Raw genomic sequence first — 144,179 nt, 5'->3', positions numbered from 1 at the left:
TTTCCCACAGCTTTTTCATCGGCAGCGAGGACCGTATGATTTGCTTTTAGAGCAAATTGAGTTAGCTGTCAATAGATACTGTATGAAAATGAGCTACAACTGATGTAAGTGAGACAGTGCCCTCCCCATTCAGCCGTCCTTTTTATGTCCGTGAGATGAGGCGCCCCGCACCCCCCTTGGTTCGTGCACACTAGTTTCAGGACCTTCAAAAGGGGGCCCCTCAAGCTTTGATCCTCTATCTGGGTGCAGCAAAACATCTTTTTACCCTACAGTGTGCCCAGGAAACCAAAGTTTTAGCTTCAGACGTATATGCTAATTTAACCAAGCTAATCACTCTTATCCCAGTGGTACTCCTTGATCCCCTCAGTTCTGTGGCCTTAGGATTACCCTCTGGATGCCCCGTAATGTAAAGGTGTCCTGTCTGTGAATGCAGCTGCCCTGCCACCACCTCAGTCTTTTGCTTTCCTTTACAAATTGAGGGTAACATAAAAAAACAACTCTGTGGGTGGGCTCCACGATGCTGCCCTCATTCTCTAACTAATGTATTTTTCCAGTAAATGTTGCAAAACACAGTAGCTCCAGTGTAGGCTCCAGACAGATAAATGTGTCGGTCCAGGCAGGGGTGGCGGTGGAGGGGGGGTGTGTGGGTTGGCTGAGGTGCAGCCTCTCAGTTTGCTCAGAAATAAAAGTGAACCTGCTGCTTGGTTTATATTTTTCCTGTCGATATCATGCCCATCACACCCATTTCATCTCTGGCCTTTTATATTGGTGAACTCCCTTGGTGTGACTGATTTCACACTTTCAAAACACATTCTCATTTATCCTTTCTGCTTTTCGGTTTTCTTTTCTTTAGGCTGGTAATGTTTCAGTCTCAGCAGATAGTGGGTTATGAACTTTGCTGGTGAGGCAACATTTGAGCAAAAAAAAAAAAAAACCCATGTAGGTAATAAACTGTAGTGAAAGACCCCAGGCTGCGCTGTGACCCATTCATGGCCCCACAGAAGGGGACGAGCGTAGAACTCATGCAGTGCTGGACGGACTCTTGGATCGGTCCCAGTGTCTCCTCAGGTGAACTCATGTCAACTTTGTTCAAAGAGAAACCAGAACTGAAGTAACCCAATGGAAAATTTACAATTGCTCAGCAGAACATGATATGTATGACAGTATCTGTGTTGGATAAACCTAGTTATTCGTTTTGACCAACTACAGACGTGCTTGTAGACTATTACCGTGTTTTTATGGGAATGCTGTCCGATTGAATCTGCATGAGGATAGTTTGGCTCTTTTAAAGTGCAGCTCTGAGGAAATGTTATGAACGGTTGTTATCTTACCTGTTCTAAATAAGACTTTGAACAGCCTCTGTTTGGAGAACAGAGATTAGTTCTAACAGATTGACAAGCTAACAACTAGTCAGAGTGTGGCCAGGACCAAAGTGGATTTGTTCTGTCCTAAAACAGCTCTAATCTCAAAACTCTTATTGCGTTCCATGCAAACTCTGTTATCTTTACATCCCCATCTGTTTTACATTGTATGGGTATTAGGACAGAAATATCAGCGTATTCCTGTTAGAAGTTCCTCAAGCTGCTACAACTGGATGCTGCTGTCGCTTTTTGCACTTGCAAAACCGCAGAATTCTGTGTTTTAAAAAATGTCTAATGCAAAATTGATGGTGATGTGATGTAAAGGTTTATAAAATAAGGTTCATTAGAATTTTCTTTCAGATTGAAGTTATTTTAAGATGACAACAATCCACTTTGGTTTTGGCCCTGCTCAGACTAGCTGTTAGCTTGTCTGTCCTGTCAGAATTAAACTTTTTTCTCCAATCTGAGTTCCCAGAACTCTGCTTCAAAAGGTCGAAGCTACTGCTTTAAAAACTTTGAACACTGCAAATTGAACTGGTGCATATTTACTGAATATAGTTGCTTCTCTTGCAAGTTCAGTTCTTGTGGTGTCCGAGGCATCATTCTGTCCTTGGTGGACCTGGTACAGGTCTTCTTAGACACACTTCGGTCAAAGTGTCCCGTTTGCCTTCCTTCCAAAAAGCCACACAAGACTATTGAATACTTTACTATTTATTATTCTCAATATTGTGTTTAAAAAATGTTAAAAATAATGTTGTTTGTAAGAAATCTTTTTACATCTAGTTTTGCTTTTATTGTTGAAATGTGTAGAAAAGTTGTCACATTGCATCACACTTGGCTCATACTTTTAATAGAATATACTGTCATTTATTGTATTTGCATTGCAGAAGTATTTTAATATCATTGTTACATTCTGATATAAAAGTCAGGGCCTGTGCAGTTGCTTTGAAATGGGGAATAGTGTATAACGTGTGTGTGTGTGTGTCTCAGTGTGTGAACCAACGCTGCGGGCACTTACTGCCTCATCCAGATGGTGCTGCAAACAAACAGGGCTACGCCGTAGGACCCCTCAATAGGACCGTCTAGACTGGTCCCTGACCAGACAGATACAGCCTCCCATCAACTTAGTGTTTGTCAGATTTATGGTAATGATCCTGCAACAGTCTTCCTGTCAGTGACATCAAGATTTACAGCACTGACAGCCACCCCCACCCCCTGCCACACACATCCACATATGTACCATCCTCATCCCGAATACTCTCTTTATCCCACACTCTTCAGCTAACGCACCATCCATGGCCCCAGCTTTTATCTCTTTCTGCATCCTTCTATTCTAAGACCCTGCATGCTACTGCACAACTCTTGCCAACCCCAACTACTTATGTGTTTATGACAATGTGTTTAGTGAGAGGGCTGGGGGCATTAAGTCTTCTAGTTTTTTTTTTTTTCTTTCTTTTTTCTTTTCTAAAAGCATCACAACCCCAGCGGAAAAAAAAAGACCCTCTCAGGGTGGCAAAACCACCCAAGCCCCCTCTGTCTGCCCAACAATAGGTTGTGTCAAGGTTTCCTGTTAATCCTCTGTGATGAAGCTCCAGTGTTTTTTGGGATGAAGGGTTTGGGAGCAGGGAGAGGTGTTGGTGCAGAGAAGCTAGTGGACGTGTTACATTGTTGTGGTTTGGCGGTGACTCTGAGATACAGAGCGGAGGGGAGGGAGGGGATACATTATTTGGTGGTGGAGTGCAAGCAGAGGACAGACATAGCCCAATGTATGTGGATTAGAGCGTGGCCCCCTCTTTCATGTTGGCATTTTTGGGTGGTAACGTGATCTCCGGGCTCTAGCACTAGTGAGCCCAGTGGGAAAGGCTTCCTGACAGATATCCCGTCCATTCTCAGCCCAAGTGTTTTTCCAAGGCTGCTTCTCTGCCTTTGATCTGGCCTCCTCCTCAGCCACACAGGGTCACAAGCTACCATGTCAGCCCAGATAGGACAGGGTGAACCCTGGAGCTGCTTACTGAGACGGGGAAGCACAGAGGTTAGAGGGTAGCAGGGTCTGCTGTTCAGATCATACATAAAATACCTGTCCTAAATGTCGTTATGGTGAACTTAAAGCTTCAGTCGCATCACTTGTCACTGAGATGATAGCATGTTTATTTCTAAAGAGCACGCATTGCTCTTCCATTGTTCTCTTTTTTTTTTTCAAGAACATTTTGTTCCCCTTAATAAAATTTGATTTTTTTCAGGGATGTTATAGCAAAAAAAAGTTATTTCATCTTTCCACACTTCATAGTAGTGTTGAGTTATGAAATAAAAACAGTGATAGCAAAATGAAAATGCAGTACGTTCGTGTTTTAAGCCTTTTGAGCTAATTTTATTTTGTTCATTCATTTCTTTCTTTTTTGAGCAGAACATCGCCACCTTCTCTGCAGTGCAACAATGTAAGGATGTTCCGGCAGGAAGCTGGGGGGCGCTCTAACTTCACTGTTTAGCTCTCCGAAGTGTGTGTTTGTGTTTGTGTGTTCCAGTTTGTCTCCTTGTCCAGACACCTTAGCGTCAGGGCAATAGTGTTGGAGCTCTGAAACGAGGGCCAGACAGACAAAAGTGGGATGAATGAATTGGTTTGCGGGGGTGATAGTGGAGCGAAAGATGGGGAGACGGAGCGAGTGTGTCTTGGTTTTTGGAAGAAAAGGGATGATGTGTCTGCAAAACGGTGACAAGCAAATCAGTTTTAAAACAGGGCTTTCCTTCCCCCCCCCCCCCACACACACACACACACACACAGACACACACAGATGAGCAGCATAATGGATCGCGGCTCGTGTTGTTGACTCAAGTGAGAGTCTGCTTCACCGAAGGGGATGCTGGGCTGTTGCAGACAGTTGTATCTTATTATTATTGCTTTGTGTCTGTGACTTTGTCTTTATGTCTGTCCCAGCAGGTCTTTGTTGTATTGCGTTTGAAGCTGCTGAAATCAACAGCAGACATTTTCAGGATTCACTCCATTTAAAATATTCCCCACAGCTGGACGGATGAACAATATTGAGGCACAGAATGAGAGTGGTGCGTGTCCCCTAAATGTTCCAGTGTACTCTTTGACAGTGTGTGTGCATGTGTAGGTGATCTATTTTTAATGCGGGGTAATGAATGCCACCTGTTTACTGACCTTATCCGGCCATCATTTGTGAAGTGCAGTATTTCTTGTTTTTCATCACCTGCACCTACACTTGAAAGCATATCATAGTTGTTTTTTTGGGGTGTGTGTGTTGCCAAATCTACTTTTTTTTGTTTTGTTTTGCTGTTAAATGTTCAGAAAGCAGTCCCGATTGTGCCTGATCTGCTGCCAGTCATGTAAGGATTCTAATGGTGGTTAGAAAATGTGAGAGATTCAGCTGACTGAATGTGCAGGTCTGAAATATGAGTTGTGTTTTGAAATACAATAAACCGAATGAGAATTTAAGCAGTTGTGTGGAAACAGCAAAGCATGGGAAGATTCCATTGACCAGCCTCGTGTGTCCACCACATCTCTCTCACCCCTTAACGAGAATGGCATGCAGTGTCCCCCTCCAACTCACTGTACTCGCTCATTCTGTGTCCCACCATTCACCCCCCACCCAAACTGGCTTCAAAGCGGCAAATAACAACAACAACTGAAGGCGGGGGAGAGAAGATGAATGAGGATGAATGAATGTGGCTGTCCATCCCCCTCTTTACCCCCCTCACTTTACTCCCTCCACCTCCCCTGCTTCCCTCTACGTTTTGCTCCAGCAGCCTGCCTTCCTGTATGTCCTTCTCCGCTGCATGTTATGACTGTGGACGGTGTGTATTACACACATAGCTGTTAGCGCTGTTCCTCCGTTGGGACGCCCATATAAAGGACTGTCATTGCCAAAGGTCAAGAGTGAGCCCTGCACGCAAGTGTTGTCCCGACACTTGGTCTGGAAAAATAAAAACGGCCTGCGCGCCCATCAGTGTCCTGTGTCTGTCTCTCTGTAGTGGCTATGGCTACGAGAGGCCACTGCCTTGGGTGTCCTCTTTTTTTAATGTTCTTCTTTCTTTTAGTAGGTCTGCTGTTGTCAGGAAGTGGCATCCAGCGAGGACACGTTGTTTGCTTTGTGGTGTGCCTAGGTGTTGTAGATGCCCAGCATAAATATTGTACAGCGCCTTTTTTTTAAAGGCACTGTTTTTACTTGTTGGCTCTGTCTACTCTGAGAGCTAACTGAAAACCATTTAAAAGTACTTCATTGCAAGGTACGAAATCAAACATAAAATAGAAAATGTTATCCTGAGCAGTTTGAAAGCATTTACTCCAGGAGTTTTCCACTTAATGAAATGCGGGTACGTACTCAATGTAAACAAAGCACTGAACAGAATCTGGCATAAACTATGTGGAAGCAGAAGTCATGTTATGTCCTACATTAGGTTGGCCGTAGTCTGTGTAGGTAAACAAATATGATGGAATTGGACAAAGATAGAATCTCTGAGATGTTTAGGTGAAAATATAAAAGTAAATCTGCTGCTAAACGTGAAAGATAAAAGAACGAGTAGGACATCCGACAAGAAGAAATCACAATTTTTGGTTGCAAATTTTTAACTTAAAGACACATTACCCACCAATATGAGAAAAATGTCGTTTGTTACTTTATGAAGGTGTTTATTTTACCAGTCTTCATGACTTTTTTTTAAATTAATACCTTTAAGCTTGATGTGTCCCAAGTGTTGGAGGGGAGGCCCGGCAAGGAAGTTGTTTTTCTTATTGTTTAGGAGATTACCTATTATATCTCAAACTCATGATAAACATTTACTTGTGCATGAATGTACTCAGAGCCACTGTAAGGACAGTCTCTTCATTGATTGTTTTGAGGTTAACAAATATCCCCTACACCTTGTGTAAAACATGGATGAGATGGAAACTTTTGTTCCCTTTGGATTTTGCAGGAATTTCTTTTGTTTCCTGCAGTCAATCTAAAAATGATTCCATAAATTAATTATAAACATCCTTCCAGTAAATTAGTATTCCTTCACTGCCTTATCACGCTGTTGGAAGTGTACATTGAGCCTAATGTTGGCACTTTTTGTGACTTTTTGCCAAACTACGGTGTGGATATTTTGTCTCTATCTGTATAAACACAAAATTAATGATCCTAATGATTCAGAAAGGCTGTATTTTTCTCTTTTTTTGCTTTTGTTTTTGAAGAAATTACAAGCATTATTTCACTTTCTGGGTATTTGAGTAGCATTTGTAGATATTGCACACCTGGTTAGGTTCTGCATCAATATTTGTATCACCGTAGCTGGTATATTTGTATATTCGTTAGCAATAGTATCTGTGATGATGATAATATTTCACAACAGAGACAAGAAAAATAAGCTCTCCGCCCAAACTGGAAGCTTGTTAGGGAGCCTCAGTTTGGAACAGGCTGTCATGCTGCTGCCTCGTTTCCATCCTGTGGCGTCTCAACAGTAGCCACAGAATATGAGAGTGAAACATGAACTTGTCTGCTGCTGTGGTGGTTGCGGTTTCCCTCTAAGCCACATTTATTACCTCTAAAAATACGGAGTGGTTTTCTAAATAGGCCTGGTTCCTGTTCTGTCCAACTACATCTGTAGAACTTGAATCATGATGGATTATGATTAGTTGACGAGACCATCCGAGCCCTTCACTAGGGGGAGAGAGAGTCCTGCAGCTACGATGTTCATGCCAATCTTTATAAAAATTCAAAGTCTTCTTGATCTCTGGTTGCCAAGAAGCCATATTATGTCACCCATAAAAAGTTTTGACTTTTTTTTTATATTTAAGCTAGGGAGCCCATTTTTCTTCCTTCTGTCATGCATCTTTTTCATCTGCAAAAAGCTGTCTGGGTTTGGCCTAAATGATACGATGCTCATTTGCATAAAGCCTAGCTAATCTGCTTTCTCAACAGTGAGGTAATGTCTCAGCAAATCATTCAGGGACGCAGGGTAAAAACAGATCCACCAGAGGCAGCTAATCAATAAGGAATGGCAGACCTCTTTTGCTGAGTTTTTTTGGCAGGAAGGTTTTTTTTAATGCACACATTGCCTTGTAAGAGTTTATTGGTTGCTTTAATAAACAATGAATTATAGCTGATCAGCATCCATTGGCACTTAATTCTATGTGAAGTTATAAGCGAGAATATTCGACTCATTTATTGTAGACTGTATATTTTAAATACAGTCTCTGTTTCAGCTGTTTGTCTGGATGACTTGGAGATTTATGGAGCTTGTCATGAGGCAGACGGATTTGAGCTCTCAGTTTCAGTGACACAGCACACTGCCTCTCAAATCATCAGATGTGTGGGGGGGTGACAGGGCAGGGGCATGTCTTGAGGTAAGCGAAGGCCTTTCGACATATTTATTTTTCTCCTTTGAGGCTTTTGACCGGCTCTCCTCGTCAATCTTGTGCTGTCAAGGAGGGCCAGAGGTGGGAGCTGCCATCGCTTTTTCTCACAGGGGCCACTGTGTACATGGGGACCCCGGGGTCAGGCCCTGGAAGCTCCTTTAGTTACTGTTGTGAAATCCTTTCTGTTTGCTCTCACATGGCCAACAAGGCGGCGACCTTCTCTGTTCCCGTTGTTGTCATTTACACTCATGAGGGCGAATAAATAAGTCGTCTAACTCGGTGCAGCTTCAGTCATGCCAACTTTTTTTTTTTTTTTTTCCCCCCAACTGAACAGCTTTCAGCTCCAAGAACTGAAGGGTTGATTAATTTTCTACAGAAACTTTTACATGCAGCTGCAGGGAAAAGAAGGTGGCAAAGAAAGACATAAGCAGCAGAGAGAAGAGTATGACCTAACTCAACCAAGTTTGTACATGTGTTCCCCCATCTGACACGCGTGTGTTTCTGATCTTGCCTTTTTTTTTTTTCTGGGAGAGGAGAATGTTTCCTGTTTAAGCAGACTGGTGGGTTCACAGAGGAGTCGGCGGGGGTCGGGTTCCCTTCAGCCGATGTCTGGTTCTGCTGGAGCAGATTCCCCACATCTCCATCAAACAGCAGCTCAGTTTTGGCATGGCTCTGAAAACTGACCCTAGTGATCGCTGATGTTTTGCTATCGGAGCCTTTAAACACTGTTTTCTGATCTGTTGTTGCCCTCGAGTTTCAAAGAAACAAACGTCAAATGATTCTTGCTCGTGTTGCTGAATTTCTCTCACGTAAGGCTGCGTCCTCGTCATGCCTAAAATTCAATCTGGAACTTGTAGCAAACATTTAAGAACGCAGACACTGAGTGCTGGTTTAATGTGTCATTTGTTTGTATCATTTCAGCCCAGTCATTTGTACTTTTTAATGATGTTTAAGATCACAGGGACAGAGCGTAAATGGCTGGATTGCAACTTTTCCATTACATGCATAATTGTTAGATAAAAACAAAACTGCTCATGCACAATCGTTGCCATTTTCATTAAAATTATAAGACATATTTTAGTATTAACAATAGACAGTAGGAACAGGCAGTGAGGCTGATTGCCACCTTTATTACGTGGATCAGTTCACATCCACATCCACGTTTGATTTGTTGTCAGAGTCTTTAGTTGAAAACAGCAACAGAGGGCAGAACAGGGTCATCTGCTGACATGATTAAAGGAAAAAATTGTGATGATATTCCATCTGAAATGTGATCTACAAGATGGATGTGTGTGTGTGTGAGAGAGAGAGAGAGAGATTGTGTCTGCCCGGCCATGTCCAGGCTGGTTCCTCTCTTGCTTATAAAAGAGATCTCTCTTTAGTTTTGGATACTGATCTCTCCACATAAGTTTAAGGATCTCATTTACGGTCCTTGGTGCGTTTGCTCCCTCCTAACATCTCACAGCAGGGTTCTTGGCCTCGGGTCGTGATTAATGTAGAGACAGCTTAAGGGCCCAGTCAGACAGTGTCCACATGCAGACAGAAAAAAATCCACCAGCAGCACTTAGACGCATGCATCTGAATGTCCTGAGTAGTTAACGCTGTGGAATTTTATTAGTCCGCATTCATCATTCTTTTTTTTTCTTAAAAGTGCTTATTTTTTATCAAAATAAGTTATTAATACAAAAGTGAAATATTCATCACTGACCACAAACTCACAGTGTACATGTTTCAACCAGAGCCAATATTCTCTTTTCCTTTTGCGTGGCTCATTTTACATTCATTGCTTTGTGTGTGTGTTTTTTTTTTTTTTTTTAGTGTTTCCGGGCACTGTGCTGTAAAGGACCCCCACCGCCAAGACCAGAGTATGATGTGGTGTGCATTGGCCTGACAGGTGCTGGAAAGACCAGCTTGCTCTCACGCCTGTGCAGTGAGAGCACTGACGGCATCGTTCCTACAACAGGTACGTGCTAATTCCGTGTAGCGTCACGTCTTTTGGAGGGAAAGTATTTGCACTTGGAAGCAAACACCCTCCTCAGGTAAAACCATTTCCTTTCTAGTGCATGTTAAAGCTTCCCGAGCTTCTGAAATGTCTTCATCTTTTCATTCAGACTGACACGATGGAAATATTACACTATCCAGGTTTTCCAGCCAGGGGAATGAACGTTTTCCCCGCACACTCAAAGTCCCGGCGTTTGTTCCAGAGTGGATGCCAGTTTGTCACCCGCCAAAGCTTTGTGTCTCTGCTCCGGTTCAGATGGAAGCTGGCGTTAAAGCATGTCCAGGGGAGCAGGAGGCTTTTGTGTTTAGTACATCATTTTCCCGGTGGTGAGCACTGCTTTCCATATATGCAGCGCAGTCCCTTAAGAACTCTGACATTCCTCCCTCCTCCCCTGGCTTTGACAGCAGTGATGTTGAGCTGTTGCAGAGGTTCCATTTGAGATTTAGTCTTTGTCCAGTAGAAGCTAAATATAAAGCAGCCCCTAAATGTGCAGTAAGTCTGTTTTTCTCCGTGGACTGAACTTTTGTCTGCGCCTGCTGCTAGTTCCTCCTCAGCAGAGAAAGTATGCGTGTTACTTTACTTAACTGGGACTTATTTCAGTTAATGTAGCTTCTTCTGCTGACATTTAAAAAGGGACAATCATGAGGGTCAATATGAGGAAGTTCTGCTGTGGCCTCCCTCACATCCCATTTAACTATTAGACTTTGTTGTTATGTGCTTAAAAACAAGGCTTAAAGGTTTAGAAAATAATAATAATCCTCAATTCCTTCCATATTTTCCTTCATCTGTTGCCGTTGTTGAAAAACAGAACTACTGCTCCGAAACTGATACATAATTTGAGCCAAATTATATCTGTTCCGTCTTTGGTTTCCTTTACTGTGTTCTACTGTTTCCCATTTCCAGCCACAGAAATAAATCACGTAACACAGAGAAGCACTTTACACATTTAGGCTGTCTTCAGCTGAACCCAATGAAGCCCTTTCGGCTCAGCTTTTCTTGTTTTTCTGATATGCTAAACTGGACCACACAAAAATGTTTACAGCTTCAATGTGTTTTCAGTCCTAGAAAGGGGGACTCCAAATACTCTGAGTAAACCTAAATATGATTTATTTTTTATTTTTAAACAAACCCTCATTGTTATAAACTGACTTACTTTATTTTACTGTAATAACAGATTTTCTTTCTCCCCTCAGGTTTTTGCATTAAAGCCGTGCCATTCCCAAATGCCATCTTGAATGTAAAAGAACTTGGAGGTAAGAGACATGTGCTCAGTCTTTGTCTGCAGACCTTAGCTGTATGTATTTAGCAACAAAACGGCACCAACGTTTTACATTTGTAACGGAGGATTTATTTTAAAGCAACAGTAAGTCAAGAGTCAATCACAAAAAGCTCAATAAGTCACTGTTCTTTAGGAGGTAATAAAAATGTTTTTTTTTTTTGTTTCAGTCTTCAGAGTTTCTGTGTTTTTGTAAGGTAATGGAGCAAACATCGAGTGAGAATGTACTACCACCTGTTTTGATGTGACTTCCTGTGTTAGTTTACCACAGATCCTCCTCAAAACATGTTGTCGGAGTGTTTAAGCACATGCAGACGGTTTCCGTTGAAAATAATCACGATTCAGTGTTTTTCTTTTCCAAAATAACATCTAGCCTGTATGCCAGCGTTGCTACCGCGTGGCTCTGTTTGTACCTTTCGGAGAAACGCACCTTTGGATGCGGTGCAGGCACCTGCGCACATACATCAGACCCTGTTAGTGTTTTCTGAAGTGGTTGCGCGATCTGCAGCCTCTTATTCCTGGAAATGGCCAGCTCTCAAGGAAGTGCATGACCAAAACAAACGCTGCAAGAAGCGTTCAAGGAAGCCTGAAGAGAGCTCTGCCTCTCCCACAGGCAACTTAGCTATGCGACAAGTAGATTTAGTTTAGTTTAGTTATAGTTGTGTTTATCTATGAACTGTAGACATACAACAGGTGCCGCGTATATCAAGAATAATTCAAACTGCCTTTCTGAAAAGAAAGGATGAAACTCGTACGCTGACACACACACACACATGTCACACATACACAAAGAGGCACAGGGGGGGGACCACCAAAGAGGATGCTACCAAATTTGGACAGAGCACATTAGGCGGTTTTCAAAAGAGGTTTTACTGGATGGGGTCAAACCCAGTCTGGTGGTGGTAACATTATTGTGGTTGGAAAAACGCTCGTTCCACGGATGACAAATTTGATTTAGAGATGCTGGTATAGACTGCCACCACAGCAAAGGAAGATAAAAACTGTCCTGTTTTTTTTTTTTTTTTTTCCTGTTTGCCCCCCTGCTTGGATTCCTGCTCGTCTTCTCCTCGTCTTTTACAACCCATGCACAGAGATCAGAAATTAGTGGGGGTGTTATGATGCTATCTGAGCGCCGGAGATGAGAAACAAGCATGCGATGCACATGTGTTGACGCCTCTACAGGCGACCACTTTTTTTTTTTGGAGCAGATTATTGAGTTTGGGGTTCTGTTTGAAGTGAGATGTTGACATGTTTTGCTGCGTGAACTTCTTCCAAATGTATGTGACGTAAACGTGTTTTCCAGGCAGAGTTGTGTAATATTCCTCCGGTCAGAGAGGTCGTCTACGGATTTATAAAACGGCCCTTTTCTACACAACACAGTTTGGAACTTGCTCAACAGTTTCCCTTTCTGTTGTTTTTTTTTTTATTTTAAGACTTTTATCTCTGTCTGTTAAAAAACAACAAACATGCCTGGTTCAGTTTTGTTATTTTGTTGTTTAGTAATGATGCAGAAAATGATACGAAATGTGACGCACAAATGTCACTATTTTTGCTGAAACACTCTTTTTTTACACAGTATTGTTGTGACTTGTTCTCTTCAGTCAGCCTCGACTAAGACAAAGACAGAAACACAAGTTTGAAGAGACGAGGCTTCTTCTCTGTGCTTTTTACTTTCCTACAACTTTTGTCTCTGCTTTTGATTTACCCCGGCTTTTTGTAATAAAGGAGTAGTTGGCGTTGAACTGGATGAAAAACCTTTTTATTTTTCGGTTAACTGTAGACGCAATCGAGAGTTTTGATTTGCCCTTTTTAATTTAGAGTGCAAGTGACATTTTTTACTTGAGCAATGCGTATAGTGATTTGAGCTGAGCTTTTTTGTTTTTAAATTAAGTGTAAAAATAATCTAAGCCAGTCGTTCCCAAATCTTTCAGCCTCTGACCCACAAAATAGCAGCAGGAACGACTTGAGACCCCAACAACTGATGGTTGAAGTGTATAAATATTACTATTAAGCCAAAAAAAACAAGAATATAGCGACCACACTAACTTGTAACTATTGAAGTGTTTCTTAAGTATTTATCACCGTTTAAAAAAATACATTATTGTGGAAAAATGTGCTATTAGCAGTTATTTTTTCAGTTTTCTCTGATTTCTGTAAATCAACTCAAGGCCCCTCACTTGTTGTTTCACGACCCACGATGGGGTCTCGACCCCAGCCTTGAGAACTGCCGATCTAAGCTACGCTCTGCATTTTTAGCGAACTGCAGTACGATGCGAGAAATGCCAGCCCTCTTTGAACCTGGAGGTCCAGCTCAGAGGACAAATGGGCGTCCCTGATGATGCCTGTGGAGATTCAGAATGGATATATGTTGGTTTCACTCAGACTTTTGTCGTCTCTGTTGTCTTTTTTGTTCTCTTTCCTCTTTTTCTTTCTTTCTGTTTCGGCCCTTTTGACTTCACAGTTTCACCTGAACTGTGTTGCAGTTTTCAATATTTTGTTCTTTTTCTTCTCAGGTCCACTTTTTCTCTTTTCTAAAGCTTTCCTTTGCATGCCATCAGTGCTTGATGAAGAACACTCACTCATAAGACGAGTGTTTTTCTTTTTCCTTTTTTTTGTCTTGCTAAAATGTTTTAAGTATTTAAATGACCTAGTTCTTGCCAGATGCTTGCAGTATCTGGAGTTTTTTATAGCAAAATATAAGGCGGCGTTGTATTGATTAAACAGTGTTTTTTTTTTTTAAATAAACAAGAGTTGTGCACATTTATGTATAACTTCAAAATAACAAACCAAAGAAAAATTTAATATAGCAATGCATTGTTCCTTGTGTGGCTCCTTGTGTTACTTTGTAAAAACACGTTTAAAAAAGTATTGAAAATGATGTTTTTTTTTATGTTTCATCAAACTTAAATGTGATCGTTTCATTCGCTTCACTCAGAGAATTTTGAATCAGGGTAATCTTTAGTCCCGCAAGCATTTGTTACTTGACTGGTGTCAGGTATAAGGCTTAGATGGGAAGGGCACCTCTGGTGTGTGTGTGTGTGTGTGTGGATAGTGATATGACGTCAAGTCTAGACGGGCAATTTCACAGTGAGCATTCATGTCACGCAGTGACAGCTGATAACGTGGTCCTAATAATCACAACTCACTGCTGTTCCTCTTTCGAGCTGTGGTGAATACTTGCGCTTTTTGATCTGAAGTAGATAGTTTTATTTAAGCAAACTGAATATTTGGCTTTATTTTAGGATTTCTTTGTTGGAAAAATACAGGTTTTTTAGATTTTTTAGCCTTTATTTGTAGAAGAGCAAATGCTTTTCTGACATCAATGATGAATACATGCGAGACTTGTGGAGCATGCTCAGTTTGAACGTGTCAGACTTTTATTATCTTGCCACCATGAAGAACATAGGCGAAGAGGAGGAGGAGGAAAAAAAAATAACACTGCAAATCATTTGTCAGCCCTCTCTAACCAACAACAGGCAAAGAAAGTATGCAGGCATATCTTTGAACAAAACCAATACATGGTAGTCATCACAGATCAAATGTGACTCCGAACACTATCAAATATCACCACAGTTTGAGTTTATATGCCCAGCAGGGAAGCTTTTCCGACTGTGAAGTAATTTGTAAATTGCCATTTTGGTTTAAAGTAGTTGATGGCAGCCGCTGCTGTGATTTTGGAGTTCTGAGGGTACCAGTGTAACCGATCTCATTTTAGGCCTCATTCAGGGATGCTCTCATCTTTGATGTACTTTTTCATGATGATACTGATTGAATGGTGCATGACAGATACCATCGGGTCTAGAGTCTTGAAAGGGATTTGCCAAACCGGCTCTCGATGGTCAAATTTCGGAAACACTGAAAAACGGCTCGTTTTGATGTTGCGCTTGCAAAGTTTTAAGGTCAAGAACAAGGGGAGACACATATGGGAGAGAGGACTGGATAAAGAGTAATATAAATAGCAGGATGTTGTGAATTTTATCATTACACTTTGAATCGGTCACATTATTTAAACATTAACAGCTGTGCCAGTCAGGGTAATGACGACTACCTACAACCAAACGGCTTACAAACAATAACACAACTCCTCACACGCAGTCTGTGACGCAGCATTTCTGTAAACAACTGGGATCAATTATCTGCATAAACCAGAGGGGCTGGTGTATGATTAGAGGAATCATTTAGTCAGACTCAGATGCTGCAGGTCAACCTTTGTATCAACAGCTGAGGGGTTTTCCAACTCGCCCCAGCTCCATCTCATTTCCCAATAAAGTATGAATGCTTTATTTGCCACGGCTCCGTCTCTGTTCCCAACACCCCCCCGCCCCCATTGTATTCTAGCTGTTTGATTTAGAAAGAAAACATTGTCTGTTTGTCATTAGAGTCACTTCATTGTTTGCCTTCTGTGTTTTTAATTTTCAACTATGAAGATAATATATATATATATATATATATATATATATATATATATATATATATATATATATATATGTTTGTTTTAGTTGAAAACTTCCAAATAACTTGTGGGAGGCAGAAATGTTCATGGAAAGCATCCTATTGTTTATTCTGGCTGTGAATCTGTAACAATACCTGTTAATGCCCAAACAAACAAAACTAGCTTCAGCACTCAAACCAAATGTAAGAAAAGGGTTTGGGGTTTTCATCACAGCTGAAATGTGGCTCATCACACGCCGTTTTAATTTGTGGATGAATTCGGGAACGTAAACGCTAAACGCTGCAGTAAAAATAATCTGAGTTTTAGTAAAAGATTCTCTTCTCTCTTTAAATTTTATTGCTTACATTTTACTGCTATTTGTCTCAAAGTTTGCCTCATTAACTCAAACCTCTCACACACAAAACCTGTAACCTGATCACTGAAACCACTTGTTTGTGGAAGCACAGATGTCAGCGTCTCCCTCCTCCTCCTCCCGCTACATTATTGGAATAATGATTTCTATAGGAATATATTTTCTCAGTACATTTAGTTTTCAATTATGTATGTAAGTAATCAAAAACAAAAGCCCGATTTGTGGACATTTTTCAATCTACTACTCTGTTTGTCGAATACAGTTTTAATTTCTGCTCACTTACCTTTATCATGTTGAATTCAATGGTGTCCTGATTTTTGATGGGAGGTGACAGGAAAGTTTATAGTTCTGTGATTTGCTGCAGAGAACCAAAACAGGATGTTCGTATCAAACAATGTTATGTGTTTGCATCAAGTCTGCGTAAAATAATAATAAAAAAAAAAGTGCAGGAACTGATAACTAAAATCCCAACCTGTAAATTAGTTTTGAGCAGGACTGAGACAATGGGTATGGATAAAAAAATAAAACATTAAACTGTTTTACATCCAGAATGGATGTTTTGCTGACATTTATTAATCCTTCACTTTAAAAAAATGGTTTTCACAGAATTATTTACTCTGAACCTCATGTGTTGTATAATTCTGATGTAAAGATTAACAACACAAAGTGTAAACAGTTCACACTTTTGTCTTTTTAACCTACATTTAGAGTTTGTGAAGTGTTTTGTCTGACCATATTTTAGTGAATATTGTACAGTATTTGCCACTTTTCTCTACATTTGAATGTGTCATTGTTTCAGCAATCATAAAGGTACTACTGCAGCAACTAAGGATTTTTATCCCCAGCTAATCTTTAGATTTTGTCCTGAATAAATTTAACCTGTTCTATAAAAGACCAAGTATTAGACCCGTTAGAGTATACTTAAACCTGTTTAAATCTTTAAACAAGCTACAAACCCTCACTAATGGCATGTTTCTGATTAAAATCTCACTGGGATTTTTTCCAGCTCTAAAAGGTATTGTCTTAACAGCAACACAACAAGAAATGTTTTCTGGACAAGTAGAGTCGGCGCCATTGGTTAGTCGTGGTAACTTTTGTGAGATTTTGACTGCACATATGCATGTAATCATCAGATGGCAACAAAGCACTGCAGATCATCTTACAGTGTAATCATTAACACGCAGATTTAATGCCCATGAGAGCTAAATCTTGAAATCAGACCTAAAGCCCTGCATGGCTGGTTTCTTTTTTGTTTAAAAAAAATCAAGTATTACTCATCTCTTCAGCATTATTTGCTACAGAGTTTGAAACTTAAAAAAAAAAAAAAAATTTTTATGGATGAAATTGAGTCAAGATTTGGTCCAAAGTATGTTTCCCTCCAGACAGATTACTATCCACTTGTTTTGTAGTTTAAAGTCTATTTGTTTGAAGTTGGAATTGGCTCCAAATGTTAATCAGTTGTAGATGTACAGTACATCCTGTGATTACTTTCTTCAAGTTTCATCAAAATTCTAATACTGGTTCATAAAGATATTTTGGTAACAGACAGACAAACACCCGCAGACACAGGCAGAAACAATATTGTCCACCTTGATAAAATCACAGCCTTGCTCAAATGCTGCTCATAAGTCGTTGAGAAAAATAAAAATAAAAAAAACAGCAACTGAGCCAAGGCATCATCTTGTTTAAATCTTTAACACTCACACAGGGATTGAGTTCATCATGGGACAGAGAAGATACTTTTTTTTTTGTTGTTGCCAAAAGCAGATTCTTTAGATAGTTATGTAATATGGCCACATCTTAAGTTTTATGATATTTAGTCTTGACTGACAGTTGTACTAACACGATGAGTTGTGTTGTTGCTCTTTCTGCCTTTAGTCGATCCCTCCAGGATGTTGCAGAGCGGCAGTCGCAACCGTTACCATAAATTCAACCAAGTCCCACAAGCTCTGCTCAGTTTAGCATGTTTGACCAATTGCTGCAACACTTTTGTAAATTGAACCTATCACCTTTGCCCCCGGCCCACTTTCACTTCCTGGAATCCAAAACCCATGTCCTACAACAGAGAATCACGTTTGCCATCATATATTACAGCTGAAATTTGAACAAGTTAAATCCATTTGAAGTTTTGCTTGACAGTGGTGGAAAACCGTTTGGCACCATGTGCAACATTGTGTTTGAACATAGATGAAAATCTTTGCTTCATAGGGACTTCTCTTCTGTTAAACGTGTCGGTGAATGATTGGGTGCATTCCTTTTCAGTCAGCCGGGTCATAGCCCGGCTAGAAGTGGTGACGATGAGTGGCAAGAGAGGAGTTCCCCTCCTAAATGGAGGAAGAAAAAGGTTTTGCCGGCCAGAGAAAGTGTCACCTTAAATCAGAGACAACCTGTCAGAGTGATTTAAGTTTATTATGTCATTAACAGCTGATGTCATACATGTGCAACAAAGACATAAAACATATTAGAAATTACCTGCTGGTTCACAGAGCCTGTAACTCATCATATTCAGCAGATTTGCTGTCTTTATTCCTTTCATTTGGGTCATGACATTGAAACAGCTTTGGTTTGTTTATATCAGTCATATGATAAGTTTGGTAAAAAAAAAAAAAAAATTAAGCTACAAAACATAGCAACTTTGATAACAACCGTCCGAAAAAGCTACTGCAGAATCAGACATATTAGACTGCAGCAGTCACAAATAAGGTCTGCAAAATCCCAGAGGGACTTTTTAAAACAACCGCTTTATGTATCAAGTCAAGACAAGTAAAAAGCCTGTTGAAAACTACTCTTTGAAATGTAAACATACCAGAAGATTTGACAATGCCTACAATGTAATTCTTTTAATGAGCTGATGATTGCAAGGAGTTCACATTTCTTAATATTTGTTCATGAGCAATTTCCCAAATTTCGTCCATCTCTCTGGTAATTCATCATAATAAAGGCAGTCATTATTTAATTCTTGCTGTCTGAGTTCCTGCAGGAAATGAATGAGGCGATAAGTCTTTCATTTCATGGTTCAGTACTTTACACAGTCAGTGACAGAAAAGACCTTCGCTGACATGCTTTTTTCACCTCTTAGGCAGCATTATTGACTTTTGAGCTGCTTATGTCTTGTCGTCATCTACGAGTATAAAAGATGTTTATTTAATGTGCTTTCAAACCTTAATCAGATGCCACAGACAAAAGTCTTAATGTAGGAGAGGCAGAGAGGGCAATCAATCAAAGCAAAGAGGTCTCACTCGTGATTTACTCATTTGATTAATAATATGTTGTAGCTCCATCCAAGAACCATGACATCATGTTCAGAGATCCTCCTCGTCACACCAATAGGTGGCAGAAGTTGCCAACGATTTCCAAAGAAACATGACAGACATTCCACCATTTCCAGGCTTAGATGAAACTTCCTAGACAATCTCTCAAGTGCCACTTTGTCTGATAGCTTTTCACTCCAGCGAGAGGTGTGAGTGGATTGACTGGGGGAGGAAACAAGGAAGGGAGGGAGAGCTTGAGGGAGGGGAGGTAAATGTCAGTGAGAGCACAGCGTGATTTTTAACAATCGCCAGCCTCACAGTTTGTCATTTCTTGGCAATTCCAACTCTGTGAGCAACAATAACGAAACAATAATTCACAAGATCGCAAAGGAAGTCACCCTAGCAGATGGAGGAGGATCATTTTAACCAGATCTGGTTCATCCTCCGACAGCAAATTTGCATATTTGCGTATGCGATGTAATAGAACACTTTGTAGTTGTTTGTATGCAGTTATGACAAGTTTAGTGAGCCTGGGACAAACATTTAGAACCATTTATTAGAAAACACGTTGGAGGAAGTACAACATTCATTCATTTGAGTTAATTAAATCAAAAAAGAGAACTTTATATCCGTGAATGTCCATTGCAAATTTCTTAACTTTTGTGTGTAGGTGCACCACACAGCATCTGTTTCAGTTTTATGGGTCATTTTGTGTTGGTTTGTAATTTGATGAAAGGTTTCAACTTCTATGGTCAGCTGGATTTAGTTGTTTTTTTTTAATATATTTTAATGCAAGAGATAAAGTTCCAACATGAAACAGTTTACAATCTTGAATAAGGTGGTTTTGTCCCATTTGGGAGATGGAAATCATCTTTTCCAGTAATAGCAGTGAAATAATAAACTTAACAATTAAAGCTTGCTGTTACTAAAAGAAAAACGCAACAGATAGAGAAGTGAAATAAATTTTCTCAGAATTTTCTCAGTTTTGTGTAACTTAAGTGGGGACAAAAAGGCTTTTTTTTCCCCCAGATTTGAAAGGGAACTTTAATTTAAGATGATTGTTCTTCAGAAACTAAATTTATGGTCTTCTGGTAATGTCAGTGTTTTGCTTGAGGTATTTTTTGTTGATGTTATTTAAACTGCTGTTTAAATTGCTCAATTGTACATAAATCAAAACTAAAAAGCTTTTGCTGGACAGCTGGGGAAAACTGAAAACTTTATATTAAGTCTTGTCCCAAAAACCTCAAGACAAACAGAATCACTCAAATATAAGGTGGTTTAAAAGAAACGATGATGCAGATGCTTTCAAAAATATGAATCAGTTCACCAAGGTGCACAGTTTTTAATAAGATGGTCTCCTATTCAAAATTATTTAAAACTCTAATGTGTCCAAGTTTGGTCTTTTATAGGCCTGTAAAACCAGCAGAACCATGGCTGAGCATCAGTGTAAGAGTCACCCAGTGTGTGTGTTCCTCTGCTGATCATAGCTTCAGGCACCTTGTGTGCTCCTCGTGTGTTTTATCCCCATGACAGACAGACAGACAGACATGGGGCTCTTGAGGTGCTCAGTTTGATTTACCAGCTCACCAAGTGGCTCCATGTGTTTTTTCCTGTGCCTGTGATTGGTGCCACTGAGGCTTTAGAGGATTTCAGATGGACCATCACTGGGGAAAAAGAGCAACTCAGGCGTAGTTTTTTTAGCAGTGGTCACTCTACATCAACGTTAAGGAGGCCTTCTCATTAAGCAGCTTTTGGCCCTCTTTGGTAGTTTAGGCAGAGCTAACAGAGCTGCATCAGGGTGTGCTTACGCCCAGCAAGCCAGCGTTGCAGAATCTGCTGAGAGACAACATGTTCCCAAATAAAAGCGGCATGTTCGGCAAATTATTTTATGCTCATTTCAAGGTTTCTTTGTTTTAAAGCTTCCAGTTTTGTTTCTGCACTAACATTGTGTGTAATCAAGAGTGAAAATTCATACTTATCCATAATCATTAAATCAGGGGAATTTTGTCAACTTATTCATTTAGAATGCTTTATGCCTGCTTACTTTTGTTTAAAAAAAGAACTATGGCAAAGTGCAAAAGAAATTAAATCTCATTTTTCATCTTAATAACTGAAAACAACATTTGGGAAATCGTTTAAGCGCTACTCTTTGACTTGTTTTCTCTTGAATTGCAGAACTACAGTTCAGTCATAAATATGACATTTATTGGGTGTAAATTGCAACTGTATGCTGCAGGGAAAAATGCATTTATTGAACTGAGATTCAGTATTGGCATCTTAAGTGACTGATCAGTATCAGGGACATTAAATCTTGACTGGGATATCTCTAACACACACACACACACACACACACACACACACACACACACCCACCACCACCACCACCACCACACACACAGGAATAAAGCTCAGTCTGTCATACATTTTTGGCCATATTAGAAGCAAAGCAGTGAGTTTTTCTCTGTTGCTAAAAATGGCATGCACTTAAAACGTAATAATTTTCTTGTTGAGCACTGTTCTTGCAAAGGAAGGTCCAGCTCTCTGTGCACGTGAAATGGATTGGGGCAAGCTACAGATTAGCAACAGAAATATTTCAGGCTGATTTCTAAAGTTTCCCATCTCTTAGCCACTTTAAAACAGTGTTTCAAAGATCTTGAAGGGCTTGCCACAGTTCCTCTGTGGCTTCAGGCTGTCTCAGTTGCCTCTGCCTGTTCTTATAATCCCAGATTGACTCCATGATGTTGAGATCAGGGAATGCCATGCCATCTGCCACGAACATGCAGTCGCACTGGCCACTTTTTAAGTCCACCTGTTCAATTGCTTGTTACCACAAATAGCCAATCACATGGCAGCAACTTGATGCGTTTAGACACCACCACGTGGTGATGACGAATTGCTTAAGTTCCAACTGAGCATCAGAAAGGGGGGAAAAAGTGATTTAAGTGACTTTGAATGTAACATGGTTGTTGGTGTCAGACAGGCTGGTCTGAAATTTTCAGAAACTGCTGATCTACTTGGATTTTTACACACAACCATCTCTAGAGCTGATCTAAATGGGTCCAGGAAACAGAAACTATCCAGTGAGCAGTGGTTGGGTGGAAGAAAATCCCTTGTTGATGGCAAAGGAGAATGGGCAGACTGGTTTGAGATGACAGAAAGGCAACAGTAGCTCAAATAACCACTCATTCCAACCAAGGTCTGCAGAATACCATCTCTGATCACACGGCACATCCAGCCTTGAAGCAGATGGGCTGCAGCAGCAGAACACCACACCCGATGCCACTCCTGTCAGCTAAAAACAGGAAACTGAGGCTACAGTTTACACAGACTCACCAAAATTGGACAATAAGAGTTTGGAAAAACATTGCTTGGTCTTATAAGTCTTTGTAAGCCTAGAGGTGGTTGGGCATGGAAATCCCAGTAGATCCGTAGTTTCTGAAATACTGAGCAGCATCAACAACCAGGCCTCATCAAAGTCATTTAAATCCTTTTTTCCTCATTCTGATCCTTTGTTTGAACTTCAGTAAGTCTTCGTCACCTTCATCTTCTAGATGCCTAAATGCATTGAGTTGCTGCCCCATGATTGGCTCATTAGCTATTTGTATTAACAAGCATTTGAACACGTGAACCTAATAAAGTAGCTTGTGAGTGTATATTTTGAAGTTGTTTCATGCCACACTTTTAATTTACCCAAAAGATTGACCAGCAGAATAAAAAAAGAATAAAAAAGTCAATTTAACTGGAAAAAATCATTGCAGTACCAGGAACCCGTTATGCTCATTATAAACATGTACTGAGTGACTGGTGAGGAGTTTCAGGCTAAGTTTACTCCTTGAATATCATTTCAGTTACACATGTGCTCCATCCTGCAGGTCGTTTGTTCATGCTGAGCTCATCTAACCTTTGTAAGTTGAAGGACTGAAAATCTACATTCAAACCTGCTGCCACTTTCTTGTAGATCCATTTTTTTGTGCAGCCAAACAGGAAGAAGTCTACAGAGGTCAAGATCTCTCTGATCTTAATCCATCACAAGCATCCAAGTGCTCCTCTGCTTTTATAGACAGAAAAAGCTTCAAAGACTTCCAAGCAGTGACCTGGCCCCCTTTACTCACCTGACCTAAATCATTTCGAGAACTTGCGGGCTCTTCCCGAACGCTGGAATTACTGTGTTACTTTGAAAAACATGTGGGAGGCTGGGGTTAATAATTCAGTGAAAGCTGATCACAAACAGATCGAGAAAGTGGGTCGATTCATTGTTAGGATGACTATTAGACAAAAAAAACAGTTTTATTTCCACATTGCGCTACTTGGTTTTTTAATTTTACTGCAACAAAAAAGGGAGTAGATAAGTATTTTTGTAATTTATTGTCTTCCACACTTCTATCAGAATCAGTTTTAGGTTGTTTTTTCCCCCTAATTTAGATTGTGATGGTTTTTTAAAGAAATTGGAAAAAAAAAAAAAAATGTAAAAATTGCAAAAATAAAAAAAATACTTCTCTATTATTGTTCACCCTGGAGAGGAAGTGCTGCTTTTGAAGTTTAGCATCATAAATGTGATTCAGATTTCGACAAACAATATTTTAATATTTAAATTTTAATGACTTTAAGAGCTTTTCACATTTCTGTTGTCAGTTTTCATTCGACAACCACAACTTTATTTATAGAAGCATGCCTGTTGGAGATAATTAGAGCAAATATTTATCAGCTTCACATGTTTCTACAGGAGCTGACAACATCAAGAAATACTGGAGTCGTTACTACCAGGGGTCACAGGGTGTAGTCTTCGTACTGGATAGCGCCTCATCGGATGAGGACCTGGAGGTGGCACGGAATGAGCTCCACTCGGCCCTGCAGCACCCACAGCTCTGCACACTGCCTTTCCTTATTCTTGCCAATCACCAGGACAAGCCTGCTGCAAGAACCCCCAGTCAGGTAATCGGAGGTGTTTGCAATGTTATTGTCTTTATTTCCTCCTACGTACCAAGCTTGTCTTCTACACATAAACACTGTCCTTCCGTTCATTAGAAGACTTTTAGCATATTGCATGTAGAAAACATTCTCATGTTTGAATTATATTTATACACATGGATAAACATTTTTACATGAGTAGCTTGTTTTACATAATAGGTGCTTTTCTTGTTGCACCATCTGTCTTCAGCATAATGACTTGTCAGTCTTAATGTAAAAAAACAGATTCCATTTTAATGGTTTACAGTGAATGTGATTGCATGACCCTTCAAACAGGTTTTGATTTTTTGGACGCAACCTTGGTTGAGTCTTCCAAAGCAAGTTGGTCCCCAGTGGGGAGCCATAATTAGAACCAGCCAAACATTTTTGTAGAAAACTTTTTGGGAGGTAAGAGAAATCTCATCTGGAATTGGGAAAGCAGTGCCTACACCTGCAGTCAGGCCTTAAAACAAGAGTTTGGATCCTGATCTTTGTGAGTTGCCTCTACAAATGGAGGTAGATGAGATGAGAAGTAATGGATACTGCTGCTATCTGTGGCTGGACCCTAAAAGGGTTGGTGTAGATTCAAACTTCATACCTTAGTTCTTGTAGTGGACACTTTAAGAAGTGTTTCTAATGATGACAAGTATCAGATGATATAACATTTAGAAACCTTCAATATGATTGTAAAGACGAATCTGTCTCTTTAAGGCATTTTTATGTCAGTCTTTAGACAAGCTCAGGTAATGTGCCACCTGAGCTGGAGTCAGGCTCTTAAATGAATGCATGTTTAAATGCAAGGCACTAAGCCCAGCTGGCTGACTTCTAACTTGTATGTAGGTGTGATTGAATATAGTTGCTTCTGATGTGTACATGTTTGTACCTGAGCACAAAGATAAATGATTTTGTAGCATTTGTTGTAGAATATTTCTTTGTCCAAACTCTCAGACAATAAGGTGCAAAATATGGACTAAGTTTCAAGATGCAGCTCTTTTTCCTTCTCGCTTGAATACCAAAACATTTGAACCTTTTGAGACTTTTCCTTTACCTGGAGCTTCTATGTAGAGGTCCTGGGAGGTTTCTGCATCAGGTTTTTGGCTTCAGTAAAAAAAAAAATGCCTATCTGTTACATTGAGTTTCTGCCACTTAAGTTCAGTTTGAGGCTGTATCTGCAGAACAATCTGAGCTGCAGGCTACTCTTGTGTTGTTGGTGTTGCTCATTTTGCTTTGTTTAGCCACAGAAAAAAACAGAACTCATAGTTGTCAAAGATTTCTTTGCGGCAGAGTAACACAGTGATAAAAACGTTTTAGATTACATTTGTCTTTCCGATACTTTTGTCTGATCGACTTATTAAAAACAAAACAATTGGATTACAAAGTGGAGTTTAGTATCACATTCAAGTTTAACAAGTAAATTGGCAAAGTTTGATATTAATCCAGCAAAACTTCAACTAAAGATGGTCCACCCCACCGCCCCAAACAGTCCCATGCAGCTGTTGTCTGTGTCATTTATCTGCATTTCCTTAGTTCTTGTTTTTGTGATGGAATCTGTAGTTGTCACACCTCTTTCTGGCTCAGGCTAACTTTCCAACAATCTGCATAGATGCTACACAGAAAGTCAACTTTGGATGCTGTAGGTTTGTGGAAGGACTCCATGGAAGCTGTGGAGCGACACAAACAGAGTCGTATGTTTTAATCACACATAAGCTCTGACTTGTATTCAATGCTACAAGCTCCTCATTGAGCAGAATTTTGTTTTACAAATAACTTTTTCTAAGTAGAACGAAAAGTCCCAGAGCAATATCATTTTGACTGCATAAATATGATTTATTTCATTTTTTTTTTGCATTTGCTATTTTGCTTCCAAGTTGCCAGAATATTTGCCACTCAAACGACTGCCTCTGCGCAAAATTACAATTCCCCTAACCTGACTGGCCTCTTTCCTTCTTTGTGTGTGTGTTTGTCCATTTTTCTGTTTTCTAGCCATGCTCGAACTCCCTCACAGAAGGGCCTTTTGTTGTTGGATGTTATGGCTAGCATTCCCTGCGCAGTGCTCACACATGTGCCTGAAACCTCACTTTCCCGCATATTCACAAACTCTCCTGTACAAACCTATACACGTAGAAGCATCCTCTGCAGGCCTATTTAATGTTTCTGGATGCCTGGATAGCAGATCATCTGTATTTCCCACCGTAGACCACCAGCGTAGCTGCTTTTCAGTAATGTGAAATCAGCAATGGGAAATGAGGGGGGGGCGGGAACGTTCTATTCCAGATTCTGTTTTGACTCAAAACTTTTAATCCCCCTGATATTGTTTAAATTAGTTCAAGTAATTATTATGCACAGGATGCTCTTGAACATAAGCCACTAAAGTCATGGAAACCCCCTAATCTTATTGAATTTTAAATGGCATCTCCTTACTTTAAGGTCAGCAACACTGGTCTTTTTGTTGTTGCACATTCAGTCTGAGAGTTCCCACACTTACCCATAAGTCTTAGCGTTTCGCTTCCTCTGCCACATTTGATTGCTGCGGTCTTTGGAAGTGTTGACTTTGCTGAACTTTTTGCAAACTCTGTTAATATGTGAGACAACTTAACCTAGTTTAACACCCACATTTATGCAAACTCTTAAGTGCTGAAGTTATTAACACAAAGCTTTGACATCTGGGATCTCTTAAGTTGCTCCATTTTAAAAACACAAGATCCAAATCAAACACGGAGAAACATTCTCTTTTTGTTTTGAGTATATTTCTTTTTATGTCTGCAGCAGTTTGTTTGTGTCTTTCAGTTTTTATTGTCCTGATGAATGTGCCTGCGTGAACACATTAATCTCTGACTCATGACTCGTCACTGAAGGAACTTAATGTTCAGTGACTCATCCGTAATCCTTGCTTATATGAAACTAAATTTTAGACCAACTGTAAAAGATATTATTGTCCTCGCATGTTTTTCTACATTTTGTTTTGGCTCTCTGCATTTTATGAGACAACAATAAAGCCGGTAATTTACTGTTAGTATTATCCTCTAATGCTCAAAGATAGGAGGCAATACTTACAGCACCACAGCTAAAGGTCAGTGCACATGGCTTTGAGATGTTTTGGCCCAATGGAGCTGCTTCAGGGAAACTTTTTTTGCTTTACAGAAGATTTAAATCAATCAATCAAATCCAACCTTTTTTATAAAGCACCTTTCAAACAATTGGACTGTCGCACAAAAATGCTTTATAGCAAATTAACGAAATTCACATGCACAATAATTTGAAACGGCAATAAGTTGTAAAAGGATTAAACAATAGTGGCTGAAAAATAATGGAACTGAGGAAACCCAGTGTTATTAATGAGGAAACACCAGGGTTGGGTATTAAAAATATAAAATATATAAATCATGAATTCTAAAATCTAAAGTAAGTAAAACCAAGAAACTAAAACGAGAGTAGAGAGAAAAGGAATATGAAAGTTGCTATTGTTTCTCTAAAAATAAACACAAAAGTTTGTTTATTGGGTCATCAGAAGGGAGAAGGGGATACAAACACAGCTCATATGAACAAATCAAATAAAAGATAAAAATTTGACTCAAATAGTTCTGCTGTCAGAAAAGCTCTGGGTAGTGATGAAATGGTTTTACTCTACTATAGTAAGTAACTTACTTTCACTTTTCCAGACCAACTTTTTGCACGGACCCAGCCTGCGTTTGTGATTCTGAAGCATTGGACGTGGCCTATGACATTCAGATAACTGTTGTCCTGGAACCTGGGTTTCCACACTTTCTGCCTGATTCTAAATAATCTAATCGCCTCTCCTGGTATGCACTTCACAGCCGCGGCTAGATTCTGGTAACAGGCGAACTTCACTCAGAGAGAAGGAGCCGCTCACTTCACACAACGATTGTGTCACATCCAGGTTCTGATAAGACCACCTTCAGAGAAAGGAAAAGTCCTAACATACAAGACATCTGCTGCTGATTTGATGGCTACATAGTCCATGTTTATAAGAATGTTAAACCATGTAAAAATCTTCATGGAATCATTCATTGATATATCGTGGTCATTATATCACCTTTAAAACCTTGGGGTTTATTGTATTGATGTAGGATAGCAAATTTTAAGAGATTACAAGAACGATGAATGTATTTAGTTTGTAAATTAGATGGGACATGATGTGATGTAGGATTTGGATTGTGATATTGAGCTGTCCCACAGATGATTTTATATGTTATGGCATTGTGTGTGTGTGGTGTTTGCAAACACCTCCTCCAGCTCTGCAAACATCCACACTCTGCAGCTGCACTGCAGGTTCTCGATTCTTGTGAAAGTTGGACGAGCACCACCCGAGGAAAAAAAAAAAAGTTGGTCTGAAGTCTGTTTGCAACTCTTGTGGCGGTGTCACACATCACATATGACGTATCTGTGCTGACCCTCCCCTCACAGCAACCGTGCTGCTGACAGAACAAAGTTGCTCATTTTCTTAACACACAGTTGGGTTTTCTGGGGGGGGCCACTCCTCGTTTTCGGTGCCATGTTTGTGACTCGGGCTGTTTCCGGCACTGCAGTGGTGGTGCTGGACCTGTTAAAGCTTTACTGGAGCTCTCTGTGCTGGAGCAAGTGTTTTTTGGGAAGCAGGGTGGGTCTGGAGGAGGCAGAGGGAAATGTGGGACAAAATTCCTTGTTGACATCAATCTCCTGCCGTTGGGGGGCCCAAGGAAGCTGGGTAGGAGTAGAGGGGAGGTCGCCCTGTTGATATAACACCTCAACAAAGCAGGTCTGTTTGTATGGCGGGGCCTAATGGACTGCACGCATGAGGGGCTCTTGTTTTAGAAAACGCTATCAGCGTTGGGAACAGAGGTAGAAGTCCTTTCTGTTCTGTTGCCATTTGTGTTATCTGAGGAAGAGAGAGAAGACAGAATGAAACTGATGAAACACTGCATGACGAGTGGAAAAAACAATGGATTGAGTCATGATATGAAATGTGGGAGTCCAAAAAAAAAAACTGTACAGAGAAGGAAAAATGGCAAACAGCAGTGTCTAACCTTGAGAGTTACGAGAAAGAGTTTCCTTCCAGGATTGTGACGGAGGCAATGAAACACTGTCGTCTGTGAAAACCCCATTCTGTTCTTTCCATTGTGTCTTCTTTCTCACACTTTTAATCCTTTACAAACACACACACACACACACACACTAGTACAGTTAGTCCAGTCGTGAACTGTTCCTTGATGCTTTGGTCATTGTGAGGGAATCGAAGCCTGGTATAAATTGGAGCACATCTGTTTTCAGTGTACTAAAGCTAAATCTGATGTTGCTTATAAATCATGACAGCGTTACATCACACTGACAACCAGCTATTCCAACGCTTCAAATGTGGTAAATTTTCAAGTGAAGAAGAAGAAAGACGGAAGCTTTGTGGCAATTAAATTGTTTTGAAAACATTGTTCCAGCTTTTGCCTCATTTCCTGTAAAATCGAGACAGCTGTACCAACAAATTTTCATCGCCGTTCTAACCAGCATGCAAACAGACATTATTCATCAGTTTGCCGTGTTTTGATGAACAAGACAGTCAAACACAAGCACTCATTTAAAACACAACTGCTGGGACTTCAACACCAACATTATTTCATACTGTACATGTCATATTTTCTACCGTCAGCTAATCATTTTACATGTTTTTAGACGATGTGTGCTTTAAACTGTTATGCACCCTCTGCAAACTTATCTCACCATTAGCTTTAGAGCACATTTGACATTTCTGCACCATAGTTGTAAATTTACCTACGTACATTTGGTGTCCTTGTTCATTTTAATTCTGTCTGTGGTGTCATGGATTCTACTAACATATGGAGTAGAAATCCCACTCAGATTATGCCGTCAGTGGTTGCCGCTGACATTTGCGTCCACATAAGCATGCCTGCATCAATATTCTATGTTGTAACACTTTCTGCATGTATGAATGTGACACACACAGCGCTGAAAGGGTGAAAGACAGTGGGGGAAAAAAAAGTATTACACATATCCTGAGATGCCATCTGATGAGTGGTGAAGTGAGACTTTTCATCTGCACCGCACAGATGAGGTCACCGTTGGCTTGGTGCCTTACATTTAACTCGTCATTTACAAGCTGCTTTTCTTTTCTTCTTTTCAACATTGTTTTATTGTGTGGGATGTAAACGTCTCACGTCACTGTGAGCATTCTTTAAGAAAGATGATGTTTTATAAAAACATAGACTGTAAAATTCACAACAGGTATGAATACTATTAAGTGTTTTGTTTCAGTTGCTCTGAATGTGACAGTGAAATGAGCATTTCCCTAAAATTGACATGTTTTTGAGCAGGAAATGGGAAAGCATATGGATTACAGAATTTATAGATTTATAGATTCAAATTGTTATGCCTTTCTAAAATGTCAGGTCTGAGAAAAAAGTTGTCTGAGGAACAGCAGTCGTCTCAGTGCTGATCTCTTCAGAGTGCAGAGTCTTGGACACCCAAGGTTCTGTTTGGTGCATAGCTCTAAACAAAAGAGTGACTTTAGATATTGCAGAAAAAGTTGAAAGTTGGCTCTCATCAAGAGCTGGGCGAGCACATAACGGTTCTCTGCAGGTCTGCGTGCCATCGTGTTGCCTTTTGTCAGTACGTTGCCAAAAGGGTTTGAGGGTTTTTAAATTTTTTCAAGTTAACTCTTTGTGTGCTTTCAAACCAACTTAAAAGGATGAGATGTGCAAAATGTCTACATAATATGGTTTTACACTAGCAGTGAGCTGCTAACCACCAAGCTGAAAGATTTGAGTATTTGAATAAATAGTTGTTGAAAGGATGATGATTTTTCTCCTTTTTACTTTTAAATCCCCCAAAAGGGTATGTTTTTTTTGTTTTGTTTCATTGAATAAAAAGCTAGGATTCACAGTAAAACAGGTTTTCTGGAAGCTGCATACTCACCGGCTCTCAACTGGGAGGGTTGGTACACACTCAGTCTGTGTCCTCCTGTGGTCTGCAGGAATGTGCCTCTCACACAGATGAAAAACACACAATTTGAAACTTGTTCCTTCTATGTAAGAGGGTTTCCTTGAAGCAATGCTTTGGCTGCTCGCAATAAAAAAACAAAACACTAACACTGGAAGGAAATGAAATGGATCACTGAATGGCAGGTGTTTCAACTTGTATGCTGGGGTGCACTTTTATAGTTTGTAATTTTTTGATTATTTTGGTTAATAATCTAAATCTGTGTAATCATTTTGTCTCTAAATTCAAAATGTAATAGTGCACGTGTGTTGTAGAAAATTTTATCATTATATTATCTATTTGTTCTTCAGACTTCCAGCCAATAGACATGTTCTGATCAGTGATTGGTGAAACTGTCAGTGACAGCTAAAGACGAGGCCACCTTCAGAGATTAAGGAGGTGGTTGGGTCATGATGTGGGGAAGTAATATTTAGCCAGCTTTTTTGTCTCTATTATCAGGCTTTCTGAAATGAAGTGGGTGGAGTGGGGGCATAGGGGCCGGCCCCGACTCTCTGTTTGATCATTGATCTCCGTGACCCCATTTGAAGGGTCTTAATCTCTCTGTTGACCTCTTCAAGGATTTTTGAGGAAGGGTTACAGGGGTCTATGTTGGCTGGGATCCATCAAGAGAGTGGGGATGCTGCCGGGAAACTCAAGGGGGTAGTGCGCTTTTCCACTTGAGTGGAGATGGAGGGGTGCAGTGAGTCTGCAGGATGTGTGAATTCACATGTGCTCACTAGTATATCCCAATGTAGAACTTTGCACACACTGTAGTCAAATTTGCAACGTGCAGTTTGATGACATTACTCGCACACGTGCACGAGTTGCACAAGGCGGTCTGTGTGGAACGTTTAGTTTTACAGTTTCTACAAACAGATCTGCATCACATTATTTAGACAATTATACCTTCTTTCCCCTCCCTGACTTCCAAAGCAACTGAGCTTTTATTCATTGCTTTTAGTTGAAGTAGTTGGGTCATTAAAGTAAAAACATGTAGTTGGATTACTGATATGTGAATTTATTTTCAATCCATGACAATAAGAGTTCTTTTATGCATTTTCTTCCATCGTGCACATGTCAAAGTTTATCCATGAAGAAAGATTTAAGGTTAAACGTTCCTCTGTAGCCTTTGTACCCCAGGTCTGTGAGGCGCTACTCTGCATGACAATAAGAGGATAACGCTGTCTGTGTCTTCAGGGCTCAAACTAAATGTTGTGACAAGATGCCAGACTTCACTCCTTTGCATATACTGTATCTGCACTAGCTAACCATTGTCCTTAACCTCATTAGGATGGAAGTAACAGTGTTCTTCAGAGATATTCTATAAAGTCACATATTCATGACGTATCTATTGATGGTTTAAAGTTTATTTATGATGCACCATTTAGTAGAAGTCATCTAAACAGTTTAGGACCACTGTTGGAATAGTAAAGCCAAACACATTCAGATTAAGTGGCGTTTACTTGACCCACTATACTTAATTTGCAGCAGAGGGATCATTTATGTCATAAAAAGTTGTTTTTTAATCGAATGATGATTCCATTTACATTTATATAAGTGAACCAAACCAGAACTGATTGTGATCCGTTTTTCTACTAAGTTTCTCTTTGTGTTAAAAAGCGCAGATAGAAATAACCCTCATGACCTTTTGTTAATTTGTAATTATATAATATTAGAAACAGCAAACAGAGACTTGAAACAAAAGAGACAGAGATTCAGTGATGTTTGTCTGTGGAACCTCTGTGTTGGGATGGTTTGTCGAGATGTTTTGTTCTCAGTGAGCAGGGATGCTCTGCAGGTATCAGTTTCAGCAACACTTTCTATTCATTGTTCACAATCTTGACTGTGATGTGTAAGAGGTAAGCCTTTTTCCCTGTGGGCCTACACACTTTGGGCCTCATACAATGCAAGTGTGTTTGTGTTTTACTTTTTTTTTTTTTTTAAAGTCACTAATGAGGTGAAATAATTGGAGCAACAAGAAATCTTGCACTTTTGTCTGTTTTAATTACCTGTGCCCAATTGTGTAAAAAAGTTGCTGCACGTTATCACACCTTGTGATGAAACATGATAGATGCTGAATGTCAGAGAAGGTAGTGTGTTACTGCAGTAACTGAATACACACACTGCAGCTTGGAACTTTGAGGTTACTCAAAAATGTACTTGAACCACATTTTCATCCGCCTTGCTTTGATTTTTGTTTTCATGTCAGGTTGTGCATTACAGTTTATTGCGGTCACTATGTTTTCCTTTCTTTGTATCTGCTCTTTCAGAGCAATTTAGCAGCTGATGATAAGGTGTTTGCGGGCACGCTTTGTTTTGAGATGTTAATGTAGATTACAAACTATCTTCTGGCTGTTTTTGTCAGAAGACACAACATGGCAGGAAGCGTTGGAGAAGAGGAGATGGAAATGTTTTCATTAGATTCTCTTTGATATTCAAGCCAGATAATTAAGTCAACTCTTTTAACTTGTCTGCTCTTCAAGACCTCCAGATATGCCTGAGTGTTGACGACAAGGTGTGTTGCAACACGCCCATCCGTGAGCAGCTGTGCGGATGTGCTCATTTATGCATGCAAGCACGCACCGGTGGAAATCCGACAGTTTCACGTCAACGGAACCTTTTCTCTACGGTCTGTCTCATTATGGACACTCTCACACAACTTTGTGGTCAATTCAGTGCTCACCCTCAGGTCTGCAGCTGCACTCCAACCTAACCACAAGTAAATAAGCTCCCATACGCAGACACTGTGGTCTCCTTCCTTACTGTCCTCAGCTGGAAAAGTTTAAAAAGAAACAAACTCACAAATTCCCTGGGAAGGAAACCATAAAAAGTGAATTTGTTGTGAAGAGGAAACCCACAGTACTGGGTGAATTGTGATAATGACAGATGGAACACTTCCTGGCTTCTTGTTTTGAGAGGAGATACCGATCTCACGCAGTGTTACCTTAGAAACTCAGTGTGGTCAACCACAGCGATTACACAGACTGGGCTGTGGAAAAGCGAGAGGGCCAAGGAAACACAAAGCTGCAAATGAGAATGGCTTTGTGGCAGAACGTCAGTGCCCCAGACCTCCCCTTCTGCTTATCTCTCTGCCCATCGTCTGGGGCTCTTTTCGCCTCACGCCAATTGTATCCAGGCCACAGGTTTTTGCCTGAGTGTGTATGTGTGTTTGTTTTTCTCCTTTTTTATTCAGCTTAACTTGGTAAACAAGCTACTTCTGCTGTTTCAATCTGTCCCATCAGGGATGAGGAACTGATGGGCAGCTCTGTTTAAATTATAGTAAATAGATTAACTCATTTTAACAGAAACAACAAGGTCCATTTTGTTTTGTTTGGCTTTTAGACAGTATTCGCCAAACTGTTCTGGAAGTTGCTTCATTATCAGACTTTTTTTATTTCTTTTGTTGGAAGGAACCTTCTTTCATGAACCTCATTATTGTTAGGTCTTAAGGGTAAGATTTGCATATATTTGAACAATTTTTCACACATATGAAGGCAGCGGGCACGTTTATTCAGTGACTGCAAAGAAACTTTGACAGCTGATCTGTCAACATAGTTACTACATAATACAGGTAATAAGGCTACAAGTGTTGGCCTGCATCGCTGTACTTTTGTTACATGGAATGTATGCACATTCAGTGATACTTTCCCATTGATATAATGATGTTTTACACTACATCCTACCTTTTTTTTTCTTCTTTGCATCTGCATACCTTCATGCTACAACCACCTCCAGATGTTATCCTCCTATAGTGTACCTATATCTGAGTATTTCTTTTTTTTTGTTGTTGTCTTTTAGTCTGTAAAAGCAGGGAACCTTTGCTTGGGTTAGATTTCCTCCCCATAAAGTCACTTTATTTGCCAATGTTTTTCATCTCTTCAAAAGACTGACATGGGAGCCCCTTTACTAAGCATTCTGGATAAAGCATTAGGGCGGACCGGGCCTCACAAACAAACTGTCTCTGACTAAAAAAGGCAAATGACAGCGTAAAATATATGACCGAGTCGTTTTATAGTTAAACCTACCGGGTCCATTGCAGGACATACTCTTTTTCAAGACTGTAACCTGACTTTACAGGAGCATGGTGTCTACAGTTTACCTGCTGTTCCTTTGTTTGTTTTTCTGGACTAACTGTGCATGGTACCAATTATTTATATCAGAAGTTGTCAAGTTGAGGGTTTTGTTTAGCTATCTGGAATTTCATTAATCTGTTTTGTGCATATCTGTTTTATGTTCATATCAATGTCCATTCCCTAAACATCTCTAAACCATCTGTAATAGTAATCATGACAGATCTGCAGGCTTGTCAGGTACTATCAGTGTAAAGCTGGTGCCATGTGACCTGTCCGGCGGCTTGCCAAAAGCTAATTGTGCTAATTGGCGATCGCCAATCCCGTAACAAGGCTTTGAAGGGCAACCCACCGACACAGATGAAAGCACTAAGATTTGTCTTGTGTCAAGGACTCGTTGGTAATCGGCGCGTCTGCTGACCTGAAGGCCAGGAGGGCAGGACCACACCACTGTGGCCAGTCTTTGAGGAGGTGGAAGTGGATGGGGACACAAAATAGGGGCACTGCCAATTAAGTGTTCCCAGAGATCAGGATTTAGATTTAAGAAAAGTTTCATCTTTCATCCAAAATATTGCTTCCTTCTTCTTAAATCTTTATACAAAACAAGTTAAATACAGACTTACTGTATTCTTTTCTGTTGTATTGTATTTATTTATTTTCAGTTTGACCATTTTCCCTCTCATTCTACTTTATGAATTAAATTTTTGTTTGTTTGTTTGTTTGTTTTTCTTCTACCATGGTAGCAGTTGCAAAGAGACAATCATAGATCATTATGTCAAATCAAAACATGTCAGTCTTTGAGCCGTGTGCAACAGAAATCTGTCTTTTGCTTTGCTCTAAGAACAGAGGCGTATGCATTGTCAAGTGTCAGGACTGATAGATGATCCCAGAAACCAGACAGAAACTCTCCCAACGGCTTTACCAGCCACTAGGTCGTTTTACCTTTGCAGCTTTAGTTGTCTGATAGCATTAGCTCAAGTGCAGAGAGGGGGGTTGTTGGATGTCACATACAATAGAGAATAGATTTTTTTTTTTTTTTAAAGCAATGAACATATGCACCTGTTTGTTCCTCATTTAAATGGGTGTAGCATCCCATTCCCGAAAATCCTTCAGCCAATTTTCATTAAATATTTAGGTATTGGCACAAAAATTCAGGAAGACTTGCAGGATTAGTCATTGTTTAAGCACCTGACAAGTTTTAAACAATTGCTGAATAAAGTAAAGACCAACATTTATATCCAACTACATTGACAATGGCACTTGACTTCTCATCTCAAATACCAATGTAGGCTTAAACAAGTCAATATTTAGATATTGCAAAGTTGTACAGTTTATTCCTCATGCCATTTCAAACTCAAGCTACTTCCTCCTCTCACTATGAAATAATCAAAATTATAGTGACTTTTAAAAGTGCTTAAAGTAATTATTTCCTCATTTAATTGAGACATAATATGAAAAAAAGTCTAAAAACGAAAGTGACTTTTTTCTGTACCCGATAGCAAATTTTAGGTTGTTTGAAGTCTCTGCCGTCCAAAACATAAGACAAAACACACGACCCTGTCACTTTTGGGCCCTCGGGGTTTAAAAATCTTGTCAGAATCTCAGAATATAAATGCAGCCTCTTCATCTTTATCTCCACCTAAGATATCCACCCAACTTCAGCTTTAGTTATGCTTCCTCCACTGTGCTTTGGAAGTGGAAAGTCAGATCTCCTTTACTCAACATGAAATAATACCTATCTGTCTTTTAAAGCTTGTTAGGCTACTTGACATCAGCTGAGCTGACTTTATGGAGTAATCTAAATGATACCTTAACTTTTAACTGGCACTTGGCCTCTGCCATCTTACATACATTACATTAGTGATGGTGTAGCTTTATATACTTTATAGTGTTTGAATGGAATCATGTTACATTTCACTTCAGTTTAAAACAAAAACAAGTCAGTTTTTATGCTCTTATGAGATTTCATCATATTGTTCAATCTAAGTGATTGGAATGTATTTAACAATTTTTCTTTGCATCGTAATCAAGTGTGAAATACAATATTACTCTTTTTTTTGCCCTTGTTTTTTCCTGCAGACCTGCATTAAATGATGTCTGGAACATGATACTTTGTTATACATTTTTTTCAGACATATAAGACAGTCATTACTCTGCAGCTCTGCACACTAAAAAAGAAATGGTTTCAATCAGGTTGGATTACGTTGTAAAAAGTAGAAGAATTAAACGTAAAAACTACTGCCTTTGAGATGTGCATCTAAACTGAAAGAAAGCTAAAGTCTGCCTCCCTCCTTTAACTTTTTACACTTGCAACAGTTGTTGTCGGAGGGGTTAAACAGCGCAAGCCAGAAACCGGATGAATGCACAGAGTACTTGGCAGTTCCTTCTTCCCCAGTGCAATGTAGCTACATGAACATGTAAACTGTCTGAGTTTTGCAGACATTGCTGCAGGGCAGAGGGAATTACACTGTCACACAGAGGATATGGAGCTGCTGTGATATCCTCTTGGCACATAGTTGAAGACCATCCAGGTGGAAACTGGTATGCTCTGCCAGAAGCGAGAAGAAGAGTGAAGTAGCTGCGTGGGAGGTGCTCATCTGCATTGGCAGGCATTGTCTTTCATGTCAGCAGTGTATGGCTTTACCTGTTGCAGCTATTAAAGACGTTTGTGGTTTATTATGTTATGTGTAGAAGCAAAAAGAAAAATGTTTTTTGAGGCTTGCCTGCATGCGTACAAGGCTTTGCACACCTGGAAAGTTCTGAGGTTTATGAAGTTGTGTACATAGCTGTCAGAATGTTTTGTGTTAGTAGTAACTAACATCTTGTTCAATTCCAAAAGCATTTTTAACCCTGTTTTCTGTTTAAGATTGTTGAAATCTGTGCACGAAATCACTTTTCTCTAAAAGGATGTAAACTAACAAAAACATCTGTAATATACCTGAACAGTACCTGTAACATCTTGTTACACTGATGGATCTTTAACTTTATAGACTGAAGCCCTTCAGCAAGTAACACAAGCTTTTTAGTGTTATATAATAAAACCTGAAATCCTGCACTTGAAAACATATTGGATGAGAATTTCCAACACATTTTTTACTTCTCTTCATGTAGACGTGTTATTATGTAAGAAAGAGTCTAATTTACTAGCTGTAAATATACAGATTGCAGTAATATTGAGCTTAGAAGTACGGTCACGTATTCACCTTTTGGCCTTTTATTTTCAATAATTTGAGTTCCTTACACCGTTCGATTCAAAGCAAAGTTAGAGCAGTTTTGCGCTGGCTTCATCTTTCATTTTAAAAGTTCTTTTTGAAACTCCGTGGAACTCATCCAAATTCCTGCACTTATCACTAATGGCCATCATTTATTTAAAGAAAAAAGTTGCTGAGCAAAACGAAAAGGCAAAATTCAACTGCCAACACTGTACTATTGCCAGTGCATCTACAAATATTAAATTAGATGATTTTAGAGCTGAAAGCGTTTGAGCTTCCTGAACAGATATCACTGGTAGTTCTGATGGGCTCCTTTCACTAATCAAAAACAGAATTCATTTGGTTTCATTTTGCCAAGAAACCTGGTAAACAACTTCAGTCAACCTGTGTGCAGACACACTTAATGGCTTTGACAAATTTCTCCTAAAAACAGGGAGATGTGACCGATAGGATTTGGAAACCAGGTGTCTTGAACGCCACAAGCCTGCCTGACTATGATTAAAGCTGAAGCCCTATCTCAAACATTCTTCAAGCGAGATAACGTATCATACTACGGGGGTTACTGAACCACGACGGCTAATGCTTTCTACTCACTGAATCTGCATGCCATTAACCAGTCTTCACATCATTTCCAGTTGGCTTGGAAGTGTTGCGTCATGTACGTTTTGATCAGAAATAATTTCAAATGTTCCTGTGTTTGTAGAGAATTTCAGTGTGGTCTTCTTGCATGTGGTTGTTGTTTTCAGTTGGCGTGTACACACGGACCCCACACAATCCATGGGACTAAACCGTGATCTGCCTCTGGTTATTCTATTTGTATATTCATTGATTCAGTCACACCACATATGTTTACACAAATTATTTACATGTCACATTCTCTGGATGCTGTTTTGTTTTTGTTTTTTTTTAAATCGTTCTTCAGTTTGAATACAGACCATGGATGGACATTTAGCCTGGCAACAGTAGACACGATACAGCACTGATGTTTTTATTTCTCATTATCATTGTGACAAGTAGAAAACTAACAAAATGAGATCAAAACAATTCTGAATATCTTCATACAAGTGCAAGGAATACCACAATGGTTATGATGTTGGAATTATACTTTACAGTTTAAAGTTGTTCATACAAAAGGAAAATGTAACATCTGACATAATCACAAAGTTTAGATGCTTGAAGTTTCTGGATCAAATCACCTATGAAGCGTCAGAGAAACTGATATGACTTCTTTTGTCCGAAACTGCTACTAAATATCACCTAGCATCACTAGTTTCCTCTGACGTCATTTCCAGATATTTTCAAAGCGGTGCTGTCGCTGTTGCGTGCTACGTTGGGCAGTATTACTGTTCCAGCTCGATTTGTGTTTTAATCACCACAGATGACAGACAAATCCCCTGGGCTGTCTCTGCCACATGAGACGGTCTTCCTCAGCTTCCTGTGATCTGCATTACCGTCCCAAAGAGCTTCAGAGCACAGGGACAGGAAAAAAATACTACAGTGGTGCCGCATAAAGGAGGAATCTGGTAACGTTACCACATCTATAACTCAACTAATATAGCAAAGTCATTTTCATGCGAAAAACATCAACAACAAACCTTTAATGTCATAGCTATACAGTTTAAATTCCTTATAGGTAGTAGTGTCTTATTACATGTTCTCTCATTGGATTTGTACCTTTGAAATTAAAGTAATGCAGTCGTAGATTTTATCAGAAGTATAAAACACATCAATATGTGCTCTTTTTTTATAATGGGTCAGGAAGTCATTATGGTGGCTTCACATCTGAATGAAGTCTTTGGTTCACTTTTCTTGAACTTTGTGAATGAGATAAGACAATGATTAGTGGCTCTCACTGTATTATTTGTGAATGATGTGATGAATCCTTTGAGTCACATTCATTCGAAAGCAAGGAGTGGTGGATTATGGTGGATCAAGTTTTTCTAATAGCAGCTAGACTTGTTACTACGAGGGCAATGAAGTGTTTGCAAAGAAGATTTTTCACACCACCTATTGAGCGGGCTAAACTGTACAATTGGCGAAAACTAGAGTTTGTTTGTGTATTCCACGCCTTATCTTTTTTTATGTTTCAAATGAAATAGATTTACGTCTTGATTTCCTCCTAGTCCGGTCTTTGTCATGTGAGATCTGCTTTATGTTGTTTATCGGAGCTGATAAGGTCGGTGTGAGCCGTATAAACAGGCCACCCAGATCCAGTGTCCTCGTCTGTCCCTGTCGAGCCTGTCCCCACCCCCCACTCTCTTTCCCTCCTGCAGTGCCCTTTCTGAGGGCCAGTTCCTCTGAACCCAAACAACGGCACCGTTTGTTCTGCCAGGGCTGGGAATGTACTCAGCCATTTTTCGCTACAGCCCTGCCAGCCGTTGTACATGCCAAACCTGCTGAGCGTACTCTGCCCACTTTGTTTTTCTGTATTTCTGTCTGTGTGTACCTGAACACATGACAGTGTATGGCAGACGTAAAGGCTCGGTGTGTTCGATAGATTCAGATGATGTACATTCCCCAGTGAACAACTAAAATTCCCAACAGATTTTTGCTTCGTTTTTCTTTTTTGTGAAACATTTGTGCTCTTACTGCTTTTAAGGCATTCAGAATATATTCATTTATTAGAAAAAGTTAAGAGAAATAGCATATGACACTTCTACATTTAATTTAGGCCTAAAACCATAAAATGCATTTTCTTGTGCAACTTTTACACAATACAATTGTCAACCACATTATATATTTATTATATCCATTTTTACACTTGTGGTATTTTTAACTTTAGTAAGCCAAGAAACAAGTAATGAATATTCTTTTCTGGTATTTGCATTTAAGCTACCACTGCTCATTGGAGACAAATAGGCCATGGACGTGATGTTAATGCCTCATTGCCCAACAGTCCTCCGTCACTTGTTTGAGAGATGGATGAATGAGTGTAAGCAAACACAGAAAGAGTCCCAGCACTTGTCATCGTGCAGAACCAATGTGGAGCTCTTCAGACTGCTGTTGAAGGACTTAAGAAAACACACATCTCTGATGGCAATCACTCAGTCCTGAGGATCCAGTTGTAACCATCACTTCAAACAATCCCTGATGATGGGTTGTTCACGCTGTTAAAACGTACGACCTAAACTTTATATTTCATTTTGTTTTGCTCAATTATCCATTTTTTGTCAGGCAAAAAGGGTGACTTTACAAATTCATGCATGTTAGCTGTGCCTTTGTCAATGTGACCAACAAGACAAGAAAAACTTGTTTCTTTTCTGTTCAAGTTCATTTTGTACATAAAACAATGTTAAATATTAAATAATGCAACCGTGGCTTTAGCTAATTGTAGATCTAGTCTTTAGTTAGGACTTGGAGAAATTTAAACTACTAATACACAAGGCTAAGCAGGGAGAAAAAGAGGGGGGGGGGAGGGGGAGCTTAGCAAGACTTCCTTGGTTGAGCAGAGAGAATGAACAACAAGGAGTTATCTACTCTGTTTGGTACATTACCCATGAATGAGGTCTGAGCACATGAAGAAACTCATAAAGGATGCACCCTGGCCTCACAGCACAAAGACAAGATTTGGCCAGTAATGTTGTAGCTCTCAAATTAAGCAGTCTCATTTCCCATCAATGATTGTTGTTGTTTTTTTAGTTATTCCTCAGCTTTTTCCATTTGTTTTTATCTCAGGGCCTTTTGTGACGCATTCTAAACAAACGTGTGATCCTCGCAAGAAGTCTGTGATTTACGCCTTGTAGCATCTGGTTTATTTTGTTAATGTTTCATCCAAGTTTCCTTGGAAAACCTGTAATCATGGACATAAATAGACAAACAGTCACCACGTCAATTTAAATGAATGCTTGTTTATTAACCCAGAAAAGAACCAGCTTAAGTCAGAACATGGTTTTATAAATACGCTGCTTTTTTATTTTATTTTCCATCATCTTATTTTATTGTTATCTTGTTTGTTTACTTCAGAGTAAAGCCAACCATCACCTCCTTTCTTGACGATGAGGTTTTATTTAGGTTAATAGGCACACATCTTGTAAACAACTGGCCATTTGATCCCTGCACCTCGTCGCTCTCCATTTTTAGAACCAAGTAGCTCTTTAATAGGGATGTCCCGGCTGGCGTGTCCAGACTTGTTGTACGCTTTTGCCTCCGCGCTCGTGAATCATGGAGATGTCTTCGACAGGATACGGTCATCTTCCAAGTAAATTTGGAGGTGTTTTTCTTCAGGCCTTATTCTTGTCAACAGTTACCATGGTGGACGTCTTAATATAATCACATCTGAGGTGTTCATTGCATATTATGGGATCACAAAGACAAAACACATCCCATGACCTCAGTGGAACATGTTTGTGTCAGCATTTACAGTGATCCAGAGTACCAGCTGGGAGGGAAACGTCTGCAAAAATCTACATATGCTTTATGTTGTGACATTTACCTCTGAGCTGTTGTTTACAGTTTAACTATAGAGGTGCAAACATGGGGAAAACAAGAGTAAAAGGCGGTGGCAAATCTGAATTAAAACAATTTTTGCTGACAGGATAGTATGTTTTATTGATTTTTATCACTGCTGCACATGGGAAAGGTTTGACAACAAACTTTCTCTTATCTCTTATAAAAAGCTACAAAAATACACAAACACCTTTATGTTTTTCTTGCTAACTCACTTTCATTGTAAAGACACAAACTGGGTTTTAATATTAATATTCTGCATAAGTTTCATAAGGAACTTTAAATGTGGCAAATCAGTGCTTTATAAGTGCTTTTGTTTGTATTTTTTATTGTTTTGTAACAAATAAGCAAGTAGTTCACTTATAAAAGTGTTACATTCTGTGTGTATGCCATTTAGTCAGGTAATTACACTCCTAAGGGTCTTAACAATGTCACTTTTTTTTGCAAAATGAATTTTTTCCGTGAAGATAATAATTTACACATCAGGGGTTGGTGTTTTTAGGCGTTAAAAGGAGCAGCTTGGGACTGCTTTTGTGGATTTGATCTGCCTCAAAGATGCACCCAGACATGTTAGGATTTTTTGTTCTGCAGTGCAAATGCAACACAGACGTTCGCTGCAGACAGTATTGTGTGGGACTTGGCAGACACCCCCTGAAGCGTCTTTTGAAAAAGGTTACCTTGTTTGCCCCTTGAGCTATTTTCACTCTGCCTTTCTGTCTGGACTTGCCGATCTGTGAAAATACTCCTCGCTAACCTAACCTCCTCCCGTCTCACTCCCCCCCCCCGAAGTCTGCCATGACATCACAAACGGCAGGTATTGTAAAGCAGACAGCAGTAAAATGGGCATTAATTAACACACCTGCACTGATTACGTGGTCTAATGAGACGGGCGCATCAAGTAGGATTACTCGAGCCCGGGGGCGCTTCACCTGAATCCCAGAACTACTCTTATATGCAAATTCTTTTTTTTTTTTCTAGCTCAAACAAGCAGAACAGTACGAAAATAAAGAAGTCATGATCATGATTATTTTTAAAATGCATCAAGGAAAAAGGTTTGTCATGCAGGTGAAGATTTTGCACACAATTAGTCCTTTTTTTTGTATATTTTCAAATAATTAAAAATATGCAAATTATAACGCATTTGTTTAAGAAGGAAAGATGACTTTTTAGATGATGGAATGACAGTGTTTGATTTTATTTTTAAACCCAACAGCCCACAAAAACTGTCCTTCACTTTTGATTCCCATTTTTTAAAAAAAGAAAGAGTTTAGTTTTGATAAAAGCTGATCTAGGATCAAAATAACCCAAATAGCTTGTTGAAGATCTGCAAGTTAACCTGCAGACTGAAATATTAATTACAGTAAAATTAAAATAAAAGTTTGCTCATTCATTTTCTTTAATCCTAAAGCATGATCAAAGCATTGCAGAATTATTGTGCATCAAATTCAAGTCCTGATGTTTGTTTTTGGTAGAATATGAGTTTCCGTGCTTATTTTTTTGTTCCTGTGACTGAGTGTAAACATAGAAGAAAGTATTCCTTGTATAACACTCAGACAGTTTCCTAGTTGCAGTTCACAGTTGACTGGTGGTAATTGAGCTCAGTTTCCTGTCTGAACTTTAGGGATAACTCACATTTGTCTTTGTAGAACAGATGTATGACAGATCTGCCAGGTGATTGGTTTCTTCTTCTTTTTAATGTATAAAGACAAGTTTGAAGCAATAATTGGTGCAGCATCAGTTGCCAGGGTGGAAGCAATCTTATATACATTATTTTATTTAAACAAAAAGTGGTTTTTGTGCAAATTTAAATAGATGTGCAATACTAAATGCGTTCTGCTACAGTGTCAGTTTGTTGGTTTAGTTATTACCCCTCAGGTTTAGTCAGTGATTATCATGAACAAAATGGATATGTCTAAGCCTCCTAACACCTAATGGGAGCTAATGGTGAAATGTTTGAGGTCTCTGATATAATCTGACCGTAATGACCCAAGTAGGTCAGCCTGCGGGTAGTCTGCTTAGTGTTTGCACTTTACTGCCGTTTCAGCTCCAAGGATGTGGGTTCAGATGTACAAAGACGATACATTGTTCTTTTGCTGCTATGAAAAGGCCAGAAATCTTTTATTCCCCCCATATTTGGAGCAAGATAATAAAAGCTTTTGGTTCCTTCCTGTTTTATTTAAATTATTCCTTAAGCATCTGTTGTGCAGAGGGGCTTTCAGCCATTCAGAATTTATGTTGTTTCCTTTATTCTTCGATAATCCTAGCCTGTGGAAAGTTGGCATCTGTTTTTCACCTGTAGAGAAGAAACTGCCAGTCACTGACAATGGAGAGGATGACATTCCAACTCTCACGATTACCACTGAAATCTGGGATGCTTAACGGAAGCCTTGTAATAATCTCATGTAATTGAGGCCTTTTGAAGTGATAAACCTGTGCCGAGAGATTTTTAATGTTCACTTGACATGCACACCAGACAATTACGCTCACACCTCAACTGAAGTCACTTCCCCACGAATTATCTTTCAGAGCCTTATATATTTACAGCCTTGTTTGGCTGATACAGTAGAAGGCTGCAGGTGATAGCCTCTTAGTATGTTGTTTTGTTTTGTTTTTTTACCCACCCAAACAAGCTTTTATTGTCCCAAAAAATGAAGACAGCCAGACCAAAAAAAGTTAAGTGTTTTGCACAAATAAATGAGTTGCTGCCAACAAGTTCCAGTGCTGTCATAGTGCTCACTCAGCAAACTATGCTTCATTCGCTTTAATTTGACTTTTACTCCTCGTGTCCGAGAAGTACTTCTCTCTGCGAAGGCGTCACTTTCTTAGTGAGTCACAGGTCATTTGCTGATGGTATTACAGAAGGGCTTTTTCTCAAAGCTCTCACTTCTTCAACTGCGATTAGAGGCTATAAATGTTGCAAAACATTATATACAGTTACCCTCGCCCGATAACCTCTACTCTCAGAGGCATTTCATTACCTAACGAATGCCTGATTAATTTACCAGGTGTCATCTGATAGACGAGCTGCACAGTAGATGTAATGTACTGACCTTAGGTGTGAACTGCATGTGGTGTTTTTTCTCTTTTATTTAATCACTTATATCAAGGTGCATTATTTGCATTTTGGTTTGTGTTAGTCACAGTTTTCCCCATAACATAATTTTTAGGGTTAGTATTTAAAATGTTAAAACTCAGAGCTATGTTTCTAAAGGAAATCCAAACTAATAATAATCTTAGCAGGGTGTTGATTTGTGTTGATTACTGAATCATCAGTTATGTTGTTTAAAGTTCTGCTTGTCTTTTTTGTGGATTTACTTGGGGAGTAAGTAAAGTAAGTAACTAGTGGTGCTTTGGATCTTCAAAACAAAATAAAAACACATTTGTAATAGTTTAAAACCACCAAAGAGTCACAGCTTTCCACTGAATCGTTTGATTTTCCTGCTGTAATAAGCAGGTTGAGGTTTTAATGTTTCTGAAGAACAATTACTTGAATATTGCTCTTGATATCTCGGTTATCAGAATACTCACACCTGGCTCAATTATTCCTGCCATCTGCAAAAAAAAAAAAAAAAAGTGAAAGTGGTGACAGAATCATGACTTTGCACTCTTCACCACAGTTGTTTTTGTTTCTATGAGTCAAACTTGGCCAAGTGTGTCAATAAAATTTTATTCCACCTCTGGACAAAAACAGCAACCAGCTACTTTTCTTTTTCCTGCTGTCCAGAAATTAAATGAAACAAAATGAAGATCGTGCTGTCGCTGGATTTTAAACTGAAGCTGTGTATCAGTTATTAGTGGCATTTATTCAGTTAACTCATGTTTTAGTCCTTAGGTAATAAAGGCTGTTTTAAATTACGTAAACCGCCTTTCTTGTGTTTTAAGACATTGTGAATCCTTATTTGCTTTAGGCTGGTGCAACTGGTTTTGTACCCTATTTTCATTTTTTACAGTGCAGTTTTGAAGTTTGAAATTGTATCATTGAAAGGAGTTCCACAAAACCAGAGTAAGATTAATGTATTTAGTCATGTCATTGCAGTACTTCAAGGCTCACATTTTTGTCTAATTGAACACTTGTATTACTGAATCAAATAAAAGCATCCCATTATGTGAAGAAATTCAATCCTGAAAGCTCAAACGGGTATGGATGACTGATGAGTGAATGAATTTGTAGATGATGAAAGGATTAGTTGCTGGAACAGAGTCCTAATTGGCTTGTTGAACTGATATGCCTTTCATCGTCGGTTGATTAAAATCAACTGATGATTTATTTGAAAGATGACACATATTTTTCTAAACCGCACGTTTTCTCTCACTGTCAATAGAGTAGACATCAAAAGGGCCACTTGAAAGTTACACCTATGTCACCATTTGCTTTTAGCAATTAATTTGTTAATAAATTACCTGCACTGGCACGAGAGTTCTGCACTGCAAGTCCGACCCTGCACAACTTGGGGAACTTAATGCATGCTCAGTCTTGCCTCACCTCTTCAGTGTACGGTGAAATAATGTGATCCAAATGAGAATGGCTTCCTCATAAATTTGGCTCACGACCTGACACTTAAAATCAGACATAAGTAATTTGTCTAAATTTATTTAAGATGACTCATTGAGTCAACTACAAAGCAAAGCGATTTTCATGTCTTGTCGCAGAAACTGCAGAACTGAAGGACTTTCTAAACTTTCAGACCCCTAAAGTTTATTAAGTGTTCACTTACAGAAAAAATACAAGAATCTGACTCTGCCAGAGCAAACCTTTCTTCCAGAAGATTGTTTTACTCATTGGATTTACAATAAAAAAATTAAAAAAAAAACATTCTAAAGAAATTTAGGAGCATTTTCCCCCCTTACATTACATATGATGTGATTTCTCATATTCAGAATAACATTAATTAATTTGTTCAGCTGCATAAGACTCCTGACATTTCGGAAATAATCCCATAAAATGTTGTGTGTATTAATGGCTTGGGACGGTAATTCTGTTTTCAGTGTCCACTCCAGTCACTTGCCATTTCAGAAAGTGCGATGATAACTTTTGGTCAAACTGTGTTGGGAGGCGTCCAAGACGGAAGTAGCTAGTCAACCACTGTCCTCTGTCACATTTTGCACATGGTGAACTTGCAGGTCTTGGCACACATGGGTGGTGGCTGTGCTCAGTGACTCATGTGGCGCCCAGTGTCTGAAACTTTCGTCAAACGTCTGGCACATGGTGTGTGTGTGTGTGTGTGTGTGTGTGTGTGTGTGTGTCATTGTGGCCGGTGACGCTCGTTGCTCCAAATTACCCAGTGGCTGCTGATTGGCTGTGTGGACGATGAGACACAGGTAAGGGCCAATCAATGAACCTGACGGAGGAAACAACACAGTGTGAGCAACTTCGTTACCAAAAGGCTCTAACTAACTTGTTAAGATCACCCCCAACAATACCTTGCACTTGCGTCATTAACGAGTGGAAATGTCTTATTATTGGCAGCTCATTTGGAGCAATCGTCAGAATGAAAGCTGGAAATCATTCACAAAAAAAAGGTGCTTTTGGCAGTTTCTGCATTCCATTGACCCTTTTAAACAAACACTAATTAGCATCTTTAATTAACCTTTTTAATTCAGTTTAGGAATTTGTTAAACTGAGGATTTAAAAATCTTTGAGGCAAATGATAACAGAATGATAGCATCTCAGTCACCCTGAAGAAAAAAGTTTACTGTCATTAGATGGAATTTTATTTATAATTAAAGGCCTAGCATTCCTTGTAAAATTGTGGCAGCCATCTTGAATTGGGTTGACTCCAAAGGTTTAGACATATATCTAATCATTACTTTATAGGAGTTTGATTAAAATCCATTCAGTGGTTCATGAGATAATTTTGTAACAGACAGGGTTGACTCCAGTAGTTGTTGCCAAAGTTGTAAGCAAAGATCTTGTGCAATGAGCAGCATTTTGGAGTCTGTCTTGTGAATGACTCCCAGCTACAACCACATCAAAATTTAGCACATTTGTAAAGTTGACTGAGTTATGTCCATTTTTGTGTGACAGCCATCTTGAATCTTATTGACTGTAAAAGTTAAACAGTTGCAGACTTAGGCAAAAAGATTATTGTCTGCCGGGTGATAATAAGCCTACTTTTAAGTTTCCAAGACCATAAAAAACACAGCTTGATGTGGAAAAAGTGAACAAAACTAGATTTCAAATAAATGTCCATCATGCTTATTGTTTTCTGACAGGAAAACTTTGATGTAGTCATGAGTGCGTGGTGCGTTTGGAGATGATGATCTCAGATGTCATTGACCAACTTTGTGGCAAACAGACGCGAAGCTTGTTTCCGTCTTCTTTGGAAAAGGCGGGTCTGGTGATATTAAAAAGCCTGGAGGGGGGCACGGTTGCTCAGCTCAGCTTGTCCGTAAACAGAATGACAGAAGTGATGCTGTGCTTAATGCTGCACAGCATGTCAGTGTTGTGTTGGCTTGCCCTTTGTTTTTTCACATACCTCATCACCGGAATAAGCTGTGGTCAGTGCTTAATCACCTTAAGGGCGGTCTGTTAGATACGACCTGGCTCAGTCTTTCCAGTGAAATTTAATTACACACAATCAGCAATGGAATTCTGCAGCTTTGTTCTGTAGGTTCGGTGCCTTCAAAGAGTTAAATAATGTTGCAAAAGTAAAAGTGAGCCAGGATAATAATTAAGAAAAATCTGAAAGGGGCTCACTGCCAGTCTTGTAAAGATGAGATCATTGTGCTTTGTCAAATAATTTTATTCAGCTAGACTGCCAAAGGTTGGGGCTAATGAAAACTGCAGCTCCGGCGCAGTGAGCATTTCAAACAAATGTTTGTTTTAAACCCGACAAATGTCCTAATAAAAACTTTCTCCGGGGTGCCAAATGAAGACGAATGTGCTTTAAAGTTTAAATGTGCAGCTGCTGCATAAAAGAATCAATTGCACAATTAAATTTAGAATCTTCAAACGGACATAATGTTTTCATTTATGTTGGAAATCAGAGATATTTGTCAGAAGTGAAAGGGGACTATTCAGATGTTAGAGATTATATGCACCTGGGTGACTGTGCTGTAATCTCTAAGGGTGGGGGTTATAATCTATTTATTGTTACAACTCTGTGTGGACATGAACAATTCTGATTCACTTAAAAAATGTCCAAAATTGGTAAATATTTAACGCCAATAACCTCATGAGAAACTCAATAGGCAAAACTCTTAATTGCAGAAGTGCAGCGTCTGCAGGGTTTATGGTGTGCACACAACAAAGACACAACTGGCAACTATAAGCAGCACCTTCTGCATTGAAAGCCAGTGTGTAGAAGTACTTCAGCTTCTCTGAAGTTAAAGGAAAAAAAGTTACACTGACAAGAGCCACTATATATACGGTTTCACTCAGAAGAAGAGAAAACTTCTGGTCGTTGCTGCCATTTCTAAAACCAGAATCTCACTGCTGCAACTGCTGGAGACTAGTTAGCAAACAGCATTCGTGAAAGAGTTTTCAGAATGTCTTGAAACAGTCACGAGGCTTCTCGATAAATAATAATTATTACGAAATAATCTAATTCTACCTGTCTTTAGTTTTAAAGTGTACTCCAGTAGATTAAACCATAAACTTGGAAGTGGCTGCCAAAGAAAACACAAAAAGGGCAGAAAGCAAGTATGATGAGGGCAACAAATAAAGTGCAACGGCTAGAGTACCGTTTTCCAAGCCGCATACACGAAAATAGGTCGTGGTTTGCAACCAATCGCTCATCGATTGGTTGCAAACGCTCAGGACTCTGTGGGGTCGTGATAGAACATGATGATCCCATGTTGAAGATATACCAACACAGCTACTCCACAGTGGGACCAAAAACTAAGTGGTGGGGAAGATGGTTCTAATATGTGATGAATGGACAAAACCACATATCTTATCACTGTACTCAACATTTTGACTCCTTTTCTACATTTAGTTCCCAAAATGTTGTTTGAATGAAAACTGGTTTATGCTGCAGTGTAGAGCAAAAATATTTTAGTTTCTTTTAGGTCTGAGAGATTGTATGCTCGTGATTTTGTTTGAAATCACATCACAGCCCTCTGATTTATATCATATCGTGATCTGCCTAAAGATTCCCACCCCTAGTAATCTCTGTCTCAAAATATTTTAAAATAAAACAAAAATTGTCAATTACCACCCTTTTAATGACAGCATGACAATCTGCTTTTGCCGTAATTTAGATCACATTTCTTCCCTGTGATGTTGGGCGAGCAGATGAGACTGCTGGAGGTACTTGCGCAGGATGGACACCAAGAAAAGCAGACAGGAGGCCGTGGGGGGGCTCAGCGGCTCAGCGGCTCAGCGGCTCACTGACCTTGACAATGGAGTCTCAGCCAGTGACTCTGATAGCTCTCTCCGATAGCGTCTCCCGCTCTCCCTCTGCCCTTTTGTGTGTTTCTTTTTTTCTCGCTATCTCTCATTCTCTTTTCCACTCATCCCTCGTAAGTCTACCCTTCCGGCCACGGCAGGCAAAAACGCACCACTGCCACCTCTCTGCTGCAGCTCACCACCCCCCTCTCTTACCTCATGTCTGCTCTTTTTCCCAGACAAGCGGGTTTAAAAAGTCAACTGCGTATTGAGCCGTCTAGACTGAAGCTGGTCAGCAGCCTGCCCTCCCCGCCCGCAGCTCCCCTCTCCAACCCCACACTTGGGAGTTTCAGGCTACAGTTGAAAAATGGACATGCAGCATGTGCTCTCTTATTTCTCGCCAAGTGATAAATGGCTTTGTGGCCACATTCTACAAACATATTGACCACAATGTAGCAATGAGAGCCAAGCTCAAGTTGACCCTGGACAAATCCACAAACACTAACAGGTCCTCTTCCCGTCCCATGGGACATGTTTACTGACACAGTAATTGGTCATTTCTTTCATCCTCTGAATACATAAAATTCTTAGTTTTTTCTTGTGTGTTTGTATGTCTGTCTGTCACTAAAATATCTGGTTAACCACTGGATGAAATTTAATAAAAACTTGCAGAATTATAGTAATCATTGTCTGTAAAGCTACTGCTGATTAACTTTTGAAATCAATTGGATTAAAGATAGCCACCACAGCCATAGATACTGGCATAAAATTTTGGATAATAATAGCTGAGAGTCATCCCCAACACACATGCTGAGCACTAACAAATTAAACAAGAGCTTTGTTTAAAATTTCACAGCAAATGGACCTCAGCAAACACAAAAATGTTTATAACTCTGCCAGTTTTACAGTTTTCAGGCTAAAATCTGATGTAGTCATAGCTGAGAGTCATTCACAACACATACTCTCATGAGATTGTGCAGACTCTTATTTTTAAGGTTTCATTATAACGGCTACAACTCAGCATAAGATATTCTTAGTGTAAAACTCTGGCATGAAATGAGGCGGGCGATATGCATTCAATCACAGCTCTAATGGTTGATAACCACAACAAATTCAGCCAGGGCCTCTCTTTCTTTACAAGGTGTTGGCTTTTTCTCCAGATATGTAAAATACAAGTGTGAACTTCCTTCTCTGCTGCCTGCTTCTCTTTTGATGTTCAGTTTTATGAGTAATTTCTAACGTCCTGTTTTAGGCCCCAGTTGCAACGAACCGATTTACTTTCGCCACGCTTGTCTCGGCCGTAGTTTTTCTGTAAACAACAAGCAAAGCGATCTGATCGAGAACGGAAACGGAAATCTGTTCGCCGTCCAACGCTTTTGTGTTTCGGCAGCAGCAGAGAACTAAATGCCTCTAAAGAATGCTCTAAACTCTGAAATGTGCTTGAAATGAAGGATCTTATCTGACACAGACATGTCTGCAATCATTAAACACGAGCTGCAGAATATCCGGCGGAGTTTGCGGGTGTGTTTTTTGTGGCCTGCTGTCAGTTGATTAGGTGAACTGTATGGCACCCTGAAGTGTGACATTCCATGTAAAGCAGCACGTGATAGTTTTTTAAGAGGTGTCTCCAGCCGGCCGGTGGCCCCCACCGTGTGCAGTTAGATGGCTCTATTTTCCCTGTTAAACGCAGTGTTGACAGCTTGATTTTCCAACAGAACACTTGACTCTAACAATTACGCTGTGTTTAAATGACAGTCTGCCTTTCAGCCTTGCATCACTGCCGCTCTTTGTGGAGTTGAATAATTTAATAATGTAACTTAACACAGTTTGTCTGAGCCTAATGAATCCTACTACGTTAACAGTTATTGGGTTTGTGGACTGCTCGCTGAGTTTAATCATGAATACCATGTGATACCACAGGTTTTGTCTTTTTATACCCTTATAAAAGTAATAACTTAAAGAAGCTGAAACAACTTGTATCTTGTACAGATACAACATGATAGATTTTTCCTTTGCGTTTTGTATGCGAAAGGTCCATCTTACTCATGTTCTCTCATTCCGTGTTGAAAGGAGGTCAGGGGTTAGTTATCAGCTCTAAAGGTGATGAAACAAAAGTGCTCTAGATGTCATATTCACATTGGAAAACAAAGAGTTATTATTATGATTTGATACATTATGGTTTATTTTACGTTTTAAATTTTACAGTTTTTCAGGGTAGCATCAGATCAGACCAAATTACTGAGAAAAAGAGTCTACTGATTCTTTAGCTTGTAAATATTGGCTTAATGAAGATTTTTGTTACTGTAGCATACACTCTCATAGTGGTTATTAATGCTTATTATTTGTTGTTGATTTTTGCTTGTTTATTTGTTTGTTTTTTTAAGTGGAGTTGTGTGGATTATTTATGGATAGTCAATATCTAATCTGCAGTAGACAGCTGTCAGAGAGATTTCAGTTTGGAGAATCAGGGAGGTAGTGTCATAAAGGTGTAAGGTCTAAGGTAGTGTCTTACTGGGCTGTGACTGTGGGAGACAAGCTGGTGACTCAAAATTGGGAGAAAATGGGTAAATGTTCAGTGAATCCTGAGTGTTGGCAACTAAGTGACCACTGAGCCATGCAGACGTGTTTTGTGCGGCCAGTTTGTGAAAATCCCAGCTTATTTTTGTGTGAATGGCTTGCAAAGCTGTATTCTAACCCTTGCACATCATTTGTTCCCCACCTCCACCCAGATAATATTTACTGCAACTTGCTTTGTACCCGCCTTGGCTGGAGTAAGCTGTAGAAATGTAGAGAATATTGTAACATACCCAAAATTCACACAACAAGACTGAGCCTCAGCGACTCTCACAGCAAAACTGGGAACATTTGAAGACATTTTGGAGACTCCCTCGAGAATGCAGTTTGCCAACAAGTTGCCAGCAGGCACAGCTCGGTGAGATACTGGCCTAACTGCTACTTAGAGACGGGCCCATTTCACAGAAAATGATTGCTATGTAAAACAACTTAGACCTTAAAAAATGAGCACTTAGTTGATTTTTTTTCAATCCAGAATTTGTGTCTGATACTTATCTGAACTGTTCTGTGTTTGACTCAAAAATGATGCAGTAACAAAACCCAATAATAATACTATTAATATAAAGTATTTACTTGAACCATCATGGAATTTTTAAGGCTTGAGCTGTTTTACCTGTAGGAAATTTGCTCCTAAATGGGTTCTGCTCTGAGTAACGGTTAGCTTAACGCCTTAATAAAAGTTTCTTCCCGATTCTCCAGATCTGAGATCAGTTTGGCTCCTGTGTACTGCACGTAGGTATGCCAAATAACCCCACTTCAAAAACGTGAACTAGCCTCTGTTTTCATGTGTGGTTTGTGAGTGATTACAAAATAACTGCCTGCCCTGAGTGTCATAAGAGATCTTACAGAGATGTGTTCAATGTTTCTTCTGTCCCATCTTGGGAGATGAGGTTTGGAAAATCAGTCAAGATGTATTTACTGATTACCCTCTGGAGAATGTGCCTTAGACCTTAGAAGTGCAATATGTGAAGTTACTTAGAAAGGTCTCATTTTTTTGGTGATTTATCTCTCTTACATCTTTGTCTATCCCGCCTGTGCTCTCTTCCCGCCCACCTTGATCTCTGCTTTCTTTCCCTTTCCCTCCCAAACCGCCTTTCTCCTCTTGTCATTCCTGGGTCGGTGGTCCGTCCCTGTGGGAGGTTAAGGGGCACTGTGGGTGAGAGGGCAGTCGGCAGGTTGTGCGGGCACTGTGCACGCCTTTTCTCAAAGCCTGCGTCAAAATGCTGCTGAACCCTGACCCCAGCGGTTCCTCACGCTCAAAATCGATGTGGAAAACTCAATTCAGCCTGCCAGACCCTATTCAGGACTGGACTTTTTACTGGAAGAGAAAAGAACACCCCCCATCCCAATTGTGGCCAGCGGCCCTCCTTTTGTTTGCTGGTCAAGAAGGGTCGGACGACCGGCCGCCACTAGCTAGAACAGGACTTCCGAAAATCCTATTCAGCATGTGATCTGACCCCCAGGTTCCAGGTCTGACTCACATGGATCAAACGCTGGGAATCTCTGGGGGTCCTCTTCCATTGAGTTTTTCATCCATTGAAATGTACCCTTTTCACAACTCAAAATGACTGATTTTTCTTTTTCTTTTTTTTAAGTTTGACGGCGCAGCACTGTTTTACAAATGTGGGACTCCTAGAAGATTCCATCCAGGCTCTACAGAAGTTTGTTCTTCTTGAATATCTTATTGTCAGTGGTCATTGGGTTTATACACAATTAGGCAGAAAAAGGAGCGAATGTGGGACAGCTTTCATCCTTTAGAGCCGTGGTATGAAAGTGTTAATGTGTGGCAGCTTTTGTTTGAGCCTGGCTGCAGTATTGTGTGTAAGCACTAAGGATTTTTAGGATTTGATTAACAACAGGCAAAAGCAGTTCCCTGATTGACGAAATTATTCATTTATAAAATAAATACTTTAAAAAAAGTACACTGAATCTTTGGTTTTACGCTCAAACTATAAACGAATGTGGCCATACACAAAGACACCATCGATGATTGGACTTTGCAGAGTTGTCCTGGAAATGCTGGAATTTATTATGGGCCGTGTGTTATGAACAAAGGCAGTGGTTTTATTATATCCTTCAGATCACCATTAGGGCTGTCACTTTTAATAAAAAGTTCAAACATTTGTTCCACTGTGGGGAAACGTTGAATTTCAATGACCCGCTCAAATTCAAAATTTACATTCTGAAAGTGCTTCAGACCAAAGTTTATATAAACAGTTTCTTCAGACGGTTAGAAGTTTGCCTTGTGATCCAGCAGAAGTCTTTCCGTATCAGTTTGACCTAATGCCCTTTTGACCTCTTAGGAAACTCAGCTAACCATTATTTGTTTGCCAAGAAAATAGTGGAAACAAACTATCTGTCCCGAGAAAACAATCACAGAGCCTCTGCATTCTATTAAGTTGAAATATTTTTGGATTTATGATGGACTAATGAGACAAAAGAAGGCCTGTTCAGCTTCATACAAGATCACATAAGTTTGCAACAACAAAAAATCTGGGGTCTGATCTGCACATAATAGAAGCTGGGTGGTCACTGACATCTGCTTACTGACTTGGTACGATCAGCTTTAGCTTTAGAGATAGTTAGATTCAATTACAAACATGTTCGTACAGAAGAAGAGTTTCACAAATGTTTGATAAAGTGGAGTGGTGACAATGACAAAGTGCCAAATGTAACTAGAATATACCATTGCACAAAGTACAGCTCCGCACTTTACTACAAATACTAAAAACAACACTAATGGAAAACAAGAAAAGGCTGCGTGCTTCTCAGGATACATTTTCTTTATTTTGTCACATTTTGGTTGGAGCATTAGATGACCGTGTCCCCAGAAATGAACACTTGATGTACTTAAAGTGATAGTTCAGATAGCCCATGGATAGGCTGTGTGGTCACTTGGTTGCAAACATTCAGTTCAGTCAAACTGTAGCTGACAATTTCTGTATTTTTTTTGCAATTTCGAGTCACCAGTGAGTCTCCCAACAGTCGCAGATCTGTTAGATTGCACCTTTAGGGCATGTAAAAATTAATAAAATATCATTTATTTGAACTGCATTTTGTGAATACGGCACTGCAGCTTAGAATTACTACAATAAATAATCGTCATACCACTCACAAATGTGCATATATACAACCAAAACCTATGTAAAAATGTGATCATTAAGAGCTAATGGAGTTATGCATGAAAGACAAAGTTGTAACCTTGAATTTCAAATACTAATGTCCCTAAGCATGTGAGTGTGTGTGTAATAGCGGGTGGTTTTGTGTGATTGTGTGCACAGACTCCAACTTGATGCATGGTTTAAATCTTTTGCAGAAGGGGAGCACTTTGATTGTAATGCCGCGTGCTGTGTGCTGAAGCAGGGGCCTGCTGCAGCTTTCAAGCTGGTCAACTGTCAGGAGTGGAGCGTGAAAGGGGGGCCTCAGAGTGAAAGGAGTGGAGGGTCCCATTAGGGGGGTCTTGGAGGAGGGGTGGCTTGTGACAGACCTCCTGGGCTTTGAGGGCCCTCTGTGTGGGCTTCTACAGCAAGGCGGCCCTTCAGACGAGGAGGACAGAAAGGGCGGGCTCGAGCGAAGGTGCCGGCACATTGGCCCCTGCAGCAGGGAGCGTGGGCCGAATGCCAGCTCACCCGTTCAAATCCCATAGACCAGATGTTGCTTGTCAGGGGGCTTTTGGCCTTTAATAAATTGAGTTACTCTATCTGTAATAAGGCAGGGCATACATGGGCACTCTGTCACCCGCTACACACACACACACATCCAACATATTCTGCCCTCTTAAACTCTTAAACTTATCGCCCCGTTTTACAAAACCTGGCAAAGTGGCCATGACCAGCTACTGAGTCTTACCAGTTTTTTTTTTTTTTCTCCATCCTTCTCATGAGAGTAAATTTTCTTCCTTGGAGTAAAAAGGATTATAACCCTCCATCCTGAATATTTCTCCCTCCTTTAAAGACAAACCTATTATGTCAAGATTTTGTAGAAACTCACAAAATGCGTAGCCATGTCTTCTGGGGTTCAGTTGGTCATTTTGATTTTAACTGTTTCTCTGTTCAGCTTGCTGCCAATCTAAATAACCAGAATTTTGATCGACTACGCTGATGTTTAAAGCAATAAACTATGTTATTGTAAATTAGACAAGTTACTCACCTGTAAAACAGATTTTTTTGTTTTTGATAACAAGATTCATCATAATCATTGGATAAACAAACACAGAAACATTTCATCACAGTACAGTTCTACTGGAGTGCCTCTAACAGACTTGAAGTGTGGATTATTTATTCAGAACCGCTGCAAGAAATCTGAAATTAAAGCATCTGTGCTTCTAAAAACAAAGTGAAACAACCTAACTGAATGGAAAACCTTTTGTGCACTTATTTTAAATATATGTTTTTAAGCTTTTAAATGCAACAGTATTGTTCCAAAGAGCAGACAGCAGAATCTGTAAGCGCGTCCCTTGTGCATCTTTGATTTACGGCACCTCTGAGGATGACTCTAATCTGGCAGTGATCAGTTACCTTTGAAGAAGAGTGTTCTGCAAGTGAATCACTTTGAACCTGAACTGAACTGAGCCCAAGAGAGGAGCTCTGGTCTCACCTGAGTGGAACAAAACAATAAATCTAAAGGCTGCTCGGGGTTTCTACTGTGACACAGGGACTTGGATTCCAGGGTGGCCTCAACTTTTTTTTTTTTTTTTTTTTACAAGCTTGCAAGGCCTAAACTATTTCCACAGCAAATGAAAGGACTAAAAGAAAACTGATGCACTTCCAGTCTCTTGCTTTAGTCTTTTTTTGTTGTTCTTCATGTACATCATAGTTGTGTTGCATGTTTCTTCATAAGAATCTGCATTGCTCAGGGCATCTTCAATCAACATCAGTCTGAGACATCAAGGTCTTTAAATGTGCACCAGTCCTCACTGATTATTGGCTTAGTCATAGCATACCAAAATTTCTGTCTCCACCATCTTCAGAAACACAGTGTGCATAGATTTCTTGTGTTTAGATGGGGTTTTTTTTTGTATTTCTGATTGTTTTGATTATTTGTGTTTTGCTTTTATTTACTAAGTGTAGAGAAAAAAGAGACACATAAGACAAAAGTGGAGTTTGACATGAAACAAAAACCAACCAGCTGGAGGTCTAGCTTTGATTTTTCTCCTAAAGATGGCCAAAGTAACTAGATATTATTTAGGGTGTGTTTTTGTTTATTGACCGCTTTACTACTTGCTATTTTTAGCACTACAGCTTATGAATAAAACCCTTGAGGCCTCCATGAAGAATCGTCACAAGTTGGCATTAGGATGGACATTATAAGCAAAAACACTCATTGCATGTGTTGATAATTACTCAGTTTTTCTTTTAATGTTTTGGGACCCCAACCCCTCTGGTCCTGTCGTCCCCCCCAGGTCAGCATACCAGCCACCACTCCAATCATAAGTCCAACTAACAGTAATTCATGTTTCTCACAAATCCATGCTTATTTTGTCTTTTACTTATACAGGGCTTATTGATATATCAACACAGCAGGCTGTTTAAAAGCAGAGAAAGCAGCCATAACAAGCTCTAATCTCAGCTTTATGATTTGGGACCTTTGTCTTTTGCTTAAAAAATGACTGTGTCCACATGGTTGGGACTTGCAGTAAATTAAATCCTCTGATGAAACAGAGACATGTGTTCTGCAGCTAATTCTTCTAGCCAGGGATCTTTATATTCCTTCTTTTCCACCGGTCCAGTCAAACAACAGGGAGTGAGATGCACATATTCTGACAGTAAAGTTAAGCTAGCTTGTGACAGTAGTTTCCATTTTGTAATCCTTTCAAAATAAACCACAATGACAGAAACAGATGATAGGACTGAGTTGTTTTTTCTTTTCTTTTTTTTTTCTTTTTTGGGAGGGGGTAGGTGTTGTGTCGAATAAAGCACCACAACTGTTAGAAAACAACATAGTGGGTCAGCGCCAGGTGCCAGTGGGGGGAAGAAAAGAAAACAGAATCACAGACCATTTTGACGGTCACATTAAAAAATTTGAAAATCACTTCCCATCCCTTGTTGACACACCAACATTTCAGTAGTAGCACTGACTTCCTCCACAGTCCAGTACAAAGATTTGTTTACAAATTAAAAAAAAAAAATTGTAAGCTTAGACGATTTTTATAATAGCTTGAGCGGCCATTACATAGTGGAAATGTATGTTTCAATCCAAATATCAAACAATCTTTTAATGAAACTTCTATAATTGTTACAAAAACAACACATATTAGCCTGTCAAAGAAAAGAAGTCAAAGAGTTTTGTAGAAAAACACCAAGAGGTTGTACCGTTTCTCTATACAGTATGCCTCACTGATGGCTAACACTTTCACTGAACAGGTGATCAGGTCATTATATACCTTGAATAAGGCCTGAGACAGTAATCCCCTAAGATGTAAAACCTCGGGTCCATAACTGAAGGTGTTAGACCCTTACTTAAATGGGCTTTAGGCTTTACTTACTTGGCCTGTAGGCTGTTTCATTTGACACCTCCTACAGTTTGAGGTGCAGTGTTTGTTTTTTCACTGGCTTCCTAAGTGTTCCTCTCCTGGGGACCTCCAGGCTTTCTCATGTCTTTAAGTCTCTTTAGGTAAGCCGGAAAAAGCAAACAAAAGCACATCTATTATAAGGTGAGTGGATCTCACGTTACCCTCGCGTTTCAATGCAGTCGCCAGTGTGGGCCACTTTCCAAGTGACTGATATCTTCACAGGGGCCAACATGTCAAGGGATGGTGTAATTGATTGTCTTGGATATTTGAGTATGCCACTTTCCCTTGTCGAGAGACCCCCTAATGCTTCCTTCTCTGGTTATATGGCTTACGTGTAGTGAGAGGTTTTGACATGAAGTGAAGCTTGATAGACGTGTGGTCATAACACGTTTCAAAACAGGAAATGAAGGCCACATTTTAGACTTGTTCTATATTAATGTGAATATATTCAGATTTTGTTTAGCACACCTTTTCTGGATTCCCAAGGTTTGGAATAAAGAACTTTTATTTTTTATTTTTTGTAAAATGCTGCATTTGATTCAAATAAAAACCTGTAGGGTGACATCATTAGCTGGCTTCACATAACAAGTTCTGATTACTGCATAAGCTAGCCATTTGAGTATTTTTTCCATCAACTACTTTGTTTTAACTTAGTGAATATAGCTGCAAGGCAAAATTACAAGCAAACATTTCCTGCTCTTTTTATGACTTGAAAAGGAAGAGAACTGTTTATCTGATACGTTTCAATTTAGTTTTGACATTTTTTTTTCCCAGGTTTTTGGAACCTAATGCATCTATCAGAACTGGACTCCACAGAATAGTTTGTCCCAGATGAGAAATTAGGAGCTGACAGTACAGGTCATTTGGTTTTCTTTTACAGAGCTTTTCTGCTGCAGGAGTTTATCCAGCAACCATGCATCTGTTCCATCTGGCTTTGCCGTTAACTTCTGCTGGAACTCACTTTAGATTTCCCAAGTTTGTGGACATAGCACGAAGCCACTGAACCACAGTGAGGGCTTTTATCAGCATGATCCTGAACATGGTATGTTAATGTCACTCTGCCTTGGACCTCTGCCGCTGTGGTCTTACGAAGGCACTTAAACAAGAATTACTCAGCACAAACCTAACTGCGTAAATGACAGTATGGAACATATAGTGCACTGATAAAATAAAAAGAATGTTCTTTGTACAAAATTAGACTTTTCGTTATTTTTTTCCCCATAATGCCTGTGTTGCAACAGTCAGATTAAATCTTGAGTTTAACCACAAGACAGAGACACTGTCTGGACTGAGCACGCTACAACTCTCAGTATGAGCACAAAAAGCTTTTTTGTTGTTGTTGTTGTGTCTGAGTTCCATCCTTTGATGTAATTGGAGATTTGTTGTGTAAACCATGATGCAAGAAGTTACAGCTTAAAGTGAGAATCGAGACAGACGAATGAACACATTTAGGATTGGTGTTTGGTGCTTTTCAGAAAATTAGCAATTAAAGAATATTTCCATTTGAGCACCTTTACCATGTGTTTTCTTCTTTAACTCTTTAAACCATTAGAACATGAGGCAGATTTGTCTAGCAGAACTTGGCCTTTTGTCCAGTCAGACCTTCTTCTGGTCTCTGTCTGCCTCTGAGGTTAGTTTAGTTGGTCAGGAGGACAGAATAGAGCTCTTTTAATTCTGCCAGGTTATCCTCCTGACTTGGCAGGATACCGGCAGTGACCATCTTCATGTTGAAATCTGGCATTAATCGTGGAGCCTCTGAACGCACGTGCACTCAGGAAACCTGAGGTATTTTTACCCGAGTCGGAGATTAAGCTTACCTGGCTAACTATAAACCTACTGGGTCACAAATGGTCAAATTAAACAATTCATTATTGATCGAACTTTTTCCACAGACTTGTTTTCCAGAAGGTAATTTCCCTACTGTCTATTTTCATCAACACATAGAATTTATGACAGTTTGACGTGATTATTTCTAGAAGAAGCTCACCAACAGCCAAGTTTATTTCAGTTGCTAGCCCACAAATATCCCAGATACAGATTTAGGTAACTTAACCCAACTTGTTCGGCACCTCTCTTCCATTCAGCGGTCAAATAAGCCGCCTGTGTGACCTTAAATAAATTATAGCCTCCATCATCACTCCTGTATATCATGGAATATTATCCAATAAGTTTAACTGTACTGTTAGTTATTTTAAAAACAGGTCGCATCCTTTTACATATAGGAGGTGAAAATATCTTTAAAAGCTCACTTGAATTATTTTATTGGAAATCTAGCTTCGGCTCATTCTCAGACGCCAAACTTTTCTCTCGGCTCAAACAGTTTGTACACTAACTAGTCTAGGAGTTTTGTCTCTACCAGAAACCGTGCAGGCTGGTGGTTAACATCGCTAAACTCCAGCAGCAGGAACGTTGTCGTGACAAGACTTTTTTTTTTATTGGACACTTGTGTGTGTAAGCCTCTTCTTCACATGCACAAGGCGAGGCCCCCGGTCTGTATGACCTAGAAGAAGCTAGACTGGATGACCCAGTGGTCATCCTAGAAGCCATCTGGCAACACACGTCTTGTGTGGCTTACCCATCCCACTGCCTCGCACAACTCCTTAAGCAAGCATAAGTGCGCTTAGGAGGACTTAATCTCAGAGAAACTGGTTTGGGCCACACTTGTTGACTGTTGTTGTGGATACACCCGGCTAGAAGGTCACGGGGTTCCTTTCAGGCACGTAAACTGAGACAGTGTCTCTGACAGCCTGACCTGTCCGTCTGCTGTGGGATTTAAATCTCTGGACTGGTTGTGCCTTGTCATGAAGGTGTTCATATCATCTAATCAATATATAAAAGGGTAATAATTTCATGTCTATTAGCCGAGTTAGTCCGTGGTGTCATCGATTGGATGAGTTGTGTTTTGAGCAGATGCTCTTGGGTATGTTCCGCTGGCCCGTGAAGCAAATGGGAGAAGCAAGAGAAGCCCGAGCCTGTCTGCACTTGCACAGAGGTTACTCTTGGCCTTTTGACTGTCTGCCGGTGCAGGGGCCAGTGTCTTCCAGAAGAGGGCCTTGGCTACAGGCAGGCGAGTAAACCAGCCAGACAGGCAGCCAGCCACATCGTCTGCAGTCTCGGTCTGGGGCTACAGCCTGGACTAGGGCAGCTCAAGTTACCCAGACAGATTTGTTAACACTGTTTGGGTCCACTCAGCTTTCTAGCCAGGCTTCTGAGCCAAACGCGGCTGAGGTGACTTAATCTGTCATTAAACTCACATTACACCCGAACAGAGACTCTGCTCAGGGGGGCAGAGACGGCACTCACTCCTCCACTCGCTGGCACGGCTGGCTGGGTTCAGGCAGACACAAAGAATACATCCCCCCGTTCCTCCGCCCTCCCATCCTCTTCATGCCACACACCATGGCACAGCTTGACAACCCAGCACAGTCTAGACGAAAGCAATTTCACTTGAAGTTGAAAAGTCATTTGGCTGTGCGATTGGCATCCTCGCGGAGTTCTTGGTGTTGAATATATTCTGCGGGTCTGTGTGCTGCTTTTCAGAATACTGTGCATTCTTAGGTGTTGTTTATATTTTAAACATTGATAAGATAAAACGGGTAAAATGAGATTGATGTCATTTTTTTGAACACACACAGACAATGTGAAAAAAGATCAGTAGAAGAAACACTTCAGGAATGTGTAATCTGTCTGTACAATTTAAAAAACTGAAGACGATTATTTTTTTATTCCATAATGTTTGTGTCTATATTTAGGTAAACTCTGTCACCTTTGTGTTTCTACACTTGATATGTGATGTAGTTTAACAAAACCTCTATCATAAGCATGAAAATAGTAAATAAGTTTTTGCATCTTTGACATTAGTATCATTTTGTCTTTTTTCTCTGAGCTGCTGACAGTAAACATTTGTCTTTGTGCATTTGTCACTGGCTATCAGGCAAACAGGAGGAGATGGCTGAACTCTGTTCACATCAGGCAAAAGAAAAATTGCTTCCATTACTCTCAGCTTGAAAATGTCAGAATCCCTAACAACCTGCAGTACCATCAGTGGAGGTCTAAGACATTGTTTCCTTCTGCCGAGGTTTGTTTTTACGTAACAGCTGGTTCTGGTTCCTCCCCAAACCTCGCTGCGCCCCCACCGTCGAGAGTTGCCAAAAGCCAACATATGAACTTTATAATCAACTGTTACAAAGAGCAGTGCCAAGTCAACGTGCCAAATATTTTTCACATGAAGGCGCTGCTTTGTTTCATTTAGGCTTCATCCATTTAACTTTGTTCCTTTCATTTATGGCTTTGCACCGTTCTCAAGATAGAGCCGAGACATTAAAGCTGATTTTCTCTCCTAATTGGCTGAAATGAGGTGACACTGATCTAAACAGATCTTTAAGTCTTACGAAGCATACACGTTGTTAAAACACGGGGTAAAATGTACTTTCTCAAGTTACCTGGTGAAATATTTGTGGAGAAAAGGTGGAGATTTACAATAAACGGCATATTGAGGACATAATTGTTTTTTCTAATAAATCTCATTTTTTTACTTCTGATCGTGTTAATGAGCTTTTACAACTCTAGTAACGCTCATTGTGTTTTTCTCTACAGATAAAGAAGTACTTTGAGCTGGAGCCTCTGGCCCGAGGAAAACGTTGGATCCTGGAGGGCAGCGCCGTCGACAACATGGAGGCTGTGAAGGAGAGCTTTGGTCAGTTCATTACTCTGCTGGAGGACAAAGACACAGAGCCTGCAAGGATATGATGCTAACACGCGTTAGCAGCGAACAACCACCGCATCCTGCTGGTGCCCACGTCCACACACACAAACACACACACCCCGAAGCACAAACACAAACACAAGAAGATCAGACCAACGTTGGCCGCTCTTTGAGATGTATCTGTCGTTGTCCCCCTCACTGCGCTCATTGGAAAAGTCTTCACGAATCAACCACCACAGACTGACCGAGAAGAGCCACCGTTCAACCCCCCCTCACACACACACACTAACACACACACAAAAAAAAACCTCAAACTTGCCAACAACAGAAGTCTTGCTTACCACTGTTTGTGCCATTGTGATGCGATCAAAGTCATTTAGGACATTTAGCAGCTCTCTGTTCATCATTAAACATTACAACACACACATTTGCACTTTGATACACACACACACACACATACATAATAACTTTGTGGAGCCCAGATTGTCTAAAGATGCGTTTAGCATCTCCACTAATTACTTTGCAGGATGTTTGATTAAGCATGGCTGTTGTTGTGTCCGGCTGTAATGTGTGCCTCTCCCTTTGACTCGGTAACAACAAAGGCTGCTGTGTAATCGGAGGTCGTAGTGCAGAGCCCCGTGTTATGTACAGCAGTTACCTGAATATCTAATCTGAATAGTGTAGTCTGTATTATGCAGATGCAAACGAGCATAATGCTGTGTAGCCTCCTGTGCAGCCATATACACGACGACAAACTGAAACTGAGCGCAAAGCGAGTCCGTTTGGACCGAGTGGGAACAAGTCTGAACGTTTTATAAATGTGCAACTTAGGTTCTATTTTATAGCTTTGTATGTTAACCTTGTAAAACAACACTCAGATTTTTTATATGTCTTTCATTCATATGTCAAATTTGTGATTTCTTTTCTTTTTTTTTTTTTCAAATCAAAAAGGAGAAAAAACTAGTTGATTGAGCTGGATGTAGCCACAACATGTGGACATGTTAATGAGTTTTATGTCTTTGTAGTGCTGAGTAAATGTCAGGTCTGTTTTTGTTCTTTTTTTTTTTTAATTTGACATAACCACATAACCTCTCAGCACTGGTTGGTGACTGCAGCTTCCCATCAGGGTGGAATACAAACTATCAATCAGCCGCAGCAACAGCTGCATCTGACACGTCCCTGTCCGACAGCCTAATGCCTTCCAACTGTCTGGAGACCCCTCCCTGTCTGCTGTTTATCGTGGACCCCTGCCCCTTCGGTCCAGCTCAGCTTCATGTTGCCATTACAGCTCAATGTGTTTTTTTTTATTTCTTTTTTTTTAAATCTCAAATGTCATTTCAGCCCGGTGCCCTCACGTGGACCCCAGATCGTCTTCATTGTGCCGCAGGTGTTCCTTTATCCCCCTGAGATGTGTTTCAGTAACAGATTATATTCAAACTATGTTGGGGTTTTTTGTCAGTATTTTGTCCGTTTTCTAGAGATTTAAACACTTTTTGTACCTGATGTGAGAACTGAGTGAATTAGTACATGTGTCTGTATGAATGCAAAATAAATCTCTCAACCAGGGATGATACCGGTGTTGGATTTTTATATCACCACCTCGCAAAAAATTGCTTTTTTTATTTAATCATGCAACTCTCAGATGTTCTTTAAGCTTCATTTTGACGGTTTTTACTTGTTAAACTGTCTCTGAATGAGAGTCTGAGTAAATATGTGCACAATACAGTTTGTTCTCTGTGTAGCAGCATCAAATCTATGATTCTGTGTATTCCTGAACATATTTCCTTCAGTGTCTCTGATTTGTTCATTAAGGTGAGCTGTTGAAATCCGAGACGCAGGAAAACACAGATGAGCCAAGACGGTTCAAGCCGAAGTTGGAAGAGGAAGGAGGGGGAGCAAAAAAAAAAGCGATCAAAGTGGAGCAGCTGAAGAAAGTTTTGAGCGGAGAGTTAACCGAGTGAGACAGGAGTTCCTGATAAATGTACTCCACTCTGCGCCACCTCTGCCTCCCCCTTTTCTTCTCCTTTTGCCCTTCTTCCCTCTCTTTCAAATTAACTGTGTGGCTTTAATACAATGTGTGTCATGCAGGTTGCCCTGGCGACTCTTTGATCCTGTTTTCCAGTCTCTGCCTGTGGGGCAGACGTGCCTCTCCTCAGTCTGCTGCACACCGGCTCTGGAAGCTGTTGCAGCCCTGAGACAAACCACGGGCTGCTGCGCTCATCTTGACCCCCCCCCCCTTTCTCCTCCAGTTGCACTCGCTTTCTCTCTATTTTAAGCCTTTTTTTTTCTTACGCTCAGATTCCCTCCATCTCTGGTCCTCACTCTAACTCGCTCTGCTTGTCTTCAGTCACACCCTCAGCATGAGCATCCAGACTGTCCAAGGAAAGGGACGAGGCCGGGGTCTTGGTGAAGCAGCCCTCTCACAGGAACATGAGGCCAGACTGGGTTATTAACCAAATAACTGACTGAGTTGTTGACATTTTCGTGTTTTTAAAGATCACTTCTCTGTGACAGCCTTCTTAAATTGGGTTGACTCCAGTAAAAATCAGCTGCAGGTGTACATCCAATTATTACTTTTGGCAAATTTCATTAAAATCCATCCAGTGGTTCATGAGATATTTTGCTAACAGACACATGAACACACAGACACGGGCAAAAACATTTTAATCTGCCTTCACCTATCGACTGCTAGGATCTAAAGAAATAAAAACCATATATTACCAGTAAATACACACAGTCAACGCATCTTGTGTATTGCAAGCCAGAGCCTTCGCACCGATCACTGTGATTTTTTTTTTTTCAGATTGGAGTTGCTTTAAGACAGCAGTAACACCATTTGATCCTGGCCCAGCTCGGTCTAGCTGGTCAGAACTAATCTGTTTGCCCAAACGGAGGTAGATAAAAGAGCTTTCTACAACAAGTAAGATATTTATTGCTCACAACCTTTCCACAGAACCCGAATTTAAAAAATCTCAGATTTCCCTTTACAGTGATTTCCAGGTGGCTATGTGCTCACATTTAAAATCGATGATAATATGCTGGAAAAATTGATTTATTAGGACGAAGTTGACCCTTCAGGTTGTAACGTTGTGATTTTTCCAGCAAAGGGTACCTGAAGTGTCCTGTTTGTCAAACTGGATGCAGCCTCTAAAGGAACATTCAAGTCTCAACATGGGGATTTGTAGGAATTGGGAAATTTAGCAATAATTTATTGTTCCCTGCAGGGCAGGGAAGCACTAAGAAATATCAAACCTCTTTGTTCCAGTGTCATTCAGAAAACAAGTGAGTCAGACGCCACACAGAAGCAAACAGTCGGTATCAAACCCTTCAACCACAAGCAATTATTTCAGGTGTAATTCTGCAGCTTTCATCATAGTTCAGCATTTGTTTCTTTGGGATTGAGTTTTTGACAGAAAGCGTCCTTAATTCACGTCATTATCTGGGGTTGTTGTGCAGCTGATGTACATTATGTACCGTCACACCCAGCCGAAAACTAAACAGAAAAAAGAACAACTTGTATAAAAAGGATTTAAACCTGGGTTGTGCTTAGTTTTACGCTTTAGAGACTAAATGATTATCGCCTAATATTATCGCAACCAAATTCAAGATGGCCACCCCAGCCAACCTTAGAAAACCCCAAAATGACTATAATTCAGCCAGTTTTACAGATAATGAGCCAAAAGTTGGTGGTGATGATATTTCAAGGTTTGACCAAATAGCATCTGTCATGAAAGGCGGCGGGCGATATGCATTCCTTCAATGAATGCGAGACCTTTAGTTTTATAATGTAGCAGCCAGACAGGTGTGGTGTTACCCTGTTTGATATATCCAGCACAAACACTGGACCGAACCAGGGAGGCTGTAGTTCAGTTTGTTTACGCATCATTTATTCACAGTAAGAATCACTTCACTCACATTTCTGTCCCCCTGCTATCAGAGACGAGACTAAGCTTCTCAGTTTCTTTTTTAGAGGAAGAAAGTTTACATCATCTCTTATCTGCCTTCTGCATCACTGATAGCATCGGACCAGGAAAAGAAAAGCAAACACAGCTGGCAGGTTTGACAAATTAACAAATACCTGAGAAAATCAGCAAGGGTTGCACAAAACTAAAACACAATATTACAGATAATAGGTTCTAATTTGAAGTAAACTTCAATTTATCCAGACAGCTGTGTATTTTATTGTTGAAGTGAAAACAAGTTCATGAAAGAATATGCTAAAACCAGTTGTGTATGAATTTACTTTGAAAATTAAAAATAATTCACTGGATTTTTTTTGGTGTGTTTTGATGTTTTGCAAGAACACCAGTTTGCAGCAGAATATTGACCCAACAGCAGAACGAACAGATGCCACAACATACAACAAAATGAGTTCTGTGAGCTTTGTGAAATGCAAATGTGTGACCCGACGGGGAGCCTACCTTTCATTTACAGGCCAAACAAAAGCAGGCATGTTTTCTTAAACTCCAAGTCCTCTCCCATCCAGTGTGTGTGTGGCAGCGTTTCTGCTGATAAGAACCAGTGAGGAGGTGGAACAGATGTTCCCCTGACATCCATCTGGGCCCTGTACCCCTGCACCGCCTCCCCCGGCCGGCGCTCCTCGGAGGACGGTCACCGTCGTGGGAGCAGCTCCCGGCCGTGCAGCAGAGTGACGCTGCACAGAAACCAGCCCCGGTCCCGGAGGCCCGTCGGCCCTTCATCACAGTGGACTTCTGGCTTCTTTCGAGGTGTTTCCTCTCGGTTTGAACTCTCCTGACTTCAGGACTCTGACATGCTCCACCTGAAAAACTTATGGAACAATGGAAATGCTTATGATGCTTACTTTGACGGACATCACAATTTATTATTAAGTAAATAACAAACTGATGTTGAACCGTAAGGCATCTTTCTTATCTAGTTTTTTTAAGTTTGATCAGCTTCTCCATATGGTATCACAGTGGATATCTCATAAATTATAACAGTGATTTCTGTTTTTCTGCACTCTGTCACCAACATCAACATCTCCTTTTTGTCCCCAAGTTGTCTTGGATGATAGTTCAGCTGTAGTGGTTTGGTCACTCAGCACACGTGGACAAAAATATATATTATATGCAATGCTGTGGCCTCACAGCAGCAATAACACATAAAAACTATAATCTACACAAAACAAATAACAGCAGCAACAGAGCATCCAGTGACAGAATACACTCTTCCAAGAGACACATCAGTTATACACAAGACAGCTCATAATACCCATCAAATACAGCCTGGCGTTACTTAAAGGAATGCATATCACCCGCTGCCTTTCATGTCTGTTTTAAACTAAGATCATTTCATGATGAGAAGGAAGAGAGTTAGAACCGTTTGATCAAACCTTATCGTAAAAAATGTTGAGGATGACTGTCAGCTACTACCTCACCAAATTTTAGCTCAAAATCTATCGAAGTCCATTTTTTGAGAACAACCACACACACTCAAAGAAAAACCTAATCTTCCACTTTGGCCTTTTGTCAGCATGCAATAATAAAATTATTAAAGGAAGGCTCAGTGAATAATTAAAATAGGCATATAAACATGCTAAGAAACTCTAGTTGTTTTGGGAGTCACTAAAAGTGAAGTTGTTTGCTCAGAAGACCTGTGGAGGTTGGAAAGAATTAAAGCTTGAACTGTATTTACATTCGCTGCCTCTGAACCGCCGACCTGAGAGTCATAGTTTATAATCTGGATATGAGGGATGTAAACAGTCCTTCAGGATATTCTGAGCTCTCCTGATTACACCGTCCTCATAGAGGGAGACTTCCCCACCAGGTTCATCAAACCTGTTACCGTGCAGCATCTAGGACTTACTCTCTGCCATGTTAGCGTGGGTTTGCTGTTTGTACCAAACAGTCAGAGGAAGGTCATCTCTGAGCCAGACTGCAAAACAAGTAGCTTGTGTGGTCATCTCCTGATGTTTGTGGTTCATAAGAACACTAAGGTACTTGTAGGAGCACACCTTTATGACTTGTACTTCCTACTCAGGTCAAAATGTATGAAATATTATCTCAACCCAATTCAAGATGGCTGCCACAGCCGTTTTGACGGCCATGACAAAGTCAGTTTTACAGAAACTGATCTAAAATTTAGTGTGGTAGTAGCCGAGGCTGATCCTAAACACTACACTCACTGGTGAGATCTTTGCTTAAAGCTTTGTCTATAACAGTTTCCCGGTTAGCAAAATATCTCATGAACCAGTGGACGGATTTTATTGAAACTGTCAGGAAATGACAACTGGATCTACGTCTACAACTGAGTTCAAGATGGCCGCCAACAGCTTGTGACATTAGGTGTCACAAGCAAGTCAGCTGTACAAATATTAAGCTAAGATGTGATGTGGTAGTAGCTGAGAGTCAACACATACTCTGAGAGTAACATCTTATCATATTGTAAATAACAGTATATAACAGTAATAACAGTAAGGCTCTTTTATTTTTCAACATAAGGTGATCTTAGTTTAAAACTAGCATGAAAGGCAGCGGGGCGACCTCTCATTTTAATCTGCTTTTGAAAAAACAATCATTCAATAAAAATCATTTCTAATTATTTGATGTCAAATATTTGTATAATATGAAGTTCCCCCATCTCGTTTATTTGCTTTATTTTTTCCCTGTTAATAGGAATAAGTGTTTATTTCCCAGTAACGTCCAGGTGTTTCTCATCTGTGTGTTTTCAGATGTGCAGCAGGAGATTCCTCTGAGCTGACATCCCTGATGCCGAGTGTGAGGACAGAGGAATCCCTCCTGCAGGTTTGTGGTCGGGCCATAAAACTAACGAATGGCTTAAAGCTGACAGCATCGCTACACGCTCCACCCCTGCCAAGCAGTGAGTGTGCACGCCATAATCATTAATACCTCTAATTAATGCTTTTCTTGGATTTTGTTCTTTTTATGATGCTTTGTGAGTCACTGAAATGTCTTTTTACTTGTCTTCCACCCTGAAATAAACTTCTTTTAGTCTGAAATGTTTAGGTTTAGTTTATAAAAAGAAGGGAAAAAAAATGTTAGAAGCAAGTCAGACTCAGTTGTTGTTTACCACTTTTTTGATTTTTGAGTTTTATCGTGGTAAACATCTAAAAAGCCTAAAACATGTTTGTGGACAGGATTCATCTGACTCGGGTTAATGAACGTGATCTTGACAGAATCTGGTTCAGAAATCTGTAAAGCAAACAAACAAACAAAACAAACAAAGAAAATCATTTAAATGATTCACAGCAGGTCAGCAAGAGCGAATCTGAACTCTCACAGGAAACAGAAAGCATCAAAAGCTTCAGAGTTTAAAACATTTCCATCGGTTTTACTGATATTGAGCTAAAGTTTGATGTGGTAGTAGCTGAGAGTCATATCCAACACTTACTCTGAGTGAGACGTTAATTTTTCCCAAAATAAGATGATCTGAGTTTAAAATTCTGGTGATATACGTTCCTTCAGAAAGATGCTGAACCTTTAATTTGATTAAGGAAACAGTTCTGTGTTTGCAGGTATTTGTATCATATAGCTGGTTTAAGGAAAAATAACTTAATATATTATAAGATTTAAAGTTTCTAACAGCAGAATCATTCCTAACCCCAGTTTCTTCAGCTGTGGATACATGATGAAATTCTTTAAACGTTTGGACTCAAAGTTCAGGAGAGCATGCCGTGTGATCCCTCCTTGGCTCTTTGTGTCCACCTAAGCTGTATTTTTTTTTTTTTTCGGAGTCTTTGAATGCCTCGTCTGTTGGGTGACTTCCGTGGGATCCTGGCAGGCTTGTCACTCAGATTGTTTGTCCTGGGGACGAGATCCGTGTGAGTCCTGTTTCTCTTCCTCTCCGCTCGGCCCCGAGTGCTGATGGAGACCCGCGTCCCAGGTGGCCCCACACATCAAAACAAGAGGGGATCGTGGCTCTTGGTTTTCAGACAAACATCACTCACTTTCTTTGTTGTCCGAGGGACAGGGGGGCACGGCGGTTTATCTCCAGAGGATCTCCCCCCCCCCGCTATCGCCTTCCACCGGCCCACTGCCCCATCCCACAGGAGCCGCTAAAAGCAACTGTCAGTCAGGGAGAAGGTGTTGCATTCCTTTGAAAGGTCAACTCGTGGCGGCCACCGAAGGATTCGCTGCGCTACGGAAGGCAGAATACGAGAACTGTTTGTAAATCTGTGTTTTGAGAGCTTCGGGTCTTAGCTGCCAAAAGACTCGTGGTGTTTTCTGCTTCTGTTAACTGACGACATCTTTCTTTAGTTGTCAGGTAATAATCTGTGTTTTACAGCGCTGCCCTTTCTGCTCACTGGTGAAGCGGGTAGGAATACATTCAGCTATAAACGTTCAGTTCGTTCAGGATATTGCAGCTATGGCTTCTGGATTTTGGACCATTTATATTTTTTTAAATATTTAACTTTATTTACAGATTTTAATCCCCAGTTACTGCAACACCCAGCTGTAGGTCCGTACCTGAAAAGCGGACTCAGTTAAAGCCAGTTTTGTGTTTGATCGATCAGCTGCTGCGACAACCTTGAAAAGGGTTGACTGCGAAAGTTAATTAGTTGTAGATGTACATGCATCGATTACTTTATAAGAGTTTGAATAAAAATCCATCACTTCCTGCAGGAGTGTCATTCTGTTTGTAGTGGAGAGTTCTTGCTTTGTGTGTTAGTGCAGTCTGTGCAGGTGATCCCAGCTCTGTCTCTGCCCCTGCAGGCCTGGAAGGAGAACTGTGTCCAGGGGGACCTTCAGGATCCTGACCTCAACACGCCCGGCTAAGGTAGTCTAGATTCAGCGCTCCATTTACCAGCGTCCCCGTCCCACTGATAGCTCTCAGGGCTTTCAGCTTTTTCCCAGTGACTCTCCTGTCATGACTGTTTGAAGACACGCAGACGTGCAGTCGTGATCGTGCATCACGCTCCGTCTCTCTCTGCGGGGGCTCGGATGAGCAGAGTGCAGCTGAGGTTTGGCTGCTGATGCCTTCGGTGTCAAACAGATGCCAGCTTTAAATTCCCCTCAGCGTGAAGTGGAAGCACCGGGACTGAAGAACCAGACTGACAGGCTGATGACGGTCCGAGACAAGTGCCATCATTTACACTTCAGCACGCCTCTTTCTTCTGTGTGTAACAAACCAAAGGCCGAGCATTCCTGAAAGGCATGCATATCACCCATCAAGCTTCATATCAGAGTTTTAAAATAAGATCAACTTATATTGAGTAATGATGGCGTCTTGAAAAAGCAGCATGTGCAAGCTCATGCAGTAGATCTGGAGCAATTGGAATATTTGTTAGAAATGCCTCTCAGCTACTACCACATCATTATCTGTCAAACTGACTGACTCTTAGCCATTTCTGTGTTTTCCAAGGTCAGCTGGCTAACCTCCAAAAGGTACTCAGTTGGAGACATGCATCCAATGATCCCTCTCTAAGAGTTTCATTCAAATCCATCCAATGGTTTGTGAGATATTTTTCTAACAGACACACACAGACACGGGCAAAAACATTATTTCCGCTTTTCGGCGGCGAGCAACAGTGAACCCACACCGTGCCTTTTTATGCCACAGGTAATGAATTAGTCGCCAATGCGCAGTAAATACTACTGTTTGCTGTAAATTTCGCCCATACATCGAGCCTGTCGGCTGCGCGGCATGGCCAGGAGCCAGGCTCTGTAGGTGGATTAGCTCATTGAATCTAAACAGTTTATGGGGAGAGCGGCTCCGGTGATGACACTTTGTGGGCAGCTTGCAGCTCTCAACGCACAAGCCCTCCAACATGAAAGCAAAAAACGGAGAAGAAGAAGAAGAAAAAGTGAGTCTTTCGTGTGGACGGTCGAGTAAACACGGTCCCTGCGCAGAGAGGGAACACCTGTGTTTTACCAAACTTTTGGCACGGAGGAGTCCTCTGACTGCCGGAACCATATTTGGTCGATTGCATATTTAACGTTGCGCCCACAGCAGTGACAAAATGCTCCCTGACTCACGCAGGAAACTGCCAAGTCAGTCACAAATAAGACCCGAGTAAACAAAAGAAACAGGAGAAGGCGCTGAGATGATTCAGCTCTGCTGGTAGCAAGCTGTGGACACAAACACAGCTTCCATGGAGGGAAAGAGCTTAAAGCCGCGGCCTGAAATAGTGTTTAAAGTGTTGAGGATTAGGGTTAAATGTCACAAAGGTCAAGTAAGACACCAGTTTAGTTTGGCTTAGAGATGTTTGCTTGTCCTGGCATCTCCAGTTATGAGGATTTCTAGTTTTTTTGTGTAGTAAAAGTCTAAATAATTATTCATAAACTTGATTCCAGGCTGCATTCAAATATAACGATTTGCTGAAAATGTAGAGCTAATTACCAAGTATCTGAAACCTGTTCAATGGAAAGAAAACACAATAAAGCAACGTTTTATAGCTCTGTTAATTAGTTAGTATGTTCAGCACCTTCATGTGCTTTAATAGGACAGAATTTATTAGCTCTGATTGGTCGAGAATGCTTTTTGTTCCGTTTGAGAACTCGGAGGTGCCAGCAGTCCAGCGCTCGGTATCGAATGACGGCGCTTCCCATCTGCTTACTGTTGTTCTGAGGAAATAGCCTAAACATCCTCTAATGGGATTTATCCAACAGCAGAAAGTCAGAGGGAGAAAATATTTCTGCTCTTTGAACTCGCTGACCAACAACTGTGTGGTCCTAAAACCCCAAAACACGAGACGAGTGTTTTCAACCAGGAAATTAACTTCAAATTTTCTTTTAGGGGTTATATTATAGGAGTTCACATCTGTTTTTATTAGAAAATGATTTGTAAAACATAAACTGCCTTTTTGACATAATACCTTAGTGTAGTTAGCCTAAAGATACAGTTTTGATGCTGAGGGCTGAAGACTTTCCTGAAAATTGAATTAACTGGACACCAAAAATCACCAAAACACCAAAAATCACCAAAACTGTAAATAAATATAATATTGAAAACAATGTTAAACCTTATTATGTTTTGGGACTTTTTCCTTCCATTATTATAAATAATAATAATATTGTGGTTACATGGCAGAACAGCGTACTAACCCTAAGTTTTTAAACTCCTCCACCGTCGAATTGTTTAATCCCAACCTAAGAATGATTATTCATTTAAAACACCTTAGACACAGGAGATTTTTATGTTTGCATCTTCACTGCCTCAGTTATGGTTTAGTTATGTATAACGTTACTGTTGAAGACTGATAGGAGGCGATGTTTAAACTAAGCGTCAAAATGATCCGTAGTTTGTTGAAATTTGGTGATTTATCGTCTGCCAACAAGCTGATTTAGTTCATAAGAATGCCAGTTTGAAAACTACATTTTTATTGGTCTGTAGATGTCAGCGGTAAAATCTTTGAGCTCAACAATGACGTCAGACATTATATGAAGGGATTTCCCTGTCCTACGGCAGCCAGCAGAGAAAAATGGTCAATTTCAAAGAAAATTAAAAGGATTATTTCTGAGGACAAACTTGTTAGAAAGCTTTGATTTAAAGATAGATTTAGAAGCTTATTAACTATTTTAGTTACCCGGATCGTTAGATGGTGTCTGTATGGACTCGTTTTTACACAAATCTCCGTATCTTCACGTATTTTGTGCTGCAGCCTGGACTCATTCTGACTCATCTTGCTGTCTGGAATATTTCAGTCACATTGAATCAAAAACAAAATGTACCCATTATTTTTTTTTCCAGTTTAAAAATGTCCAGCAGGTAGGATTTCTAATATAAACAGCTCTAAATGAACAACACAGCAAAGATTTACAAATAATTTATTTCAAAGCTCTCAGGGCTGCTTTAAGCTGGAAGAAATAAACAACAACAGACTCATCTGCTAAACTTTAGCAGGGCAACATTCTTGCATTTTCCACAGTTTATCTTTCCTGCTGCTGCCCAGCGGACCCCCACCTCCGATCCCCAGCACCCCTGAATCAGCCTGGTTCACATACACAAGATTAAGTAGCAAAAGTGACATCCAAGACCAATCGGGCCACCCAAGAGAACCACAACCAGCGGAAAGGCTGTCAGAGCCCCCTTTGGCAGCATTAATCTTCGAGCCTCTCCTGCTCTGCCAACTCACATCTCCTTCAAACGGGACACGGAGGCAGAAGAGTGAACCTTCCCTCCCCGAAGGTTTGCTCCTCTCCATCAATTAACTCTTTGGGGGACAATTCATCGTCACCCGCCATGTGTCAGGCAACTTCAAACGCCGGCAAAACAAATGGCTTTTCCAGACATTTTTTAAAACTCGCCTTTTAATTTTAACGACAAGGAGATTAGCGTGGACGTGTTTAATCCACCTAAATGGTTTTATAAAGACACGTGGGGCGGAAATTACTGTAAAAATTAGGATTTAAGGAGATTTATGAGCAAGAAAAGTACTTTAAAGTGTCTTTTCGGGGCTGCGAGGACCTTTCCATGGCCTGTTCCAACCATTAACGTCATTTTAACGATACATCAACAGGGGAGAGCCATTAACACAGATGCAGAGGGCTAACCAAGAGCATCTTTGATCTCTTCCAGAAGGACAGCTCTGTTCGCGGTGTCCAACCTGATGGTTGTGTGAATAGAAAAGCAGAAAAGATGAATGCAGCCACCGATAAGAAGCGGAACCTGAGTGTGTGGGTCGTGGCGTGGATTCCTTCAGTCGTCCTGAGCCCAAACGTTTTCCTGTCTGGGCCGTGGAACCACCTGATTCTGGTCTTTGAAGGCGTCAGATACGTGTTCTGGGTAAGACTGCTCACACATGGCTGGTAGAATACTTTGACAATGTTTTCTATTTTTATTATTTTTATCAAATGATAATAGAAGAAACAACAACATGTGATTAACAGACGTTTTTAAGCTGTGTCACTTATAGTTTCAGAAGCTCTTCCAGAGATACTCCAGATAGGAGATGTTTATCTTGACTAATATCCTCATATAAAGTTAAAACCTTAATTAGCAGTTGATTTGTGTAACATTTACTGGGATCCACAGCGTCCTGCAGCCTTACGTCATTTTAATTTGCTTAAATTCTTCCAGAACAGTTCAGTTTTATAGACTTTTTCTGAGTTGGGTCATGGAACGTCCCACTGATTTAAGACGAAACTCAACCACAGGTGGAGTAATGAGTCAAATTCGTCGAGTGTTTGTTGTATTTTGTACTTGTACACACACTCAAAGCCTGATATTAGCATATTATACCACACTGTCAAAGGCAATAATGTTATTGCCTGTTTGTTTGTAGCGTTAGCAAAATATCTCTTTAACCATTTGACAGATTTTAATGAAACGTTCAGAAAGTAATCATTTGATGTACGTCTACAGCTGTTTATCTTTTCTGGCCTTTAATTTAATTTTTTCTGCCACCCGTGTTCAGTTCAGCTGAGCTACACTGAGACGTGAAGCGAATCGGTGCCCCGGTGTCAGCTCTACACGACTTTTCCTTCATAAAACTGACTTTATTTGCTCTGTGCTTTGGGGGAGTTAGGTGACCCTTTTCTCCTCAGAGTTTCTTCTCGCTCTACAAATTGCTTTTACACGTGTCTGAGAGGCCGTCGCAGTCTGAGCCCGACCACCTCCAAACGTGCTCAGCCTTGGAAATGAGCCAGATCACAGTGAAAACCACATGCAGATGGGGGACGAAACATCTCCTGGAGGTGGTCTCTGTCACGTCAGGCGTTAAAGAACCTTAGAGGTGCCCATATTCTTAAAGAAAAAAATCAACATGGACAGAAAAAAACGAAAGAAATGCATTTTCTGCAGAAATGCAGCGTGAACGCTGATAACTTTGCTGAAAAAGCTGAACCTGAGTTGTTAAAGCTAAAATAAGTAGAACACTAGCTAAAAGTTAAAAGTAGCAAAAGGCTAGCTCAGTGCTAAAACAGCAAAATGTTAGCCAAAAGCTACCAAAGCTTTGCTGAATGTAACAACGGTTAGCAAAAAGTAGCAAAACACTAGCTAAAAGGTAAACAGATCTAAATGCTAGCTCAAAGCTAAATGTAGCAAAAGGGGAAATGGGAAAATATTTGTAAATAAAGTTAAATATGTTATAAAGTATAAAAGTTACAAAACCTGAAAGTCACAGCAGTGGCTAAAATAGCAGAAAATACGCAGAAGTGGTCAGATTTTTAAAAAAAAAGGTGAAGAAAATTAAAAAGCAGGAAATGTACAGTGTAAATGCGGAGGTTGGCAGAGAAGGTGGTCAGGATCTTTGTTGTTCCAGTCTGGATCGGTCTCTGTCTCTTCCCAAACGGACTCCAGGATGTTCGGATCCAGACTTTTTGTTCTCGTTGCAGAGGATCATCCTGACATCTCCGACTGTTTGTTTTGGCCCGTCATCATCCTGCAGGCCGAATCCTCCCCGACGCTGTTTGTTGATGGAGAAGAATCGACGTCGCTACAGCTTTTGCGTAGCACCGCGTACGATGACAAAGTCGAGCGTCTGCAAAATCTATTAAGGAGGGTCTCGTGCAGAAAAACGAGCAGATGGGAATGTCTGCTTCTGGCCAAACTAAATAAATTTAAAAACCTGTGAACTCAGAAACATCATCACTTTCATTAAAAAAAAAAAAAATTAAAGAAGTAAAACCTTAAAAGTTATAAATCTGTCCCACCTACAGACAGTCAGATAATAATTGAAATTGCATTCCAGCTGAAAGATGCATGTTATCTTAAGCTGTGAGTCATCATATTGTTCAGTCTTCTAGGTGTTAATTATCACCCGCTGCTGAAGGTGATGATGTTTTTGCCTGTCTGTGTGTTCATTGGTCTAAAGTGTTGGCAAAATTTCTAATAATTAGCTGTTTTACAGATATTGAGCTGAGAGTCGTTGACAGAACATACGGTGATGTTGCGTGGCATTGCTCATATTGTTTTCAAGGTTTGATTAAAGGAGTAATAATTTCAACATAAGATGGTTTAAAACCTCTGGTATCAAAGTTGGAAGAAAATGGAAGTTTAGTTTCTCTCATAAGGAAAAAGCAAAAACCTGTTTTATTAAATTTTGCAGCTAAAAAAGAATGTAGCTGGTTTAGTTGTCTCTGTATGCAGCAGAATGATATTCCCATTAGTCATAAATGATGAATAACAAGCAGCACTCTTTGGGTAAACAGGTTTTTCTCAGTATTACTTGTGACAAGGTTTTGTTTGGAGCATGTTTCCTCATGAACATGTGATCTGTGCCCTTCAAAATAAGCTCCCGGTCAACAAACATCGCCGCAGAACGGCGCCGGTGTTCGGCCGCGTGCACCGCCGCAGCAGAAAGCCACTGGAGGCGGCGGCGTTTGTTGAGATCATCTGCTTGCGTGAGTGAAGGTGTGTGTGTGTTGTTCTGAGAAGGCCTAAGATGTTGGCCGAGGTTCAAGGTAAAACCCTGACACCAGCTCTTCTGTCCAGCTGCTGAGGCGAAGCAGGATGCTGGCCTTAATGATGCTCTGCACACTTTCCAGCAGAGCGGAGGAGTGTTTTATGGCAGGAGGATAAAGTCTCAATTGCAAAGAAAAAAAAACAAAAAACAATTCAAGATGGATGAAGCCTTCTTCTCCCAATCGACTGAACTTCTGCAGAAATTCTTTTAGTATTTTCTCTCCGGTTCATCATGCGCTTTGACAATTAAAAGAAAAAAGCAAACCGTGGTTGTGTCACAACATCACACTTTGCAAAATGTTATTGTAGCCATCCAGCTGGTGAGGCCAATTATTACTTAATCTCTAAAAGCAGTTAAACTTTAAGACATCATAAAACACTGTCATAATGAGCAGATGCCATACTGTAGCTGTTGCTCAAATCAGTCACAGAAAATCATCCAAATCTACCAAACGTGTGAAATCTGCCTTTGTTTAAATGCAATAAGGCAATAGTTCAGATCTTTTGAAGAAAGCTCTGATTGAAAAGTTCTGAACACTTACTATCTTACCTGTTGTGGATAGTTCTTTAAGAAAAATCACTTTGGAGAATTTGGAGCTTTTACCAGACTGACGGGATAACAGTTAGCCTGAGCTGGAGGATTACTGCCATCTTGAAACAACTCCAATCACAACAATAATATAGGGGTGTAACTGTACATGTGTTTGTACCGTGGCGGTTTGGTACAGATGTTTGGGATGAGTTCAGGGAACTAGACAACAAACATGTCATCACAGGTGATCATAGCTTCTACCTAGAAGCAGGCTTGTGTTTCATTTATTACCCAATTTTGCTATTTGGCAAAAACAAGCAGAGGAAAACACCATCTAAAGCATGACTGGTTCAGAATAACACATAAAGGCTTAAATACCTGCGTGTTTTACTCAGATCAGCCTTGCAGTCACTGATCGTGGACGGCTGCAGCGAAGGGAGGCGGGAGGTGCAAGTATGGCAAGCCATTTGTGTATTTAATCAGTGTCCTTAATATCAAGCGCCATTTTCTCACACTAGCACTCAGCTACCCGAAGAGCTTGGTGAAAGGGTTTAACATGTTTTATTTCCACATGAGATGTTCTTCAGTTCTGTCTACAGGTGGCTGTACCGTTACACCCCTAGTGCACGCTGTTTTATAAATCTTTGCATTGCTATAAAGATTGCATTACATTGTCATAACATAGAACATAGAATATTATGGGTATTTGCAAGCACAAATTGCAGCAGCAGCAACTGGCGGTAGCACTTCTGGTGCAGCCTGGAACACTTCCTGCAGGCGTAATGTTTTTGCTGGAATACTGTGACAGCAGGTTGAGTGTTTATTAGTGTTTGAATGAACTTGTTTAAGTTCATAACCTTTCCACAGAACCTCGTTTCAAAAGATCTGAACTGTCCCTTTAAATCTGCTGTACAGAGCATTCAGTGCACAGTGCTGATTAGCTACAGCGCTAGCATCTAAAAGAAGCAGACGGCTGGATTAGCCCATAAAATGTCAGAATGAAAAATATTCTACTTCAGAACAGAGGAGTTTGATATGATTTCATTTCAGTGCTTAAAATGTTTTTTTCTCCCTTTATTTGAACATTTTTAACCCAGAGATGGGGGCAAAGTCAACACCTGAAGAGAGCAGCCACAGGCGGGAAACAGTAAACGTAATGTCCAGACAAGTCTGTCGAATTTATTCTCACACAGTTAATTTTAGAGCCGAGAGAAAAAATCAGATCGGAAAATTCTTTTTTCAGTATTATGAATCTGTTGTACCCACAGAGCTGGTCTTTTGCTCTTGCACATGTGGCGGTGTCAGCTCCGACGCCACAGTTCCTCTGGGTAAACTCACAACAGGCTCAACAGGCTCCCAATAGATCTTTGTGGGAGGTAAACAACTGCAAACTGCACATGGAGACGTAAGTGGACGTTCCAAAGTTACACTGACACCGATGCTGGAAAGAACCATCGCTGCCAAATGCTGCTCTTGTGCGAGCACCGCGGACACCCTGACATTTATCTGTTACTGTTATCAAGAAACAGATGAGACGGGAACTTTCTGGAAGAGCGGCACCAGGTGCGGTTAGGAAACTAAACAAAGAGAAAAATGTGCTCCGCATCCTGGAATCCGAGTTGTTTTTTTTTTTTTTCTGTGTCAGAAGTGTTTCCATGGCAATTAAAGTGTTTGGCCTGAGTGTACTCCTCAACACTCCGAGCCCATGTTTACGGCCGGACAGATCAGAGCCGTTTTATCGCTGATGTTTGTGTTGTAATGATGGTTCTGAACAATGCCACCGCGCTGCCATTCTCATTTCACATAATTTATTGCGCTTATAGGCCAAGACTGGTGGAATGCTTTCAACTTTTATGATACAAAGTTGTGCCAAGAGAGTCCCCCCCCACCCCCACCTCTTCTTCCCCCGCTGTTTCTCTGAGGGGTTTTCAAAGGGAAAAGCAACACATGCTGTCATTCATGCCCTCGCCGCTCAGATGGGCCATTACGCTCATATCAGATCGGCGCGTTTGATGTGCCGAGTGACGGAGCAAAATAAATAGCGAGCGTGAGGCTGTGAGAGACTTGCAATGCAGTGCGTTAATTAACGAAGGTCTATACCAATTAGGCTCCCATGATTGGTGTGTGAATGTCAGCGCAGTCACGCAGTCCGGGACTCGGCACCAAAGTAACACCACTGTTCACTGAACACAAAGAGCGTAAACAAGAGCTGGCAGCAAGTGCAAAGTGTGCGAGGCCAGGCATCTCCCAAAGGTTTATGGCTTTTCCAGAGATTTCAGTCTTATCTCAACTCTTTTATAGGTTTATTGGGGGAAAAAAATCGAGCTTTTAGGTTCTGGTGAAACGCATCGTTTTCGACTCACGTTAAAACCCGACTGATCAATCTACCACTTCCTTCAAAGATTTCCATTTCAGTACGCACTACAAATAAAGGCATAATCATAACTGGCAGAATCATAATGGGCAGCTTTTATGAGACGTTTTAGTCGTTTTACTACAAACATCATAGTTGTAGCTGTTTGTCTTCTCGACACGGGGTCGTAAAGTGAAGCATTTGAGGTTTTGGCTTGTCGGTTGTGCAATTTGCTGCGTGCCGTGTTGAGCTTGAGGAAACATTTTTCTCCACTTTTTTGACATTTTATACCTCAAATATGATTCTATTTAAAATGAAAGCTCTAGCAATCCATGAATGAATGCATATCGCCCACCGCCTTTCATGTCACGATAATCTTACTTTGAGAAATTTGCATTTTAGCACAATATTTGTCTTTTATGTGTTGGATAATGTTCGTTGTGGTGGCCATCTTGAGTCGGATTCCCTCCAAAGGCTAACCAGTTGTAGATGTACAGTCAGTAATCACTGTCTGCAAGTTTCATTAAAATCCATCCAGTGGTTTGTGAGATATTTTGCTAACAGACAAATAGGACTGACTCCAGCTGTTAATGCTGAAGTTTTAAGCAAAGATCTTGCAGGGTGAACAACCCTCAGAGCATGTTTGGGATGACTCTCAGCTACAACCACACCAGCCAGTTTGTTTTCTAAGGTCAGTTGGCTGTGGCGGCCATTTTAAATTGGGTTCATACAATGTTTTTTTTCCCTCAGTGTTTCCTTAATATATGTTCAGTAGTTCATGAGATATTTTGCTAACAGAGACAGAGACATGTCGACTAAATTGACTGATTTATAGACATATTTGTGTTTTTTAAGGTCATTTGGCTGTGGCAGCCATCTTGAATCTTACTGACTCGGCTGTAGATGTTCATCCAATGGTTACTTTGAGAGTTTCATTAAAATTTGTCCAGTGTTTTATAAAATATTTTGCTAATACACAGACATGGGCAAAAAGCTGCAGAGCTGACGTGAAACCTCGTTAAGGTTAACATATTGATGAGATGCACCTTTGGAGACGGGGTAACCTGATCGCTCTGCTGTTGAGAGAAAACGCTTCGAAGCTCTTATTTAAATTCCTTTTGTGCAGCTCTGCGAACACTGAAACAATCTGGGTAACAGAAAAAAGGCTTTAGGTTGTGTTTAAACATGTTCCCTTTTGTTTTGATGTTGGACAACGCGATCAAGAGAACAAACACTCCATTAATCGACGAGGCTGCATTAGGTAGTCAGTAATGAGGTGAATGTTTGAAAAGTAAAAGCAGTAATGACCCAAATGTTTAGTTTTTGTATATATAATTATGCATTTATTGACAAGGATGATACAAGTCTGCTGTGGGACACACGCAGGTCGAACCGACCAACAGATGGGGCTTCGGTTTACTTTGCGGACCTCCTGGTCCTCTTATCCCAGGAGAAGTTTGCTCCGTAGGATTTCACTCGGGGCTTCGAGGTCCTCTTCTCTGTGACTTTATAGCTCCAACCTGAAGGACAAACATCAGAGTGAGTGATGGGGATGAGAGCGACCCGTTTGTTCACTTTGGATGAGTTCCAGCTCCAATGAGGTGTTCTGCAGACATCAACAGGCTGCGTGTCGTCAGAACGTCTCTAATCATTTTCATGGTGCAATAAACAGAAAAGGGCCAGTTTCCTCTGCTTGGTTTCAACAAACTTTCCCAGATGGTTCAGTTCTCTGAGTCAAAGTGAACTTGACTGCTGTGGGACAGAAAACACATCACTCACGATTAACTGCAACCGGCCTGTTTTCAGCTGTTGGTTCGGCCTTCAGTGCTGCTCCCTCATTGCTCCAATCAGTCTGAGGCCTTTCCAGATTTTACTACCATCCCTCTTTTCTAATGACAGTCTTTAGGTTTAAAAGGATAAATAAATAAAGAAACAACTGAACAATAAATAGCCCATTATTTGCTCATTTGCGCACAGTGTTTTATTAATCTGAAGGATTAACTTATCAATTTTTCAAGGACAATCGGCTCAAATCCTATTAAGAAGCACAAGTTGTTCCCAATCAGAAATAAGAATAACAGTAAATGTGCAATTAGTTAAGGAAATGCTAATAACTAACAAAGTATTTGTTAAGACAAAAAGGAATAAACGATGCCATCAACAACATTAACAGTCTGCTAAAAGACATGAAAGGAGGAGTTTAAAAACTTGATTTTCAAATCTTAATGTAAACAAAGATTGTTCAGACTGTTATAGTTTGGGTTTTGAGACTTAAGTGAAGGATAGAAACAATAAAATGAGCCGACCCGGCAGCAGAAACAGGGTTTAAAAATGTTTGTAAATCATGTAATCATGAAGGTGAAGCATGAGAGGTTTAAAAACAAATAAGATTTTCACAATCTATCTTCTCTCACTCTGGTTAAAACTAAGCCAGAAACGGAGTAATAAGAAGTTTTTTTCTAAGTCCTGCAGCTCTGTAGCAGGATTCCGAAGGAGTTGGACATGTGAAGACTGAAGGAAAAAATGGTCCAACCAAAAGATGACAAAAGCCTGCATTGTTTCCAGATCCCAGTTTTAATTAGTCTTTCGTTTTCACAATGCTACGGACTGATAAGAGTTCATTAAAACACCAAGATTTCATTTCCTAGAACTTACTCACTGGAAGCCAAAGGGCCAGGTTTGGTGTTGAAACTGTCAATAATAATGAATTTGGTAATTAAGCTTAATTTTGTTGACATTAAAGACTAATTGGGGGGGGGAGGCAGCTAAAGAAAACAGTGAGGTGTCTCCATCACCTTTTAAAAGACTGAATGTAGGGGCAGCGTGTACAAAGACGGAGGGAACAGAAGGGGGCCGAGTAGGAAGCCCTGAGGGGGTTTCTGATGCAATTTCTCATTTTAACAGCAAAGTCCTGTCAGTCAGGAGGGAAGAATCATGTTTTCCGCTGAGATTTAATTAAAAGTGATCAAGGTGGTGCACACCCAGAATGGTGGGGCTACATTTTAATGGCAGGTGTGAACACATGTAGTTAACTAACATGAAGAAGACATGTTACCTTTAGGTCTGAACAGGCCCCAAAAACAACATGGACATAAGAAAAGTAACCGTGAACCTTTGATAAGCTCTTCGCTTATCAAGATGATCAAAATCTAAACCTTGTCAGTGACGGTTGTTCGATTGATGTGCGGCAGCTGCAGGCCGAGATGTGAAAAATTAACTACTTAATATACCAGTGGTTCCCAACTCCAGTCCTCGAGGAACACTATCCTGCATGTTTTAGTTGTTTCTCTGCTTTGACACACCTGATTTGAGAGAGTGAGGGATTAACAGGCGTCTGCAGGACTTGAAGAGCAGAGGAACAACTAAAACATGCAGGATAGTGCTCCTGGGAATCACTGCAATTTACAGTATGTGTGTGAAGCTGATGTGAAGTAAAATTATAAATGCCTGAGGTGTTATCTCTGAAGAGAAGAAAAGTCCATTTGGGTGTAAATTTAAAGCTGAAATTCTGCAGAACCTTTCAGACATAAAAAAGTAGAACTCAATGAGCAAAAATGGCTAAAATGATCTGTCTGTGCTCAACTCGATATAAATGAGGTGAATCCCAGCCGAAACCTTTCGAAATTATTATTTTACCAAACTTTACATTAATCCAAACACAGTCTGAAAAGGGATCAAACGCTTTACTTTCTGATGCAGCAAATCTAGACAACAATTCAGAGGTTCATCATCCAGGACTAATAAATGGTCGTCCTAATAAATCAGATAAGAAGGTAAACCTGTTCAAGAATCCCAAAAAGAAGTCCAGCTGCCTTCGATTTATCTTACTAGGATTACTTCAGCGGTTAGGACCATTTTCCAACTACCAACATTAAAAAGCTCCTAATACAATAAATGTCTACTGAAGAAAATATTCAGATTACTGTGTCCTTAAGTCTCTCCATTCTGATAAATTCAAATGATTTTTGCTTGTTTTAACTGTGTTCTGCTGTTTTATTGTTGGTTTTTTAATAATCTGGAAAGATTTCTTACCATTTTTCTCAGCAAAAGCAATCGCATCTTCTTTAGAGGAGAAGGTGAGCATCATGTTGGATAAAGGATCCGCCCTGAAATAGATATATAAAAACAAATTTTAAGGAACAGGTTGAAGGAAATACAAGATATGGCTCAGAGTTCAAAAACTTCATGCAAAATGTTCGTTAAGACCCCCCCCCCAAGACAAACCCATTTCAGTTCATGTGTTGATAGCAGGAAGAGGTAGAAGTTCCTTACGTTGAGCCCCAGCCCATCAGAGGATTCTCCCACCGCTCTCTGGTGTCAAAGTCCATCTTCCACTTCTTGGTGTTGTTGATCCCAGACTGCATGGACGTTTTGGCGGGGACAAAGATGTGAACCTTTCGGGTTTTGATGTGCTCCTCCGGGACCCCTGTCAGAGGGGTAATATCCTACGGAGCAGACAGAAAAAGAACGTCCAACAGCGTTAATATAATCAAACCAAGATAATCTATTCTTCTCAATGTTGTGGAACTCACTAAAGGTTTATGGTGATATATTTTCCACTGGAATACCCCTCTTAATTAATGTCTTTAGGCCAAAGACCCTGGGCTGGTGTCATAAAAATCACTGTAAAAACAGTGAGGTAGCTCGGGTCAAACTGACTTTTTCCTCATCTTCATTTTTGCTCTCAGAGGTTCTTTTGGCAGAATTTCTTGACATCTGCAATAATGAATAAATGACGTTACGTGGATCAAAAGGAAACCTCGTCACCCTGACTTTTGTAAGAAGTGGTACATAAATGATAAACAGCAGAGGTCTAAAAGTTACAGTTGGGATAAGAAGACCTCAAAAAGATCAGGAGTCTGTGGTTGGAAATGCACTTATTTGTGACAACAACCCCATAAAAAGCAGTGCCAGAAAGGCAGAATCATGTTGGGTCACTATGACCCACGTGCTAACAAATTATAAGTTATCGGTTCATCATGTCATGCAGGTAAACTAATTATTACTAACTAAAAATATATGATTAGTTTTGTAATAAGAAGAAACTTGAAAAAGGGATTAATTGAGCAGTCAAAGCGGGTCTGTTTCTACTACAGCGTATCTGAAAGGGGCATGTTGCAGAACTCGCCCCGACTTTCATCCGACTTGGTTACAGACTTCCTTTTCTCTTAGAGAAGATCGAGCCAAAAACATCTGTCATTGTTCCAAAAGATTGTCTGGAAGTTAGCTCGCAGGTGTTCAAAAATTACAACTTTGGGCTCTGACAACATGTTGCTGACGTCAAAAAAAAATTGTGTAAGGAAAAGGTTGACTGGCTGTAAAAATATATTTACGCAACCAACTGCTTCATGTTTTATACTTTACTGCTCCGTCGATCTGAGGAGATTTATCTCAAGTTTATATCATGGGGATGGTGAAGAATGGTAAATAAGGAAAAAATCCATAGAGTGAACATTTTTGAAAGTATTGTAAAAACATTTTGAGTTTATTTTTAGAGTTTTGGTGGTACAATAACATTTTTGTTATCTTTCCCACGTGTTATTCTGAATCCTTCCAACACGTTCTAATAAAACAAGTTGCTTGGACTGGGTCTTTTCGTTACACAATTTACAAAAAGTCATTTTGTTCCCTTTAAATTTGTAGAGTTTTATTGTTGATGAAGAACAGAAACAGGCAAACAAAACAACAAGAGAGGCCAGACACCTGTGGCAATCAGTTTTAGAGCTGATGTCACGCTGTCCTATCAAGCAAAACACTTAACTTTTGTAATTTTATTAAATGCCTATCTAATTAAAACTGATATATTTAATTGTTAAAAGGCTTTATTGCTAGTGCGCCATGGGATAAAGTGATTAACAATAAATAAATGCTTAACAGCTTGTCCAAAAAAAGTTTATAACAATAAGGAATCCACATGTTGTGCCAAGAAACTGTCTTACTTTCACTTTATTTGAGGTCAACTTGTTCAGCTTCCTGCCGTTGTCTGTAGCCTCCGCCCTGATGGCTGCAGCACTTTGTAATAAATGTATAATGGCATGTTCTTGTTTTAAAACGTTTGGCTAATGTAATAATAGTTTTGCTATCACAGACTTGTTTTAAGTCATTTTAACATTTTAATGCCAGAATATCTTTGCACACTGGTCAGGGTGTGAGTGAGTTATGTCATTAACACATCAGAGTTTGGGCCTGTGCTTCCTTCAACTGCAGCTTTAAACAGTAAATGATGCTGCGGAGAAAAGAAAACCACTTCGTAGAAGGAATGGCACCCGAACAAAGTTGTACAAAGTACATTTTTCTTATGCAGACAACTTCACCAAGAAGCTGAAGATATGGTATCGTCTTCTCTGAGACCATAGCAAACATGTTTGGTGCAGAGTTCTGCTCAGATGCCGGATGGAGCCAACAAAATGAGACTAAGCAGAACTCACTTCAGGCTCCTGATCAAACATATGTAAAAAAGGTCAATAATGAATTAAAGAACAAAAGGGAAAACAGGGGGGGAAAAAAAAACATAAAAGCCATTTTTATGCTATAATTTATATAATTTTTGCGTTTAAGTTGTTGAAATGAATGCCTAATACTCAAGATGATTATTTCCAGACCAGTGTGACAATTGGAGAGGTGGGACGGGCCTGTGGGCGGACTAAACGCATATTCCCGAGCTCCTAGAGCTCCTTCGGGCTCCTATCAAAGATCTGGTCCAATTCTTTAGGGAATTAGCAAACAAGCAATGGGAAGTCGGCGACAAAATACAGACGAACCTCCCAGCACGCAGACAGCAGCCACCCAAGTCTGAGGGCTTTTCAGGGCGCTCTCCTTTCAATTCAAGAATTTTACACATTTCAATGGCCATTACGACTTCAAAGAATCTAATTTTCATCATTGTCTGTCATCTGCCAGTCGATTTGTAGAAAGGGGGTCATTTTCCATGAACCCCACACAAAAGCCCGCCTTTCCTTTGGCGAAGGAGCCTCCAGAGGTATTTAAGCTTTGTAAATTACAGGTCTTACTGCTAAACTACCGCTCGTTTCAGTAAAACATCGTTTGCCATTCGAAGTGCCAAGAAGGGACTGAGTTTAATCATAAACAAGATCTGCACATTGAAAAGACTTTTAAAAACGAAAGAAAAAAAACAAACAAAAGGGAGGAGGGTGGACTTCACAAGTGCTTGGTAATTATTTCCGGCTGCCCCATCTACTTAACCTTAACAATTCCTTCTTGTCACAAAGAGGAGGAAAACATGTTCTCCTCGCCCAGAGGGGGGAACGCTTCATGACACAACAGCACACAAGACAGGGCTGCGCAGCAACAACATTAGATGGGGTTTCTCCAACCTGCAAATTGGAAAAGGCTTTAAAAACAATGTTTAATGCTCGATATAGGATTTTAAACAGACAGTGTTCAAATATTTGAATTTTGTATTTAAAAAACAAAAAAAAGATACACAAGAAAAGCTTCTATGCCCATTAAAATACATTGTGCATGACAAAAATCTTGTCCAAAATTGTCTGAAATGAGGTAAATCAAGTTTGCTGTCAAAGACAGTTTTGCGTTTTGTTGCCGAGTCTGTTCTGGTGGCTGGATGCTTGAAAATCCCTCTTTGAGAACCAGAAGAAAACGATGCCTTCGAGATTAGCAGGTCAGACTATGGCTTTGCGTAGAAGTTACATAAACTATATCTGACACGTGGGGGCCTGTGTATGGCACATTGGTGTGGTAATTTGTCCAGATGTTGCAGACCTTAAATCATATCTGAGGCGTGGATGAACACAAAAGGTCCTTCATAAACCGGAGGGGATGTGCCAAAACAAAAGCGCTGCCAAATCGCTGAAAACACTCTGCTCATTACCAGGCCTTGTTTGCAAAAATACAAGTCTAGACTTCTATGATACTTGCTTGCATTACACTGAGAGCTCGGAGGGTTATCGGCATAACAGGCTCACCCACAATACCCAGATTCACAAAGGGAATGATTGTGGCTGGAATGTGGTGTGTTCCCAGGAGGACTAGAAAGGGCCATCACAAAAGGAAAACCCACACGGTGGGCACTTTTTCTTCTGCCATGTACAGGAAGCAAAATGAGAACTATCAAGTTTGACACTATTCACAGGGCTTTCACGGGGCCCTTCAATACCTGGCTGGGCAGACAGAATGCAGAGCTTAAAAAAGGGGGGGGGGGAATGGCTGGCAGAGGGTCCGTCACGTGAAAGCGTGTCTATATTTCTGACACCTCCTGGATATGTGCCAAATAAAGCACACAGGAGCTTGTCACGGCGGGGCTGCTGGGCCCACCAGACTGCTGAAAGCTGGTACCCCTAATTCTCCAACAGAGACCTGGGATAGAAGATTTCTGTGTAAACAACAAAGAAATCTCAAAGTGCTTTCGTTTGAGGGGGAAAAAAACTGCTGAAAAAAAAGAAAAGAAAGATATAAACAATATTAACGGGAAGGTGACGGATATTAAATTATAAATCCAATTAACTGAATTTCTCCCCATTAAATACAATCTGGTGCAGAATAGTATCAATTATTTTTTTTCTAAACATTACACAGATTAAGGAAATGCCAGTCTGATTTCTCTTTCCTTTTTTTATTTTTGAGTCCGATATTGGTTTCTGTTGCTCCACCAGAAGCTGAATGGGTTTGGCTTTTTTTGTAAATGTATGTATATATTGTTTTTAATGAGAGTGGAGTATTTGCTTCTTGTACAAGACTGGATGGTGCATCAAGTTACTGAGTCTGATTTCTCAAAAGAACACGTCAAACTGCTGTTACAACTAATAACTTTTTAAATGTGCTGTAGTTGCATAAAAAGTGCAGGTCTTAAAGTTGTCAGTGCACTCCTGAGGGTTTAAATGCATGATTGTAACCATCTTAGGATTTAACGGGAAGGGAAAAAAGTTTTCTTTCACTTTACCTGAGAAACTGTCCATCATCCCCTCTGTTTGTGAATTAAAAGGAACTATGACAACACTTTAGGGCCTCAAGAAACTCACAGATTTCTCCAAACATTGTTCTGCCTTTGAAACAAAAACATCAAGCTAACAACATTCTGTGGTGGATAGAAGCTGATTAAATTATAAGTGAATGAATGGATTAATCTTCAGTAAAGAGTTTTATAATAAAAACAAGTTGCTTCAGCAAATTATCCCCTAAAATCTAAGGTTGGGCAGTGATCTTTTTAAATATTTTTTAAGCTTTTTTTTTTCCTTTTTAAAAACAACAGCACCCAGTACTGATATACCACGCTGGTTCTTAATGGTGCTTTTTCTGTCATCGCAGTTTATTTAGACAGGATTATAAAGTGGAAACTACGGTCACAGGTGAGCTCAGCTTTACTGTCTGAATACATGCATCACCCTTGATCCACTGGACCCCTGAAAATGAAGGAATAAGTCCCAGTACTCAAAGCCTCTGCTCCATTAGAGGATTTTTCAGCTGTAGGACTTGGGATGAGTAAATCCATCTATTTTCATTACCCGCTGCATCACTGCTACTGCAAGATCTTTTAAACTGACTGGAGAAGTTCGATATTCTGTTGGGCCAAAAATGATGCAAATATTTTACAGACCCAACGTCAGAACTTGGTCTAAAAATTTAACCAAAAAAAAAAAAAAGAAAAGCATAAAAGAAGAGCACTTCAGACATGACACCAACATGTTTTTTTTACTGGAAGGCCATGAAGACCTCAGAGAGGGTCAGGAGACAGGATTTTATCACTTCAACACTTTCACCGAGTCAGCTCTTTTATTTTTAGATGCCAGGATCAAACAGCAGAAGTGCAGTGGTCAGGTTACAAAGTAAAATGACAGGAATGTCTGCTTGCTTGTTTTAAAATAAACAAGGCTGGATTTTTATTTTATTTTATTTCATATCTAGTGTTATTTTGTAAAATTAAAACTTCTTGGTAGAGAGGAGGACGCAGTAGTGGCGATACTTCTATAATTTAAACTAAATAAAAGTACCATCGCTGTCTTTTCACCTTTTGGTTATTTTGTTGTTGAAAACAGTCTGAACTGGTAAAAAACGAAGAAGTCTGGGCAACAACAGCGCCTGTTTCTGTAAGTGTTCCTCCAGCCACCATCGTCCTCGTATCGTTTAACACATCTTGTCAGTTTCAGATGATCTGCAGGTGAATATCCACGTTTCCTGCAGTTCGTTTCCCACAGTTTAAACAAAGGGATATTCAAGCCAGATTTTCCTGCTCTGATATAAAACATGGTCTCTCTATAGTTTTTTTTTTTTCGATGTCATTCACAGACTGGGCCTAAAAAAAAAAAAAAGAAAGAAAAATGGCGGTGTGTTATTCTTTTCTGTAACAAAACGAGCTTCGCCAAGAAAGCAAATCTAATTTAGCCCGAAAAGTACTTTGTCAAAAATAAAACTTGAAAAAAGAAGGAAGTGAGGACAATCAGATATTACTTTTGGATCCATGTTTGAGAAAATCTTTTAAGTAACACAGATCATATGATTCTTTTTAAACAACCAGTTTGATTTTGATCAAATGGTTTACAGCTCGAGGGGAGGGAAGAGCTTCACAGTTGAAAACATTTTGGGTTTTGGCAAAATGTAGACAAGGCCTTAAAAATTAGTAAAGCATAAAGGCCTCAATGTTTGAAAACACACAGTTCATTCACGGGGTGAACCGAATAACCTGTTTTTTTTGTTCTGTTTTTTTTTTTACTTTTACTCAATCACCACATACTCCTTGTTTGGCTATTTTGAAAAGAGAGATTATTTCACAAAATCCTTAGAAATCCTACAAACTGAATTTGACATCTGCTCATAAAATGATCCTGAATGATTTTGTTATTTGTTAAGAGTTAAGCTGCAGAGAAAATGTGGGAAGCAAAAGCAAATATGAAGTTATAATCCTGACAAAAAGTCGTCCTGTTTGCCTGGGATCTGTTTTGGTTTAGATAAATTCTTTAAATGACATTAATGAATTAATTAGACGATTAGACGATTAGAAAGAATTACAGAAACCAAAGAAATTAAGCGGCAAATTAAGCCTAAAGTAAAATCTTACTAGTGTCCAACTTGTAGGACTTGTAATTATAAACTGATATTTCTTGTTAGTACATTAAATAAACAGTTTATGAATGACCAGAACAAATTAGACATTTTTAGCTCCCACAAATCACTTTTTGTGAACGTCATAAGAACGACAACACACCCGAGGTCCGGCCCATCGAAGCATCGCCACCTGTACACCGAATCTGCAGCTCGGCAGCCAGAGAGGTTACGAGGTCGGCCGAGCTGAATCATGTTGAATCAGCATGTGCTGAAAGGCCAAACACATCACCCTTAACCCCACACTGTCCGGCCCACACCCAGACCAAGAGCCTCACTCATCAGCCTGCGCCGGTTCCCACCTTCACATGCCTTTGAAGAGCAAAAAGCGTGCCAATTACTGATTGGACGAAAGGGGGGGGGGGTCTCTAATAGAGACAAATATTATGTTGCTTGCTCATGTGTGGGAGTGATTCAACACTGAAGAATGAGAAGCAGCTGGCCTGAGGGTCATCTTAAATCTCACATTACGCATACCGGAAGGAGGGGACAAAGGAGAGGTCGTTCTTGAAAATGTTAGGCCTTAAAATTGAGCTGGTCTGTTTGTGTGCATCTGAAACACCATTTAATATGTAAAACTAAACTAGAAGAATTTATCAAGCAAAGGCATTCTGCGTTTTCTTTAAACTGCATAAAATCGTAACACTTGGTTGTCATTTTTAAAGTTTAGGAATGGTCAAAAAGTCCCGTTCCCGGTTCGTTTCTCCAACGTCACGCTGAGAAACCTGAACGCTTCAGTACTTGTCCGATTTTCAAGTGATGAAAATAGGTACACTTAAAAACAACCCACAGGTTGTTGTCTTACAACTAATGAATAAATCCAAGCGTTGGCAAACAGAAGGAGCAAGTCTTTTTCATGTCCAATCTGCAAACACAACACTCAGCAGCCAGACACTTCCTAAAAGTACCCTGCACCGACAGAGCTGAGGACTCCTCTTAGGGAGGTTTATTCTCTGCAGAAGAGAGTGTTAATAAAAGAAATACCATTTAGTGAACGACACATAATAAAGCCTCTTGTCTGGTTCTCTTCAAAGACCAACATCCTCTGACCCAGTACTCCAAACATGAGCCACAAGATTTTTTTTTTTTTTTTTTTTCCACATAAGCACGCCGTTTGAGAGAGCAACCAGACAAAACAGACACTTAAGTTGCCTGTGTGCAAAGGAGGGAGGAAGGGAGTGGAGGAGAGGGGAGGGGAGGGACGGAGTAGTGAATGTGGTCTGCTCCACGGTGGGTCACTCCGTCTGTGAGACGAGACAAAATCGGAGAGTTTTCACTTCTGTACCGAAGACTTCAAAGTGTTGCTGCTGCACATATTCTCATGCCCGGGTAATCTAGATTGTTATGGTGATTCAGGCAAAGTCCACACACGTACACAGATATCCGTTTTCACATCGTGTTATAGAATAAAACATCGACGCAACACTAATTTGGAAAATAGAAAAAGAACCAATACTCTCAACTGAAATGGAAGATGCACCGACTTTATTCATTTTTTCACTAACCTGAGTTAGTCTGAATCAGATAAAAGCAGATACCAGGGCAGAATCAAATGCTGCTGGCCGAAATGTTGCAGTTTGATAAGCTTTTCTTAACTTTTTACCCCAGGAAAACGTTTATTTTGAAAGCTTGTTTCCATTGTTTTAAATATTTGAACAAAATTTCTTTGAAAAGCTTTTACATCCAATTATCAAGCAGCTTTGACACAAACGTTTGAAATGTCCCTAAATAGAAAATGTGAATGATGCACCTTAATGTGTTTGGAGAAGAATAAACGAGGCTGTAAATGTTAACTGGGGGAAAAAAATGGAGCAGAAAAAAAAACCACCTGAAAATCTTTTAACAATCTCATTTTTTGCTGTTAGTCACATTTCTTCTCTATAAGCACAAACAGGTGCTTTTTCTACTAATTATTTACAGGGTTTTTTGGTTTTTGCAACACTGTGGAAAACTTTTACTGTGGAAAAAAAAGTGAGCTTAAAACTTTTGCAAACCAAAGTTATTTCTCATTTTAGTATTTCTGTTAACATCCTATAATGTCCAACTTTAGCATGCTTGTAGAAACTGTTAAAAACGGTATATATGTCTTTATTAGGAATCCTATACATGAAATAAAAATCTCAGTGGAGTGCAGTCTTAACCCACTTAGGATTACTCTCTATGAGAAAGTCTGTCAGTCAAGATAAATCCCGACTGTCAGGCGTAGAATCACGGAATCTGATTTTAATTTAGGTCTTTTAAAAGAACCAACAACATGCCTTTTGACTCAACTACCTTACCGCAGTCAAGCCTCACATCTTGTGCCCAGATGTTCTGTCATTTACCAGGCAAGCGCTGCACTCTGAATTCCCTAAAAACCAAGACTTTTGGATTAACAAACACAACATGCCAAGAATCAAATGGCCCTATCAATTTAATGCTCTCTTCCTCTCCCTGTCTTCTTCCCTTCTTTTCCTTCAAATCCCTGCAGTCTAATAACTGTCCTCCTCTGCCTCGTAAAACCCCGGTGCCTTTAGAGAACTCTATAACAAGGCTTCACAAGCGCTTTAAGATTATGGTGTTGTCTTTATGTGGAGAGAGGGAGCGAGTTGGCTGTGGTTGAAGCAGGAGTAGACGTTCAGACACTTAGGCATAAGTGGGAGACAAAGTATTACTTATTGAGGCAGCTGTTATGGTTATAACCGCAGTTGTCTCTGCAAAGAGCCAGAGTGTAAAGCAAAAAGACCTGACTCTAATTGACTGAGGTCACAGACATTCCCTGTAAAGCTGTGTATCAGTGGCCAGCCAGCCGGACCCTGGGAGCTGCCCAGCATGCTTAATCAAACAGTAATTACAGACAAAAGCACGTCAGCCAGGGCGCTCCAGGAACCGGCTTCAGCTCCGGAGCTCCATCACGCAGGTCTTTTTGGTTGGCACCGTTCCAAAAGTGACGTCAAAGCTGTGCTCAAAGTAAAGTCCAACATCAAATTTTACAGCTGAGGAAACGAATAAAAACGAGCATTTTTTATTTTAATTTAATTTGCATTTTTTGAGCATATGTTTGATTGTTAATTTCTTAACCCTTTCACAACAAACAAAAGCTGAAAGCCTCAAACTCAATTAAAGGCCAGAGATTTAAGCTGAAACCATCCTATTCATTTTGGTCAACCCATGTTAGTGAAGTTATGAGTGACGTCATGAATTTTCTGAGATGTCATCTCTCAGAGACTGCATTGAGGTTGACTCTCAGCTACCACCACACCAAATTGTGCTCAATATCTGCAAAACTGACTAAGATACAGCAATGTTTGTGTTGCTTCATTAGTTTTGGTGGCTATCTTGAATTAGGTAATAAAAAAAGGGAACATGTGACTTCTAATATACTATTATGAAGCAAAGAAAATCCTTAATTTCAGAAGCAGAACAAAAGCAAAGACCTGTTTAAAACAGTAAAGTCTGAATAAAATCATCTGCAGCTGTTATTAGAAAGACACTGAGAAAGTTTGAACGGCTGATCAACAAGACAGATTTTTGCATGTTTTTAAATAATTCTCTTTGGCTATGCCTGACCGTGTATTACTATATTCAAAACTGAACACAAAACATGAACACATGAATTCAACACACTCATAAAAACCATCTTCTCATCAAACACATTTGCACATATGCCAACTGAAAACATCCTACAAGTGGCAGAAAACTTAACTGTATACAGTATATTTCATTTGAACACACTGATCCTGGTTCAGCAGCACAACAAAATGATGTGAGACTCTTTAAATTTTAAATGCTTGTTCCTGGGGAGGTGGTGATCTTCTCAATTTAAGACAAGTGATGAATTAAGAAGGCGACTTTAGGACCATTAAAAAAAGATGTTTGACTCACTAATTATTTTAAACATATGGAAATTTGACAATTTTATTTCAATTTGATCTTCACAGAGTCTTTGTCACCTTAGTAAGGACAGCTTTGCCCTTTACAGCCCAAATGTTTCATAAAGTTTGCATTGAACAAATAAGAACAAAAAGGACAATGTGAGGAACATCCCAGACAGAAACATTCAGACAGTTTTCGGAGTGACTTCAAAACATCATTTGCTTTGCCCGAAATACAAACTCATCCAAACGAGGTTCTTCAAAAAACCGTTCTCACAGCATGCAGCACGTCACCATCTCCTCTGACTGGCGGAGAGACGGAGTGTGCTCCCCCAGCGTGACCTTTCAATAGATGGAGATCTTTCTGCGGCCGGTCTAACCAGAGAGCAATTCACACTTATTGACAGCCTGGTGAATGACTAGCGTGCTGACACACACTGAATGCCCAAAAGGAAGAGTGCTCTCATTGCCTTCTTCCATGTGAGACTGAGACCACTGTACTGTAAACAGCTGAGGGCCTCTCTTTCTGGCCTGTCTGAGTGAGCATTGGAGTACTTCCCGCCGTCGCCAGCACCAGCACGCCACAAAGGAACCTCTGTGGCCGACAACACTGAAGTGGCCACTGTCTTTTTCCTGAGTCTCAGGGTGTCCCACAAACTTTTTTCCATGCAAGTTTCTTTTCTCTTTAGCCCCCCCCCCCCCCTCTTTTNGGAACCAAGATGAAGCCCTTGTCCTGTAAATGTTCAGAAAGGGCTTCTTTGTGCGGCTGCCTTTACTTTTTTCTGTGATTTTTTTCTCCCTCCCTCCCCATCCTCCCTATTTTAGAGGCCTTTTTTTCTGCTGTTGCTCTGTGTGGCCCCCACTGAGAAGACAGAGACAGACACTCCAACCAGCCAAAGGTTTGTCTGGCAGTATGGCCAGCTTTGAGCCGGGACAAAAGCACACTGGTGCTGCCCCACACTGCACCTCATCTCTTTAAAAAAAATCCAAAACAGACTCCCACATTCTCTCCAACTCCCTCTTTCACAGTTATCTTCTGTGGTTTTTTTTTTTGTTTTTTTTAATGAGAAAATGTTAACTTCAAAGAGCAGACTTTGTTTTGTACAGTTGGTACACTGCTAACCATGACCTCTTCAAAAGCTTATTTATCACCGTTTAGGGTTTTCTTTAACACCTAATGAAAATAAGATCCATAGAATCCTGTCTGGAGAAGGTAAATCCCAGAATGATGAATGCTGCTATTCCATTTTATGGAATAAAAAAAAAACATACTAACTTTTATGGACTCCTTACTGTTAAAATGATCGTAACTCAGGAGCGTAAAAGTGATATTTGATCTTTTTGTTTAAAGAATAACTACTGGGGCTGCACAATATATACCAGCTCATTGTAGCTCAAACATTCAAATTTCCCCAACTAAATCGCACCAGCTTAACCCTCCTGAAGCCCTCGGAACTGAAGAGGGGATGAGTAACTTTGGGTCCATTTGACCCGAACGCCACGGGAGAGTTAAAGAAAGCCACAAATGCACAGCACCTCATTAGCCTCACTTGGTAGATGGAAAACCAGTAACCCACTCTGACAGGGATAGGGTCGTTTATTTTCACAAGCAACACATTTCTACTAAACAAACCAGCCGTTGTCAAAAAATTAGACACAAACCTCAGGTTATGGGTTTTGCATAAAACAGCCAAGCAGGGCATTACACTCAGATATTGCCCTGAAAAACCTTCTGAGGAAACGAACAATAAAATTTGCTCCTTTTTTTTAGCTTTAATCTCCTTTTTTTTCCCCATCTCAGCTGAAACAGAATAAAAGAACCACAGAGCTGCAACTCCACACTGAAAATGTCAAGTTCAATAAAGATGCAAAGGGTTCAAAACGGGAGATTGGCTTGATTATTTCAGGGAACGATTGTTAAGGTTGACAGAGAATGTGTTGCTGTTTAACTGGGATATTCTTTCATGTTTGTTCAACAAAAACACATTCCTCTTCATTACTATTTGCGAGTGCTTTATTGCCACATTCTAGGCTTAAGATGAATGAAACTGATATAAAGAAATCCAAAACAAAGTTATTTGTTTTCTCGCGCTGAAACAGGACACTAATAAATCAACCAATCTATCTATGACTGACAAAATACCTGCACTGTTGATTATGCTGAAGCAGTTTTATAAAGTTTACCATTTCTGTTTTTCTTCAAACTCAATAAAAAATACAATAAGGAGAAATGTAGAAAATTCTTGCATTCAAGCTTAAACGGATTTTTTTTATTTATTGTTACAATAAAACCAAATGATTTTGCTGTCCATTTTTTAATTGCATTTAAAAACAAAACGTGCACGCTTCGGGCATGGACCAAAATCTAAACAAAGATTTTATTCAATCTGTCGATCTTTCCTTAGTTAAACAACGTTTTTATAATTACCAATTTATTGAATCTGAATATACTGAATTAGACAATTACTTGAACTTAAATATACTAATTTGAAATGAACAGAAATGAATATAACTATGTAAGGAAATTGAACTGGACTGAAGTGTATGTAACTTGATTTAAAATTATTAGTTTTGGGGGTGCGAGTGCCCTGAGATGACTTTTGCTTTGGATTAAAGCTACATTTAAGGGAAAACAAACTCTTAGTATGCAAAAGGGATGTACTAAAACAAATGTATAAGTGGCACAAAAAATCAGTTGATTAATTAGGCTGGTGGCTTTCCATGTAACACTCTCTTTGACCTGTGAGTCAAAAAGTTAATTTCAGACATTGAGTGATACAGTTAGTTATCACAGTCAATATTCAGTCATTAATAACCTGGGGAAAGGCTGAGTGAGATACAAACAGAGCTAAAACAGATACATACTGTATGTGTGATGCTGCGGTGCTCTCATCCTTTAAACTCAATTAATCAGTATTAAAAACCAAAACTGTATTTAGTCACACGGATAGAATTTACAATAACAAAGAGATGCTTATCATGATTCTTTATAAAAAAAAGACTCAACAAAACTACATGTTGGCCAGAGAAGACAACACCAATGCTCATAAATTAGTAATCTTAAAACGTTTATGTTGTTCAAAACCCTAACTAATCATATTCAGTTTAAATGAAAGCTGATGTAAGCTTCAGAGACGAGAAAAAATCTGCCAATTTGTTATCTAAATTCTATTAAGCGATTCAGTAGTTGTAGCGGCGGGAGAGGATGTGCCAAAAACATTAATGTGAGCTTTGGGAATGCACAACAATGACAAAATTTGCCAATTTATTGCAAAAGCCTACTGTCCTGTAAATGCTGATTAAGAGAGTTTTGAACAGTTTTCCAGGAAAATAATTGGAAGGCTGTAGATCAGACACAACAACAACCCATGTCACGTTGAACGGAAGGGATCCTTACCAATTTCTCATCAACTGTAATAAGTTGCGTGTCTTGTCCTGGTTTCTCTGCCAGCTTCGATGCTGATGTGCTTGCAGACCTGAAAAAAAAATAAATCATTAAACAAACTTTACACTCAAAAGGCCCAAAACAAAGTAAATTACACAAACAAATAACACTCTGCAACCAGTGACAGTCTTAGAGGACACAAAGGGGTGAGGATACAGTGAAAAGGAAGCAACATGGAAGGAGTCCCCCCCGCCACCCATTAGTTCTGTCTGGTGAATCTCTGGCAGACGCTCGCTCTCATCCTAATGACTGGACGTGCTTAATGTTGGCTGTGGAGAACTGTCAGGGGAGGACTGTGAAGCTCTTTGTGAAAATACAGCCGTATCCTGACACTAAGCAACACAGGGCCATCGCCACTCAGACAGGGAAGCCCGCATTTTGGATTATGTCCTAATTATCAAAATTATTAGAAATCTTTTTTTTCCCCCAAAAAAAGCATAAGAAGATTCTCCCACAGTGTCAGGTTTTAAGCATCTAAGTAGTTATTTAGGAAAAATCAGAGAAAAACTAAAAGCATGGATTTGACTTACAGTTCTAAGGACCTTTATGCAAATATTCTGCATAACTTGAATTTAAAAGGTTCTGCTTTTGCTTTACCTTCACAAAATGTAGAAGATGCTACATGTGGTGACTTGTAGAGAGCCAGAATAAACATAAAATGTCTTTAGAAATATCTGATTCAGGATTGGGATACATCAACTCAGACTGGTGACAAGAATTCAACAAGTTTTACTGTTTAGAAATCAAGGAAACACATTAACCCAGCAGCACACACTCTGAAACATACATGCCTTTAATGCATATATTTAGACTTAAGGTGCAAAGATCCTTTTTTTAAGCCTGCTTTTACTGACAGTAACGTCTCATGTTGAAGCCCTGAAACCAACACCAACAACAGACTAAAAGAGAAGAGACTGATTGATTTTACCAGTCTACAAGACAGCTGGCAGTTTCCTCTCAGACCAACTGTGCAGGGCAGATGTCAGCTGTCCACTCACACATAATAAACTGGCTTCTTCGTCTTTTTGTGGCCCAACAAAGCTGGTAGAATTCAACGTAATGCCATTTCATTTTCTTCTGATGAACAGCAAGCTTATTGTCAGGGATTTGAGAGTAGTATTTAGCAGACTTAAAATGATTTATTTTGCTAAGTGCAGAGTAATCATCAGGCGAAGGGTAAACATTCAACTAATGGAAAACATGCATTCAAATAAACTCACATATGTGTAGCCGATGCAAAAACACGTTTCTGATGTGAAAAGGTTTTTCTCAGTCGCATCAGGTATAAAAACTTTCAAAGTCATAACAAGACAATCATTAAATTCTTGGCAAAGACAACTTGTTGCATTCTTCTGTTTTTATTACCTGATTGTACTGTTTAAACTTGCAAAAGAACAAATACAGCACTCTATTTTTAAATGATTTGTGAAGAAAAATCGGGAATAAAACTAGAAAACGTCAAATTATACAGCATACAAATAATAGATTTTCTAAAATATACAAAGAGCTATGATAGTTACATTACTATAGTATTTTTTGACTTGTCTTCTTAATAAATCTTTCAAACGCGTTTCTAAACTAAGAAACTGATAAAATAATTGAAGGCACTGATTCTTTATCATGTTTATAGTCACTGAGGAACCTTTGGATATATAAGCTAAGAGGTGAGGAGTGAGGAAAATGCTGCTTTATGACCACTGAAAATGTTTTCATTAAAGATGAATAATGAGATATATAAAAAAAAACTGAAAAACAAAATCTGTCAAGATCAAAACATTTTCCCAAATATGTCTTGAGTTTAAGGACAGTAAAAGAGTTACTAGTAGCGCAGTTATGGCAGCCAAGAAACAAGGCATTTATTGATTATTACTTAATATTAAAGCCTTATAACATCAGAACAACATGATTGTTTTATATTTCAAAAACACTTTAAAAGGGATGTATAAAGATATTTAGCTACTAACTTTTAAAGAGAATCAATGGAAGAGTCCCATCTAAAATCCCTATTCCCTGTGATGCGAAGAGGTAACATCAACACATCAAGGCTCTGCAGAAAGTTAATGGAACCACCCAACTTCACAGGTAGATGGTATCTATCTGGGTGATTTGTTAGGCATGTAAACAATACACTGCTAAAAGATAAAACCCTAAACAGCAACAGTCTGCTACAAGCAGCAGGTAACACAGATGTATCTGCTACAGGAAAATTGAATATACTATTGAAGATAGATAGATAGATAGATAGATAGATAGATAGATAGATAGATAGATAGATAGATAGATAGATAATGATTTAACAGTGTATGCATAGCACCTATTAAAGATATATTTGCTTCCAATGTTTGCAGATTTTGAAAGGAACAGGCAGAAAACATTTTACATACATGCATTTATAGCAATTATTGTAGCAAAATTAGAACTTAAAGACCCCCTGTAAGGACATAAGGAGACATATTTCAAGTTGAAGTGCGGCTATATTCCTAAATTACAAGCCTGACTGATGATGATAATACTGTCCGTCTGTGTTGTTTAGCTGTAGGTTGTTAGCTTTCTTTCATCCAAATGAGCTGTAAAGCTTCCTCAGATCGTCCTATTACATTTCTTTAATAAACAGATATTCCGGTGACGCGCTGATGATAGGAAACAGTGTATACATATTTTTAATTGTTAGCTCCAAAACCTAATTATGGCTGGACTTAGCATTAGCTACTTAGCTACCTAGCCGGGTGTCGTAAGGACACTTGCATTATCTAATTGTTTAATGGATTTAAAGAAGACACGAGAAAACAGAAACAAAGTTAGAAGTGAAGAGTTGCACACTGGCTCCGGAAAAGCCTACAAGCTTTGAAAATGTTGCACTTTCAATCATTTCTTTATTCTCGGTGACATGTACGGTGGCCTTCCAGGTTTAATCAATATTTAGCTCCAAGTTTTAAACTAACTGTACTCACGATAACGCACACGAACATAAAACAAACTAATAACTGATGTGGATTTACCTCACAGGATTCAGGAGTATTCTTGAAGCTAAATTGATCGAAGATAAACGTCCCAAACCCAGCAGTGACATTGAAGACGCCATGTTTGTTGTTAACGCTGGAGTACGGCAACTGCGTAGGGACAAACAGTGCGAGAGGCGCATGTGGAAGAAAATCCGTTTCAAAAGCTTTAAAGTTATTTTCCTCCTTTTCACCCCGATTTTTGTTTAACAACCACTGTGTGTACAATTCAGTGAATATTTTACAATACCGAGGTTCAAATCTGAGCAAAGTATTTCTTAGATTTTGTTGATAAAAATACACCTTTGTTTACTTTTATTATAACGTCAATAACTAATCATTTTAATGTTACTGATGACTCATAAAAGTGAAATTAAGACTAAAACCCAATGAACCAGTAAACATTACCAAACAAAGCTATTAATATATTGAATTATCAATGATTTATTAAGAAACATTGTATATACATGGAATAAAATTTAATAAAATATGAATTAAATGTTTATTGACTATATATTTTTGTGTAAATATCCCAAGATATGGAAAAAATTAACTCTAATGATCATTTTCTAATTGATATATTTACTTAAGTAGTGTAAAAGTCAGTAATTCCCCCATAGATTGCAAATAAATAAATAAAAATAATTACTAAATTTACTTTTAACCATGACATTATTTAAATACTGCAGTTCTTCAGATTGCATTTAAGACTTGAGATCTTTTTTATAAGTTGAACTAATAACGCTAATAACAAATGAATAATACAGCAGTCAAAAGCTTGTATAAGGAAAAGAACTTTTATTGTTTCACTCTTCATGTCTGTACAAATACCATCAAACTTTGTATGTACATATGACATTTACATAAAAATACAAAACTATATATTCATAACAGAATTTTGTATTTCTCTGGTGACGTTTGAAAATAAAAATGCATTCAAACAACACAGACAAAAAAAAAAAACAAGGTGAAGAAGTTTGTTATCATATAAAGTACTGCGGTACATTATTCCTACTGTAGCTCTGTGAGAGCGATACGGAGCACGTTGGCAAGAAGACGGTTCACAAATGTTAATGGCACATCATTTTCAGAATAATCAAGTATTGTACAAAATTTACGTCTGTCAATGTGGTGAGACAAAGCAAATGTCAAGGAATCATGTAAAAAAATGCTGTTTTCAGGTGGAAACAAATCTAAAGAGAGAAAATCAACAAAGGAAATGAGAAGAGAGAGAAATTGAGAAAAGAAAAACAAATGGCTCTCCTTTTTTCTTTTCCAATTCGTCACTGCTGGGTTGCACAATTCACAATGCTCATTTGCAAAACCGTTGAGAGAACCGCTTTGGTCAGGTATTACAACTGTAAACAAACCAGAAACATGTCTGTACATAAAATGACTGAAATATATATACCCAATAAATAAACACACAGTCTAAACATGCATTTACGTATGTGTGACATAAACATCTGTGATAGAGATTTGACAGAAAGAAGCAGATTTTTTACAGCTCAGGGAATGCAATTTACAGCTTGTAGATGATTTATACTTACATGGTAAAATGACAAATAAATAACACTGTTTTTCCACCATTTTTCTTTGGACAGATAGAATTCTTCATGGTAAAAACAACAACAAAAAAAAAGTAAATGAAAGAACAAACAGAAAATGGGAAAAGAAGTGGTAACACAATATATCATGGTAGATGAAAGCCTGACAATGTAAATGTATAAATTATAAAACACAAAAATGTATAAATAAACATCTAGCAGACTGAACTATATGTATACTTCCTTTCCTTTAAAAAATAAATAAGCATACACATAATGTACAGTATGGACATGAATTCTTGCCCTAGAACTGGTACCCCTAATGAAGGAAGCCTATCCGTCCAGTACAGAAGATAAATGGACAAAGGCCTTGTAGTCAGAGTCCTCATCTTCTTCATCGTCCTCCTGGTCTTCTGTGATGGCTATATGGGAGAATATATGGTAGCTGTTGTATGAATATGGACCACAACAGCGCAGATTATCATTGAATGTCAAAATAAAAGCTCACAATTAAAGTGGCTCCTTTTGTTCCCCCCCCCCACACTTTTTTCTTTACATGATTATGTCTGTGTGTGCAGTAAGATTCCGTGTTACAACAATCGCCGTGGCATCCCCAACTATACAACGTCCATTTATATAATCTAGCAGCGCCCCGACACGAGAAAAACGAGGGATGATGGAAAGAAGGAGTGGATGGGAGGTTGGGAGGGGGTCACAGGGTGGGTTATGAGGGCTGGGAGGTGGATATAAGGACACTGGGAGCTGATGGTTCCAGTGGCTCGGGTCTCTTTTTTTTTGCAGACTCCTGAAAGCAAACACAACACAACACAGACGAATGCTCTTGTGTTCTCTGATTTGTGACTTGCTTTTTTTTTCCTCTCCAACCTCTCTTATTATATTAGCTCCTGGCTCAAATCTCCAAGGGGACGGGGGACACCGTGTCACAGCCCGGCCTTGGCAAGCGGGTCAGACATCCTGAACACAGCTCTGAGGTATTTTCTCTTTTCTTTTTTTTTTACACAGATTTACATTGAACACATCAAAAATAAAAGCACAAAAGTGAGCGCAGGAGTGAAAACACACACAAAAAAAGGTCCCTCATTAATCCAAACGGATTTATAGTTTTTGATACATATTCTTATTGATAACACAGTTACTAGGAACAGGACGGAAAGTACCTGATAAAGGTTAACTTTTTTAAACAATAAGATATGTAGGAGACTTATTTCTACAAGCTTATACTATACATTTTAACTGATTACATTTATATTTAGCTCATAAGGTGTTTGTAAAGTTGGTCACCATTTAACTGCAGACTTAAAAAGCAGCTTATTAGGCCAGTCGGATATAAGAAAATAAAAAGAAAAGACCGAAATTAAAAATTGTAACATATGTTTGATACTTATCTGAGGTTATTGTAAGTTTTAATGGTTATCTGTGGGCACCCAAACAGTCTTTGGAAAGATTGTCTCAATAAATATTAATGTTAATTTTCATTGCTGTTATCTCCAACTTGGCACCAATGTTACAATCACCTTATTCTTTTATTGTAGTGTTGGAGTTGTATGTCACAAGTTGATCGATTACAGCCAAAAGAAACCAAAACATACAAAACAGACTAAAAGAATTAAACTGTGTTAGCACGGGCTTTCCCAGCTGTGAAGATGCGTGACTGTTATCATGAGACACCGCACAAGATTTAAGGCAACCTGCTCCTGCAGGTGACTACCGTAAGTGTTAAATATCAGGATTGTTCCACAGCAAACAAGTTAAGTCTCCTCTATGATTTGAGTTAGTTCAATAAAGTTAGCTCCCCCCGCCAGACTCGAAGCAAACGTCTTTCCTTCTCCTCTCTGTGAACTTGGTTTCCAGATTTATTATTTTTTTTAATGTGAAGAACACAAGAACAAAAGCCAGCAACAAAGACAAAGTCATGCAAGTTCTTCTATTCCCAAGTCCTTTCTGTAACTTGTAGATGTAGCTGGGGAGGGAAGCTTGGGGAGAGTTAGGGTGGATGGTGGGGGGGTTGAGGGATACTTTCAGGGGAGGTTTTAGTTGCAACATGGGATATTGTCTCTTGTTTGGATAAAACTTGAGGAAGGAGGGATGTTTGTTTCTTTTCAATTATATTTTCTTTGTTTCTTTTTTTTTTTTTTTACTTACAATTGCAAGATCCAGAGTGCTTGACTTCCAGCAACACCCCCATAGAGCAGGCGGCTTGCTTCATGGCACATTCACTGGGATATGTGGTGTTGTTGCTGGCACACACCGCCTCGTTCGGCCGGCTCTGCGGACAGGAATCCACGCAGACCGAGCAGCGGCCCCGGCCCGTCCGATCGTCCCACAGACACTTCTTTCCTGCACTGCATTTGATGACCTGGCATGACTTGGCCTCTGGGTAGAGAGGGAGAACCAGAAAACCAGAAAAGGCTGCATTATATAGGATTGTGATAGGAGCCGAGGATCATGTTTTAACGAACATTTTTTAGACTATGAGACTTGGATTGGCTGCTATCTGGATAGGAAACCATTTAAAACTTGGAGCATGTCTTCATGGCCCCCAGCACTCCCCTTCCTTCCTCCCCTCTCTTTCTCTCACTCCCATATGAGATAGAGTTGCCAACATCAGGAAATAATAAGATGTCTATCATTTCTTGAGAAAACACAAGCAACAACCAAACACCCTCTCTCTCTCTCTCTCTCTCTCTCTCTCTCTCTCTCTCTCTCTCTCTCTCTCTCTCTCTCTCTCTCTCTCAGACCCCCCTCCCAACTGGAATGTTGGCAGAAAAAAGTGCCGAGTGAACTGCTGTAGAGAATGCACCCAAAGCATGTTCAAAGTCAGAGGCTGGAGGCTCTGTGAGGGTGTTAAATCTCACGCTCTCTGGCTGCAGACTTACTGATGCATGTTCCGTCGTACGCCACCCCGATGGACCTGCCGAGCAGACAGGTCGCCTTTCTCAGGTGGCAGGCGCTCTGATAGGTGATCCCGTCGTTTCCACACAGGTACAGATCAGGCGATGTCACAGGGGGGCAAATCCGATTACACGTCACGCAGTACGCGTTGTTCGTCTGGTCCACGACGCAGTTGGAGGTTCCAGGACACATCACCTGGCGGCATGTTTCTGGCGACACAATAAATAGCAAAAAATATGAAAAAAAAAAAGCAAATGAAAACCGAGGCCGTTCGCGCTCAGCTGTTGGGATGGAGGATTCAAATTTGACTTACTCTTGCATTTGCCCTGGTACTGCACGTCCAGGTCGGGGTTGGTTTTGCATTTCGCCCTCAGGAGCGCGCACTCGTCTTTGTAGGTCTTGCCGTCCGTGCCGCAGACGGGTCCCTTCCAGCTGATGTTGGAGCAGTCTGGCGCGCACACGCAGCGCGGTTTGCCCTTTCGGTTGATCTTGCACATCTTCCCGGGGCCACAGTCAACGTTTTCGCAGCTTTCTGAAAGAGAAGAGCTGCGTTGTGACGTGAGGCCGGAGAGGATTCGTGGCCGTTCGCGACGAGATGGAGGATCTACGCGCACGCTGCCGCGCGTCAATAAGACCGTCGGTGTTGTTTGTGTGAAAGGAAAAAAATTTATTTATTGTGAGAAAACCAAAGGAAATGATTGCACCTCCACCTTTGCAAGGTATGCAATTAGGAGCTCCCCCATTGAAGATCATCCACCTAAAGAGCGTGGTGTTCGGGACGTCCTCCTCGGTCCAGGACGTCCCCAGCCTCTGACTCCGGCAGCACTCCTCTCTGCTCATCCCGGGCATGTAGAGCACCTGGCACCTCCCGTTCCTCCCCTGCTGCAGCCAGCAGTTTCCAGCTGTAAACAACAGCGGCAATATGTTAAAATAAAACAAACAAAAAACCTTGATAATGTGTGTTGAGCGTCTCAAGCCGCTGATCCGGACGCACTAGACGCAGACCGTATTATCCGAGACGCTCCCTCCCTCCTCCTTCGCCCTCCCGGCGGTATTTTGTCTGATTTTTTTTTCTTGCAAGACTGTTAACACTTGCCTATTCCAACTGTGACTGACAGCCCTTACAATGCAGCCACAAACCCCAAAAAAGTGAGACGATTTTCTTTTTCTTTTTTTTCTTTTTTTTAGATGAGACGGGGAGGGGAGCTTTCTTTTATTCCCGGAGTCTCCTTGTACCTCTGGACAGAATCTGAAGCGTCTAGACAGCGAGGAGAAAACCCACAGTCTTTAGGTTCTGACAAGACTGAACACAGCACCGTCTCCAACGCCTCGGCACAAAACCCCAGACAGACGTGTACCCAGCAGACAATAACAGGCTTACTAACAACATACAGTGTGAAATTTATTTCAAAAAATCGAAAACAGAAATGTTATCCTTTGTCGGTGCCACAGGACGCGCGCGAGTCTGTGCGCCTGGACTGGCGTGTTGCTCATATTAGAGACACATTTCTGTTTGAAAAAACCCAGGACTAAATGACCACAAAAGTCTCCAGTGGGGACACGTTATTGACACATTTAAATGACAAAAATAAAGGAAATTTGGCGCACAATGCTGAAAGGGTGTGCGCGCAAAACAAACAAGTGTGCAACTGGCTTATTAACTCACACCCTGAAGTTTGTTGTCGGACAAACAGGAACACCACGAAGAGCTAAATGCTCACAGAGAAGGAAAACTAAAAAGTCTCAGAATATATTCAGGTGTTACAGAAGGGAAAAAAAAGCTGACTTTGGCACCAACGTGGCGCGGCGGCTTCTTCTTAACGCGTGCGCGCCGCAAAACTTGGCATTTCTCACTTTAAAGGCTCACATTAAAACACCTGTTTTATATAAGTCTGACGAGGAGAGACTTTTTACCTCCCGAGGACAAAAAGAAAACTCTGAAAAGTTTCTCAACAGTCTGAAAAATCGCGCATTTACTGGCTGACAGCAAAGTTGGTGCCTTTTTTTTGTTGTCTGTTTTGTTTTATTAGAATACAGAAAATAAAAAGGAAACGGATGAGCAGAGCTTACCTTGAACTTTCTGATGTTCCAGGAGGTGACAAAGCCATAAGAGGAAGAAAAATATGCCTGGGTGAAGGTGGCGTCTGAGCATCCCAAACATGATGGAAAGGCAGAGTGAGGCTCCTATTTGACACACAGGCAGCGCAAAAGTAATCTGCTTAAGGTGGCAGTGTTGAATAAGTGTCAGTCTGAGAATGCAGCCTCTCTTTTTAAATCTATAAGGGGTCTCGAGTTGACTGTCTCTGGTGGGCGGGCTCCTCTTCTGTGGGGGTGGGGATAGTTTTTTTTTTTTTCTCCTTCTCCTCCTTACCAAAGTTCTTTCAATCCCAGTCAGGTGACACAACTTTCTCCTGTTGCCTTAAGAAAATAACGCGCAGAAAATTGTTTTAAAAAGAAAAAAACTGGGATTCAGACAGCTTGGTTCTGAAATTAAGAAAGAAAGATGACCAGATAGATTTAAATTTGGATCAAAGATGTTGTTATTTAATTTTATTTTAAAACCTTTTTATTATTATTATACATTAATGAAACAGACTGCTCAGGCTTTGCTTTGAGATGCAATGGGTTTTAGAAGTACTACTATTATTATTTATTTATTTTTTTATTATTAATATTCATAATATCAATAATAACAATAATAATAGGTAAATTGTGTTTTCTTTGAAAAAGCAGTGAGGAGTGCTGAATGTCTGCTGAAGAAGCTGAAACTGAGCTGTTAAAGCTAAAGGAGTGAAACATTAGCTAAAAGACAAAAGCAGCAATACTCTAGCTAACACTAGCTAAAAGGAGCAAAACACTAGCTAAAAGCTAAAACATGCAAGATGCTAGCTCAAAGTCAGAAGTATCAAAATGCTAGCCTGAACCTCACATTAGCTAAAAGTAGCAAAACCTTACCTAAAAGCTAAAGTAACAAAATATGAGCTAAAAGCAGTAAAGTTAAGCGAAAACCTAAAAGTTGCAAAAGGCTAGCTAAAAGCTAAAGTAGCAAAAGGTAGCCAAAAGCTAAAAAGAGCAAAAGACTAGCTAAAAGTTTCAAATGGCTGGGAGTTTCAAAGGGGTAAAAGTAACAAATTAGGAGCTTTTAGGTTAAAAGTAACAAAAGGCTATAAGAGAAAAGTATCAAATGCTAACTGAAAGTATTAAAAGGCTAGCTAAGAGCTAAAAGTAGCAGAACAGGAAGCAACGGAACAAGTTTGATTTCAAAGTAAACCTTGATGAACTGAAGAGATCTCAATGTGTTTTCATGCGGAAAATATCTGTAAATAAAGTCAAATATTTTAAAAAGTATCAAAGTTACCAAAAAAAGAGCCATCTCCAGAATCAGCTGAACGTATTGATGAAGGCTATGAGCAGCTAAAACTGCAAAAAGTGGTTAGACTGCAAAAAAAAAAAAAAAAAAACCCAGAGAAAACAGTAGTGTTATTGCTGAATTAGCACTATAATAATAATAATAATAAGAAGAAGACAATGATGATTATGATGATGATGATGTCTTAGAATGAGACAAGGACTACCATCCTGTCATTCTTTCAAATTAAGAGGATCATTTGCTGAAAACTGATCTTTTCTTTTTTCCACCAGCTGCAGAGACAAAAGTCCAAATGTTCTGCACAGTGTTGCCTTCAGGAACACATCCGAGCATTGGACAATAATAGAACCCACAGTAGTGGGCAGCCGCGCTGCTAATATTAGCTCAGACAGTTGTTTGGGTTTCTCTCCCGGGTCAAGCTTTTAAATACAATCAAACCTGTTTCCGAAGAGGCTTCAGACCGAGGAGAGGGGTGTAGCATTTCACTGAATGGAAGTCACACACACACACCCACACACACACACACTCTGCTCAGAGGGTGAACTCCTTCAGAAGTCCTTGCGCGACCTCTTCAGCGGATTTCTGGTTACAGCTCTGATTAGGGGGACCAGAACAACCCGTCTGCTGCTCAAACCACACACCAGGGACCTCATCACCTGGCGTCTGATCCGTTTCTCTCTTCTCAGCCCAGTAGATTCTCCACAGGAGTAGTTTAGTTGATAAAATCTGAATTTCAGAGCAACCACTCCTTTGCTTCATGCTCCCATCATGCAGAGCTGCTGCAGCAATCTTGTCTCGTTTATTTCTGCTCTTTGCTCTTATATTTGCTGTTTTCCTAATCCGATCATTCACAGGAACTTCCTGCAGTTCATTGCATTTAATGCATAAACATTTAACCACAAACGAAACACAAATAAAAAAAACATGCAAACTATTCTTAAATATTATTATTCCATGATTTCATAATATCTCTTTTTTGAATAAGGTTTCTTAAATTGATTAATAATTAAGTATTTTATATCAACATTCAGGTCATTCTCTCATTTGTACATCTTTACTGTAAAGTAAATAAACTTTTAAAACTTTTAAAATCACATTTCCTCCTGTGAGCTCCATCATTAGATCTTAACACAAAGACAACTCTCCTGTAAGTTATTTGGTATCAGTTTCTTCTAGTTCTGTTAAAGTGGAGTTTTAAAATCAAAGCTTAGAGTTTTGTGTTATAATCTGCATCCAGTAGTGTAACACAGAACAGGAATCGATCATAAGGCTGCAAAATCAAATATGGAACAAAAATTGTCATTTTTATTCATAAAATTGCTTCAGCAGTCGTAATAAAGAAAATATTTGGGCCATCATCTCTTGCACTTATCTATTTATGAGCACAAATATTTAAGACTTGTTGCCAGAGTATTAGGATTATCAGAACATATTTAAACTAAAACTGAACATTTTAAATCTGATGTGAAATATACTTGTCCAATTAAAGCTGAATTATTCAACTGTCAGGAAAAGTAATTTCTTTCCCATGGTTACATTTGATGGTTTGTTTTTTTTTATTTTGCTGATTATCTTAAGAAGCAGCAAACATTTTTCTGTAACAGAAATGATAATAAAAACATTAAAAAAGTGAGCTAACAGATTAAATAGACTTTTACTTAGAAAAAAATCAAGGTGGAAGATCTTCTCCGACCTCGTTCTGTACTGATCAGGTAGAAAATCTGCTGAAGACCGAAGCATTTTTTTCATCTATCGCATAAATGACATTTAAAGGTAATATATTTGCTCTTGGTCTTATGTTCAGGAAATCATTTGGTGCAAGTGATTTGTGAGATTAGAGTCTTTGAAGGATGGAAGCTTCCAAAACCCGTCCTGACATTCAGGCACATCTTCTCCAGGCTGTATCAACTTTAAAGTGCTGGCTGTCCTCCTGCAGAGGCAGACCATGTCATCAGATCTGATCTGGCTCAAACACACCGTGAAGCAGACATACACTTTGTTCAATCCGTGCAATAGATTAGAATTTAACATTGACTATTTAAAAAAAAAGCCCCAAAATTTTGGCTGTAACGCTATGTGGTTCTATCCACTGAAACAGCCATAATCATAAGAGAAGGTGCTAGTTTCTCACAAATTTGCACAAAGATGTTTGCACAATGAAGGTCAGGTGCAGTGACATCATATTTGATTTAAATGCGCGTTGCACCAGTTCATGAGTAATCATCCCAGTGATGTAGGTCTGTTGTTTGGCTGCACCTGCCAATCATCTGAAGAAAATCCCACAAGGATGAACTCCCAAACAGGCTCAGCTGCTGTATCTCATTTCAACTATTTCAACATCTTTCCCTGTCCACCTATGCACAGAGTCGAGCAGCTGTTTCACAACACCGCACCACATGAGTAATTGTGAAACAGAGCAACTCAACCATTTATCAAATCCCTTATACCCCCTCCAACACGGAGGGCTCGGGCCCAGCTTCCAAAGAAATATGCTACTTATTAGAGGCAAATAGCAAACTTTTTGCCAGATCAGGAAAAAAATGAATATTAAAGACTGCTGGTTGCTGGTGTCGGCTGGAAATGGCCAAAAAAAGTCAGAAACATCATTCCAAAGCAGTCAGGGGACAGAACAGCTTAACAGTATGAGAACAAAAGTCAGAATTTGAGGAAATTAATCAAATTTGAAGAAAAAAACCCCAACAAATTATATTAGAATTTGAAAAGAAGTAATTCACGTATGGGTCCAACAAGACTGTGAGAAACAGTAGAGAAAAGGACAGAAGTCCTAAATTACAGTATTTAGATTAATAAACTCATTCATTGGCAGAGCAAGGGGGTAAAATAATACCATCTGTATCAATGCTGCCATCTTGTGGCAAAGATCTGACAATACACATTTTCATCCAGCAGGATCGTCTTCAAATCGTTTCACAAACCTATAAATGTGCTTAAAAAAACAACGAAAACACTAAAACATATTAAAAAAACATATACAGATTTGATGTTTCTGTTCTTTTCATCTGCATTGCATTGATTAAAAACCCGATTTAAAAAGAAAGAAATAAGAAGACTGGCATCGCCATTTTGTTTCCCCGTTCACAGTGGGAAAGGCTTTACCGCCATCTAGTGGTAAAAACAAAATACAGCACGGACGTCAGGTTTTCTTTTAAACGCCACAAAGACAAAAAGACACCTAACTGCATCTGATTTTAAAGCATTTTATATTTTTTTATTAATATTTTTCTAAAAATGAGTTGATGAAAAATTTATTTTGAATTCTTTGATTAGACTGGACTAATATACCTACACCTAATGAAACAATTCAACATTAACTTTTCATCATCTCGTCTCAAGACATGTAAGCCTACTGAGAAAAAAACTCTTAATTGTTCATAAAAATATCAATACAAAATATAAAATGCTTTTAAATCAGAATTAATTAGGTGTATCTTATGATTTCAGTCTAGTGAAACATGACATGACATGGAGGTTGTTTAATTTTTGACATGGAGGTTGTTTAATTTTTGTTTTTCAAGTGTCATTGATGACTGCTGGAGATAGGCACCAGCTCCCTGCGACTTGGAAAGGAGTACCAAGGGGTACCAGAAGGTTCAATCCTGGGACCGCTGTTATTCAATATCTATATGCTCCCAATAGCTCAGGTTATAACAGGAAATAAGATTAGTTACCATAACTACACAGATGATACACAACTCTACATTACGATGTCACCAGGTGACTCTGAACCCATCCAATCACTGAATAGATGCTTAGAACAGATAAATGTGTGGATGTGCCAAAACTTTCTCCAGCTGAACAGAAACAATACTGAAGTAATTATCTTTGGACCTAAAGAGGAACGATCAAGATTCAGCACACAGCTTCAGTTAAACAGCTGGAAACTAGTGATCAGGCCCGAAACCTGGGTGTGGTGATGGACTCAGACCTGAACCTTCAGAGCCACATAAATGCGTTTATCTTTAGTTGCATTGATTACTGCAACAGTGTCTTCACTGGTCTGGCTAAAAAAATCAATCAGACAACTGAGTCTCAAAATTCACATGACTTGTTGTCCATGATAAGAGAAATAAACACAGTTAAAATACTCCTGTTAGTTTAAAAATCACTGAATGGCTCAAGCAACACAATACATTGAAGATCTGCTGTTTTTGTATCAACCATCCAGACCACTCAGATCTTCTGGTTCTGGTCTACTCTGGATCACCAGAACCAGAACTAAAACATGGAGAAGCAGCATTCAGCTTTTATGCACCACAAATCTGGAACAAACTTCCAGCAAACTGCAAAACAGCTGAAACACAGTTCCTTTAAATCAAGGTTAAAAACCCACCTGTTTAGAGTTGCATTTGAATCATATTAAATGGAACATTGACCAACATGTGTATGTGTATTGATGATTTTGATGGCACTTGGCAAAATGTAATGTTTGCTACTGGTTTCTCAATTGGTGACTGCATGTTGTTTTTATGAGTTTTTATTTTTGTGTTTTGATGATGTACAGCACTTTGAACTGCCTTGTTGCTGAAATGTACTATACAAATAAACTTGCCTTGACTTGAAGACACGGAGGTGGGCTGACTGACATCTCACTGCCAGCACCAGGTCAAACAGGAGGAAGACACCTGAATCCAGCCTCTAGTCCCCCTAGTGGTCTGGTGCACTTCCGGTTTGTGGCGCAAGTTTGCATCTTTTTTTCTTACTTGCTCGTGTATTTATTTATTTATTAATTTGTATCATATTTCGTTTTGCTTCTGTCTATTTTCTGAGATTGTAGCATTTTTCTTTTACATTCGTTTTTTGTGTGCGTGTGTGTGTTTGTGTGGTTTGGAGGCGCGTTCCGCCGTTTGCTGTGCGTTTGAACCTGTCCGGCCACCGTACACACAACGGCTCGGTTAACCGTCACAGAAAAGAAAGAAACAACCAAACTATAAACAAGCAAATGTGGAGACAGATAATCAAACAGAGACTGGGTGAAGCCGTGGAAGAAACATTGGATCTTTCTAAAGAAACAGCCGCAGATTACAAAGAGCAAAAGAATAAAATGAGCGCAGATTAGGTTTGTACTTTTTTGGTTCGCTTTTAAACTACGTTAGCTAGCTGTGAAGCTAGCAATAACTTGGAGGATATTTACTTAGGATGGAGAGCAAAACATATTAAATCACTGTTTATTTATTTATTTTTACAGTTTTGTAAGTTATAAAACAACACATCTAAACTGTTTTCCAAGATATCCATAACACTACACACACATACACACTTATATATGTGTTATAAATAAAAGAACGGTTAAGCTAAATAATATTCCTGAACAGATTTTTATCATAAACATTGGACTCATTCACCGAGTTAAGTTTTTAGAACATAAAGCAGTAACACAAGTGATGTTTGTGTGAGTATGAAGTTCTAAAACGGTTAAAAAAACAAACAAAAACAACTGGACTGATATTCTGTCGTTGAAGACATTTCGCTTCTCATCCGAGGAGCTTTCTCAGTTCAGAAATAGAGAGTGTGGAGTTGAGCTTTTGAAGCCGAGATGTGATGTAAGCTGGATAAAGTTAGTATAAAGTTAAAATTGTCCATGTTGTATATGTTCCCCGCAGATGTTCAGCAGGCTCTACTTTCAGAGTAGAAGCTCCTGAGGAATGGAGGTCTCATGTGGACCAGCAGGACCCAGAGCCCCTCCACATCAAGGAGGAACCGGAGGATTTCTGGACCAGATTGGAAGGAGAGCAGCTCAGTGTGAAGGAGGAGACTGATGACACCAGATTTCATTTCACTGCAGTTCCTCTCAAGAGTGAGGACGTTGAAGAAAAGCCTCTCTTCTCACAGCTTCATCAGCACCAGATGGAAGACGGAGACGTTCCAACCAGCAGCTCAGCTGACCAGATAAAAGTAGAAGCTGATGGAGAGGACTGTGGAGGAGCAGAAACGAGCAGGAACCCAGATCCAAATCCTCATGGGGATGCTTCCAGTTCTTCAGAGACTGAAGACAGTGAAAACTGGAAAGAGTGCATGGCTCCCGAGTCAGCAGTAAACTCTCTCAACAAATATTTGAGCTGCTCTGAGTGTGGGAAACAATTTCTCCACAAATGGTCTCTTCAGACACTCATGACATGTCATTCAGCAGTAAGGTGTTCAAGCTGTTTGCGTCATAAGAAAAGTGTCAGAGGGAAGAAAAAGGTAGAGTCACTCAGGGAAGTCCAGACAAGACCAAAATCATTTAGTTGTGCTGAATGTGGTAAAAGATTTAATGGAAAAACAACTTTAAATGTACACATGAGAATCCACACTGGACAGAAACCATTAGAATGTGAGCTTTGTGAACAAAGATTTAGCCAGAAGTCTTATTTAAAGTCACATATGAGAATCCACACTGGAGAGAAACCATTTGAGTGTGTGCTTTGTAGGCAAAAATTGAGCCGGAAGTCTTATTTAACCTCACACATGAGAATCCACACGGGAGAGAAACCATTTGAATGTGAGCTTTGTAGGCAAAGATTTAGCCGGAAGTCTTATTTAACCTCACACATGATAATCCACACTGGACAGAAACCATTTGAATGTGAGTTTTGTGAACTAAGATTCAGCCGCAAGTCTTCTTTAAACTCACACATCAGAATCCACACTGGACAGAAACCATTTGAATGTGAGTTTTGTGAACAAAGATTCAGCCGGAAATCTTATTTAAAATCACACGTGAGAATCCACACTGGAGAGAAACCTTTTGAATGTGAGATTTGTAGGCAAAGATTCAGGCAGAAGGCGAATCTAAACAATCACACAAAAGTCCACAGGAATCAAAGCTCCTCTTTGCAGTGAGTGGGGTCAAAGGTTTATTCTTATGATCTGAAACACATGAGAGCCCACAGTTTAACAGAATATTAAGACGAGTCCTAAAGACACATGAGAGTTCACTCTGACGTAAAACGGCACAGTTCCAGAGTTTGTTCAATTATTTGTGTAGTTTGGAGGCAAACCAGTTGTTTTTACTCACAATATTTCATGTTTTTTTTACCTTAGTTCTTAGTTCTACCTTCCTTTCTCACCTCAAAACACCTTTTTAGAGGGCTCAGTAGAAAAGTTCAGGACAGGTGATAAGAGTTTATTTGTTGGTTTATTATTAGTAAAGCAAAGTAACAATGGTAGGTTCTCATATCAGTCACATCATTCTCTCCTGTTTGTGGGGAAGATGTGGATTTTCAAAGAAATACTTTGGGGAAAAAACAATTGCATTAAACTTGAATACATTTATGTGATCGTAATGTGTTATATGTCATGGTATTTTTAGTTAACATGATTTGATCGAACTGAAATGTTCTCTAGGCTACAGAATAGAACGTGTTTTTGTTATTTTATATATAAAAAAATGGGTAAAATGGATTAAAATTGTTTCTCTTGTCCAGATGATTTGATCTTTTAAATGTCTGGTCAAAACAGCACTCGACCGCTGCCAAATACGGCGAGTGCATTTTACCAGAACAAGGCAAAAACTACAAATAAGTACGTAAATATGTCAGGTTTTGGTAGTAGGAAGGACCCAAGGATGCAGACAAACACAAGGACCACGAGTAAAAACTTAAAGATTTACTGAAGGGAGGGAGGATCAGGGCTGACTGAAGGGAAATCGTAAACGCCAAAGAGGAACTCAGGAAATCAAAACTGAACACGAGATCGAAGGAAATACAAGAACAACAGGAAAGGAAACAACAACCAAAAGACAAAACCCAAAAGCAATAAATAACACATTAAAAAAATGCAGATCCTGACAAAATAAACTGTCAAAATGTTGTTTCTGTGCATTTGATTCATTGGAATTCTGCTAAAATTCATTTTTTCGATATTAATTAAATTGTCTAATAATTTGAATGCTGAGTCAGCACATATTTCATCCATCCATCCAACATAAAAAACTGGTGCATTTACTTTGTATTGCTTGTACACAAAATATTTTATGATCACATTTTTCTGACTTTACTTCAGGTTGAAAAAAATAAATTTAGTATGACAACAGCTAAACTAAGCTCACATCCTGTCAAAATTCTTTATCAAAAATATACATTTTGTAGCTTTAAGTCAAATTACATCAGATTAATTATGTTTAAATGAAATTACATTTTTTTCACAGTAAAGTAAAAACACCAAAAACCTGTAACACCCTTATACATTAAATTTTTTTCTTTTCATGCCTTGTTTACAAATGCCTGGGATTTTATATCTATGGTACAGAAGTCGTATTTTTTCTTGAATCGTTGTAATATTTCGTTTCTTTTTCTTTGTTTTCACAAACTTGAAATACGCCACGTTTTGTGATGTTGTTTTGTTAGACAGTACGTTTGTCTTTAACCTTTAAATTTTTTCTTTATTATATGGACATTGACAAACAGCCTCTCTTAGTCTTAAAAGGATGTTCAAATGCTGTGTTTTAGACATTTTAAAACAATAAATATACAAACTATTATTTGACATATTTGGGTCAAATAATCAGCTCATTATTATATTATGTAAAACAAAATATCAGCTATCATCATAAAATAAGCTTATCATTTTATTTAAAGTACCAACTGAAATTAATAAACGTAACCAGTCAAGTTTTAACTGGATTTATCTCAAATAAAAATACGAAAGATCACAATTTGATCTTTTCTGAATACAGTAAAACACAATAAAACAATCCAATTTACATATTTAGCTCTTTTCAGTTCTGTGTTGCTTTGTTTTTCGCTCATAACTCATTTTATATTAATAGTCTGAATGTAAAAGTAGCCCTGAGAGTCAGAGGTGACAGCTCCAAACTGTATTAGCTATATTTACAGGTCTAACATTTCATAATTGAACTGACATTTTTGGGTACTGGGGTCTAGAGTTTGTTTCAAAAAGGTATTCATTGTTGTGTTTACAGTGTGAAACTCCAGATGCCAACATCTGCACCTTATTGATAAGCTAAAAATGCATTAAAATGTTCATGCGTATTTAATCTTGGAAGCAAGAACAACCTTTAGAAGTCAGTGCATAGTTTCCCAAACCCTGTACAATTCACAAGGCAAAAAAATAAGACCTTAACTGTCTGTAAAACAGAGAGAACCGAGTCCCACTTGTCTACAAACTTACGAGCTCCTGTTTCATTAAAGTGCCTGATTTCCAGTGACTGAGATGCAGCCTATTTGCACTTGAAATATACAGATATTCACACTGGAAATGTACATCAGAGAGAGAGAGACAGAGGGCTGCTGGAGTTCTTTGTACTTCACAGCACTTCATCAACGTGCGGCTGGCTTGGCCCATCTTCATCAGCGTCCTTCCGAAGCTTCTGGTACTTTCTTTTAAAAAACCCGACCTGGAAAACAACAACAACAAAACACAACAAATTGTGATATCAGTTACAGATCTGCACCGAATGTGAATCAACAAGAAATGTCCCAAAAACTTCCTGAATGAAAGAGCTGCAGTGAGGAAATCTAAGCATTAGGAAACTTCTTCAGAAAACACAAATCATGTTCTTGTTTTCACAAGAAGAGGTTCCTGTTTATGAATACTATATATAAACCCTAAATAATGTCAAGACCAGCTAAGCCAACTAGTATATAAACACGATATCAGTGCTCCTCTTAATTATTTTTAGCAAATACTTGATTTAAGACGTTACCTTCCACAGCAGTGCAACAGCCCCAGCCAACAGCAGCAGCCCGGCGATAACGCTGCCAGCTATCACTCCCACAGGAACATCAGCCTTCTCTCCAGGTTTACTGACTGTCAGCACCACCTGGACACCAAGAAATCACATAACACCACTCTAGAGCCTCTCTAACTCAGATAGGACAGGTTCAAAGAACATAAACAGCACTTTACTACTTTTGCTGGCTCAGCTTCATTTGGCGGAGATACCAGGTTGAAATATTTCAATGTTAACTCACATTTTGCTGTTTGAGGCCAATAATGAGCAGGTCTGGGTTGGAGGTCTCCACATCCAGACTGGAGGTCAGCTTGATGGACTGATAGGAGGCCTAATGAGGCAGAGATATGCAGATCAGAGCACTGGGACTTTATTTATCAGTAACATAACAGAATGGATAGATTTACCGTAATGAGCGTCCCTCTCCAGATCCTTGTTTTAACTTTCACAAAGTAGCTGCTCTTAACTTCAGTGTCTTTAAGGATGCACTTTATGGATTCACATTTTGCACTTTTGCAGTCCTGCGAGTTAAAAAGAAATAAAAACAGCAACATTAATTAGAAAATACAAACAGTGATGAGGCAGCTAAACAAACAAAAACGTAGCAAAGAAAAAAGAAAACATTTTAGTTATGTTAGCCTCCTCTAGTGGTCAAATGATGACGCCATGAATACAAGTGTGTTTCAGAAAATTCAGTCTTTCTGGGATTTTACCCTTTTTTTTCTTATTGGGAAACCCTGTCATCAATTTTATTAAGGCTGTAACAAAAAAAGAAGAACAGCAGCAAATGGCTTTGAAAATCTAACATCTACCAGATGATTTTTAAATCGAGCTGGGTTTAAAAATCCTATTTGACGACTGGAAGTGCTGACCTCTGACAACATTTTAAGCCACTCAACAATACGTTGGTGTAGATTCTCAATCCTCCAGGACAAGACACTCTTAAGTGGTTCAACAGAAGGCAAATGGACTTCTTCTCTTGATTTCTGAAGACGTTTCACTTTTCATCCAAACAGCTTTTTCAGCTTCTTCTTCTGAGTTTTGAACCTAAGATCTTCTTGCTGTGAGGAAATGGTGCTAGCCAACTGCACCCCCGTGAAACATTCATCTTCATCTTTTGACTACTCAAAGTATTATTAAACCATCCATCTATTTCTTGCTGCTTATCCGTGGTCAGGTCGTGTCGGTAAAACTGTCCAGGAGGGAAACCCGGACAGCCCTCTCCCCAGTGACACTCTCCAGCTCTTTCTGGGGGATCCCAAGGTGTTTCCAGGCCAGAGAGGATATATATATTCCCTTCAGCCAGTTCTGGGTCTGCACCGGGGTCTTCTTCCGTAGGAAAGTGCCTTGAAAACTTTCAAGAAGGTGCTCGAACCACCTCACCTGACTCTTTTTGATGTGGAGGCACAGCGGCTTTACTCCAAGCTCATGTTGGAGCTCCTCACCATATCTCTAAGGCTGAGCTCCATTCCAGCTGCTTGGATCTGAGATCTCATTCTTTCAGTCATACCTCACGGTGAGGGGTTTTATTATGAAACATGAAACAACTTATGCACTTTGAAGGATTGGATTTTATATTTTTCACAACATCGTGAGTTTAAAATGTGCAGATTTATATATTCAAATTAAAACATGAAACAGAAAAACATGCAGTTGATTAGGTTACTAACCAGTTTCTCCAGGCCTCTGAAGCTCTCCTCTGAGAAGGAAACCGTATGGCTCCTGTCTCCGATCTGCAGAGGATCAACTAGACGGCTGGAGTCACAGCTAACAGATCCTCCCTGTGTGTGGAGAACGTGACCACTCATTCTGCAGCTCTATAACTCCAAATCATCCAATGAGATTTATTTTTGGATCACTCACTGCTTGTGTTTCCACACTGGTCAGATAGAGAAGCTGGTTTCCACCTTTAGTGTTCATTGGCAGCGCTATGGTCAGATACAGGAGGCTGACAGGGAAGCTACCTGTTGAAACCTTTGACCACAGTTTACCCCAATTGTTAATTTAAAAAAATACAAATCAGATGATATTTTAGGAGGTGGATTTGTTTTTAATCACCTTGACTGTGAAGTTAAACTCTGGGCCGATGTCATCCAGAGTTTTCACTGTCGTCACCACATGACCCGACATATTTGCCACGTAAAAGTTCATGTTTGACTCCCTGTAAAGCAAAGAGGAGACAAAATTACAACTGGAATTAATTTGTTTTCATCCTTTGAAACTACTATTACTGGAAGACTGAAATGAAAATATATAAATAACATAAACAAATAAAACTCACTTGGATAACACGATCCCTGAGTCATACTGCAAAGGAATGGATATGTGCTTATTATTGTCTGCAGGGTTTTCCTCTCTGCCATCACTGCAAAAGATAAAAAATCATTAAACCTTATCTGATGAAAATGCACTTGTTTACAAAGCTGAACAATTTAACTGCATATTTCTTTACATGATTCTCTGTACCTTTTAGCCTCAAACTCGACGTCAGCGTGGCTTTGCAACTGCTCAAAACTGTAATCAAAAGTGATCTGAAATTTCACCTGCAATGAAATACCAAAATGTTTTTAGTACTTTCTGTAACTAACAAGATATTTTGTAATGCTACATACACACATGCACACACACACACGCACACCCCGGCACACACAGGCACAGACAAAAACATTATCGCCTCTTGCCTTCAGGCGATAAAAATGTATTTAATATCAAACTCAACTCATTTTTTTCCCTACCTCATGGTTTTCTTTAATTACTGGGTAACCAACTTGACAAGTGACAGCATCTTGTTGTGTCGCTGTGCATTTGACTTCATCTGTCTGGAAATATATCATCCATAAAGTTTAAAACAACTTACACAGGGTTTGCATTTATACAAGCCAGAAATATGACTTTTTGTTTTGTACACTGGCATCACATTAGCACGAACGTGTCTTTTTCTTTTGCTCACAGGAGAAACAGATGAGTAGTAGAGGTTGCTGGAGAATTTGGCTGTGACTTGTGTGTTGTAAGCATTTTCTTTCTTGTTCTTCACAGCAACTTCAAACGATAGGCCTCTGTTATTAGCGCTGACCAGGAAAGGAGCTGAACTAAAAGACAGGAACACAGGAAAGTCTTCTCTGAACTTCTAAAAATTGAAAGCCGCAAACTCAAGAAGCTTATTTTTCCCCTTTAAATTCTCCAAACTCAGGAACAAGAAAAACAAGCATACAGTACAAATAGAAGTTGTGAAAACCTCAAGTACTTTTTCAGCTGCTGTACCCTTACTGTAAAACTGTTCAAGTCCTTTCATGTTTGTTAATTCACTGAGTATGTGTCTGACAGACTTTGTCAGCTATTTTATGGGACTTTGATTTTGCAGTTATTGGCAATTAAAACAGTGTCATAAAACAGAAAATAGAAAATGCTGTAATGGTTGTTAGGCATTTTGAAGGCCCAACATTAAACAAAGAAGTGTCAGATTTGGTTTATTCCTGACACAGTTTTTCCTCTCGCTTCTCCTGCATACCTTTCCGTGACATAATTACCAGTTCACACTTGTTGTTCTGTCAAAAAATTATAGACCTTCGAGGCAGAGAGTGTGTTATTATCTACACTGTGGGTCAATTTAGTACACCTTCTGGGGGTGTAACTGCTACAGCACGATGTGCCATGAATAAAACTGATAACTAATCATTATAGTCAGCAGATTTGATATTAAACATCTGCTTTATGATAATCATTACAAAACAAACAACATGCATGTGTTAAATTTCAGAAAACAACTGTTTAGTTAAGACTAAAATCCATTCATCAGGACTTTGCTGGTCTGATTTAACAACATTTGGTTTCAGACATAATCCAAAAACCAGACAGAAGTCATCAGATTCTGATCCAAATACATAGTTTATAAAGTGGCAAGACTTCTGAGAAAGGGAAGAGCCAGGCAAACCTCAAATCAACGAGAGCAGGATCTAATAAAATAGCCAAAAATGTTTCTTAAAAGGGTTTTCCAAAAAAAAAAAAGTCACAGTAATAAAAAAGCAGCTTTGCCTGAGCTTGTTCTGTCAAACACTGATGATAACATCTCACGTCAGCTCATTCCATCCTTTCCTCACGTTTATAGTGATGGTCTCAAACTGAGTGTTGCAAAAGGACTACACCATTTTAAAATGTGTACTGTACATTTAGGTTAGCTCAGTCATTCTTACCTGGATGCCTTTGTGTTCGTCTTCACACTCAGAACCAAATCACTGACACACATGTTGTCCAACCCACAGTCTTTTGTGAAGGGGATCTGAAATCAGTAAAACTCCAGTTAGTTTACGTTAATACAGTTATTATTGCTTAACACGGGCGTAACTGCAGATGTGTGCATTTCTTTGTCTGAACCGTTACCAAAATATCTCGTGAACCACAGAACGGATCACTGGAGTCAAATCAATTCAAGATGGTCGCCACAGCTAATCAAGCTTAGTCAACACAAATATGGCTGTAACTCTGTCAGATATGGAGCTAAAATTTGGTGTGGTCATAGTTGAGAAGCATCCCCAACACATACTCCAAGTCCTAATAGATCACAAGAGATCTTTGTTTAAAACTTTGGCATGCAGGGCATCCATTCCTTCAGTCAATGTTTTGAAAAAGAAGCATATTATATAGTTTGCTTACTAATTTGTTGCTTTGGGAACCAAAACTTGTGTGACTAAGCGAAATAAGGCAGCAATTATCACAGGAGCAAACCGTGTAATTTTAAAAGACTGTGCAGACACCTTTGCAGTTGTTTTTCAAGGTTGTCTGATTTATTTCCTGTTGATCAAACAGCATAAGAAAAGAAGAAAAAAATACGTCATAAGTATATGTTTTGTCTTTATTACTTACAAAGAATTCAAAGGCACTTGGAGAAAACACGTCGAGGACTGGGTTCACATCCTCACTCTCCTGCTTAACTTCTACTTTCAGACTGAGGGAATTCACAAAGTCGGGCGTTTCCTGTTGAACACATGGAGAAAAACTTGAGCTAAACATCTCCGAGCTGGAAGATATGCACCAAATTAATGGATCATTTTCAACACTTACCTGAACATAAACCTGGTTGTCAAAACACAGGGGCGCTGAGGATATATCCGCCTTCCCTTTCAGGTAACGTTCGTTGTTTTTGGTAAACAGCCCTCTTGATGTCACCCGTGAACCCTGCAGGTCGGCGTCCAGGGTGAAAGTGTATGAAACATCTATTCCAAAAACAAAAGGAGAAAAAAAACCTCTGATAGTGTTTGAAAATAAAGTTCAATACTTATTTATGCTCTTTGACAATTAAGAAAAATAAACTGATTTGTTGTTTTAGTAGCAAAACATTTGAATGTCAAATCTTTGAGAACCACCCAATTCAACAAATATCTCAGTTTGTAAAACACTTTTGTGTCCAGTAAAGCATTTTCTAGTTTCTTCCTTTGGGAATTTCTGACAATTCTTTTTGGCAAAAGTCTTCTACTTCTGTAAATTTCTGAAACCATTTTGCATCTGTTGCTGATTTATTCACACATTTCTAACAATGCGGGTCGGGGATCTGCAAAGCCGGCAGCTTGCATCAACTGAAGTAATCTGTATGGATCTTATTTGTGTTTTGAAACTGTTTGGTTTCTTTATTTAAATAATTCTGTGATGTTTTGGATATTACCCACCTAATTTCCGCCAAATTCCTGGTGTCAACACAAACTGACAATCACAAAACATAATTAATTAATTTTATTTAAATTTATATTTAATTCAAATCCATCCCTTTATTCAATAGTGGGAAAAGTAGCTTTTTATATTTATGCAATTATTTTGTCATGCTTTATGCTATATTCGTCTTATTCCATGAAAATGTTTTATTTTGATCCAACCAGTTCAGGAGTTGTTTTAAAAAAATGTCTGATATTCTTTAGGATGTTCATTTGCACACTTTTGAGGCAGAACTTTGTTGCTGGAATTAAGGTTTTCTAATTTGAACCCTTAATTTGCAGAGACACAAAATGGCGGTCCCACTTCTCAAAATCTGAAATTGCACAAAACTAATCACTAAACTGATCAGTTCTTTCTTACAAAAATTAAAATGATAAAAGTAAGAAAAAAAGGGGAAGCATCATAGTTTCACTTTTTTTCAAAAGTTAAAAAACAGGAAACATTAAGGCTGACATCTTCAGAATTATTAAACTGTTATCAGAGCTGATGAGACTGACTGATGGGCCCCACAGGTGTCTTGGGTCTGAACGAAGCTTTAAGGCAGACGTTGGTGTTGAAGCATGAATGTTTACGTCCGTTAATGTCACAGAGTTTGTCGAAAATGTTGATTTTATCAGGGCTGAAGGTAGCTGTAGCTGTAACGACTCCCACTCCTCTGGACCTGAAATCAAGTTCAGTTTCATACCATCATCAGTTTTACCCGTTTTGCATACAGTAACAGATTCAGTCTCTGAGCTTGATCATGTTACGCAGCAAATGACAAGTTGTTCTATCTAGAATCTAAAGTTTTTACTCACCAGAGCTGGACCACTTTGCCATAAGCACCGATGGAGATGTCAGGAATGGTATCATCATTCAGATCTTTGAAGCTATCAAGAGATCTTCCAAAATACTGAAGGTGAGGATCAAGTTTTGAGCCAAGGATTCTCTATAAAAGAATAAATATTATAATCAACATGCAACTGTAGAGTTGATTATTTAAAATACTCATGTCTATTTATATTTTTTAACTCTACAGACATGCAAACACTGTTTTCTGCCATTTTTTGCTGTACCTGGGAGAACTGTTTGTTTAATGTCTTCTCGTTTCCATTGTAGATGTAAATGACTCCCTTTCTGTTTTCTTCCAGTGGTGCTCCAACCACAACATCAAGGTAACCATCCAGGTCAAGATCAGGAACAGCAGAAATGGCCATTCCAAAACGAGCATTTTCATTCGGGGCTGGACCAGTGAGGAATCCCTGCTCATTCAGTATACCCTTCAGAGAAAAACACAGAGAAAGTGTGTCAAGGATGGAGCCAAAACAACCTTCTAAAGTTCCTTTTGATGAAGGAAAAAAAACGTGGATGAACACTTATTTTTATGTTTCAACGTGATGATCAGTCTCTCAAACACAAAGTGTTTCTAAAAAGGGCATTTTGCTCATTATTACCTTGGTGACAGAGAATAAATAGACTCTGCCTTCTTCTCTCTTCAGGTCACTCATGTACATGGGTGCCCCAACCAGAAGAAGGTCTGACACCCCATCCTTGTCCACGTCCAGCGAGCACAGAACACTGCCAAAGTAGGAGCCAATCTGCAACAACCAGGTTCCAGCTGTTTATTAGTGTTGACTTAAATCCGGCTGTCAGACTTGAAACTACATGTTTGCTCTTGACTGTTAATGAAACATCCTCTGATGTCTGTACCTGTTTCCCTCTCTCTGAATCTTTGACACTAATTTTCTTCTCAGCATTGACGGTGTAAACAATAACTTGTCCAGAGTGGTTGGAACGAGGTGCACCAGCCACAAAGTACTCTGTGGACCCATCACTCAGGGTGGTTAGAGAATAGCCTGCAGATAAAAGTAGCAGAAAAAAAAATGTTAGATGGAGTCGTGCAGACATCAAGTCATTTTACAACTTTTAATATTATGCATAAATATGAATAGAAAATAAAGGAAAGGTACTGCCACAACAAAAAAGAAAAATATTTCACTAAACAAAAAAAATTCATTAAGAAGGTTTTGTGCACGCCCAGTTTGTTTTAAAAAGAACATCATCACGTGGACCAGTGGTTCCCAAACTCAAGTTGCAACCCATAATATAACAGAGGAAAAGGTTTTTGCTGATTTAAGTATAAGCATTTAACTGAAAAAATGTTTCTAAACACTTAGCAAAGAAAAAATGCCTACAACTCAGCCAGATTTACGGATCCTGAGCTTAATTTTAGTGTGGTAGTAGCTAAAAGTCATATGCAACATACTCTGAGCACTAAATAATCACACAAGATGTGTGTTTGAAAGTTTGACATTAACTACTGGAGTCAACTCTGTCTGTCTCTTAGCAAAATTACTCACGAACCACGGATAAATGGTATTGAAACTTTTAAAAAAGTAATCATTGGGTTGACATCTATAGATGTACCAGCATTAAAACTGTAACCAGCCTTTTTTGGCAAATAATGAGTGTTTGTCATTGTGGGAAAATAAGCCCTGACAAAAACAGAAACTATACCACAAACCATGTTCTTTTTGCTACACAAGGTCGCTAAAATTACATTCGTTTCCTCATTGTCTGTGGTTAATGAGCTCATTTGTCTTACAATTGGTGTCATTTGTCTCTTAAGTGTAAAGTGGTTTTAAAGTCTGCAGCTGCTTTAGATTTCTCATACCTTGCGGTGGAAATCTTTTCAGTGTTACAGGATAAAGAAACATTTTTGCTTCAGACCTGTGCAGGGACGTGAATGTAACTTTGAAAAAAAATGAAGTGGTCTGGTTTCATAGGAAGTTATTGGTGGATGGTGAAACTGACAAACTTACCAAAGACAATAGAACAACTTTTTTTCATTTCTGGCTTTACGTTTTTTGACTAGAGAAGTGGTGATTCTTTAGAGAAACTTTAAAGCTGGCAGTTTTAGAAAGGCATCTGGTTTCTTTCCTTTACTATGAGCTTTTTGAGAAAACAAACGCAATAACCTAAAACAACAGGCATTTTTACACATGCATAATATTTTTATTTTCTTGTTCAACTTGTTAAATTGCAGCAAGTCCAATCGAAGGCAACTGGACTTCTTGATTCTTAACGATGAACATGTTTCTTGTCCAAAGAGCTTTCTCAATTCCAAACTGAAAGATGTGGAGTTTTAGGCTTTTAAAATGTGATGGGAAAGTAATTTTCTAAGTTGTTTAACCCACGCTCACATGCATGCACAGGGTTAACCTCACCACCCTCAGGAAGGAAGGGAGGGAGTTTCATTTTCACGCTAGTTCACAAAGTGTAGTTTAACACCTTGGTCTCAACCCCATGCAGTTTTGAATTAAGAAAAACATCTTCAAGAATAAAAAAGAAGTCCAGTTTGATTCGATTTGTTAGAATTAACATGTCCTGGAAGGCTGAGAACCTACAGGAGCATTTTCATATCTAAGTGCTTATCAACATTCAGACAGTGTGGATTTTTTATTTTGTTTAATTTTAATTTTGCTAGTTGTTTGAGAATGGCAGAAGTAGGAATAGAGGATATAGCAAGTGAGGTTACGCATAACATATTGCACATTTAAGGCACAACACAAGTTTTTTAAATTGAAAAATTGTCATTTAAGTATTGAGTAGCCCACAGTTTGCTCCAGAGAAGTTTTATGTGTTGCAATGGTTCAGAGCAGTTTATCTGAGCTGTTTTAGAAGCTACCCAAACCCTACCCTTCACCCAACACAACACATGGTTGGTTATATTGTTATGAATAATCTGTAGTAACACTATGCTACTCTTTCTGTTTTATTTTTGATTTCTTCATAATTAGTTTCAATAATCCTGCAAACTAAAAGGCAAACAAAGGCTACTAAATGTACGATCTTAGTGGTGGAGGTAATTTCCATTTAGGAATGCCCACAAATATCTCAGTAATTTAAGTTATTAAGGTGAAACTGCTTTGCTTAGTCTAAATTCTCTAAAACCAGATTAACTCTAATATGTAGCTTCCACAGCTGCAGCATTTAGAGCTACATTGCAGGTAGAGTCAAATCCTCCATCATATCTTCATCAGACACCCAACACCACACTGTTACTGCAAAGATTTCAAGATTTCAAGATTTCAAGTCACACCCCATAGCTGGTCAGACAAACGTAGAGGACAACTGTAAAAGCTTACCCAATAACGAGCTGTGATTTCTGTCTTGCAGTGATTCCTCAAAGGCTGAGAATGGGAAAATGGTCACTTTAGAACCGGTCTGATGGACGACGGTCCCGCTCCAAGCGTATGCTCCCACAGCTCCAAGCATCATCACATCCTTGAACGGCACAAGGACAAGTTGAGGAACTGAAATATTGCTTTTCAGCAACTTAAAGGGACTAGTACGCCAGGAGAACTGGTCTTAAAGGCGCTGCAGTTCTCACACAAGTATGGTCAGATTCTGTGACCAGATTTATTGTTATTTCTAAGTGTCATGAGCATAAAATGGTATTTATATAATATTATACAGAGCACACAAATGATGATCAGTTAATGCATCAGTTTTTCTGTCGCTGCTGGTGGCTGCAGTACCTGCTGTTTGGAATAATGAGTGCTGAATCCAACCTGAGACATCTCCATCTGGAAGTTTTCACCTTCTTTCCCCGTACCTAAAAAAACACGGCATTGAACACCAGAAGTAGGTAAAAAAAACCAAAAAACATGGAGCAGGTACAACAGGTCAGAAATCAGAACTAATACTCACCTTCTATGTTGAAGATGCGGTTCCCCAAAGTTCCAGCGATCGTTGATAGAGCCGCCTCCTCTGACACATTGAAGAAGAACTTCTCTGTGGGTAAACTAGCAATGGATTTGATTTCTTCAATAAGGTTTTTGGTATCTATGTTGTTTCTGATATAATAACCCAAGACCTGCAAAAAAGTATATAATTCAAAATATCAAAAATTTTCATAGTTTTAAAGATGACATTTAAAAATAGCTTGCTTCTTAGATTCTCTTTAATCTCAGAACAAGATAAAAAAGTGGTGAACTGACAAAATAATAAATAAAAATACAGCATGGCTGACTGAAAAGCTAAAACTCCATGGCAAGTAGTAGAGAAATGTTATGCAAATCTGTCTATAACATCTTGAGCAATCTTGCCAAGAACCAAACAAGCAGACAAACCATCCCAGCCACATAACGCCCTGCTTTCATGTGGAAACTTTAAATTAAGTTGAAGCTGCAGTTCTAAATCACAGCGCCTCAACTTTGTCCTCCAAAGTGAAATCATCTAATGCAATTATCTGATGCCCCAACATTAAAGTCACAATTTAAGGTTAGTAATTGGTAAAGGACGTACTGCAATGCCAAATCGGGTGATGCCTTGTTTCTGACACTGAGCGATTACACTGTCTTTGAGATCATAATCGTGGGACTCGCCATCAGTGACAACCACCATTACTTTGGCGGCACCAGGTCGGCCACCATTGGTCACATGGAAACCATACTCACTGAAAAAAGAGCAGACACAGAAAAAGTCATTTTGAAATTTGTGGACTTACACACTTTCCTGTTAAGAAAATGCTGTAAAAAAAACACAACACCAACCTGGCATACTTGACTGCGCGAAATGTATTTGTTTCTAAGCCATACTTCTGGGTGATTCTGGACGCCGCTTTATTAATCTCATCTTTAGTTTTATATTGATTCAGTTTGAATTCAACGCTGGGGTCAACTGCATACTGGATGACACTGATCTGGAATAATCATTAAAAAAAATAAAATGAGACAAAGAACAGCATGCTGCAACAATAAACCATAAAAGAAAGATGGAGCAAAGCTGTTTTTTTCTTCAGACGTATTTCTGCTGCAGCCTATCGACCGTGACAGGATCACCTGTGTACTTTGGGGGCCGATGTCTAAGGAGGGAATTAACTTCAGCAGGAACTCCGTCATTGGTTTCCAGGGATAAATGCTGTTTGAGCCATCCAGAACAATCACAATGTCCATCGGCCCTCCACATGCTATTAAAAAAAGAGAAAACGATCAGAAGGAACAAATGTTCAAGCACAAAGAATAAAACTGGTCAAACCATCGATTATGAATCTATTTTCTAACTTTCATGCATCGACAGGTTAAAGTTTATTTAACTTACCACAGTGAATACTTTATTTCACATTTAACCATCTGCTGCGTGTAAGACACAAAACAAAACTGCGAACAGTGGTAATAACTTTGTTTGTATTTTTAAACTGCAACCAATTTCATGGTCCCCACAAACTTCCTTTGACTAACAGCTAAAACCGCTGTCAAGTCAGACACTTCTGACTAAAATGGTCTCTCTCTCTCTCTCTCTCTCTCTTTAAATAAAATGCTGTCCAAAGGTTTTCATCCACCAGTATTTCTTTCTACTTTGCTGTCAAGAAGCCATGTTTTTTTGTAATTTTTTAAGGAGGCCTTGATGATATCAGTCAGACTTTCTGACGCTCTTTCCATTTGGGATTGGCTGCTTTTTCCCTCATTTTATGTCCAGTTCATTTAAACCTGACCATGGCAGCATATTGTGGAGGACAAAAGAAGACGTGTCAGGACAAAAAAGAAAAAGACTACATTCAGCAGATGAACTGTATCTGAAAGTCATGTCTTTAAAAAAACTCGAACAAATCCTGCAAAATCCTGACACAGGACCTGAAAGATGAATCAGTCTTTACTGTGTGGCAAGATTTCAGCTAACAGTTGTCTAAGAATCACCTTGTTGGTGTTAACATATCACTTCCTGTCTCTCAAACTGTGCTGCTTTTTGTAGTTTTCATAGATTCAACTAAAAAAATTAGAACAAATTGCATCTTTGTGAAAGACTGCTGGTAACAAAGGGCTTAAAGAGCCAATTTAAAAGAAGTTCTTTGCTTTAACGTCTCTTGAGTTTAGGAGCCATTTTATGCCCAAATGATTCATAAGTCAGAGGTAAGTGGCTTAATAAAAAATATTCTGAAACTGAGTGAAAAAGCACCTAAAGCTCACTTAAAACTCAAACGTTTTGACAAATCACTGTGCTGTTTAAATATGTATGGGCTGGTTTTATGAATGACAACAATCAACATTGGTAGCTTCTTTCTGGATCCACTTAGTTCATCTAACGGGTTCATCTGAGCTCCTAACTTTGACAAATGCTTCCTCCAATCTTCTAAATAATTTTAAAGTACCTTCCCTTTTACTGAACAGTTTGCATAAATGACTATTAGGAAGCTTCTGTAAAAAAACAAGAACAAGGTTGTAAAGTTACCTTTACAACCTAAATTTACTACAAGTGAGTTTTATGTCATTGTAACAGATGTATGTATACTACAAGTAAACCCTGCCTGCCTGAAAGGAGTCAACAAATGATTAAACACAGCCTAAAGCAATCAATACTCAGAATAAAGTGGCTCACTTTGAACAGCGGGAGAGAAGGCAGGTTGAAGTTGAAAAAGCGGGTTCAGTTTTGCACATATTCCTGGGTAAAAGTTCTGATCTCCACACTGCTGCCCCCAGAGTGGACCACACGTCTGTATCAGGTCAGAAAGGAGAAAGAAACATGAGAGTTAATGGGTGCTCTGTATTTCTGCTGCCATTAACAGTTCTCAGTTAGATCTTCTGTCTAAAATTAAAGGTTTTAAAACTGTATTAACTCATACTAAAGTGTTTTTTTCATCTTTTCTAACAGGAACTAACCACAACATCTAATCTATGCAGAAATGGAGTTGATGATTTTTATTTAAATCAAAAGTTGAACATTACTTTTCTCCCTGCTGTGCCAATAAATGTAAATAAATGGATGAATTCATTCATGTGTTCATCTTAGAATTAGATTATCCTGTCAGCAGCTGGAAGCTGTGAATATTAAAATACCTTCAAATCAACTATAAAAAGTGTTAAAAGTGGTTTAAAGTCTTCAAAATAGAATGATTTCCTACATATGTAAGAAAACACACACACACAACATACCATAAAATCACTGATTACCACTGATGACATCCGGGTAAGAGTCAAACCCAGAGACATGTTACTGTTGACATTTTTAACATCTGGCATACTGACAGAATCTGTAAATAAAATCACAAAAAACCGACAAAGATCAGATTATAGTTGTCAAATCTGTTATTTGAACAATTAATATACTGCTATCTTTCTGTTTAAATAAATTCCACGCACTGGTGGAACAAATAGGTGATTTCTTGTATTTTTTGTTTAAGAAAAGCTAAAGAGACTCTGTGTATGTTTTTGTGGATGTCATTTTAGGACTGACGTCTAGTCAGGAGGTCGAGGGTTAAACCACAAAACAGGAAGTCTTACTTTGAAGATTGAGTTTGTCACAGCTGTTTCTTGATCCTGAGATTGGACACTTATAAACATCCCCCTTCCTGTTTGCAGTGAAACCGCTCCATGGAGCACCAACCAGGAGCCTGCAGAGAACCAGAATATTCATCTTAAAAACTCCGACAAACAAGGCATCACAGGAGGTAACACCACAGCCTTTATATGTCAAAATGTTCTAATAAAGACATGTTTCTTTAAACAAACAGCAAAAAATCCAAACATAATACAAGCAACATATAATACATCGTTTGTGCCTGTAGAAACATGGTGGGCATGTGCCAACAAGTCACTCATATCTTTTTGTTTAATTCTCTGAAAATAAAACATGATTTTACACGTTCATAGAAAAAAAAAATAGCAGATCTTTTATCTTTAACATCATTTATTCATACGCTACCTGTATATTAAACGTGTTTCTTACGTTTTAGGCATATACAACACCAATTAATTATTTTCTGTTAGTTAAAAGATAGGAAATTTTGTGTTGCTTCACTTGGAAATGTTCAGTCAGAGATGACTATAAGAGCCTCTGCTTTTTTCTCAGCTATACTAACAAGACACTCCTCCAGACGCTGAATTACCCTGAGACTCTGACTGTAGTGTGAGTGTACACAATCCAGACATGACTGAGAACGTTTGTTACTGTTTAACTAAAAGTTACAAACGAGGGAAACTAACAGCACGACGCTTTAAACGAGGCAGGGATGTTTGTGCAGCAGCTGCAGAAAAACAATATATGATTTATTTTTAAATTGTTATTATTTTGTCGAGTACGTACACTGATTGGCAGAAATTTACCCAAGATAGTGTTATAAAATGAAGCTGTGCATTACAGTAATAACTCAAATTAAATAAAATTGGTACTAGGCGTTATTTTGTTTTCATTTTCAAACTTACAAACATCAGCTTCAGATTCTGCATTTGTTATAAACAGAAGAACAACAGCTTCTTTCCTGCGGTTCCATAAAGTTTAGAACATTTAAAAATGCCCAGCTTGAAGCTGCGACTTGACGCAATGACCTAAAATTTAATGTTGAAAAAATAACGTTTAATCTGAGGAACGGAGAGCTTCACTTCAGTTGTATGCGACGGCATCTGTTGTTAAATATTAAAGAAATTATTCATCCATTTTACACATTTGTAGTATAATTAGCTGTTTCTCCAGACCTTTTTGCTTTTATTGCCTTTTATTGCCCTATTTATTGTCTTATACTTTGTACTCTCTCCGTGTTCGTGTGTGTGGGAGGATGGGTTTGTCAAATGCAGCCGGCTGCATTTTAATGTTTTGTCAGTGACAATGCAGCGTTACAGTAAAATCTGCACACATGAAACAGAAATAACTGAGTTAAAATTGAGGAAATATTCAGACACATTATTATAGGAATAAACTGGAACTTAAAAATTGAAACTTCTAGACCTGATTGTTTTTCTGTCCTCTACCAATAATTTGGTAGAGGACAGAAAATCAGACACAGAAAGTGACAGAAGTGGTGAAGAGAGTTGTGTTTACAGCAAATCATCACAGCACCAGCAGCACTTAGTGGTGAAGGCGTTCTTCCCAAATACTGCAACATTTACACTGATAAGCTTCAGCTAATTCCGCAGGTTTACGCACTTCCTCAAAAACCACCAGCGTGGTCACACTTTGCATCTACTGTTTTTCATGACGTTGATCATTCTAGCAAAATAAAAATAATTCAGGCACAGTTATTCCAACACTGTCATGGATGTGCCAGTGGTTGGCATTGTCTGGTTCTCAACATCACTCACTCAAGGGAAAGGAATTGCTGGTTTAAAGCCATAAAATACACCATTTTCCAATGTTTTGATTTGAATTTTTTGAATAGGTGTATCGTCTATGATAAAAATAACCACTATATATGCAACACTCACTACCAAAGGTCTCCCGCAAAATTGTTCATAAATGAGTGAAAACAAGAGTTCTTTTTTCTTGCCAACAGTTATGAGTTGTTTGTTTACATTTGAACACTGACGAGTACACTTCAGACAGTCCTAGTGCACGCGGGATGGATATAGAGTCGATAAAAAAATACCCAGATATAGACAGAATCAGAGGGAAAACAATGAAGTCAGAGATGCCAGGTCGAAAGTGAAAAGCTGAAGTTCTTCTTTTTCTGAAACAAAACAGCGACTAAAAATCAAAATCAAGCGACGGAGAGCATTAAAGCAAAGCTGGGGCTAAAATCAGATAATCTGAACGAATCGCTGAGGGATATTTGCTGTTTTCTAATGTAATTTTTATGAAAACTCTTATGAGTTTGAGTTACAGTAACTCCCACACAGTGATTTATTGATGTAGAAACTGTGTTAGGAGCATAAAACATTGAAAAATCTTGTAATTTGACTGCGACTATGACTTTATCTAAGAATAGAGTGAGACTGAACGATGACACATTCTTCTTAAAAAGTGTATTAAAAGAGGAAGCCACAAGTAAAATAGGTAAGTTCTTTCGTCTGCTCCCTTCTTCAGCGGTTGGCAGAGCGAACAAACTCACACGAACGATTTGGTGAATTGTTTTACGCCGAAAGGCCTTCCTGCAGCAACCTGGGCTCAAACCTGCGACCTCAGGATTACAAGGCTGCAGCACTGTCCACAAAGCCACTGCAGGTAAAAATCTCACTGAGATTAAACTAATCTCATTTTCATAAAAGAGATCTGGCCAAAGGGGCAGTAAAACTTACAACAAATATAGTACACGACAAAAAAAATACAAGTTTTACTCTGCATAAAAGTGAACAACAATGCCGTGTTTTATAAATAAATGTCTAAAACAATATTACTGTATGGGAAAAAACAGCAACAGAACAGGAGTGGTCTTCTCACAGACAGGCGTTGCAACAAACTGATGCTGAAGACATATTTTGGTCTACCACAGTGGATAACACTTCTGCTAATCAGGTCGACACTTCCTTTCCGTGAATGGAACTGTGGAGACTTGTGAAGATGCTGCAGAATGATTAAATATAGTCAGTAACGTCAGTATGAGCATCTCTCTGCAGGCAGCAACAAGCTTTCACTGAAGCCGGGCAGAAAGAGAACATTTTTTTCTGGTTTTCAGCTGCACTTAATCAAAAAAAAAAAAAAAAAAAAAAAATTCCAGCAGTAACTTGTGCTGTCTTGAGTTCTTTCCTTTGTTGAACCTTTTTCGAGAATTGCCAAACAGACGTGTCTTAAAGCACAAGAAACTCAAAAACCACCGCGAGATAGGTCTAATTTCTGAGAAAACCTGGCTCCTGTGTGGGTTGATCTGTGCAGACGTTAAACTCTCTCTGAAAACTTTTATCACTGTTTCCAAGAACACAAAGTGGGCTGAACGAGCCAAACCTTTGCATAAATGAGATAAAGAGCTTCAGGTAAAACTGCTCGGTGGCTGACGGTCCTACCATTTGTCCCGGATGTCTGCCGCTTGTTGCACCGTGTAGCCGAACTCCTCGGCTGCTGGGCCGCTGAAAATCTTAGCTCCTGCAGTGCCGACGTTGAAAGACAGCGAGAGGCAGATCCTGTCAGCTGGTGGAGGAGACACAAATGTGACAAATAGTTTGAGAGTGGAGATGAGTGGTAGACTACTGTGTGTCAGAACTTTTGACTTTAACTACTGTTTGCCTAAATTTAGCTTTTAGGAACTGTTCTGCTGGTCTAATCTTTTACCTACCATTTTGCTCATTTTAGCTTTTGGCTACTGTTTTGTTGGTTTTAGCTTGTAGCTACCACACTGATAATGTTAGCATCCAGCTATTGTTTTGGTAGTTTCAGGTATTAGCTACTGTTTTGCTAAATGTAGCTTTTAGCTACTGTTCCGCTGGGTTTAGTTTTTAGCTACCACATTGATAATTTTAGCTTTCAGCTACTGTTTTGATAGTTTTAGCTATTAGATACTGTTTTTCAAAATTTTGGTGTTAGCCATTGTTCTGCTGATCTTAGCTTTTACCTACCATTTTGCTCATTTGAGCTTTTGGCTACTGTTTTGTTGGTTTTAGGTTTTGGCTTCTGTTCTGATGATTTTGCCTTTTTAGTTTTTGTTCTGATTATTTTTAACTTTACCAGATCAGTTTTCAGCTTCTTATAGCAAAGTCACCCAGTGCTCAGCTTCTACTGCATTTTCTCTCTCTCACACACACACACAAAAAAAGCCAAATTCTCTACTTGTTGTATTTGTACCCTACGGTTAGGTTAAGTGTTACTTCAGCACTTCCTTTTTAAGAGTCAGGGGTGGGTGAATCATGTTAAAATAAATAAACACACATCAGCCTGTGTCACAAAGGGCAAGGCAAGCCGATGAAACCCCCTCACAGCGCAGAGGTTCTGCCTTTTGGTTGTTTCTCAACAGGTCCACCTTCAGATGTTCGGACTCCCTCAGGTGGAAGCTGCCTGTGTGTGTGTGTGTGTGTGTGTGTGTGTGTGTGTGTGTGTGTGTGTGAGCCTTTTTCTCGGTGTCAGAGCCACAAGTCCACACAGGCAGGGCTCGGCTATTAACCCGTCCTTCCCCCCTGTTCCCCCCTTCAATCAGCAGCCAGAGGAATGCGGTTGGATACTGGACCCAGGAGCCCTTTGCAGCCACGCCTGTTTACCTGCAGCCCAGAGCAGGCGCAGCTTTCTGCACACGTCCAAAGCTCCGTGTTTCCCACCAGAACGGAGGGACAGCTTACAGGAGGAGAGGGTTTTTTTTTTTTTTTATTGTCTGTTTATGTGGTAAAGACAAGTGTGGCTTCTGAATGATCCAATAAGCTGAGCGTTAAAGCGTTTCACTGCAGTCAGGGAGGTCTGATTTAACAAAAAAATACAAAATACAAAATAAACCGAATCAAAGTAAATACATTTCATTTAGGCTCCTCGGATGTGATAGAGGTCAATTTAAGTGCAAATTAACGACATCATGCAATAAGAAAACTACACGAAACAAGTGCTAAAATTGAGACAAACTTCCTCTTGTTGTTCGGAGAAATAAAAAGTGGCCGAGAAAACGAGTTTTCTACTTACAAAAAACTACCAAAGCGAAGAAGACTTTCCCCCAGAAGGGCTCCATCCTCGTCCTCCTTCCACGCGTTTGTTGTGACCGACTGAAGCCTCGCGCTTGTCAAAGTCGGTGACGGACCGGATGCGATGTCCTTATAAGGAGTTGTTCTCTTCCTCCTTACCTGCAGGGACAAACCTGAATCATCCGAGGGTGAAGTCCGAGGAGGCCGTCACTCACACAGACCTCAAGTTTAAAATCCAGAGGTAGTGAAATCTTGACAGGTAAGATTTCAAAACAACTTTCTCTTTGTTTTAAACCTATTTAAACCTCTTATCCTAAAGTTACTGTCAGCAAAATATCTCCTGAAACACTGGACGGATTTTATTGAAACTTGCAGAAAGTAATCATTGGATGTACAGGTACAGCTGATTCAAGATGGCTGCCACAGCCAACTGACCTTTAAAAACAAACAAACAAAAAAGGGCTACAACTCAGTCAGTTATACAGATACTGACCTAAAACTGTGTGTGGTAGTAGCTGAGACTGATCCCCAACATATATTCTGAGCACCAATAGCTTGTGCCACATATTGGTTTAAAAGTTTTGCCATTATGTATTTGGAGTCAAATCTGTTGGCAAAGTATTTCATAAACTGCTGGACAGATTTGAATGAAATTTGAAGGAAATAATCATTGGATGTACACCCACAACTGATTAGCTTTTACAGTGAGTCCAATTCAAGATAGCCACCACAGCTAATCGACATTAGCCAACTCAAAAATGGCTATAACTCAGATGGTTTTACAGATACGGAGCTACAATTTGATGTGGTTTTAGCTGAGAGTCATTCATAACACATACTCTGACCATGTCATCTTGGTATTTTATGAGATAACATTAGTTTCAAGGTTTGAACAAAATAGCTACAACTCCATTATTTCTCAACATAAGAGTCTAAAACCATGGTATGAAAGGTGGTGGACAATGCACATCTTTTGGAGGTATTCTAGGCATTTCATTTAATCTGTATTTTTCAGGAGTGGGCAATTAAAATGACAGAAGCAGAAGAAGAAAACCTAGCTGGGGACTGTTTGTGACAACAGCTCTATATTAGAATATTAGTTTGTTCTGAGAACTTATAAAACAACAATAGCCCAAAGAATAGAATGCCAGTTATGTGATGTTATGTAAGAAAAAACCCCAAACCATTTTCCTTTTCTGGAAATGATATAAGAGCTTTAAATTAAAGAAAGTCAGGGTGGTCAAAGAGCTGAAAGAAGTTTAACTTTCAATTAGCGGTGCCATTCCACAAGAATAATTTGGAAAGAATTATAGCTTGTTGCTCCACAGAGACAATCACAGCTGGTTATGTCATATTGATGTGAGGAAATAACTTGTGGATGCTTCTCAAAGCATTTATTCTTTCCAGATTTCTCCTTTATTAATTGATGTTTGAAGATTGGACACAGACTCTGAAAGCAGCTCGAATGAGTCCCCTAATGCATTCAAAGGAAGTCGGAGAAAATACCCTTCATGACATCATCCCGGCTTCGTGTTTTAAATAGAAAGGCTTCATTGTGAAACCGGGGCTGTGGAATTCGAAAGATGTGGACATTTACCAGACAAGGAGGGAAAGATTGTTGTCACTTCGTGGGAAATCTGGGAAAAAATATTGGACAAAAGCACCGCAAGGTCACCCAGCTTCTTTTGTTATTATCAGTTTCTTATGATTATCTTTTCTGACTTGAACCTTTGAGACAATTAATTAAATGTCCTTCAGTTACAAACACCAACATAATTGAAATTAGTCCTTTAACTACCTTTTAAATAGAGTAGTTTTTACCCAGCATCTTGTCTTGTGTGTCTTGAAGAACTCTGAAGTCCTGAGTCACAAACAACATTTGCAGTTCAAGATTTCAAGACTAAATGGCCAAACTCATACCATGATATTCTAAAGCAGGTCCTATTATCACATCTGAAATTTAATAAAATATAATCCTAGACTTCTCAAAGTTTTAGTGTAACAACCTTGGAGGTTTTTAGTTTTCTTTAAAGACTAGACAGATGTGACTAAAACACAGCAACCACACCTCCAAAAAACTAAGTCACTGACAGGTGGTGAATTAAGCTGTTCAATTTTACCACAAAGATTAAATACTCTCTCTCTCTCTCAACCTTTAGATGTCTTTTTTACAACAAACTAATACTCATTTATCTGCTAAAAGGTCAAAATTAGGGTCCAGATAAACTTAACTGGAGGAGAAGTCCTTTCTTATTTAATTCAGTTCAATTCAGTCAAATTCTGTTGAATCCAATTTAGCTGTTATCAGAAACAAATATGTAAAATAAAATTTAAAAAAAGTCAAGATTTGCATTTTTTTTTCTTGGTAAACTATTGTTTTAGTTTAAAAAAATTACACTTTGTCTCTAGATTGCTCCTTTGGACCCTTTGGACGGAGTTCGGACTGAAACCTTTTCTTTTTTAAAATAAATAACAATCAAATAGAAGCCTAGACTTAGCGTGAACGATAACCGCAGCCTGCAGCTGGCAGGATCAAGCCTTGCAGTGACGCCCTGGGCAGGGAGCGAGCTCACCTCCAGCCGGACAGTTAAGCTGCACACAGGGGACCTGCTCTCAGATTTAAGTGAGGTGAAATGCAAAAAGACTGAGGGAATGAGACGGTGTATCATATATATGACCCCTGTAGGGTGGGGCATCCCGGGTATGCTGCAGTCTCATTGGCCTCGGCAGACGTGTTGAAAGAAACCTCTTCAGGTTGGTCTTTCGAGGATGTAATCCCCGTAGTCGTGTGTTGTAACTGACCGAAAATGAACTGTAGAACAGTTCTACAGCGTGCATCTGTTGGCAGATTTAAACCTGTGGCAGCATAACTTAAGAGACACATCAGGATTTTCTAATCATTAGCTTAAAAAGGGGGAAGTTGTAGACCTTGTAGTCGGATGTCTGCCTCCTGAACTTGAAGCTGAAGGTTTTACCTCCCATTATACATTTGGAAAATCCTGTCCCTGAACCCAAACAAGAACCAGAAATAAGTCTGAGACTGAAAAGTTCTGTTGGGATAGTACGGAACTATTAAGTTTTTTTTGTTGTTGTAGTTGTTTTTTGTTTAATGTGATGGAGCTTGATCATTGATAGTTTCATTTATAAAGAGAAACATTTTATATTCTAATCCGAATCTGGATTGTTCACAGAGAGAAGCAAAAATAGGAGAACTGGGAGCTTTCCTTACAATGTTGTAGCTGAAATTTGGATTATCTGGAGAGT

At 39.4% G+C, this 144,179-nt stretch overlaps 5 protein-coding genes across 9 annotated transcripts in view; 2 read left to right on the top strand and 3 right to left on the bottom strand.

The window, feature by feature from the left end:
- arl15a (ADP-ribosylation factor-like 15a) overlaps positions 1–66,394 on the top strand; it is a 91,188-nt gene extending 24,794 nt beyond the window's left edge. For both annotated transcript variants that reach the window (XM_017412265.3, XM_025005135.2), the window contains exons 2-5: positions 9,535–9,679; positions 10,912–10,971; positions 23,774–23,982; positions 64,720–66,394. In XM_017412265.3, the coding sequence (XP_017267754.1) occupies positions 9,535–9,679; positions 10,912–10,971; positions 23,774–23,982; positions 64,720–64,872 (567 nt within the window). In that variant the 3' untranslated portion in view covers positions 64,873–66,394. The remainder of the gene's footprint in view (positions 1–9,534; positions 9,680–10,911; positions 10,972–23,773; positions 23,983–64,719) is intronic.
- A 17,958-nt stretch (positions 66,395–84,352) lies between these two features.
- ndufs4 (NADH:ubiquinone oxidoreductase subunit S4) lies at positions 84,353–104,533 on the bottom strand. Its single transcript, XM_017412268.3, has 5 exons — positions 104,409–104,533; positions 101,362–101,440; positions 87,310–87,482; positions 87,070–87,143; positions 84,353–84,557 (listed from the first exon to the last, which is right to left on the bottom strand). The coding sequence occupies exons 1-5, from the start codon at positions 104,489–104,491 to the stop codon at positions 84,454–84,456; spliced, it is 513 nt and encodes a 170-aa protein (XP_017267757.1). The 5' UTR covers positions 104,492–104,533; the 3' UTR covers positions 84,353–84,453.
- A 653-nt stretch (positions 104,534–105,186) lies between these two features.
- fsta (follistatin a) lies at positions 105,187–111,129 on the bottom strand. 4 transcript variants are annotated; one of them, XM_017412250.3, is made up of 6 exons: positions 110,939–111,129; positions 109,573–109,770; positions 109,182–109,400; positions 108,853–109,077; positions 108,119–108,349; positions 105,187–106,377 (listed from the first exon to the last, which is right to left on the bottom strand). In XM_017412250.3, the coding sequence occupies exons 1-6, from the start codon at positions 111,027–111,029 to the stop codon at positions 106,289–106,291; spliced, it is 1,053 nt and encodes a 350-aa protein (XP_017267739.1). In that variant the 5' UTR covers positions 111,030–111,129; the 3' UTR covers positions 105,187–106,288. The 4 variants fall into 4 exon arrangements, with proteins under 4 accessions (XP_017267739.1, XP_017267741.1, XP_017267740.1 ...); XM_017412252.3 differs by having other exon boundaries at positions 105,187–106,760; positions 110,939–111,128; XM_017412251.3 differs by having other exon boundaries at positions 109,579–109,770; positions 110,939–111,128.
- A 3,846-nt stretch (positions 111,130–114,975) lies between these two features.
- LOC108233651 (zinc finger protein OZF-like) lies at positions 114,976–120,958 on the top strand. Its single transcript, XM_025005138.2, has 2 exons — positions 114,976–114,992; positions 117,860–120,958. Exons 1-2 carry the CDS (start codon positions 114,976–114,978, stop codon positions 119,076–119,078), a joined length of 1,236 nt encoding a protein of 411 aa, XP_024860906.1. The 3' UTR covers positions 119,079–120,958.
- Positions 119,829–141,030, bottom strand: itga2.2 (integrin, alpha 2 (CD49B, alpha 2 subunit of VLA-2 receptor), tandem duplicate 2). Its single transcript, XM_017412215.3, has 30 exons — positions 140,917–141,030; positions 139,323–139,446; positions 135,894–136,003; positions 135,546–135,643; positions 134,992–135,106; positions 133,458–133,585; positions 133,170–133,318; positions 132,922–133,072; positions 132,325–132,490; positions 132,153–132,229; positions 131,760–131,898; positions 129,322–129,467; positions 129,066–129,209; positions 128,688–128,891; positions 128,430–128,560; positions 128,130–128,293; positions 126,988–127,139; positions 126,790–126,900; positions 126,120–126,205; positions 124,880–125,018; positions 124,665–124,748; positions 124,396–124,472; positions 124,211–124,294; positions 123,988–124,090; positions 123,793–123,903; positions 123,600–123,710; positions 122,337–122,450; positions 122,171–122,260; positions 121,903–122,019; positions 119,829–121,593 (listed from the first exon to the last, which is right to left on the bottom strand). Exons 1-30 carry the CDS (start codon positions 140,960–140,962, stop codon positions 121,504–121,506), a joined length of 3,561 nt encoding a protein of 1,186 aa, XP_017267704.1. The 5' UTR covers positions 140,963–141,030; the 3' UTR covers positions 119,829–121,503.
- Between the last annotated feature and the right edge of the window lie 3,149 nt (positions 141,031–144,179).

Source organism: Kryptolebias marmoratus, linkage group LG1 (genome assembly GCF_001649575.2).
Source record: "Kryptolebias marmoratus isolate JLee-2015 linkage group LG1, ASM164957v2, whole genome shotgun sequence".
In the NCBI taxonomy this organism is placed as follows: domain Eukaryota; kingdom Metazoa; phylum Chordata; class Actinopteri; order Cyprinodontiformes; family Rivulidae; genus Kryptolebias; species Kryptolebias marmoratus.
This window is presented reverse-complemented; position numbering and strand designations above follow the sequence as displayed.

Coding starts and splice junctions, on each gene's coding strand:
- ndufs4 (XM_017412268.3), bottom strand. CDS start 104,491: ATGGCGTCTTCAATGTCACTGCTGGGTTTGGGACGTTTATCTTCGATC. Junction 101,441..104,408: donor ATACTCCTGAATCCTGTGAG/GTAAATCCACAT, acceptor TTTTTTTTTCAG/GTCTGCAAGCACATCAGCAT. Junction 87,144..87,309: donor CTGATGGGCTGGGGCTCAAC/GTAAGGAACTTC, acceptor TATCTATTTCAG/GGCGGATCCTTTATCCAACA.
- fsta (XM_017412250.3), bottom strand. CDS start 111,029: ATGTTTGGGATGCTCAGACGCCACCTTCACCCAGGCATATTTTTCTTC. Junction 109,771..110,938: donor GGAACATCAGAAAGTTCAAG/GTAAGCTCTGCT, acceptor TGTTGTTTACAG/CTGGAAACTGCTGGCTGCAG. Junction 106,378..108,118: donor GCACTCTGGATCTTGCAATT/GTAAGTAAAAAA, acceptor TCTCCCATATAG/CCATCACAGAAGACCAGGAG.
- itga2.2 (XM_017412215.3), bottom strand. CDS start 140,962: ATGGAGCCCTTCTGGGGGAAAGTCTTCTTCGCTTTGGTAGTTTTTT. Junction 123,711..123,792: donor CCAGTGTGGAAACACAAGCA/GTGAGTGATCCA, acceptor CTCCACACACAG/GGAGGATCTGTTAGCTGTGA. Junction 122,020..122,170: donor TTGGCCTCAAACAGCAAAAT/GTGAGTTAACAT, acceptor CTTGGTGTCCAG/GTGGTGCTGACAGTCAGTAA.